Below are 120,445 nucleotides of genomic sequence, written 5' to 3'. Positions count from 1 at the left end.
GGGCAGACACTGCATTTGGGGCGGACCCCCAAGGCCTCCTTCCTAGGCTCTTCCTTCTCCGCCGTGGTACTTTGAACCCCAAACAACCAAGCTCGTGCCCTGCCTATTAGCTCCAGGCTCGGCTGATAAAGGCCACCTTCCTTTCCAGGTAAACTGTGCAGCCGGGAAGCAGCTCCAGCGTGAAGTTAAGTGCTTGTGTGGGACGAGGGGGTAACTGGACTAGGGGAGCAACTCGTCTCTGCTCCCTAGAAACCTCGCCCACCCGCCACCCATGTTTCACCGTCGAGAAGAACTTCTCTCCCGGCAAGCTCTGCAAATTCCATCTCCCGGCTCTCAATGGGGAGAGATTAGGCATCATTTCAGATCTGGCCTCCAGAGGGGATGCGGGGGTGCTTGTGATCCTGTTTCCTGTTGAGCAACAGTTGATGGGCTCGCTCGGAAGGGTCTGTGTCAAAACCTGGGCACCCCTGCCTGGAGGCACGAGGGATCCAGGAAGGGTGAACGTCATTCCCTGGGACCCCTAGGTCTAATGCCCAACAAGACTTGAGGAGGGTTCTGGGATGGGTCCTGGCAGCCCTAAGTCCCTGCCTGGTGCTCTGGGGATTAGTTTGGGGGCCAGGCTCCTCCGAAGGCCAGTTGTGCCTCAAACCCACACGTCACCCCGTCTTGGAGGGGACCTCTCTGCAGTCCCCAACCTGCTTCCCTTTGATCTTTGGCTCTCAGGCAGTGGACAGACTAGAGAGAATGTGCCCTGGGCCCTGGGGGAGGAAGGAATGTCGGGAGGGCCAGAGGAGATCAGAGAAGATGTCAGATGCCCAGGGAGACCCCCAGCCCCCAACCCAGGGCATACTGGGAGGCTGGAGAATGGAAAAGATGGCCTTCCGCGTTTCCGGGGATCAGAGCCTGCTGAACTTGATCAAAATAGTTCAGTCAATCCCCTGCAACCCCACCAGCCCGTCCACGCATGATAAGTGCCCGAGGGTGCAGATTCCAGCACAGTGCAGCCGTGGGGACAGGGAGGGGGACCCTGGACGTGGCAGACCCCCAGTCCACTGGGGAAACTTTCCAGGATGTGGGGGGTCAGAGAGGTCACAGGGGACGGGAAGGCAGGAGGAAGCCCGGCTACAAAGGCCAATGGCCCAGACAGGTGGAGAACGGGTGTGTGTGTGTATGTTTTGGGGGGGGGTCCTAAGGACTCATAGAAGCCAGGGAATCAGCACAGGAAGGGATAATGGCAGTATTGTTGCAAGAGAACCCAGGGTCCTGCTCCCCAGAGCCTCCTGATTCTGGATTGAGGCCCCGGGATGAGAACCCGAGCAGCAGAGAGGCTTTGGGGGTTGCCGGCTCTTCCAGCAAGAAAAACTGGAAGGTGGTGACTCACCCCCGCCCCCCAACCCTCCAACCCCCCCACAGCCCAAGGGCCACAGCAGACATTCCAGGCCCAGCACCACAGCCAGGCCAGGGTGACTCAGAGGGCTGGTTGCAGCCTCCCTGCCAGGGACTCCGGCTCAGAGGTCGACTCGGGCTTCAAGCTCATCGGCTGACTCAGAAAGCAGATATCCCTCTCTGATCTCTCTTACATCAGGTGGCAGATTTATACTTCCTCTCCTGCAGAGGAGACAGAGACGCAAGCTTTGCTGAGCCATCTGCGCTGCGCCTTGCCTCCCCAGTCACATCTCGAGCGCGGTCGTGGGCCCAAACACGTCTGTGCATGCCAGCCCCGGTACCCACCTCGGTCAAGATAGGTCCTTTGCCGGAGGAATCTTCGAGAAAGAAGATACTTGGTCCGGGAGATCGTAATACCCTGGCATGATGACAGATAGGTTAACCACCCTTACGGCAGTGAGCGATTTTTAATGGATTATAATTGTCCGGTCACTATGCCATACACCCCGGGCCAATATCTGAACTAGACTTTGATGAAAATAAATAAATAAATAAATAAAGGGGCGCCTGGGTGGCTCCGTCGGTCAGGCCTCTGACTCTCTTGACTTCAGCTCTGGTCGTGATCTCGGGGCGGGGGGGGGGGGGGGGCGTGAGTTCAAGCCCCGCGTCCCGGCTCCGCCCTGCCCTCGCGGAGCCTGCTTGGGATTCTCTTGTCTCCCTCTCTCTCCGCCCCTCCCCTGCTCATGCTCTCTCTCAAAATAGGTAACTAAACTTTAAATAAATAAAATAAAAGTCTTCGTTAAAAACAGGGAATGTACTACCTACCGCCTCTCTGGGCCAGCTGCTATAAGGAAGCCGTTGGGAAGTCCCTCTCAATGCCGACCCCAATCCCTCTTGCTGTTTTCAAAGGCTCTCTTTTGTCTGCCTTGGTCAAGAAAAGGGCTCAGCCCTTAGTAGTCGCAGCCTAATCAGTGGGAGGAGAGCTGCGGCGGCGCGGCGAAGAGGCAGAACTGGGGGGTGGGGGGTGGGGGGGGCACAAGGCTCTCATCCCCCCCCCTGCCCCCAGGAAGAGAGGGAAAAGCTGGAGGTGTTTTTAGGATGAAAAGCCAAAGGGCTGGGCCTCCCAGAGAAAGGGGCACTCCTGACCCTTTCTCTGCCCCAGGTGGGAGCACATTCCAGGGGGGAGGGAGGTGAGGGGGTGAGAAGAGAGGGCCTGCCCTTCGTTTTCCCTGCAGGGGGACAACTTCCAGGGTCCCCAGCGAGCCCCCCCCCCCATTCCTGGGCTAGGTGAGGGGCGAGCCCTCTATAACCTCAGCCACCAACCAATCACACCCTTCTTTAAGTAGATTAGGCAGTAGCCTGTGGGGCGGAGAGGGGGCATTCCAGCCGCCCGCCCCTCCCCAGGTGAAGTCTGGCTTTGGGCAAAGCCCTTATCCTCGCTGAGCTTTCGTCTGCCCATCTCGGAACTGGAGATAAGACGGGAGAATCCAAGAGCGCCTGGCTGGCTCAGCACGGTTGATCTCAGGGTGGTGAGTTCAAGCCCCACAGTGGGGCATAGAGCCTCCTTCAAAAGCACATGAACAGCCGCCGCCCCCCCCCCAAACAAAAACAGAATCGAATCGGTCTTCCCTACCCCGTGGGCAAGTGTGGCATTGATGTCTGGTTCGCCTGGAGGCATCCTGCCAGTGTTGGCAGGTGGCATTCTCTGGAAAGATCTCCTCCACCTCACTCTAATGGCCAGAATTCAGTAAGACGGAATAACAAATCCAGGCGGACTCGGCCCTTCGCCTGGCGCAGGGAAGGTTCACGACATCCGCCTGTTAGGGGTGAGGGCTGTGGAGACAGACCCGCCTAGGCTAGCAGCAGGGTGGTTTAGAGCAACTAAATCAAAGGTGCTTCGGATCAGCTTTCTGGAAAATGGGGAATGTCATGATTCCTGCCTCAGAGAATTGATTTCGGAAACGTGTCTACTGAGCAGATACATTGTGTTACCTTGTATGTTGATACATTCCTGATCTTTTGCAGGGGAACAAATTACTCCAAACCTTAGCAGTTTATTTTTTATTTTTATTTATTTATGCATCTATGTATTTATTTTGAGAGAGAGAGAGAGAGAGAGAGAGAGAGAGAGAGAGAGAAACTGAGCACGGGTCAGGGAAGAGCCGAGAGAGAGGGAGACACAGAATCCGAAGCAGGCTCCAGGCTCCGAGCTGTCAGCCCGGAGCCCGACGTGGGGTTGGGACCCACGGACCGTGAGATCGTGACCAGCCGAAGTCGGACACTTGAACGACTGAGTCACCCAGGTGCCCCTAAAGATTTTATTTTTAAGCAGTCTCTACACCCAACGTGGGGCTCAAACTCAACAACCCTGAGATCAAGAGTCTCACGCTCCACCCACTCAGCCAGCCAGGAGCCCCCAAACTTTAACAGTTCAAAGCCACAGACCGTTGACCTCTCACCGTTTCTGAGGATCGGGACTCTGGCGGTGGCTTAGTTGGGTGGTTCTAGCTGAGGGTCTTTCATAAAGTTGAGGTCAGCTGTCAGTGGAGTCGCTGACACCCCCAGAACCCTGGGGCCGTAGATCACCTTCCCACACCTTCCAAGCTTGTTGCCGCGACTGTAGACAGAAGGCTTCAGCGCCTCCCCGTGTGGACCTCTCTGCGCTTCTTCCCCCAGAGCAAAGTCACGCACTTAAAATGACAGCCTAGGTGAAACTCAGAAATGACATGCCATCCCACCAGCTTTATGCTATTGGTCACAGAGACCAACCAGATTCACGACGCATTTCTTTTCATGGCCGTAAACTCTGGCCGTTTAATATCTACTTATGCTCATCCCAGTCCCCTTCCCTCTGCAAGAGTGAGAACTGAGATGATTTTGCATCCTGAAGACAGGCAAAGCAAGTAATTTCGCTGATATTCCACAAAGACCCAACAGAGTACAGACATCAAAATGAGTTGGATTCCAAGCCTGTACTTGCTTTTTAGGCAGAAAATACTGCTTGGGACATATTTAAATTTTTTTTTCAATGTTTATTTATTTTTGGGACAGAGAGAGACAGAGCATGAACGGGGGAGGGGCAGAGAGAGAGGGAGACACAGAATCGGAAACAGGCTCCAGGCTCTGAGCCATCAGCCCAGAGCCTGACGCGGGGCTCGAACTCACGGACCGCGAGATCGTGACCTGGCTGAAGTCGGACGCTTAACCGACTGCGCCACCCAGGCGCCCCTGCTTGGGACATATTTAAACCAAAAAAAAAAAAAAAAAAGTGGTTTGTTGTTGTTTTTAAATTTTTTAATGTTTATTTATTATTTATTTTTGAAAGAGAGCAAGCAGGGGAGGGGCAGAGAGAGGGAGACAGAATCCCAAGCAGCCTCCAGGCTCTGTGCTGTCAGCACAGAGCCCGATGCGGGGCTTGAACCGTGAGATCACGACCTGAGCCAAAACCAAGAGTGAGACGCTTGACCAACTGAGCCACCCGCGCACCTCACCTAAAATAAGTTTTTAAATTGTTGTTTATCTGAAATTCAGATTTGGGGAGCTTGAGTGGCTCATAGGGTTGAGCCTCCAACTCTTGATCTCAGGGCTGTGAGTTCGAGCCCCATGTTGGGTGTGGTGCCTACTTAAAAAAAAAAAAAAAATCCCAATGCCTCAGAGCCATTCCCAAAGACTCTGATGTAATGACTCTGGAGATTTTTTTTTAAGCTTTTATTTTGAAATAATTTAAAACCGGGGCTCAGTTGAGCATCCCACTCTTGGTTTTGGCTCAGGTCACGGTCCCAGGGTTGTGGGATTGAGCCCCAGTCGGGCTCTGTGCTGGAAGTTGCAAAAATAATACAGACAACACCAATATACCCACAGATTCATCAACTTTTAGCAATTTGCCACTTTTGTGGTATCATTCCATTACTTTTCTTCTGAACATGTGAGCATAGGTTATACATGTCATTGTTCCTTTACCACTTAATAATTCCACGTGTATTTCCTAAGAACAAAGATATTCGCACACATAACAGCAATAAGTAAATCATGAGATTCAACAAGTTTAACATTGGTTTAAAGCATATAGTCCGTATTGCAATTTTTTCAATTGTCCCAATAGTGTCTTCTGGGGTATTTTATTTTCCCTTCGTTGTCAGATTCACCCCAGGATCATGTATCGCATTTCATTGTCATGTCTCTTTATTTTCCTTCAATTTCTCAGCCTTTCTTTGTCTTTCGTGATACTGACATTTCAGAGAGTAGAAATTCGTTGTGTTATTGAACGTTTCTTAATTTGGCTTTGTCTGATCTCTCTTCCAGATGAAATTCGGGTTATGCATGGTGGCCAGCATACTATACAATTTAAAGTGTGTCCTTTTGGGGTGTCTGGGTGGCTCAGTCAGTTACGCAACTGACTCTTGGTGTCCGCTCAGGTCATGATCTCAACGATTTGTGAGTTCGAGCCCCGCAGCAGGCTCTGTGGTGACAGTGTGGGATCCCTGCTTGGGATTCTCTCTCCCTCTCTCTCTCTCTGCTGTCATCTCTCTCTCAAAAACAAACAAACAAACAAACAAATGAACATAAAAAAATTTTAAAGTGTGTCCTTGCTAAGGGATTGCACTTAGAGGATCAAGATGTCTACCTGCCCATGAGTGATGGAGATTTTCATGCTGTATAGTTACGATTTTCCTCTTTTTAAAAAAAAAATTTTTTTTTAATGTTTATTTTTGAGACAGAGAGAGAGAGACACAGAGTGTGAGCAGGAGAGGGGCAGAGAAGAGACAGAATCTGAAGCAGGTTCCAGACTGTCAGCACAGAGCCTGACACGGGGCTCGAACTCACAAGCTGTGAGATCTATGACCTGAGTTGAAGTCAGGCATGTAACTGATTGAGCCAACCAGGTGCCCCTCTATTTTCCTCTTTATAACTAATAAGGAATCTAATACCTCCTTCCTCATTAGACTTCCCCCACCCTCAGATTTATTTAACAACCATTGATGATTCTTGCTTGAACCCATTCTCACGATGATGATGAAAAATGCTCATTTTCCAATTCGCCCCAGTGCTATCCAGGTATAACTGACACATAATTACTGCATATATTTAATTTAAAGTGCACAGGGGCGCCTGGGTGGCTCAGTCGGTTAAGCGTCCAACTTCGGCTCAGGTCATGATCTCGCGGTCCGTGGGTTCCAGCCCCGCGTCGGGCTCTGTGCTGACAGCTCGGAGCCCGGAGCCTGTTTCAGATTCTGTGTCTCCCTCTCTCTCTGACCCTCCCCTGTTCATGCTCTGTCTCTCTCTGTCTCAAAAATAAAGAAACATTTAAAAAAATTAAAAAAAAATAAAGTGCACAGTGTGAGGGGTGCCTGGCTGGCTTCGTCAGTGGAGCATGTGAGTCTTGATCTCACAGTTGTGAGGTCAAGCCCCATGTTGAACGTATAGATTAATTAAAAATAAAAAATCTTGGAGTGCCTGGGTGGCTCGGTCGGGTAACCGCCCGACTCCTGATTTTAGCGAGGTCATGGTCTCACGGTTTGTGAGACTGAGCCCGACCTGGGCTCCTAGATATCAGCACAGAGCCTGCTTGGGATTCTCTCCCTTCCTCTCTGCCCCTCCCCTGCTCTCTTGCTCACGATTGCACACACAGACACTCTTGCTCTCTCTCTCAAAATGAACACGTACACTTTAAGAAAGAAAAAGAGGGGCGCCTGAGTGGCTCAGTCGATTGAGCGTCCGACTTCAGCTCAGGTCATGATCTCGCGGTCTGTGAGTTTGAGCCCTGCCTCGGGCTCTGGGCTGATGGCTCAGAGCCTGGAGCCTGCTTCCATTCTGTGTCTCCCCCTCTCTCTGCCCCTCCCCCGTTCATGCTCTGTCTCTCTCTGTCTCAAAAATAAATAAAACGTTAAAAAATTAAAAAAAAAAAAGAAAGAAAAAGAAAAAAATCTAGAAAAACCAGGGGGCACAATTTGACGTTTTGAAATACATCTTCTCCCATTAAATCGTCACTACAGTTAAAGTAATAAACACTGGGGCGCCTGGAAGGGCATGCCACACTCGATCGCCGGGTTGTGAGTTTGAGCCCCACATTGGGTGTAGTGAACATACCTATCACCCCCCCACCCTCCAATTTCCTTGAACTCTCTCTCTCGTGCTCACCCCTCTTCCAACCGCTGATCCGCTTTCTGTCGCTATAGATTAGTTTGCATCTCCTAAAACTTTGTACAAATGGAATTATATAGTATGTATCCTTTTTTCATCTGGCTCCTTTCATTCAGCGTACTTATTTTGAGATGTAAGTGTAGCACGATCAGTTGTCTGTTCTTTTTTATTGCTGAGTAATATTCTTCCATCATATGGCTATATCACAGTTTATCCATTCACCTGTTGATGGACATTTACATTGTTTCGAGTTTTGGGCTATTACAAATAAAGCCGCTGTGAATATCTGTGGCCAAGTTGTTATGTGGATGGATGCTTTCTTTTTTCTTCGGTGAATACCAAGGATTGGGGTTGTGTTGAACTTTTTAAGAATCTGCCTTCTCTGCCCCTCCCCTGCTCGTGCTCTGTCTCTCTCTCTCTCAAAAATAAATAAACATTTAAAAAGGAAGGAAGGAAGGAAGGAAGGAAGGAAGGAAGGAAGGAAGGAAAAGAAAGAGAAAGAAAGAAAGAAAAGAAAGAAAGAAAGAAAGAAAGAAAGAAAGAAAGAAAGAAAGAAAGAAAAAGAGAAAAAGGAAAGAAACTGACAAACTGTTTTCCTGAAGTGATTGTAACATGTTAACATGTTTCATTCCCATCAGCTGTAAGAGAGCTCTGGTTTCTCTGCAGTCTTGCCAAAACTAGATACAGTCAGGCTTTTTAATTTGAGCCATTCTCATCCGTACGTAGTGGTATCTCTGTGATTTTAACTTGCGCTGCTCTAATGATGTTGTCTTTTCATGGGCTTATCTGCCACCTGTACCTCTTCTTTGGCGAAACGTCTGTTCAATTTTTTTCTCCCATTTTGGGGGGAGAGGGATGTTTGTGTTCTTGTTATTGCGTTTTGAGACTTCTTTATGTATTTTGGGTACAAGTCCTTTGTGAGATACGTGATTTATAAATTTTTCCTCCCAGTCTGTGGCTGTTCTGTTCATTGCCTTGAGAGTTACCTTCTAGAGGGGCGGCTGGGGGGCTCAGTCGGTGAAGCGTCCGACTTCGGCTCAGGTCGTGATCTCGCGGTCCGTGAGTTCGAGCCCTGCGTCGGGCTCTGTGCTGACAGCTCAGAGCCTGGAGCCTGCTTCGGATTCTGGGTCTCCCTCTCTCTCTCTCTCTGTCCTATCCCGCTGTCTCTCTCTGTCTCTCAAAAATAAATAAACATTAAAAAAAAAAAAAGTTACCTTCTAGAACCAAGAGGGTTTTTTTTTTTCTTTCTTTCTTTTTGAAATTTTGATGAAGTCCAATTTATCGACTTGGCTTTTTATGAAGTTTGGTTTGGGTGGCGTATCTAAGATATCTTCGCCTAACTCAAGGTCACAAAGGTTTTCTCCTAGAAGCCTTAGAGCTTTTGGTTTTATAGTTGACCTACATGATTACATTTAATGTATGATTGAGTTAATTTCTGTGTATAGGATGGGATGTGGAAGGAAGTTTTTCGGGGGGACATGAACATCCACTTGTTCCAACACTATTTGTTGAAAGGATTATCCTTTCTCTGTTGAACTGTCTTTATACCTCCATATAAAATAAATTGTGACGTATGTGTGGGTTGCACCAGGATGTTTGTTCGTTTATTTATTTATTTATTTTTATTTTTTTTAAATGTTTACTTATTTTTGAGAGAGAGAGAGAGAGTGTGAGAGGGGGAGGAGCAGAGAGGGAGACACAGAATCCGAAGCAGGCTCCAGGCTCCGAGCTGTCAGCACAGAGCCCGACGCGGGGCTCCAACTCACCAGCCGTGAGATCATCACCTGAGTCAAAGTCGGATGCTTAACTGACTGAGCCACCCAGGAGCCCCTATTTTATTATTTTAATTAAGGAATGTTAGGGGGGGGTGCCTGGGTGGCTCAGTCGGTTAAACTCCCGACTTCGGCTCGGGTGATGAACTCATGGTTTGTGAGTTGGAGCCCCGCGTCGGGCTCTGTGTTGACAGCTCGGAGCCTGGAGCCTGCTTCCGATTCTGTGTTCCCCTCTCTCTCTCTCTCTGCCCCTCCCCTGATCGTGTTTTGTCTCTCCAAAACAAATAAACATTAAAATTTAAAATGTATACATTAACAAAAATTTTTAAACAATCAAAAATATTTTATTTTTAAGTCATCTTGACACCCCATGTGGGCTCGAATTTACAACCCCGAGATCAAGGGTTGCATGCTCCACAGACTGAGCCAGCCAGGCGCCCCATGCACTAGCATTTTGAAACGCCGCACTGGTGTAGGAGCAAAGACTTGGGGGTCTAAGACACTGAGGTTGGAATCCTGTTTTTGCTGCCTGTCTGTGGCACAACTGACCTATAGAGTAAAAGCCATGAAGTTACCCACCTCGGGTGTTCCCCACATTTTGCAATGTCCTCTCCCTGTTCTCGTCTCTTCTGCTCTTCTGGAGCTGAAAGCTGGTCCTGAGGAATGTTTCTCGAAGCCCAGCCTCCCCAGGATCTAAGAAGGAAGGAAGGAAAGGGTGATGGGCACAGTGGTATCCATAAACTATTTTCAGTCAGTTAGGACATCTAAATCAGACATTTGCTCCCGGCAAGGCTGTATGGACAAAGTCCAGTTCCAAGTCCCTTTACTTTTGGTGGGAAGAGTGTAACTTCTCGCCACGTGTGTAGAAGTTCTGCTCAGCCGCTCAGTACGAGAACAATCTATTACTACCTGATCAATGGAATTTGTTGATAGGCAACATTTTTCAAAAGCATCGGGCTCATGGAAAACTAATAAAGGAGATCTTAGTTGGTGAAAATAATGGAAACCACTCGCTTAGACAAAGGAAACAACATGGATCCTGCCCTGAGGTTTCCAGTGCGTCGAAAGATATGATCTCACGACGAGAAACTCCCAGACCGATGCGGAAGAATTGGGCTTCATCCTTCGAGGCGTCCGGTGAATGCACACGAAAACAAAAATATTCATGCCCGGGAGTTAAAAGGAGCGATGTGTCTGTAAGAACTGGGACGGACCGGGCAGGTGTGAATTGGGGTGCTTGTATCATCTCAGTTTATTAGGAATGCATGTATAATTAATCAGACCTTTAGCTAAAGTCAAGCCACATCCGTGATTGATCAGGGTGAGATGCAGTTAACCCTCAACCTTGGTTACTAATGGAAGGAGAATTTCTGGCTGCATCAAACCTGGAAACAGCGGATGAACCCAAACTATCCCGTTTGGTTTGTAAAGGTATTTTGGGGTGATTCACTTGAACATCCATTTGCCTTTTTTTTTTAAGTTTGTTATAAAAATATAATAGCCTAGAAATCTTGAAAAATATAGCAGAGTCGAGAGAGAGAAACAGGGAGAGAGAAAGAGAGAGGGAGAGAGAAACAAAGACAGGAATAGAAAGAAATCCACTTATCTCAAAACCAGAGACTTACTATTGACACGGGCTTCCAGACTTTTTATTATTTCAATGGATTTTGGTTTCTTTCTTTCTTTCCTTTCTTTTCTCTTTCTTTTCTTGCTTTCTAGCTTTCTCTCTCTCCCTTTCCTTCCTTCCTTCCTTTTTTTTTTTTCTTTTTTCACTGCAAAAACCTTTATTGTTTCCATTTGGTCCAAGGCTTGGGAGAGGGCTCCAGGGTGGTTTAAAAGCTGCCTGGTGATCGCAGGTCTCTTTCTTTTCTTTAGAGTTTAACCTCTTCTGGACGCATCCCTAAATAACACGTTGTTAGTTTTGCATATTTTTGAACTTCTATAAATGGAGCCATACTGTGCATATTCATCAGTCTCCAGGTTTTTGTTTGTTGGTTGGTCAGAATTGGGAAGTTCACGCCTGTTGCAGAAGCTCCTTCACTGTTATTGGCCCCAGTATTCCATTGTTTAACTATACTGTTTTGCTTATCCATTCTCCTGTAGATGCACATTTGTAGGATTTCTAGGTTTTATTATTATAAACAATGCTGCTGTGAATATTCTGGTGCACATCTCTGTGTAGCCACGTGCGAGAGTTTCCGTAAGGTGATTTCTCGTCTTTTATGTTCACGTAGCTTTCATCATTGTTGTTAAGGTGGTTCCAATCAGACAGACTATATGAGAACAGATGCTAAATTGTGTGATACGCATTTTTTAAAATAACCTTCACCCAAGTTTTCTAAACCCCTTTTGGACACGATTTTTAATGGCTGCATAATATTTTACCATCTGGCTATGTTGGAAGTTGTTTGAAGATCTCCCTATTTGTAAGCATTTATATTGCTAACAGTTTGTTTTTTTTTTTTTTTTTTCCCCTTGACAGTGGTAAATAACATATTTGTTCAGGGTTTTTGTTTTTTTTTTAGTTTTGAAAAGGCTAAAATTTTTTGCCTTTAAAAGTCATAGTAAAATATACATAACAAAATTTATAACTTTAGCCAAGTTTAAATGTTTATTTATTTATTTTGAGAGGGAGAGAGAGAGAGAGAGAGAGAGAGAGAGAGAGAGAGAATCCCAAGCGGATCCGTGCTGAGCACAGAGCCCCACACAGGGCTCAATCCCATGAACTGTGAGATCTTGACCCCAGCCAACATCAAGAGTCAGATGCTTAACCGTGGGAGCCACCCACGTCCCCCTGATTAGCCATTTTTAAGTGTAAAATTCAGTAGCATTAAGTACATTTACATTGTTATGCAACTATCACAGTATCCATCTCAAAACCTTTTTCAACCTCTCAAGTTGAAACTCTGTATCCATTCAACATTAACTCCCCCTAACCCCTGGTAACCACAATCCTACTTTCTGCCTCTATGAACTGTACTATTTTAGGTATCTCCTAGAAGTAGAATAATATATTTGTCCTTTTTGCCTGGCTTATTTTACTTAGCATAATGTTTTCAAGGTTCATCTATGTGATAGCTGGGATCAGAATCTCACTGTTTTTTAAGGATGAATAAAATGTTTCACGTACTGGCTTTTTGGTAGAAAAATTTCTCGAAAGTGCAACTTCTCAGGGCGCCTGGGTGGCTCAGTCGGTCGGGCGTCCAACTTTTGGTTTTGGCTCAGGTCATGATCTCAGTTTGTGGGTTCAAGCCCCACATCAGGCTCTGTGATCTCAGTCTGCGGGTTCAAGCCCACATCAGGCATGGAGCCTGCTTAGGATTCTCTCTCTCCCTCTCTCTGACCTTCCCCAGCTCACATGTGCATGCACATTCTCTCTCTCTCTCAAAATAAATAAACTTTTAAAAAGTGCAACTTCTAAGTCAAACAATATGAAATGGCAGGGTTTTTGTTGCCTTAAAATTGTTGTCCCACACAGCCACGTGGAATGTTTTATTTCACTATATTCTTGCTAGTAATGAGTATTATACATTAAAAACAAAACAAAGCACTTTGCTATTCTCACAACCTGCTTACATTTGATTTTAATTCAGCCTGTGATAAAAAATTGGTTTGCCTTCTTCTTGAGTGTTCATAGCTTTGTTGATAGGTGGGTCTTCAGTCAACGTGTATTATGGCAGGTGGCTGTAAATCAGACATCCTGGGAATCACTGAGATGGAAGGCTGTCTGGGGGTGACACTTGCGCTCTGGATGACATACAAAATAATAAATGTTCAGATGGTTGATGGGGTGCTAGGTACCTTCCTAGAAAGAAGATCTTGAGAGATCTGTCAGCAGGAGGTGCATGCGGACCATTCCTTGAGTTGTCATCTGGTCGGATGGCACCCAGGGAGACAAGGATGGCTGAGGGCTGTGCCAACTAATTCTGTCGGTTGACATTAACCGCCTAAAGCTTTGAGTTGAGAAGAACTCCAAGGCTACTTACCAGACAGAACGGGAAGGTGATGCTCATCTGGAGGGAGACATGTGGCACAGGACAGTCGTGGGTACAAGACTAGGGAGTGACCAGCCGAGAGATACCCCTTGGTTGCTGTTCTTGATGTAGACCAATCAGCCTTTTGAATGGTTTCATCTACCTGTATTCAATCTGATCATTGCAGAGTATTGTATATACAAAAATTAAAAAAAAAAAAGAAAGAAAGAAGAAAGAAAAGAAAAGAAAAGAAGGGAAAAGACAAAAAGAAAAAGCCCTTACAGACAACACAGCATTTTATTTGATTGCACTGACCATGTCTTCGTGGAGAGCATCAAAAGATACTTATTTAATATATATTTTTGGACACCTGTCAGCATTGTGTGGGACTCCTTGGGTGATATACAGGCTTTGCCCTCAGGATTTGATACATAAAATGCTAATAACAAAATCATTGACAAGCAACATAAGACAGAAAAATGATACAAAGAAGTAAAAGTGTCCAGTGAACTTTCAGACAAAAAATGCTGCCAGAACCCAGAGCTCTGTGGTCTGAATCACAAAGATGCTCACCTCAAAAATGTAACAAGCTTTTCCGGGTGTCTTTTTGGTGTATGAGCTAATCCAAGCATCTCTATAGCCTTTCACTTCACCAGAAGTAACAGTTTGAATGACAGCAGGTTAGTGGTAGAGGGACAGGAAGAAGGAAAAGGGGAAAGAGCGAAGAAAAGTATAGAAGGTTGGGATAGGTATATTGATTAAAAAGAGGAAAGAAATGGCTTGGGGGCAGAGGAGCTGGAGAATAATAAAAAGGGGAAGAGAAGTAACAAAGAAAAAAGAAAAATTAAAAAGAAGGTACAGGGAAAGGGGGAGGAGGAAAGGAATGGACAGTGTCGGGAGTAGGAGGAAAAAATGGAGGAACAAAAAGGGGGGGGAGAAAGGGGAGGGGCGGGGGGGGGGGGGGGGCGGGGAGGAAGAGGAAGATGGGGAAGGACTTCATGAACCTCATTTCAAAGCAATTTAGAAATAACATTCATGTTTGTTTCCTACACAATTTGTAAACACATTTTAGAAATGAAAGGACAATCATAAACCTTTTATTCAAGAATTTACCATATAAATGCCTAACCAAGTACTTTTCAGGTTATTTTTTTTTAAGAAGGGAAGTTAAGTTGTGTTAATAGTAACTCTTAAAAATTTGGGAGTGTTTTCTGGAGAGGTGAGTGGACCCAGACTCTTTCTAGATTGTTAACCCATGAAAATCAGAAATCAGTTTTAGACTTATATCTCAGTTTAATCAAACAACCAAAATAATATTCTATTAGTCTGGGTCCCTTTTCTTTATAAAACTGCTTTGTGTTACAAAGACAGATGAAGTGCTTTTAAGGAGTATTTTGGTGATGAGATTTTAGTGAAATAGTATATGCATAAAATTTTTAAACATAAATATAAAAAAAAACCATAGCAGGATCCCCTCTTAAGCACTTTGAAATATTTGAGAAAATATTTCTGGAAAAAAAAAAAAAAGAAAAAGAAAATCCTAACTAGAGACAAGAGTAAAAGCAATTAATCTTATCATCAGGAATAAAATTTTAAATAGGCAAACAAAAAGAATTTGCTTTCTAGATAGAAAAATTCTTTTAGTCTTAAAAAGCTTAGACGTTATGTAGCTAAAATCGAATTAACTCTGTGCAGTTTGATGTTGTAACTGATGCATTTTGAATTAAAATCATTTACATACTTCGAAGACATGTGGATTTCAAGTACCAAGTTTTCTTCTTATTACTTCCACTTTGAATAATATTTCCAATAATCTTTTGTTGCTTTTTGTAATTTGTGGAAAATAACATTTCCTTGTCTTTTCTTGATAGGGACTAAACAAAATTGTTCATTATCTTTTAACCAAATGATTTTAGAGTAAAAAAAAAAATGCAAAAGGCAGTGTTAGTGTAGTGTGATGAATGCTATTGACCATTTTTTGTACATGTGTCAATAGGGGCTAGTGTGGTATAGTTTAATTTACTCACAAACTGACTCTGGAAACATCCATTTTTAACAAGTTAATAAAATAAACGATTCCTTTCCTTATCTAAAGCTTTCTACATTGCAAACCTGAGCCAAAACATAGGCTACGTGACCCATAGGAAAACAAATGATTGTTCTTAAAAGTTCTCTTTTCTCTTTGAGTCTCTTCTATCTCTGGAATAAACACATTTCTCTTTAAGGTCTTAAACATACAATACTTCTCTATAATAATTTGAAGGAGGAAATTTTCCTTTTCTGCTTACAACTCCCTTACATTTTAGGAGTTATCTTAAACACATAATTATCCTTACTTATTTGACAGGAGAAAATGCTTCATGTGCTTTTAAATGGGGATTAATTTACACTTTTTCAAAGTTTATAGGCATTTAAAAGAACCACACCAAGACTTCAAGTTGTAGGAAGAAACAAAATATCCCAAGGCAATTAACAAGGACAAAAACAAGCAAACAGCAGCAAAAATAAATAAAAACTAAGCAAAAAACCGAATTCCTCCAAAAACTGTTTAGTCTAAGTAGCCATGTGTCAATAAATGTGATTTTTTTTTCTTTTTCTGTATTTCATAGAAACCGTAATTCTATTTCAAAATTGATTAGGATTCATTTGAAAATAAAATACAGAAAAGTTCTAGTTTAACATATTTCCTTCCTAACTGCTTTCCAGGTTTTGTGTCCTCTCTTTTGTAAAATATGCTGAACTTTTAAAAAGAAAGTCATTGATAAATGTAAGATTAAAAATGCAGTATATATTCTGGGGATTTATTCAAGTGAGCTCATTTAAAAGAGGAAAAAGTTATATGCCCCCAAATATCTATTCACTACTTCTTACAAAAGTAAAAAAAAAAAAAAAAGAAAAAAGAAAAAAGAAATTGATGTAACTTATAAACCTAAAAATAATGATTAATGATTAACTTACATCTAGTGGACTGAATGTTACATGTTGGCAAAAAAAATGATAGTTATGAAAACTTTGAGGCAGCTTGGGGAAATATTTCTGGTAAAATAGCAAATGAAAAATGAAGATATACACATAGGATGAGAAAATCTAAACCTATTAACAATGGACAAATACGGGGAAGATACATTTAAAAATAAAATTCATATTGTATGACCATGGAATTGTTGATTTTCTTACTTCAAAAAAAAAAAAAAAAAAAAGGAAATCCACTTTTTAAAAAAAGTTGTTTTATTGTCCTCAATGTTTTTCTCTCTCTGAATTTGTATGTTCACACTGAAGGAAAATGGATCAGAATCCCATCTTTAAAATGGAGTCAAGTTTCAGTGTTTCTGGATTCAGAGAATTGAACCTTACAAGTAGACCAAATGCTTCTTCAGGAAAAATGAAGAGGAAAAGAGGGAGGGAACAAAGAACAACAACAACAAAAAAGTCTAACAACAATAATAAATAAGTGGAATAAAATAATCAGAATAGTGTTATTAAAGAAATAATTTATCCTGCAGCCACATATATATATTCCACCCCCCCCCCCGCAGCTATATTTTTAACTCTCACAAACTAAATTTAATTCTCCACTGAAGATTAAGCCTTCCCCAAAAAAGCTGTGTAGGAAAAAATATGAAAGACAAATACAATGTTTATTAGTTGTCTCTAAGAACAAAAGAAAGCAAGAAGGAAAGAAAGGGAGAATGATAAATTATGGCATTCCAAGTTGGCCCATTCCTGTTCCTATCCTAGGAATGTGAGTCTTGACAAGAAAGAACCCTTCTCTCAGGTTAATTTTAGTGCTGGGCTCACTCAGAGGGGACACGAAGCACCAATCAGCATCATTCAGTACCCCCAACCCCAGCCTAAAATAGCCAGATCACTGAGGCAAAACTGATTTGGGGGCTAAAAAGGTCTGCATCTCACCCAGGCTGTCTCCTCTCTCTTGTGTTCTTGCAGCCTCTGACTATACACAGAATCCCTTGGTGGGGGCAGGGGCGGGGGGGAGGATTAGAATTCACCCAGACGTCTGATTTTTAAAAGAACTCATCAGTTTCAATTTAGCAATAGTTGGGTCAATTTTTATTTTCACAAATTTGTATCTTCTCCTCTACTGTCATTTTAAAACGTTGAAAAGAAACTAATTTCAACTCACATTTAGACTTCCATTGTATTTTTTAAATGGGGGAAAAAAAAACCCCTACAAGTGAACTGAATTCAATGATTACGTTCATAATTTTTGTTTTCCTTGGAATCTAGGGTAGGACAAGGTGAGCTGCATTTTACAGGAGTTTAGAGGTCTGGATGGAAATTTTTGTGGGGTGTAACTTGCTTTTGTTTTAGGACTAAAGAGATAGAGTAGTGGGTTATGTTCCCCAGGGAGAAACCCTGAGAGGTGCTTCTATTAATTCTTAGAGATTTAAATTAAATGGAGGAAACAGTACTTAAAGTTTCTGGGAACTGCAATGCCCTGTCTAGGACCCTCTGCCTTATTCCCCAATGTAACAGAAAAGATTTCAGCAGATTGGGGCTCCTATTTAGGAAGAGGCCAAGAACACAACAGCCTTTCTGAGACCATCTTTTAGCCCTTTCAAAAGTCCACACACATCACCAAGAAAAGTCCCCGGGCAACAGACACACATTCTGGCAAGATTTTTTTTTTTTTTTTTTTCCTGGACTCTCAATTTTCCTCTTTATTCTCTTTGCTCTGCAGTTTGCATTAGCTGGTCTTTCATTTTTTAAATGTTTATTGAATGCCTACTACGTGGCAGACACCGCTTCCAGCTCGTGGGTTTGTGTGAAAATTATGGTCAAGAGCTGACTAAATATTAAGAGTCAGAATCTGCGAGGAAGGGCGGGGGGTGGGGGGCGAGGGTCGGAAGAGGTGGGAGGGGGGTAGGATACAGATGTCGCCCACCTTCCTGCGTAGAAAACAACATTCTTTTTCTACTCAGCAACTAACAGCTCATAGTATTTTAATTTCTGTTGCCCCAAGCAGAGGGGGGAAAAAAAAAAAAAACAAAAAACCAACAACCCGTCACAACCCCCCAAATCCGACAAACACGTGGCTGGCTAGAACAAAACGCGGATTTGGAGAGTGGGTTTTGAAGGTGGTGATGGAGAAAACCGAGTTGGAAGCCCTCCCCCCACGCCCAAGCCCCATTTCTTTGCAGCGCGCGGGGAAAACCGGGAGGGGGACAAAGGTGCGGCGTGTGGTCTTTTAACTCCCGACTTTTTGAACGGTATAAAATCGTCTGACAGAAGAGCGGTGTGCCCAAGTCGGGGAGTCAGCTCACCGACTCTGCAAACAAAAAATAATAACAAGGAAAAAAAAAAAATCCAAGGCATTCATATCAGTGCAGCCAACACGTGTTGCGGAGCCGGCCCGGGCCGCAGGCGACTGAGACAATGGGGTCGGGGACGGGGAAAGGGAGAGTGACCCCCTTCCTCACCTGCCCTCGCAGCACGCGTGCCCCCGACAGAATTGTTTCTCCCTCCCGCAGAACCCGCAGCAAAACCCGAGCTTCCGCCCAGTGCAGGGAGAGTCTGGCGTTACCGGGGGTCCAGTCCCTCCCCCTTTCTTTTCCCGACCCTCGGGCCTGGGGGGCTCCGAGGTCCCCCGGCCGCGCTCTCCGCCACCCGCCCCCCCACCCCCCGGCGCCGTCCCAGCCCCCTCCGCTGGAAACTCGTTGCCCTCGCCCGCCACTCGGCCCGGGATCCCGGTTGCGCGTGGACCGCGCGTCCCGCTCTCCGCCGCCTATCCGGGACTCCGAAACGCGCGGCGAACTGCCCCCTCCCCCACCGCCGAGACGGGGTGCGACCGCCCACGTGTCGCCCCTAGCCCAGTCGGGTCCGTCCCTCGGGCTCCCGGGGCCGGAGGATCCGGAGCGAGTTGGTCAAAGGCGAGGAAAGGGACCAGGGCGGATCCGCTTCCCCCTCCCCAGGAACGGGCGGGGGAGGGGCCACCGCCCCCTCCTCCAAGCTCCCGCCCCTCGCTTCCCCCAGCGCCGAGCGGAAATTACCCCCTCCCCCCGCGGGTCTGACCTGGGGACGTGGGCGGGGCTTCGCGCTCGGCCCCCCGCCCCCGGCCCCTCTCCCGCCTTCCCGCCCGGATCCCACCGCTGCACCCCAAACAAAGTTCCGAGCCCCTAAGCCGGCGCTGGGAAAGCTGCGGTCGCCGGCCTGGGTGGGGCGGGCGGAGGGGACTCCACCTGTCTGCCCCCGCGTCAGGGAGGGAGAAGGGGAGCGTTCGGATCTCCACCCGGTCACTCCCTCCCTGAGACCTCCCCCTTCGGTTCGCTCGGGTCTGCTCACGCTACCACTCCTCTTCCTCCTCTCCACCCCTCCCTCTCCTGGGGTCAGCTTGGGCCGGAGCCGCGCGTTCCCCCAGGACCTTGAGACGGCCTCGTTCAGCAGCCGAACCCCGGGTGCGAGCCACCCTTCCCCCGTGGGAATCCCGAAACATGATTTCTCGCGGCTCCCTCGTTCCCAGCCGCGGTCCCCCGCGGTCTCGGCTTCCCGGTCCCGCGCTCGCAGGGTCCCTCGGTCCCGGATCCCCGCAGGCGGGGGAGTCTCCCAGGGCTGGGGCCGGGAAGGCCGAGACCCCTCACGTAAAAATCTAGGGGAAAAGCGCCTTTCTTTTTAAAATCGCCGGCTCGCGCGACCCCCGCCTGAAGACCCCAGAGTCCTCGGCTTCTCTTTGTCTATCTCGGCCGTTCCCCGCCTGTCAGTCGCTAGCAGTTAACCGGGGTAGGGTGGGCAAACTCTCCCCCCAGCCTGCACACGAATAAAAAAATAACCGTACATTTTACCCATAAAGAGGTGGGAGATTCAGGGCCCGACCACCCTCCCCCAGCCGGGGCCGGGGTAGGGGGATGGGTGGGGGCGGGGCGCCTCCCTAGGGGCCAGATTCTTGCCAAGGGGGAGGGGGCAAGCCGAGCCTCGGGAACGCGGCCCCCGCCGCCCTGTTTTCCCCCCGGGGGTGAGTTGAGAGCCCCCTCCCCCCGCACCCCAGGCTAGGGATTGGTGGGCAGGGCCGGGCTGAAGGGCCGATGGGCCCAGAGGCGTCGGGGGTCTTCCCGAGCAGGGTGGGTGGGGGCTTTCACCACGTGGCTTCGCCTTTTTTTTTTTTTTTTTTTTTTTTTTCCGCTCCATTTTTTTTCAAGTCGATTTTATTTAGAGGCGGCGCCAGGGCGGCCGCGGAGAAACGTGACACACCAGCCCGCTCGGAGGGGTTTCGGACAGAAGGGAAGGAGCAGCGCCGAGTCGTCCGCCTCCCAGCGCGCCGCGGGCACTTCTCCCGGGCCTCGCCGAACTCTCCCGCGACCTCTGCGCGCCCTCAGGCCGCCCTCGCCGCCGCGGGCTCCGGACAACTTCAGGGGTGGGGTGCGAAGAAAGTTTGCGGCTGCTGCCGCCGGCCTCCCGCCTCTCGGCCTAGGAGGCTCGCCGCCCGCGCCCGCCCGCTCGGCCTTGCCAGGGACCGCGTCCCGCCCCGAGACCGCCACCATGAACAAGCTGTACATCGGCAACCTCAACGAGAGCGTGACCCCCGCGGACTTGGAGAAAGTGTTTGCGGAGCACAAGATCTCCTACAGCGGCCAGTTCTTGGTCAAGTCCGGCTATGCCTTCGTGGACTGCCCCGACGAGCACTGGGCGATGAAGGCCATCGAAACTTTCTCCGGTAAGAGTGCGCCCACCTCCCCGGAAAAACCACAACGAAATCCCCGAACAACGGAGACCTGCCCCTCTCCTCTCCTGGCCCGCCAACTCCTCTGTCCCTCCGGCCTGCGGGGCTTGGCCTGGGCACCCACCCTCCGCCCACCTCCTTCGACGCCCCCTGCATCCCCCCGACTCGCCCCTCGCGCGGAAATATCCCGGACCTCCTCACCCCTTCCTCCCAGCCCCAGAGCAGAAGCTGGAGGCTTTAGTAAGGCCGCCCCTGCCCCCCACCGACGGGGCGGGGGGCCCCATTGGCTGTGTGTGTGTGTGTGTGTGTGTGTGTGTGTTGGGGGGGGTCCCCACTCTGGCGGCCCCGGTCCGGGCATTATTTTCACGTCCGCCCCTCCCTATCCGAGGCTGGCCGCCCCCCACCCCACCCCACCCCCCTCGGCCCCCTGTGCGAACACCCCCTGCTCCCGTTCCTCCGCCCTAGGCCTTTCCAGGCGGGGAAGGGGTCCCCGCTTCGTCTCCGATCTCCCGGGAGCCCGGTGGGGACTGCAGCCTTCGGGCAGGACCTGAGACGAGGGGGTCCCGCCTCCCGCCCAGGGCCTGGGCTTGAGCCATTTTGATTTGAAAGTGGGGCGTGAGCGGGGTGGCGCGGCGGCGGCGGCGCCGGGTCGCCATGCTGCTTCCCGAGACGCCCAGGCTGGGCCGAGAGGCGCGCGTCGCGGCCGCCGGGGACCCTCCCCGCGGGGCCCCGCACCGCTCCCCCAGGGCCTCTGCCCACCACCGGCCCCGACAGGTGAGCGCCCCGCCGCCCGGAGCCCCTCTCCGCGGCAGGACGGGAAACTAAAGTTTCATTCTGCACCCCTCCCCCGCCACACACTTTGGGAGCATCGGGGGGCCCTTTCTCTCCCGGCCCCTGCTCCCCACATCTGGGAGTCGAGCAGGCAGCCCGCCCACACGAACGCCCTCGTCGCCCCTTTCCCGGATCCGGCTCCCAGAGCGAGCCACTGCCCAGCCAGCCTCGGTGGGAGAACAGAACGAAACGAAAATTAACAAAACACAATAACGAATTTATAGATTCCACCATTCCCAGAGCGGCCGTTTCGCGTCCCGGCCGCGGAACCCACTGCCTGGATTCCTAGGCAGATCTCAAATCCCAGGAACTCCTGAGTGCCCCTCTTTCTCCGTCTCTTTCCCACCCCACACTCCTGTTCCAGCTCTTATATGGTCTTTTTTTTTTTTTTTTTTAATCTTTAGGGAAAGTCGAATTGCAAGGAAAACGCCTAGAGATTGAACACTCGGTCCCCAAAAAACAAAGGTAGGAAAGGGCTCTTTGAGAAGGGAGGCAACCTGGGGGCGCTTAGAGGCTGTGTTAAGGGGTCCATAGTGTCTCCAGTGGAAGAAACCCATTACTGGCCTTCCCACCCCCAACTCCGGATGTTGGGGGCAGGGAGGGAAGATTGGCTAAGATCTTGTAATGGGTGGTTTACAGCTTGTAAAAAAATAAGCCGGGTTTGGGGTGGGCTGGGAGAGATGGTATTTGGAGAAGTAAAAGGGAAAAAAATCAAGAGGGGAGAAGCCTTGTGGAGTTTATTCAAGGTGTATGGGGCCATTTTTATGGGGAAGCTAAAAATCTTTGAAGAGTTGGATCTCCTGGGCATTGCTGCAACTTCTAGCAGGCCTCATTTTCTCTTTTTTCTCCACCCATCCCTTAGCATAATTCTTAAGTGGATTGGGGGGGGGGTCCCCTTCAGTTCCCTAGGGGAAGTGGATTTGGAGTTCCTGTGCCCCAAAGAATTGCTTGTGCTTTATATGTATTTCTGCAACAGGCAAGGACCTTTTTTTTCTCAGACCCCTACTCTTAGTCCCTCACATCACACATCCTCCCCTCCCAACTGGATTTTGCAAAGAATATGCTTTGGCTGTGTGTGTTATCCTTTCCGAGCCCCCCCTCCCCCCCCTTCAGTCCATTGTTACAAGGGGACCATCTGGGGTGAGAGCTTTGTGTTCAGGCTGTGAGCTGGGGCTCTTTGGAGGGTCTAGAACTCCCTGGATGAATAGTGGAGAGAGAGAGAAAGAGAGAGAGTGTGTGTGTGTCTGTGTCCCAGTACCTTTCTGTTCTCACTGAAGCAAAAAGTGGGGTACCTCTATCATGTTCCCCCCAAATCTGATTCATGGGGGGGGGGTTCCAGATCTTTTCATTGAACTCTGGCTGGGAAATTGTAAGAACAGAGTCGGCTCTCTGAAATCTGACTTTAAACATGTTGACAGTGCAGTTTTCCCTCCTGTGGCAGCTCCCAGGAACTTTTTGAGCCCTGTGTTACCCTCTCCCCTCCCTAGGTGTGTTCTCCCCCTCATTTCACTGGAAACTTGCTGCACTGAGTGATCCCTGGCCTTTTTCCTGGGTGGAAAGGTGTAGGTGGGTGGCTTTGGTTTTTTGTTTTGTTGTTTTGTTTTGTTTTTGAGCCTGTGAAGTTTAACTGCAAAGTTTAAGTCAGATAAAAATCTGTTCCGTGGTTTTTGCTTTGAGATATTTTAAGTAACTTGGAGCTATTGTATCTATAGGTGATCAATATGGCTTGTAACTATGTTTATAGAGTCTGTGATTTAACCTCACAGTGCTTCCAATACTCTTATTGGAAAGGCAATTAGAGTTAGGAGTAAAGAGGCAATAAAATCGGAAGGACGGTGGGGGGGGGGGCAAAAAAAAAAAGGCTTATTTATTATTTTGAAACATTTCCTGGAGATGGGAATGAGAGGAGTATACTGACACCAGTAGATTTATTGAGAAGATTGTGGCTAATTGAACTGAAAGCTGAGCGTTTGAAACATGTTGATGAGAGAGATGCAGAATAACTGGAATTCTGAAATCTGTAGGATTTTTTTTTTCCCTTTGGCGCTTCAGGATGGTTTAAATTGTAAAGAGAATGCATCGAAGGCAAGAGAAATAGCAAAACGTGATGAAATGGGACCCAAAACATTTATACTTTAATTTCCATGGTGCTCTGTATTTATGGATCTTACCCCCTAAGCCATCTGTTTTGCTTTCAAGCCATTTTTAGGCTCCTTCTTGTTCCCTCCAAAATGCATTACTTAGGGCCCTTTTGAGTTGGGAAGGGGTGGGGTTTGTGAGAAGAGTGGGTACAAAATCTTCCTTTCCCCATCCATATTAAATTCCATCTTTTGTGTGTTCTTCCCTTCCCTGAAATAATTTTTTGAGCTCAAACACTGAGTCAGTTTGTGTGTGTGTGTGTGTGTGTGTGTGTGTGTGTGTGTGTGTGTTTGCGGGGTGGTGAGAAAGCCCTTCATTTTTCTAAAATGAATCAATTTTTGAAGTTTTAGGATTTAAAAAAAGAGTTTGTTTGCATGAAGTCCGTTTTGCTCTATCATTTTGAGTTCTTTGAAGGAAGCATTTTGTGGTATGTGTTTTTAGTTAGTCTGTCTGAAAACCAGTTCTTCAGTTGGTCTGGGACTGGCCTTTTCAATCCCATGGATGTATAAAACAGGAACTAGTGAATTAACTATAACTAATATTTGAAGCAAGATGAACAACTGTGCATGTGTATTTTGTGTATATGTGTTTCTTTTCACTGTTGAAAGAAATAGAAGTAACTATTTTTGGTGCACTCAGTTCCAAATGAGATATGACTTGACACATTTCTGAGAGATTCAAGAAAGTCTAAATCCTATGTGTTCCTGTTTTTTGTTTGTTTGCTTGGTTTTTTTTTGGGGGGGGGGGATCAGACAAGTGATAGAAGGTTACAGCAGTTACCTTAGCATCCCTGACTCTGAAGTATGCATCTATTTTGTTCTAAGTTTGTATCTATTTGAATATAATTTGTACCTTTTTAAGAACCCAAGAGACCGGGCACTATGTGTTTAAACTGAAAACATGTTTAATTTTAATTTTGAATCGGGTGACATTCGATTTCTTCCATCTTTCCAAACCCCTTCTTAGTGTTGGAATTCTGGCTAACAGTTTTGGCTTTTTGCTGAGAATTTGTGTATATTCACTGTCAAATATTAGGACAGCGGAGAAAAGCCAAGAGCATTTTTAAAACAGTTGTGGAAAGGGTTCATATATGTGTTTTATTTTGAGAGACATAAGAGTCCTTAAGGTAAGGGGGGGGGGTCCCATTTTAGACCTGTTTACCTTGGGAAACGACTTGCTCTTTTAAGGGAATTAAACTTTTATTTCATTTGCCACTGTGTGTGCCTTTTTCTGGAGGAATGTGAGGTAAAGACAGCATACCTACTGTCAACTGCTGTCATAAAAATAAAAGGTGTTGGCTGTTAAGAGAAAAATGCAAGAGGGGCACTGCCTTTCTGCATGAAATGTGCTCAACTTAAAAGATTGATTTTCCTAGGCAGGTTAATGGTGGTTCTTTTCTCTAAGCTGACTTAAAATGAGGCGGGCTAACCCCTTTCCCTTTAATTTTCCAACTCTTACTAAAAAAAAAAAATGCCCAAACAGAAATTGGGTGTCAGAGCCACGGAAGCGTGGGAACCCTCCAAAAGGGCTTCCACTTTATTCTGATTTTACAGTTGAACTTCCCAAAGTTAGCAGCTTTGGAAATCCGTGCGAAGGGGATGTCCTGTAAGTGGCAAAAATATTATTTTTAATTTTCAGTGATTTGCTCTGAAGTCCTTGGATCACTAAATGTTTTCAAAACAAGCAAAAAGATTTTGCCTTCAGAAATGGATTTGTCTTTAATAAACATGGTTCTCAGGGGCTGAAAATGAATTATAAGGGGTTTAAGAAGCAAGGGAATGTCTTTAAAAAAACAACAAAGGAGTAAAAAATACAGGAGTGGGAGGATTTTCAGGCACTTTTACTTTAGTGGTTGCAGTTGAAAGATACATCTGACCTGTATTAAACCAGTAAGTTTCACACTTTTAGTAAAAGGTTTTCTTGTGAGTATGTGGTTAGGGCTTTTTTTTTTTTTTTTTTTTTTGGCCTTGATATAAATTTAAAAATGGTTGATTCTTAGATTTTTCTGCACTCTTTGGAGAGGGAAGGTGGAAATCAATTCACTCTCACTTAATTTCCACCTAGCATGTAAACCTTACAAATTCGTGAGTTATGTTTTCTTCGCTGCCAGAGAAACCCTTCACTTGTTGCCATTTAGGGCACAGCATTTCAAGATCCTTTCCTAAGGACAGTGGTGTTTGACCGTCCATTGGAAGAGTTGTGGGTTGCTAGAGTCTTTTCTTTTCTGACCCAAAGTCAAAAGATGAAATTTTACTTCAGTGCTTTCCCCGATGGAGAACTTTGGAGGAAAGGAGGGTTAGAGTTGTAATTCACATCGCTAATTTATTCCAAGTATAGTCAACTCTTCCAAATGTACAATTTTAATGGCATAGCTTTTGGTGGAAAAAGAGCAAAACATTCTTGTAATTATGTTTCAGAGATGAAATACATGACATTAGCAGTTGGAAAAATCTTGATTCAAAGGTTCTGAGCTTCTAATCTTTTCAAATTACCTTAATATACATCATTTGAATCTATGTCATGTGTTTGGGTAGTTTTAAGGCTTGTTTTTTAAGAGTTTATTCTATACTTTAACGTGTAGCAGCCAACTGACAAAGATTACCACTGAGATAGGCTAGGGAGGATACAATTATAAAATATTTTTAACAATTTCAGATCTGGTTTAGTTGAGTAAAAAGGGGGGGGGTGGGGAGACCAGCAAATGCTGTGTGAGATTTGGGTGGGGGGTGGTTCTATCTCTTGGGTGGCAATGTTGTCATTAGAATGAAAGTGTGAACCAGAGGCGTTTGAAGAACAGACATTTTGCCAGCTGTTAGGATTTGAATCCAGTCTCGCTCTCTGTCCGCCCCCTATAAAGATTCCTAAAACGTGGCCGATGCCTTCCAGAAAGTGCAGCTTAGAATTTGGGATGGGAGTGTTGAAGGAGAGGGGAGAGGAGGGGAAGGGGGGAAAAAAAAAAAAAAAGGCAGCAGCAGCAGGGGAGACTGGAGAAATCAGACGAGTTAGTCCCGGGTTGGAAATTCCAGACGGGGGAAAAAAAGAGAAAGAGAGATGGGGGTTGGGGTGGAGTCCCCGCTTCCCTTTTTAAAGAGAGGCGGCCGGAGGCGCACAGCGCCCCACGGGACAGAGGGGGTCGCAGGCGGGCGCTTTCGAAGACGGGTGGGAGATCGGGGCGAAGGGCAAGGCGCTTTCTGCCGGCGGGGTTGCCCGCCTGCCCTTCCCCTTTTTGCAAAAAAGCCGAGAAAGTCGCGGCGGCGCCGGCTGCGCTTCCTGGAGGGCCCGCGCCGGCCCCGCTGCCCCACGCCTTCCCCGCCCGCAATCTCCGCCCGCTCCGTTCCTGGGGGGGGGGGAGGGGGGCCGCCGGCGCGCCCGCAGGCCCGGGGATGGGGGGGGGGGCTCCCAGGAGGGCTTCCCTGCCCGAGACCCCCGGCCGCGGCGCGCGGCCAGACAGCCTCGCCTTGGACCTGAGAGCCCCCGGATCCCCAGCCGCGCCCACGTGGAGCGGTCCCTGGCTCTGGGCGCAGCCCTTTCCAGCGCCCCGGGCTGTCCCTAGACCTTTCCACTCCAAGGCAGAAGCAAAAGGCCAAGGAGGAGCGAAGAGGGCTGGGGAGGGAGGGCGAGGGAGGTGGAGAGAAAATGGAGGTGCATGTGGTGGTTGTGGCCCTCTCCCAGTAGCTGAGGCCCTTTGGCAATGGGGCGTAAGACTGGAAGAGTCAACAGGGTCCAGGAATCTTTAGAAAATGGACTGGCTCCACGTTCCAAAGGCTGTGGGAAACAACCACAAAAGGGAGTAATGGTAGTCACCCGGGCTTCTAGGACGGGTTTTGTTGCCCGGGATAAAAGGTGGACGACAGGTCCTCCAGTGGGCCACTGACTGGCCCTTGAAGAGTTTTCTCAGGGTCTCAGCCCGGGGTTTGACTTCATGTGAACGTAAAATTTGCGCGCCATTTCCACCTGTGCGGGGCACATTTCCTCTCCTCGCCCACACCTTTTAAAACGCCTGTCAAAACAAAAGCAAGGAAGGGTCTCAGAAAACATGCACTGGAGAGAGTGCAGCCTTTTTTGGTTAACTGATAAAAAGTTTGATTTGGCTAGGAAGACATCTTTCGGGGGAGCGTCTGTGCTAACATACCATACCCTTGGAAGGAAGGCACGGCCAGCAGGAAGATACTCAGTCTCCAGTTGGCTAACTCCATTCCGATAGAAAACCTTGGATGTCCCCTCAGGTTTTGTCCAAAGGGGCCTCCGTGCTTTTTTAGTGAGTGGGAGGGGTCATCCTGATACTGAACAAGCAGAGCCAGCTTTGTAAGGCCTTGTGTTCGCAGCTAGTAGGTTTGCAATACACAGTCAAGGAATGGAAGGCACAGCAGGTTCAAACAAGTTTTCATCCTAAAGACGGGTCACCGAAATCAAATGTATGTTGATTACGGGTAAATCACAGGGGAAAAGTAGGTCTGCAGCTCATCATAGTCGGAGAGAACCTGATTGCAAGACACTGAAGTGTAACTGAAAGGAACAGACAGGGCCAGAAATGGAGTCGCATCGCCGAAGTCCAGTCCTCCAGGGTCCGGAGTCCTGTCGCACAAGTCCAGTCTCCCAGTTGTATGGCAGAGAGCACAGAGCATGGCGAGCCATCAGTAAACTGCTTTTGAGTGAAAGAGCAAACAGCGCGATGATGCGAAGAATTTTGGACTGGTATGTCCAGATATTTTCAAAGCCCCTAAGGACAAGTCTGCTTATTAGACAAGTGGCATTTAGGTGGCTCGAGGCACCTGAGGGACCTGTCAGGATGGATGGGTGTGAATTTCGCTCCTAGCGTAGAGGAAGGGAATGGAGAACTGTCTCTTTGAGAGGAGACAGGAGGGGCCCCGTTTCCCACACCATGTCTGTTCCCTGGATTCTAGTCCGCCCTCTCAGTATTTCTGTAGAAGAGGGTTAAGGAAAACTTCCGTTTTTTTTATTCCTGTAGCGTTAGTTTCAGTTGAAAAGCTAGTCCTTCATCCAGATGTTTTGGCCACTCGCGATGGAAAATGTTAAGTCTGCGTGAAATTTGATTGGATAGTTTCGTTGATTGGATGTAGTTAGACTCTTTCAGAGGAGAAATCAGAATTCAGGGAAAAAATTGTTTCGTGTAAAGGTTGTTTGTGGGGTCTGAGTTCTTTGGCAACAGGAACCTGGTGGACAGGAATCACCGTGAGCTCCTGAGGCTCAAGGAGAGAGGAAGCTCTATTAGGTCAGGGTCTCGTGACCTACCCTGGGTCCCTCCCTCCACCCTCTATTGGACTGTGGAGGAAAGGTCTCCCAGGAGAGCCCGGTGTTTAAAAAACAAGAGCTTTGGAGTCAGGCGATGACTATGAAACCGCAGAAGTTAATCTTCTTAAGCCTCAGTTTCTGTAACTGTAAACCGGTGTTACTACACATTAACTATTATTATTGCTGTTGTTATTTGCTTTAGGTAGGGACCTCTCTGCCTTCTGTCTCTGGACTGGCAGCTTGGGGCATATACTCTTAAGGCAGTAGGTCGGGTGTTTAAGCGTGCTTACGTGAATGTGGCCTGTAGTTTGCGTGGGACAACGAGGGGTAGGCATGTGGCAGGGGGTTTGTGTGTAGGGAGCTCTGATAACCTGCATGTTGAAAGGAAAAGCCCCCTTTTGGGAGAGGGAGCTGAGGCTTACCAGGGCAATCCCCCCAGACCCCCTGGGATGTGGACTTACCCATCCCGTCAGACAAAAGGCTCGAAGAGAAGGTGCGAGCATGGTGGAGATTGCTGCTACTGGTTATTCCTTAGGGGAGGGGGCCGCAGATTCTATTGTTGTTGATGCCATGAGCCCGGGCCAGGTGAAATTTCACACTTGAGGGCTACCGTCAAAGGGGCATGTGATGTAGGGATACTGGTGAGTGAGGAACCACCTTCGTGCTGCCGATGAGGTAAGTGTGACAAGAATTCAGGATGGGAAGGGGACAGTGGGAGTCCTTGAGCGTCTGAGGAAGGAAGAAATGAAAGCAGCTTCCCCCACCTGGTGGGAGATGGGCATGTTTGCCTCAACGCTCCTCTCTCTCTCTCTCTCTCTCTCTGTAAGCTAACAAAACAGCCTTTCGGGAGTTGGGGATCCCTGGATGCCCAGGAAGTGACTGCATACACTGTTCCCCGTCCTGGGCCCTTGTAGACGGCAAAGCTCCAATGGCCTCGCTTTCCCTGGCCCCCTGGACTGGAAAGGGAGCACTCCCCCCCCCCCCAACATCCACTTCCTCTCTCTGGTGCTCCCTGTTCAAAGGGTGCACAAACACGTGCTCGCGCAGACCTATTGCCCCTTTCGAAATCGCAGTGTAGGGACTGAGGATTGAACCTTCTCTTAGCGGGCTGGGGAGAGGAAGGGCTTCCAATCCGGATGTGGGTTTTGGCCATTTAACAGGCTTGTGACTTTAATCAGTTACTATAAAGGGTTTTTACAATTAGTTGACGTGGAATGATATGTGTTGCCTCTTTACTGGAGTGGCGTCTGGGATTGCTTGGGGCTCCTCAGCTTCCCATGAGGTGCTCTGAAGATGAAGAGGAGAAAATGAGGGGAGACAGGAACTGGGCTGGGGGCTGTCGGGTGGAGTAAACTTGTTGAGGATGTGTGTTCAGAGCTAGAAATATTTATTCTACTTCCTCCTCCAGGTCTCTAAGTTGCTTGGGAGAAGTCCGTCTGTAATAGAGCATTTGCTTTGGCAGGATTTGGAGACAGAACCCTAAATTAAAGAGTAAAGATGATCCTCTGCAGACCAGGCTGTTGGTGGCTGCAGCCAGTATGTTCTGAGCAAGGACTAGACAGAGGATGTTGGCTTGGGAAGGAAGGCAGCAGGGTTCAGAAGAGTATTTTCTTTGAGTTCTTTGGTGGAGCGTCCCCCACACCAGCAACTTTTTACCGAACGTAAAAGAAGGGAAAAAATCTAGCTAGCTGACTAGCTTTTTTATCGGGAGGGTTTTCCTGAATGTGGTCATTACCATTTTGAACCAAAGCGGCTGCCGCTGCTGCTGGCTTTTTTATTTATTTTTAATTTTTTTTTAAATGTTTTTACTTATTTCTGAGACAGAGAGAGACAGAGCATGAGCAGGGGAGGGGCAGAGAGAGAGAGAGGGAGACACAGAATCCGAAGCAGGCTCCAGGCTCCGAGCTGTCAGCACAGAGCCCGACGCGGGGCTCGAACTCACGGACTGTGAGATCATGACCTGAGCTCAACCGACTCAGCCACCCAGGTGCTCTGCTGCTGGCTTTTTAGAACAGGGTAGAGTGAGACCTGTCCAGAGTAAGCTGGGGGCAGGCAGCCAGTGGAATAAAATGATCTTCCCAAACATCCTAGGTCTTCATGAGATAATCTTTCAGTTTCCTACCCTTGCCCCTCGCTGGGCTATCTTGAATGAATAGTTTGCTGAATTGAAACTTCTTAAAAAAATTTTTTTTAATGTTTATTAATTCATGAGACAGAGACAGAGCGTGAACAGGGGAGGGGTAGAGAGAGAGAGAGGGAGACACAGAATCCGAAACAGGCTCCAGGCTCAGCTGTCGGCACAGAGCCCGACGCGGGGCTCGAACCCACGAACTGTGAGATCACGACGTGAGCCGAAGTTGGACGCTTAATTGACTGAGCCGCCCAGGCGACACACTAAATTTAAACTTCTAACTGGAGGAAGAGCCATGCCTGTCTAGGCCCAGGCTCCTTTGGTCTCTTCAGAACATCCCATGGTCAGCAACTTTAGCCTGGGCGTGTGTGTGGGGGGTGCTCTGGCATTAGCCATTTTCTGCAGGGGAATGGAAAGATTTTAAAGATACGTGGTTACAACCAAATGCGGGATAAGAAAATCTTAACAAGATGGTACGGACTGGTGGGATAGCTTGCTTGCATTTTGTGGTGAAGTTTGGTACCTCTGAAATATTTGTAATTAAAAAATTTTTTTTTTCAACGTTTATTTTTGGGACAGAGAGAGACAGAGCATGAACGGGGGAGGGGCAGAGAGAGAGGGAGACACAGAGTCGGAAACAGGCTCCAGGCTCTGAGCCATCAGCCCAGAGCCTGACGCGGGGCTCGAACTCACGGACCGCGAGATCGTGACCTGGCTGAAGTCGGACGCTTAACCGACTGTGCCACCCAGGCGCCCCTAGAAATTTAGATATTTTAATTTGGCTTTTTATTTTTAACCTTTTATTTACTTAATTCTAAGTGGGCTCTAGGCCCACAGTGGGGCTTGAACTCATGACCTGGAGATCAAGAGTCCCATGGTCCACTGACTGAGCCAGCCAGGCGCCTCTTAGATAATTATTTTAAAATAATTTAAGTCAGGGGCGCCTGGGTGGCTTGGTCGGTTAAGCGTCCGACTTTGGCTCAGGTCATGATCTCACGGTCTGTGAGTTCGAGCCCCACGTCGGGCTCTGTGCTGACTGCTCAGAACCTGCAGCCTGTTTCAGATTCTGTGTGTCCCTCTCTCTCCGCCCCTCCCCTGTTCATGCTCTGTCTCTCTCTGTCTCAAAAATAAATAAACGTTAAAAAAAATAAATAATTTGTCAATCAAATATTTTTAAAGAATAATTTTATGTGGTGAAGCATACGTAACATGAAATTTAGCATCGTAAGCATTATTTAAAAAAAAATTTTTTTTAACGTTTATTTCTTTTGGAGAGAGCATGAGCAGGGAAGGGGCAGAGAAAGAGGGAGACACAGATTCTGAAGCAGGCTCCAGGCTGTGAGCTGTCGGCACAGAGCCCGATGTGGGACTCGAACCCATGAACAACGAGATGGTGACTTGAGCTGAAGTCAGATGCTTAACCAACTGAGCCACCAAGGCACTCGAGCATCGTAACCGTTTTTAAGTGTGCAGTTCAGTGCCATTAAGAGCATTCGCAGTGTTGTGCAGCCATCGTCTCCACAACTCTTCATCTTGCAGGACTGAAACTGTACCCAGTAAACAGAAACCACCCCCCCCCCGCCCCTCTCTGGGGGATTTCAACTGTTGCCAGTTTTGCTTTTTCCTACATGGTGGTCGCCTCTTCATCCTATATAAAACGGGAGTCTTTGCCCTGCTTCCCCCCCCCCCCCCGCCCCCGCACTGCATTAAATACTAATTATTGGGTTTTTATTTAGTGCTATTGGGTCTTTTTCAGGGTGGGGGAGAGAAACGAGGGTTGAGAAGGTGCTGCACAAAAGAGGTACAAGATGAAATCTCTGCCCTCCAGCATTTTCGCTTCCGATCCAGGAAAAGCTGTGGGACAGCAGAGGCCAAGAGACCACGTATTAAAATGGGAGGCACACCACCTCAGGGACTAAAATAGAGGAGGGAGGCTTTGAGCGAGCTAAGCTGTGTTTCGGAGGATCGGCAGACAAAATAGGAGCGGATTAAGGAGAGCATTATGGATTGACAGGGAGATAGATGCTGATGGGAAGACCGTTCATCTAGGAGAGAGGGGTAGGTAGCATTGCAGTGAGGAGGCCTCAGGCAGGGTGGGGCACATACCCCTGTTTCTTTCCTTCTCTGAGCATCTTCTTTGCGCCAGAGTTCTGTTCGAGGCGACTCGGGTCAAAAGGTGAATTCCTTCGACAATCATAGGGAGCATTTATGGAGTATCTGTTCACATTTAACCGACGTCACTTCGCTGAATTCTCCTCAGAACCCTGTGCAGGTATCTTCATTCTCCAGAAGGAGGCTGAAGCTCTGAGTGGTTCAAGTAACTTAGCCGGTCGATACCCAGTCAGTACCTTGAATAGGGAGTAGCACTGGGATTCACACCCAAGCCTTTCTGCCTCTAAGGCTGAGCTTTCTAAGAACGTGGGAACAGGTGATCTTTTAACAGTTCAAAGGAATTTATTTATTTATTAATAGAATTTTTTTAATGTTTCTTTTTGAGAGAGAGAGAGCGCGAGAGCGCGCGCCAGCCTGGGTGGGGGAGGGCCAGAAAGGGAGGGAGACACAATCCGAAGCAGGCTCCAGGCTCTGGGTTCTCAGCACAGAGCCCGACTCAGGCCCAAACCCACGGATCCGTGAGATCATGACCTGAGCCGAGGTTGGATGCTGAACCGACTGAGCCACCCAGGCACCCTAGCGCTTCAAAGAAATTGAATCTTGGGGCGCCTGGGTAGCTCGGTCGGTGGTGTCCGACCCTTGATTTAGGCTCAGGTCACGATCCTGGGGTTGTGGGATCAAGCCCTGTGTCAGGCTCTGTGCTGTATAGAGCCCAGACAGCGTGCGAGCCTGCTTGGGATTCTCTCTCTCCCTCTCTTTCTGCCCCTCCCCCCAATAAATAAATAAATAAATAAATAAATATTAAAAGAAATTGAATCTTACTTTGAGCTTTTTTGGGGGGGAAGAGCATAAGGTTAGCAAATGAAGACATGCCCAACCTTAATGCCTCCGTGAAACCCCACGAAATAAGCTGTGTCGGTATTTTGAGTTACAATTTTGAGTTACAAGGGCCTCCATCCTGTGGCGTTCTGGTAGGCACCAGCCCAGGAGCCGGTGGCCTATCCCTCCCCCACCTTTGTTTGGGTTCAACTGGGAGAAAATAGGAGGCTGGGGGGAAGGGCAGGGATTGAGACGCTTCTCCTCCCACCCACCCCCCTCCTCCTAGCAGGAAGGGACAAAGAGTTGACCTTTGTGACAAGCCTACAGAACCATAATTCATAGCTTACGTATGTTTTGAGGCAAGAACCCAGGTACCTGCCCTTGTCTGACAAGCAGGAGGCAGGCTTCACGTACAGCGACACTCGCTGGCTAGCGTCACCTTGAGTTAGTCACCTAACCTCTCTGGGCCTGTGTTTTTGAGCTGCAGAATGGAAATAAAAGTCTTCTGTGGTGGTTCTGAGGCTCAAGTCAACCTCTTGTCGCTGTTCTGGGTTCCTAGGAGGTGCGAGTGTAAAGGACTTTGTAAACTCTCAAGTACCGTGCAAATGTGAGTTATTAATAAGATTATCATGAATTGATGACACCCCAAGAGGGCAGACAAAGGAGGTCCTTCTCACCCCCAGACGAATGCCCTACGCTGCATGGGGGGTATGACTCTTCGATTGTAACTTTTCAGAGGAGGCTCCTGGGACGCCCCGGGAAGAGGGTCTTTTATTCTCCAGGCCCGGAAGGCCCCTTCGTTCCGTGCCCCCAGCCCAGCCCAGCCCAGCCCAGCCCACTCCCGGGCCTCAGTTCCTGCCTTCTCGGTGGGAGGCCTCCCTGGCCTGGTCCTGCCTCCTCCCGCAGCCCGGCCGAGGTCTCTAAGGAATGCCGCCTCCCGGGCCATTTTCTCCCCTCCAGCTTCTGCGGCCCCACTTCCAGCCCTCTCCCGGCCCCCTACCCCCAACCGGTTCCCACTTAAATGCTTGCAGGCCTGTTTGCAGGCGGGAAGCCCCCTCCCCCACAGGACCACCTCAGTCACAGCCCTGACCACAGGGAGGTCGGGTCTGGATTTACTAAAGGACCCCGGAGGGGGAGCCTGCCCCTCGCTGGCTGCCTGGCTCGCTCATGGGGTCGGGTTTCGGCCGGTGGCTCTGGAGAGAGAGACAAAGGGCAAAGTCCCGTCCCCACCCCCACCCGGCAGCCCGGGGGCGCTTGTCCCCTCCCCCTCTGGGCCCCGCCGGGGAGGCGAGGCCCCCACCCCACCCCACCCCCTACCCTGGGCCGGGCGGGACCCGCTCCCAGCGAGTCGGGGTACCGAGGGGGTTCTGGCGGCAGAACATTCTAGACTGCCGAGCCTGCGACGGGGGCGGCGGGGGGGGGGGGGTTGGGAAGGGGGGGACCGGGGGCATCGTCTGCCCCCTCCTTGAGCTCTGCCGACAGGGCCCACCCAGCGGCTGGGGTGGGAGGCCGCGCGCTCAGCTTTCCCTGGGCGAGGTGAGGGGCTGGGGGAAGGGGCCGTCCGCGTGGGGCGCAGGCCCGGCGACGCCAGCGCGGCCGCTCAGCTGCTCGGGCCTTCTCAATTGCCCGTTCATGAGGGCTCCCCTCCTCCCCCCAGCTGCTGCCAGCCCTCCCCCACCCTCAGCTGCTGCCGCCCTTCCCAGGCACCTCTTTCTCCTCCTTTGCCCTGCCTGCCCCCGCTTTCCGCGGCCCTCCTCGGCCCTCCTCGCCGGAAGGCCCCGCTCGCCACCCTGGGGCTCCTGGCAGGCCTGCGACCTTCCTTGCCTGCTGCACCATCTTGGGACGCGCCGGTGCAACCCCACCCCGGCCGCGGTCCTTCTGCCCTGGGCTGGGGAAGGGTAGAGAGGCAGGATGGGTGTCCGTGTCCGATGAACTACTCACCCCACGAGGAAGAAACAAACGCCAGCTTCCTGAAGTTGGCGACTACCAACAACAGGTCTCGGCCGGCAGCCGGAGGGGAGACAGGAGTGAATCCCTTGAGGTGGTTACCCTCCTGCAGGAGGGACACAGCCAGCGCCCCTTGCCACTAACAGGATGATCAATGTTCATTTGTAAAAATGTGTACCGGGAGGCATTTACATCCTTTCATAGGGAGCACTCGCGATTCCAAGAATTAATGCTAAGTCCCGTAGGGTCTTTTTTTCCCTTCCGGGTGGAATGGAGTTGCTGCAGACTGATTTCTCTTGAGGCTGGTCTAGTTTCCTCTTCCTTGCTTCTGAGAGGCCCCCCCCCCCCCCCCCCCCCCGCAAAATCTTGTCTTGAACTGGGCTCTCCAGGTTTGCCGCTCCCTGCTGAGGAGAGGCTCAGCCTCTCTCCATTCCCAAGGCATGCCCCATGATGTTTTCCACCGAGCCCCAGCTCCGTCCTCAGCCAGGTCTCTGGGTCCCAGAGTGCCAGATCTTCTGGCTCTTAAGTTTTCTGGAGAAATGCTGAGATCCCCCACCGGAGGGTGAGAGTTCAGCCTTGCACCCCTCGTGCGGTCAGGGCAGGAAATAGTCTTTCTAGCCCTCCCTCTAAGAGTATATTAGCCTACCCCGCTGGTAATATGCTGGAAGACGCTGGAAAGGTCTCACTGCTAGCCTGAAGAAGGTGGTGAACAATGTCCCCAACAGTTCGTTTCTTTTCTTTAAAAAAAAAAAAAAAATTTTTAACATCCATTCATTTTTGAGAGACCGAGAGACAAAGCGCGAGTTGGGGAGGGGCAGAGAGAGAGAGAGAGAGAGAGACAGACACAGAATCCGAAGCAGCTTCCAGGCTCTGAGCTGTCAGCACAGAGCCCGACGCGGGGCTCGAACCCACTAACCACGAGACCATGACCTGAGCGGAAGTCGGACGCTCCACCGACTGAGCCACCCAGGCGCCCCCGCGACAGTTCATTTGTCATCCCACACCATCGCTACCTCCACTAGGAAGGCTGCGCTGCTCACCGGGGGTCACCTCGTTATCGTTTGTCCCTGCACAGTAGGTTTATTCCGAAGGCTGCTTCTGCCCACCTCCCCATCCCCAGATTCCCCTTCCTCATACTTACTGGCGTAGATAGAGCTTACGCGGTCCCCCGCTCCGCTCTAGGAACCACTCAGGTGAAAGACAACAGTTCTAGGCAGAGAGCAAGGTGGAGGGAGGGAGAGGCAGTTGGCCCCGGGCGGACTTGAAATTTGTCTGGAAAGAGCTCCACTGTCTCAGAGCTTCTGTTTTGGCTTCCTCTGGTGCTGCCCAGATGGGCAAGAAAAAAACGTGGGCTGTCTTGTCAAACCATGTATTTCCAAGATGAGTGAATTGAGCAAAGTATTCGTCTTTGAGGTTTGCTTGCTAACACCAGTGAACGCCTCCCCTGCTCCGTGTCTCACCTTTGCTTCCTCGCCTGTCCCTAGACGTACACGAAAATTCGCAAGAATTTTCGGTGACTACCCTCTTACGCTGCTAACGTTTCTCTGACAGTCATCCAGCCGTATTATAGTATAGTTAGCTTTTCTGCGAGTTAAACCCTGTGCCCAAATTAGAGCCGCATGCAGTAAAAGCCAGTTGGCACGCACTTAGCCATACAGAATATGGGCATTTTTCCTGCTGCTGACATGGGGGCTATACAGGCTTCTGCTGTGTTAACACTTCTTGTCAGAGAGAAAGCAGCAAGGTCTGGTGAGATGAGCATACGCCAGCCTGGAAGGAGGGCTGAGTTCTAGTTCTACCTTAGAGCTGCCAAGGCGCTTTTCGTTTTTTCTGAGCCCCCGTTTCTCCAACTGTCAAATGGAGGTGACTGGTTGAGGACCCTCTCAGCCTCGAGGGGCTTACTCCTCCTCTCCTGCTCAGTCTATGAATCTGATCTCCTTTAACGGGAACTTCCCAGTGCTGGCTTACGGGCTGTGTGTGTGTGTGCGCGTGTGTGTGCGTGCGCGCGCGCGTGCGCATGCATGCATGCCTGCATGCATGTGTGTGTCCTTGGTCCCATAAGAAGCCTAGCGATCCCTCACCCCACCCTTCTTCTCTGCCTCCAGGTAGGCCAGGAGCACGTTAAACATAGTACAGAGCCTTCGAAGGAGAAGGCTGTGTGGTTCATTTGAGAGTCTCTTCTGGAGATTTGCCTTATCCCTTCTGCTTGTCTCCGGCATTATTAGCACAGGAATCAGCACATGTGGGACAGTACATGTGCGCTACATACATTGAAAACAACATGTTCACACTGGGGCGCCTGGGTGGCTCAGTCGGTTAGGCGTCCGTCTCTGGGTTTCGGCTCAGGTCAAGATCGCAGGGTTTGTGAGTTCGAGCCCCGCATCAGGCTCCGCGCTGACCACGCAGAGCTTGCTTGGGATTCTGTCTCCCTCTCTTGCTCTGCCCCTGCCCTGCTCTCTCGCTCTCTCTCTCTCTCTCTCAAAATAAATAAACAAACATTAAAAAAAAAAAAAAAAAAGACCATGTTCACAGGACCATAGATACACCCAGTGGTGTCCCTGCCTTCCCGTACCCCCTCCTACACCCTGGCATTCACCTGGGTGGTGCATCTGCTCTGCCTGGTCTTGTACCTTTTGGTAGGTTAATATTTTCCTTTCCAGCCCCTACCCTGCCCATCAGCCCACCCGACAGCCTGCCTGTCTGGCTGCCCTGCCTCTGGATCAGCCTGGCATGGAGCCCTGGGCACGGTGCCAGCTCCTCCTCCCCCCCAACCCCGCCCCCTTTCTCAGCTACTGCCATGCCTGGAGCGTGCCAGGTCCGCCTCCTTCAGAGGCTTTCCTGGACCATTATTTTCTTCACCTCTCCACCCTACAGGGGTGCGGGGGCAGGGTGGGGAGGAAGGATGGGGTCAGTGGTGATCTTATGGAAAAGGCAGAGGTTGGCACTTTGGGACATCTTTTATGTGTGACTTCCAGCTGGAAGAAACTGGGAGGAGAGCCAGCTTCGGGAGGGTGCTTCTACTCCAGCACTAGTCACAGGGGACTCTCTTGTTGAGAGAAGTCCAGCATCACCCACTTCTGAAGGGATCCAGTGGACAGCCGCCCTCTCCTCTCCAGTTAACCCTGTCTGTTCCCTCCTCCCACCCCTAACAAAATGGGGTCTCCTCCTGGACTGTCTTCTCCACGAGAGCAGAAGGCATGCCTGTCTTCCATCATGTTAGCTCTGCACTGTAGCACCTCTCAGCCTCCTGCAGTAGAAATGCAGTGAGAGCCACATATGTAGGTAAATTTCCTTTTTCTTTCTTTCTTTCGTTCTTTCTTTCTTTCTCTCTTTCTTTCCATTTTGCTTAGATTGTTTTTGATTTTTGGAATTTTCTAAGACCCATGTCAGAAAAGAGTGAAGATAATGAAAAGGATTAATCCTAATATTAATTGAGAAGTTCAAAGTATTGTTATCGTTAACGTTTATTTATTTTTTGAGAGAGAGAATCCCAAGCTGGCTCTGCACTGCCAGCACAGAGCCCGACTCGGGCCTTGATCTTACGAACCATGAGATGATGACCTGAGCTGAAATCAAAGAGTTGGGACGCTTAACCGACTGAACCGCCCGGGTGCCCCTGGAAAATTCAAAGTATTATTCATGCAGCATGCCATCAATGGAATAATGAGGTCTTTATCTTGGGGGTTGGGGTACAAAGTGGTAAAGAACCTGGTGCATGTTTTTTTTACGCTTAGAGCCTGTCCTGATTCAGTTGCTAGTAAGTTTTCATCGGAAACGTTTGATCTGTATTTAGACTTCACAACTTTTACGGAGGAAAAGTTAAAGTTGTATAAACACAGAAGACAAGAAAATTATGAGCCCGGTTGCGGTAGCCACATTGCAGTTGCTCCAAAGCCACATGTGACTAGCGGCTACCGTGGTGTAGACAGCACGGGCCCAGTGCTTAGTAGGCGCCAGGAAAATCTATGGAATGAATGACTACGGCAGCTGGTCTACAGAAACCTTGAGGCAAGTCACGGGAGCGAGTTTCTTGACTACTTCTTAGGATTGAGCAGGCATGACGCGGCTGCCGGTGTGTAACATCTTTGCTCTTTTCCAACGTGCACGTGATAACTCGAGCCCCCTCCCCAGCCAAGGTTTATTTTCTAGTTGCCTTGGGTTAGTTTCTTCCCAGCTTTTCGAGAAGATACCTGTAGGCTCGAATGAAGACTTGGACGTCATTGGGAAGAGTTAAATGCGTAGATGTGTGGGAGGATGCCTTAATTTGGGACATACGGATGGATTCCGAAGTTTTCATTAGCTCCTGAAATCTTGAAATTGTGTGCAAACTGTTGGTGTTTTTCTGGCGTAGAGTGTTCTTACCTTTTCTCACACTGCTAATGGAAACCCAGTCTCAAAAAAAGGCAGGGGGGCGTCTTCAGAACCACTTAACCTAAGACCATCAGGGCCCAGAAAATTCCTCTGATTAAGAAAGCCTTTTCGGGGCGCCTGGGTGGCGCAGTCGGTTAAGCGTCCGACTTCAGCCAGGTCACGATCTCGCGGTCCGTGAGTTCGAGCCCCGCGTCGGGCTCTGGGCTGATGGCTCCGAGCCTGGAGCCTGTTTCGGATTCTGTGTCTCCCTCTCTCTCTGCCCCTCCCCCGTTCATGCTCTGTCTCTCTCTGTCCCAAAAATAAATATAAACGTTGAAAAAAAAAATAAAAATAAAAATAAAAAAAAGAAAGCCTTTTCCTACAGGTGGACCGACTTGATCCCTGTCTGGGGAACACAAGACTCGGTAAAAGGCTAATCCTAATCCTTGTTTCCCAGATGTGAGAAACTGAGGGAGTTGAAGGTTTGACTTGCCCAAGGCCACATAGCCTGTTAGTCAGAAAATCACAGCCAGGGGGAGGCGTAGAGGTGCAGGATCTAATCTGGAAATCCCAGTTTAATCCTGGTTCTCTGCGGAGATGAAAGTCCAGGTTTGACTTTTGATAAGGGGCCGAGAGCTTGACAAGATTTCCAAAACCTGTTGCTGCTTCCCTCCCCCCACCTTCCACTGGTTGACCCCACCCTGGTTTAAAGGAACCCCTCCTAGAGAGGGGTGAGGTCATCTGCTTGACTGAAGGTGGCACCTTCCCCTGTGGCTATGGGGGCGGAAAGAAGAATCCAACACTCCCTGGGGCAGTTTTCAGCATTTCTCCCGGAGACTTGGAGTTCTTCCTTATACCTAGGGTGCATTCTGCCCTGCAGGGAGCCCCCATTCTGTCCTCTGCAGGCTCACCGCGGAGGAGGCTCGCATTCTTGCTAATACAACACCAACTGGAAAACCTCATTTGTTAGATGCATTCATTTAGAACCTGCTGTGACTTTATTTTTTTTTTTTTTAATTTTTTTTTCAACGTTTATTTATTTTTGGGACCGAGAGAGACAGAGCATGAACGGGGGAGGGGCAGAGAGAGAGGGAGACACAGAATCCGAAACAGGCTCCAGGCACTGAGCCATCAGCCCTGAGCCCGACACGGGGCTCGAACTCACAGACCGCGAGATCGTGACCTGGCTGAAGTCGGACGCTTAACCGACTGCGCCACCCAGGCGCCCCAACCTGCTGTGACTTTAAAACGGGGTGAGCTATGGGGCGCCTGGGTGGCTCAGTCGGTTAAGTATCTGGCTTTGGCTCAGGTCATGATCTCACGGCTCATGAGTTTGAGTCCCGCGTCGGGCTCTGTGCTGACAGCTTGGAGCCTGGAGCCTGCTTCAGATTCTGTGTCTCCCCCTCTCTCTACTCCTGCCCCATTCGTGCTCTCTCTCTCTCTCTCTCTCTCTCTGTCTCAAAAATAAATAAACATTAAAAAAAAAAGCTGGGTGAGCTAGAGTAATTTAAAAAACAATTTTAATGATGGGAAACAAATACAAAAAAGTAGAAAGGATAACGTAATCTCCCGTGTACCCATCACCTTGCTTTAAAAATTACCAACCCGGGGCGCCTGGGTGGCGCAGTCGGTTAAGCGTCCGACTTCAGCCAGGTCACGATCTCGCGGTCCGTGAGTTCCAGCCCCGCATCAGGCTCTGGGCTGATGGCTCGGAGCCTGGAGCCTGTTTCCGATTCTGTGTCTCCCTCTCTCTCTGCCCCTCCCCCGTTCATGCTCTGTCTCTCTCTGTCCCAAAAATAAAATAAACGTTGAAAAAAAAAATTAAAAAAAAAATTACCAACCCATGGGGCGCCTGGGGGGCTTAGTCGGTTAAGCGTCCGCCTCTTCAATTTCCGCTCAGGTCATGATCTCCTGGTTCGTGAGATTGAGCCCCGCATCAGGCTGTGCGCTTGCAACAGAGAGCCTGCTTCTGATTCTCTCTCTTCCTGTCTCTTTCTAATAAATAAATAAACAAAAAATTACCAACTCCTATCTAACCAGTGTTTTCTTCATCCCCTGATTATTTTGGAGCAAATTCTAGACACCTTATTTTATCTGTAATGGTCTTTTTTTTTAATATGAGAACTTGAGGAATCATTAGTTCTTAATAGTGCAATCAGATATCTAGTCAGTGTTCAGTTACGCCATAGAATCACTTCACCCACTCACGGAACTACGCAGCTAGGGAAAGTTACTAAGCTCGAGAAATTACGGGTGGAATGTTCTGATTTATTGGAGAACAGTACCCACTTTAGCCAGGCCCATTGTTCACCGTGTTGTATGAATTCCGAATATTTTTAATTTGTCCCGCGGCCTAACTTTGACTGTATTTTGGCAAAGGCTTTTTTTTGTTCCTTTTCTTCCTTCAGAACAGCAGCTCAGGGGACAGTGCACCGAGCCTGGAATCAGACAGGTTTTGAGTTCAAAGCCTGACTCTGTGTGACTTGGCCAAGATACTCAATCTCCCATTCTTGGGGCCCTGGTCTCTAAAAGGGAGCCATGGACCCCCAGCATCATGGGTCATGGGAGTCTTCTAAGCAAGTGCAGAATCTCAGCTTGGAATCTTTCAAGTATTCCTCAAGTGTTAGGCCCTTCCCTAATTGACCTGTTTTCCTTCCCCGTGTATACTTCTCTGAAAAGGTGAAAAGGACCAGAGCTTCCTTCCCAGGGAGAACTCCCAACCACATCCCTTTCCTGATACCCAGCTCCTGTACTTCCTGAAATTCTTGGTTTGCTGCTTAGCTCCTAACGCCGTTGAATGGGTGCTCTCTCCCTCCGTTCTCTCCTGGAATCTTCCCAGGGCTAGAAAGAAATGGTCACTCGGCTCTGTGGCCTTCCCCTCTCCCCCACCCCCATTAGAGAAATCAGTCCCCTGTGGTTGCTCTGTACTGGGAGCTGCCCCAGGGCATGGTCAGGGCAAGCAATGCCTTCAGATCAGGGCAGGCCAAGAGGTCAGAAGCCACAGGGTGTTGGCACCCAGGGAAGTAATTAGGTTGGCGAAACCATTGCCTTCGTTGCCAAGAGCTATCACTCAACAGGTTTGTCAGCTCCTTCGTGGACGGACGGGTGGTTGTTCTTGTACCTCTAGGCATTCTCTGGCCTTTTCTGAACAAGCGATGTTGGGGTTTAGGCCCTCCAGGCTCCGCTCAGACTCTAGAGCCCTGCTGCCTGTAGAGTAAAGGTACCGCGCGACCGTAGTGGGAGCTGATGCTCTAGAATGTGGAGTGGGTCCCTGGGCCGAACTAGATAACCCTTTGGCTGTCAAGGGAGGCGGGGGGAGTGGGACTATGGGCAGTGGTATTTCCCACGATTTCCTCAGCACGGCAGCCTGAATACTTACAACGGTTACCATCACGTTGAGTGCTCATTGTCGGCCCTACCTGCCGGTCTCCTCCCATCCTTGTCTGGACCCCTGTAGGCTCCTGAGGACCTGGATAGGGATTGAGCACTCCCTCCGAGTCAGGTGCCCCGATTCACATGCCTTGTCTCTTTTAAGCCCTCACGAAAGCTTTGTCAGTTTCCACAGGAAGAAACCAAGGTACAGAGCAAGGAAGTACCCTATCAAATGCTCTTAGCTTCTTCCATGGACTCCCAAGCCCTCGGCGCACTGCCCCGGCCCAGCGTGCATCAGGCCTACATAGTTTGGGAGTTAAGCAGGGGTCCCAGGAAGGGGGTACTGGGTATAGTTCCCAACATTGCCCCATGTGCTCTGGGCCTGAAAGAAATTAGGTAGCACCATAAGTAATAGAAACCAGGCCGAGGGCTTAAAAGACAAAGGGCCTTCGTGGCTTCTGTTGTGCTTTTATCAGGGTTGGGGGCTTTGCTGAAAGGAGGTTTGGAGGCCTGAAGGAACCTGGCATGGTTTCCCAGGATTGGGTGTGTGTGTCCTGGAGGGGTGGGTGAGTCCCTGCCTATTGGGGGTGGGAGGGGGCTGCCAGGAGGTCTTTTCTTTCATTGGTTGTGTGGCCCTGCCCTCCTCCCCCTCCTTCTCCTGGAACATTCCAGACATTCCAGACTGCCATTGCTTTCAGGATATGGATTAAAATCCCAAACTGAGATTTGATTTCCTCACCTCATCCCCTCCCCAACTCTTCCCTACCCTGAAAAGAAAGCCCCTAAAACTGGGAGTTTGAAGGAGGAGGGGGAGGGTACTTTTGACTTGTGACCTGAGATTACACTAAGGGACCCTCTCGAAAGAGCCATCTTCAAACTGAGCTCCTGTACAGGGGTTGCTTTCAGCCCTTGCAGGTTTGAACTCCCAGGCAGGCAGCCCCCACCTCTTCCATCCAGAAGAGTTTGTTAGGGCCTCCTCCCTCAGCTTGAGTGACTCCTGTCATCGGCATCAGGCTAGATCAGTGTCCTCAGTCTTTGAATGGTGTAACCTCAACCCTCCCAAGAGTTGGACTTGCACTGTGAGGGTTCTTGAGTTTTCTCTGCCCGTTTGGGCACAAAATGAGTGCTGTATGGGACGTCCCTCGCAGGGGCAGAGACCGTGGGGCTCCCTCTTTTGCCTATGAACGAAATCGAAGAAGGTGGTCCGGTATGCGATCCACAGAGGACCCACAGAACTGGACTTACTTCTTCCGGTTACTCTTTTGTCCTGCATAGTTGTCTGACTTTAGGTCAGGTTCACGAACCGATCAACCGAGAAAGCCACACACAGATTCTCAACACCTATCCTCCTTTGCCCTGAAGTTGTTTCGTCCCGGGGAGAGGTTTCCTTAGTAGTGTATTTCATCAACAAAGACTTTATGTGCTCAGAGCTGCATAGCTAGAAGGGATCTTAGAGACGCTTTGGTTTCCATTTTGCAGCTGAAGACACTTGAGGTCACAGGGATGGAATCATGAGTGAGCTGGCTCAGGACAGAGCCAAGAGGGAACCATTTCAGTTAGAGCTTAGCATCCTTTCTCTTGTTCCCATGTGTTTACACTCCCGCCCGCCCCCCCCCCCCCCCCCCCCCCCAGCCTGGCAAGAGCCGACATGGGCCTTGTTAGGAACAGTGAGGCCTGAAATTTACTTGGCTTAGTCAGTTGAAGACCCAGTCAGGGTAATTTAAGGGCTAGAACTGGATTTTCTTGCTTCCCAGGCCAGTTTTCCCTCATGCCGTTAGAATTTCCTTGGACCTTGTCCCTGAACTAAGATTGTGATCCAGGATATATGCAAAGACCAAATGACAGCTGACCGATGAAGATCAAGTCAATTGAAATGTTGTAAGCCCAGGGATTAGGGCATTGATTTGGGGGGTGAGCAGTTAATTGCCCTGGGAGTCAACTTTGAACCTAAAAGCCTTCCTGCAGGTGCCGGGGGCCGGGGGGTGGGGGTGGTGGTGGTGGGGAGACTACATTTTTAAGAGGTATTTGAAAGCTGGGAAGGAGAGGGTGTAGTCATTTGGGAGGAGGAGTGGTCGTGATGATGTGTTGTGTGTTAGCCATTCTGGCCGGAGCATTCCAAGATGCCTCTGTTACAACACTTCTGAGTACTTGAAGCTCTTTGGTAAGCTCTAATATTACCTAACAGCACCTTAAACCCTGTGAATAGGGATTATTCCTCTTTCACAAAGAAAGGAAAGTGAGCCTCAAAGAGGCCAACTTTTAAGAACAGTGCTGTTAAAAGTGGAGTACAGATTTAAATCCATACCTGTATAAAAACCACTTGCCGACCGCACTATTATCCTGCTGTAATTTGGCTGCACGTATGTCTCCCCTAATAAATGGTGAGCAAGCACCTTGAGGCCAGGGACTTTGTTTTGTTTATCGCTGGGTCCCCAGCATCTAGAGCAAAGTCCAGCGCGAAGTAGGCAGCAATTAAATAGGTAGCAGGTCAGTGACTGATGTTTTCCGTAGCAGCTTTGTATTCCAAGTGCCTGAAACGGAGTGGGAGGTAAAAGACGCTTACTGGGGAAAAGGATCAGTAACACCTCAGTAGAGGGATATAGACACAGCAGATGTGAGTTTTAGGGAATTCCTCGGCCCTGGTGCTGAGGGCATCCGGTTTCAGGTTTCCCATCTGTGGTAACACCGATAATTTACTCTCTGGAGTGAGGCACCCCTGCACCGATTCTGTATCCCCAAAGGTTATCATTCTTGGATTCTCAGACTTTGGTGTTGAACAGAAGGGAGGGAGCTAAAGACTGAGGCAGGGATTAAACCCCGCGAGGTCAGAGGCTCCTGAAGCATCCGGAGCCGTCACTAATCCTGTTCCTTCTAATTTCAGGAGTCGGAAAATCCAGATTCGAAATATCCCACCCCAGCTTCGTTGGGAAGTAAGTGATTGGGGGAGACTCCGTGGGTGGGGTAGCAGAGACTGGAAGGGAAGTTCTGGTCAGTCTGAGTTGATAGAGACGACTGGGGAGGTTCCCTGGTGGCCGGGGGGTAGGCCAGGGCTGCTAGTGCTTAGGAAGGTTGCTTGGATCTCATCCTCAGCCTAGGACTACCAGTGTTAGCCCTTTGGGCTTGGCCCTGTGGTGAGAGGCATTATGGAGGTGGGTAGGATGTTCCTCGGGCCCCAAACTTAATGATGGCAGAAATTGACTCAGAGACCCTGGCGGCCCAAGTCCACTTCCAAAACGGCCCTTAAATGCTTTTTTGTGCTCAAGCACATTTCTGTAAAGAGACCCGAAAGGTCACTGCTAGTGTCGATACCCCAGAAAGGGTAAGCCGAACGGGTAGTATTCAGTCCCCATCTAAGGCTCGGCCTGTGCCACTGTGCTTTGGGGTGAGGGGTGTCCGGGGCTGGCTTTGTCTCAGTTCCTGGGATGCCCAGAGTAGCCTTCCTCCTTTCTCTGTGCTCCTAGGTGCTGGATAGCCTGCTGGCCCAATATGGTACAGTGGAGAATTGCGAGCAAGGTAAGAGTGCAGGGGTGGGGGGTGGCGGGGAAGGAGGGTAGGAGTTGGGGGGGGATCTTCTTTGCTTCCTTTTCCGTGACCACATCTACCTGGTATACCGAAAGAAGACAGGCAGAATATGGCTTGGAGGGAGATACACCACACGGGGGCTGTGGGCATGTTCTCCTAGCTTGGACTGGGCCGTTTATCTCTGGGACGGGTTTCTCCTGTGAGTGAGCAAGGTGGCTCATTTCCAGCATGGTGTCCCTAGGCCCCATAGGGATCAAGCACAGTAGAACGGGGTCCCGCTGTTTTAAAAGCCGTAGTTTAAGAATGGAAATTGGGCGCTCGGCCTGAGTATGTCTTCAGCCCTTTTACTTTATTTTATTTATTTATTTATTTATTTATTTATTTATTTATTTATTTATTTATTTTTGGGACAGAGAGAGACAGAGCATGAACGGGGGAGGGGCAGAGAGAGAGGGAGACACAGAATCGGAAACAGGCTCCAGGCTCTGAGCCATCAGCCCAGAGCTCGACGCGGGGCTCGAACTCACGGACCGCGAGATCGTGACCTGGCTGAAGTCAGACGCTTAACTGACTGCGCCACCCAGGCGCCCCTGGTGGTCTCTTTTTAGAAGCTCTGATTGTCAGGTGCATGTCTTGGGTCAATAATAATAATTAAAAAAAAAAAAAAAGCCGAGGATTTATTCCTTGGCACATAGTGATGGGGAGGCATAGTCTTTCAAGAGTGGGCCCACAGCAGAAATAATAAGAAAGCGGTCTAGGTCAGAGCACATTTGGCTACGATTTCTGAGGATTCTCCATTGTTTAAGATTATAAATAAGTTTCAGAAGAAATGAGCTAAAATGTGGAGTGATTTTGGTTGGACATATAGTGGTAGAGCTTGGCCAATAGAAAAGCTTGTACTATTTGAGTTTGTAGTTCTTCAAGGAATGTGCATCATCAGCTCGTGAAGATTTAAAATGTCCTCTCAAGTCTCCATGGAAAGGTACGAGCTAGAAATCACTCTAGATGGAAATGTGTGCCTGTACCAAGGTCAAGGCCCATCAAACAGGATCTCCTGCTCTGATCCTGTAGCTTGCCCTTTTATCATAAATATTTGCCAGGACACGACCGGGCACACTGATAACCATTGCCCGGTACTGCTCATGCGTTAGACTGATGACGGAGTTATTCTTGGACAAACAGCAAGACAGAGCCCTGGCTTGGGAGCACATCGTGAGCCTCACCGGGCAGCCCGGCAGGAGCCCACAAGAGTTTAAATCTGTGTGGGGCTCACCAGGGAGCGATGGCACGAGGAACTGTATCAGGAGGGGGACGCCTGCTACCTGGAGGAGAGAAGAGAGTGGGAAATGTTTGGTTTTGCTGGACAGCAGAGTCTTCGAGTGTCAATTTTCCTTTCTGTCCACCGCATTTAAGATCGTTACCCCTCACCACCGCTTCCTTTACCCTGACTTACATTTCTCCATGGCCTTGATCAATCTGTGATGCTCCCGTAGAATTTGCTTATTGTGCTTACTGATGTCTGTGCCAGCTGGAACATAAGCTCTGGGAAGGCAGAACTTTCGTTGGTTTCGTTCATGACTGTGTGTCAGTTGAACTGGAAAGATGATGATTCTTGGAGAATCTCCCTCACCACTGTGGTGGGAGAGCTCTGTGGAGGAAAGCCAGAGGGGTTAAAGAGTGGTCTGCACTAAGGATTTGTGGCCCACTGGCTCATCCTCAGCATGGTTGGGGGAGAGGCGTGGTTTTTGTCAAGTGTCCTCCACCCCAGGGCTGAGCAGGCCCAGGAGACCCCAAATCAAAAGACAGTGGTGCACGAGACAGGTTAATTCTATTAATTTAAAATGAGAAGTATGTCCCCAGATCGCCTGGAATTGTAACGTCCAGCCCAGTCTCCCATAGGAAAGAGTATATGGTAATCAAATGAAGACCAAGGGGTTTCATGATGAGAGCCTAGGACGTTGATGGGATTAATGGCATGTGCCATGAAGTCATGATAGATTGCATGTGCGTTTCCCCTGTCAAGATCTTTGGAATGCCCCGTCAGGACATTGGCTTGCCAATCTCTGTGTGTGTGGAGTTTTAACTAGTTTAACTTCCCGAGAATAAATTTGTATCCCAAGCCAGGTGTGTGTGTGTGTGTGTGCGTGTGTGTGTGTGTGTGTGTGTGTGTCTGTCTGTGTTTTCCTGCCGCCTAACTGCTGATGTGTTGATCACACCCTTTTATTGCCCAGATTCTGAGGGGCTGGGTAGGGACAATCAAAGGAAGACACAGAAAGGAAAATGCAAAAAAGGTTAATTTCAATTTTCCAGTTCTGGTGAGAGGGGCCTAAATTAGGGGAAGTATTTTGCCTTGTCTTTCAGCTCTTTCCTTCTCATAACGCATGTAACTTCTCATAACCTGGAAAGATGAGCTTTTAACACTTGGGGTTCATCGGTGGCATCTGCAGATCTCACGGCTCTAACCTTGGCCTCTGTTTTGCTCCCCCAGTGAACACCGAGAGTGAGACGGCAGTGGTGAATGTCACCTATTCCAACCGGGAACAGACCAGGCAGTGAGTGGGCCGGAAAGTGGGGCAGGGAGGGTCTTTTGTGGGGTATTGGGAGCCAGGTACCCCTGCTTCCACAGGCTTGGGGTCCTGGCCGGCGGGAGTTACTCCTTCGGTTCGGTTATGGTGATAGCCAATCCCAGACTCTTGTCTGTTGGTTCAGGGATCTCAGAGGTACAGAAACTCAGAAACTCAGAGATCGATAGCAAACACATGGAAGGGAACGGACCCAAAGACCTCCCAGGAAAGGTATACCCTGGAAGCGCAGAGGGCCTTTGCTGTGTTGATGGCTCCATCTAGTGGTAGTCGGGAGGAACTGCGAGCTCTACAAAAGGGATTTGTTCATCTTCTGATGTGGCGGGGGCAGACATTTTATTGCGAGGATGCCATGAGCCCAGTTTATGCCTTTTGCAGGATCCTTTTTGTCCCGTCACACCCACGATTTCTAGCTCCTTAAGCCCTTGGGCTGAGCAATTACACTTCTCTCCCACTGGTGCCGACAGAGTTTGTACATTTTGTGCATGTACTCATTTATGTCCGACCCGTTTGCTTTTGGTGGCTTTCTTGTTCCTGCGGCAGGCCACCTTTATCTTTTCGGTGCCCTCCAACCTAGTGTTAACGTCATAAAGTCCCACTACTTCCTCAAATAACCCCTGTCTTTTCTTCTTTATTTATTTTTTATAAAAGTGTATTTATTTTTATGTAATCTCTACACCCAACGCGGGGCTTGCATTCACGACCCTGAGATCAAGAGTCGCATGCTTTTCCAGCTGAGCCAGCCAGGCGCTCCTAAGTATTTTTCAAAGTAATCTCTCCTCCCAGCGAGGGGCTTGAACTCATGACCTCGAGATCAAGAGTTAGCATACTCTGGCGACTGCGCCAGCCAGGCGTCCTGCCCCCATTTTCCTTTTGGCTGGCTCATCGGCTCAGACGGCTCAGAATTTTCTGGAAGTCCCTACTGCCCCTTGTGGCCAGTGTATGGTCCTTAGCCTGGCTTTGAACGTCACGGCAACACTCTCGTCTGGCTGTTGTTGCCTTGTTGATACTTCTAGCCTGCATCAGCCAGTGTGGGACTGGATGGAGCACGTCTTCCTGCACAGGGGTGAAGAACACCCCAGGTTGGCAGACATTTCCAGATACACTTAAACTCCTGCTTCCAAGTGGTAAGCGGGGCGCTGTGGCTCTCTCTCTTTTTTTTTTTTCGTACGGTTTCCTCAAACATGGGAGGTGCCAGCCTCAGCAGGTGCAAAAACAAGCCTCTTGTGTCATCTTCTTTTTATCTGTTAACATTTATTCACCATCACGACCTGCGATTCTCACGTGAGCCTTATGATTGAAATTATTATGTGGCTGAAATTCATGAGCCCGATGGAAACCACCTACGTAGGTTTCCCTTCGATGTCATCAGCCATTTAGACCGGAAAGTTCTCTGAGGTGGAGGTTGGAAGGGGGAGGGGGGGGCACGTGGTCATCTCCCTGGCTTTTAGCGGGTTCCAGTTTGGAACCCAGCGTGCTTTACACGCGGAGGGCATTTGCTGTGACTGGCATGGATTGGTGTGACCGGTAGATTCTCCCTCTGTCCCCAGAGCCATCATGAAGCTGAATGGCCACCAGCTGGAGAACCACGCCTTAAAGGTCTCCTACATTCCCGACGAGCAGATAGCACAGGGTCCTGAGAACGGGCGCCGAGGAGGCTTTGGCTCTCGGGGTCAGCCCCGCCAGGGCTCCCCTGTGGCGGCGGGGGCCCCGGCCAAGCAGCAGCAAGTGGACATACCCCTGCGGCTCCTGGTGCCCACCCAGTATGTGGGTGCCATCATTGGCAAGGAGGGGGCCACCATCCGAAACATCACGAAACAGACCCAGTCCAAGTGAGTCTTGGCTGCTGGGAGATGGAGGTCGGGTGCCTCCGGGAAGCACACCGAGGAGCCTCAGTATTGACCTCTTAGGAAATGTCGCCTGGAACGCGTTTCCTTTTCTCTGTGTTCGTTCGGGGGTCGCTGCTTCCAGTCACGGCCTCCTAGGAAGGCAGGGGCCGGTAGGGGTGGGGTGGGGGGTCGAAAAGGCCTGGGGCGGGCCATTTGGTGGCAGCGGCTGGGCCGCACAGACCTTAGAGGGGTTCTGTGATTTCTTGTAGGAAAGTCTCATGGGGCAAACCTAGTCTTTGTGAGTCAGCCCCTCCTTGGTGTTCTGTGGTTTCAGTACTGCCTGTTGGTGGCCGGAGGGCTGGGCAGCCTGGCCAAAGTCGGCCCTCAGTAACAGGTCATGATCCTGCCCCATCGCCCATCCACCGAGGCTGCTCCTCTAATCCCTTTTTAAAAAATTTTTTTTTCCAGTCGCGTATAGTTGACCCCTCTTCTCTAATCTTTATGGCTGAGCAGCGTACTCTGGAAAAGAACGGGTCACGTCGTGTCCTTACCGGGAAGGCATCCTTTAGTATTTACTTTTAATTTGGGACAGCGCGCCTTCCCTTTATAGTTGTACTCGGGGCGGGATCCAGAATTTAAGGGAGAAGTGCAGCTTTTGAGCCGTGGGCTGACGTCCGCCAACCCCGTGTTCCCACCCCAGACGCCACCGTTGTCCCTCCCCACCTCCTGGTTGAGACACAATCCGGAGCAGCAGGCTGGCCGGGTTTCCCTGGCCCTTCCTCTGCCCCTCCCATTCTTCACTTGGACGTGTTCCAAGGGCCCCTTCTGTACCTTCGGTTGAGGAAAGGTGGCCAGGAGTGCGAAGACGACCCCGGCTTTCACCAGGGACGCCTAACCGTCTTTGACCTTGTGGTCCTCAGGATCGATGTGCACAGGAAAGAGAACGCAGGCGCTGCGGAGAAGGCCATCAGTGTCCACTCAACCCCCGAGGGCTGCTCCTCTGCGTGTAAGATGATCTTGGAGATTATGCATAAGGAAGCGAAGGACACCAAAACGTAAGGCTTTCGCCCGGCGTGTCTTGTAACGGGAGGATTGCCACTTCCCCCACCCCAACTACGAACTGTTAGCAAGAATGGCGATAAATAAGACTAAGACGTAAACTGGGAACCGAGGTTCTCTTTCCCACAAGGAACACCCTGTACGTATCCTCTTAGCGTTCCCGTGAACTCACGGGTGTTTGTACATCGACGTGCTGTGCACGGGTGTATGTGTGCACACGTACGTTGTAGCACAAATAGGGTCCTGATGAACGTGTTCTACAGTTGGCTGTTGCACTTAACGTGGATCGGTAATCCTAGACCCACCTCATTCTTTTTTTTTTTTTCTTTTTTAATTGCCTGGAATTCGGTAGTCCGCGATGACACCAGTATACGGTTGGATGAGTTTAACAGGCATACACCTGCGAAGCCATCGCCCCACTTCTGTACCGAGCACAGCCATCGCTCTGGTTGTCCTTCTTCCCCTTGGCAGCCCAGCCCCCCTCCCACATTTCCGTGGCCCTCAGCAGCCACCGCTGTGCTGGTTCTCATCATCTTTTTTTAAAAAAAAAAAAAAATTTTTTTTTCAATGTTTTTTATTTATTTTGGGACAGAGAGAGACAGAGCATGAACGAGGGAGGGGCAGAGAGAGAGGGAGACACAGAATCGGAAACAGGCTCCAGGCTCCGAGCCATCGGCCCAGAGCCTGACGCGGGGCTCGAACTCACAGACCGCGAGATCGTGACCTGAGCCGAAGTCGGCGCTTAACCGACTGCGCCACCCAGGCGCCCCTCGTCATCTTTTAAAATGTAAACTCTGTGCTTTGTCCTGGAAACCCCACGTCTGTGGGGGCAGGATGATCGAGTCTGAGCGTGGCCTGCCATTTAAGGAACTCTTACCCCTCACTTCTTCCCAAGGGCCGACGAGGTTCCCCTGAAGATCCTGGCCCATAATAACTTTGTGGGACGGCTTATTGGCAAGGAAGGGCGCAACCTGAAGAAAGTGGAGCAGGACACCGAGACGAAAATCACCATCTCTTCGTAAGGCTCTCGTTTGCCTCTTTATTTATCAAAAGACTTTTAGAGCACGAGCAGGGGAGAGGGGCAGAGATTTTTGTTTGAAATTGTTTAATGTTTGTTTTTTTTTTTTTTTTTTTTGAGAAAGACAGAGCATGGGCGGGGCAGGGGCAGAGAGAGAGAGAGAGAGAGAGAGAGAGAGAGAGAGAGGGAGACACAGAATCCGAAGCAGGCTCCGGGCTCCGAGGCATCAGCACAGAGCCCGACGCGGGGCTCGAATCCACGAACCGCGAGTTCGTGACCTGAGCCGAAGCCGGACGCTTACCTGACTGAGTCACTCAGGCGCCCCGAGAGCATTTTTTGTAATGTTTATCTGTTTTTGAAAGAGACCGAGCAGGTGAGGGGCAGAGAGAGAGAGAGAATCCCAAGCGGGCTCTGTGCTGGCAGCACAGAGGGCTCGAACTCACGAACCGTGAGATCACAGCCTGAGCCGAGATCAAGAGTCGGACACTTAAACCAACTGAGCTACGCAGGCGCCCTGAGGGAGAATCTTGTGGGGCTGAGCCCCAGTCATAGAGTCGGACGATCAGCTGACCGAGCTTCCCAGGCGCCTCTTTATGAGTGGGATGCCCCAGGGGCTCAGGGTCAGCAGTATTTCATTATTGAGCCTCAGTACTTGGCCCCTCAAGTTGGGTGTGGTTTCTGCCTATTGAAGGGTAGTCAGCGAAGTGGCAGAGAGCATTTCTCTCCGTGAGGGCTGGTGGTGTGGGAGTGCCTCCCTTCAGCCCTCCGGCCTGCGTCTCAGAGAGCCTGCGGCCAGGAGCCAGGGCCTCGGGGTTTCAGACCTACCTGCCAGGCTGAGAAGGGGCCCGACCTAGGTCCTATTCTGAACGGGGACGGAGCGCGTGCTCTCCCTGTGCAGCGGCCTTGCCTCTCCGGCAAGAAACAAGGCCAAGCAGCTCGATTAGGTGGGTCTTTGGTGAGCGCTGTGCCTTGTGGACTTGCTCTGCTCCGGAAGCACAGGAAGTGGATTGCCTTGGACCACGGGGGAACGTTCCGGTCCTGAGCATCTTCCTTTCCTGGTTTTACCGGTGGTGAAAACCTGTCTGAGTGGACTCCTTGCAAATGGAGGGGTGTTTTCCTCTCCCCGGCACCGTGCCCCCGGCCTGGGTTCCAGACCGAAGGCCGGAGACCAGGAGCTACTTGCCAGAAGTGAAACAGCCTGCAGACACGGTTTCTGTGGCTAGTTACGAGCCGGGGTCCGCTCCTGGCCCCGGCCGGTCAGTGTGGAAGGGTGACTCAGCTCTGCTCTCCCACCAGGCTGCAGGACCTCACCCTCTACAACCCCGAGAGGACCATCACCGTGAAGGGGGCCATTGAGAACTGCTGCAGGGCCGAGCAGGAGATCATGAAGAAAGTTCGGGAGGCCTACGAGAACGATGTGGCTGCCATGAGTGTGAGTGCCTCGTGCCCCTGCTGACCGCTCTCCGAGCGTGCGCCACGGCAGAAGGGGGTCTCCATGTGGGGTGGGGAGGCCACGTGCTTTTGGACCTCCATCCCTCAGAGGCTTTTAAGTGTAATTAATTGAGATTCTTTATTGGGATTCCTGGGGCGGGTCTCCTCTTGGGCTTCGAGGTCCGTGATCTTCCTGTACAATTGGCGTTGGCGTGTAGTTCGGTGAGGAGAAGGGTCCGTTATTTTAATCTGATCAAAAAAAATTTTTTTTAGTATTTATTTTTGAGAGAGAGAGGGGAACAGAGCGCGAGAGGGGGAGGAGGGGCAGCGAGAGAGAGGGAGTCACAGAATCCGAAGCAGGCTCCAGGCTCCGAGCTGTCGGCACAGCCCGGTGTGGGGCTCGAACCCACGGACTACAAGATCATGACCTGAGCCGAAGTCGGATGCTCAACCGACTGAGCCACCCAGGTGCCCCTAAATTTTTTGCTTAAGTTTATTTATTTATTTTGAGAGAGACAGAGACCATGTGAGTGGGAGAGGGATAGAGGAGACAGAGAATCCCAAGTAGGTTCCGTGCTCCATTGTCTGATTTTTATCGTATTTTTAAATTTTATTTTATTTATGATGAACAGGCTGTAAATTTTTTTTTTTAACGTTTATTTATTTTTGAGACAGAGAGACAGAGCATGAACGGGGGAGGGTCAGAGAGAGGGAGACACAGAATCGGAAACAGGCTCCAGGCTCTGAGCTGTCAGCACAGAGCCCGACACGGGGCTCGAACTCACGGACCGCGAGATCATGACCTGAGCCAAAGTAGGACGTCCAATCGACTGAGCCACCCAGGCGCCCCTGTAAATTTTGTTTTAACGTTTATTTATCTTTGAGAGACAGAGAGGGACAGCACCAGTGGGGGAGGGGCACAGAGAGAGGGAGACACAGCATCTGAAGTAGGCTCCAGGCTCTGGGCTTGAACCCACAAACTGTGAGATCTTGACCTGAGCCGAAGTCGGACACTTAACGGACTGAGCCACCCAGGCACCCCGCCCTTCCCCCACCCATCTGATTTTTAAAGGGGAGGGAGGATGGTGGGTACGGGAAGAAAGGTGAGTCCTGGAAGTTAATGGACATCTGTCCTCGCTGCGCCTTCTCATAGGAATGTTCCAGTGCAGGGTTCAGTGGGGTAAACCACCAGAGATGGGGGGGACGACATCTGAGGCTCTGTTGGACCCTTCGGGGGGGGGGTTGCCGGTTCTTAGTCCAGGGATAATGTACCCCGGCTCCCAAGTCCACGCTCTATGTGTACGCGAGCGTGTGTGAAAATCACAAGGACACGCCGGTTTTGTGCAGGTACAGCACCCAGCGCTCCTGTGTTGGCCGCCGCCCCCCCCTTCCCTGCCTCTGGGCTCAGCCAGGCCCCTGCAGGGTGAGCTGACCTCTTCCTCCTCACCTTCCTTCCCCAGCTGCAGTCGCACCTCATCCCCGGCCTGAACTTGGCGGCTGTGGGTCTTTTTCCAGCCTCGTCCAGTGCGGTCCCGCCACCGCCTAGCAGCGTCACTGGAGCGGCTCCGTACAGCTCCTTTATGGTAGGTGCAATATCTCACCCCAGGGGACCCCGGGCCCTTCTGTGGCCTCCCTTCGGGCCCAACCCCCCGTGGGGGCCCGATGCTTGGGTATGCATTTGCAGGGAGAGGGAAGGGAGGTCTGGGATGCCCCCGTCATGCGCACTCCCGGCCGCTGGTGCCCCGCTGTGTGGATGGCGCCTCCTCGGTCCTTACTGGGCAGAGGGAGAGCCGGGGAGGGCATAGCCCCTGTTGGCTGCCCGCTGCCCGCGCCCTTCTGCCTCCAGGACACGTGCCCGGGATGCGGGAGGGCTGCACCCCTCGCCCGTGCTAACGGCACCCCCTGTCTTGGCAGCAGGCTCCGGAGCAGGAAATGGTGCAGGTGTTCATTCCCGCGCAGGCCGTGGGCGCCATCATCGGGAAGAAGGGACAGCACATCAAACAGCTCTCCCGCTTCGCCAGCGCCTCCATCAAGGTGACCTGCTCTGCCTGCCTCCGGGTCCCTCGAGGAGGGGAGGGGAGCGCTCGCTGGCTGCCGCGGGCTCAGACCTCTGTTTCCCGACGCCCCGGGTGGCCCGCCCTGGGGCGGGGCCTCTTCCTCTGAGGGATCGCAGCCCCCTTTGCTTTTCACCTTGCCTGGGTCTTCCTTGCTTCCGGGCTCTCAGACGAGGGAGGGGGCGGGTGTTGCAGCGTAGAAAGCGAACTTGGGTTCTGGCACGGACTGACGTGGGTTCAAGCCCCCCGCCTGCCCCTCAGTCAAGGACCTCAGCCTCCGGTTTGCTCACGACTGCGGAAGCCGAGGCCCCGGGCTCAGGGCGCCTGGCGCACAGTGCATGCTTTGCTAAGTGTCAGGCTGGCTCTACCCCTTGGTCGGCCAGGGTCCAGGGCAGAGAGCAGGGAGAATCTTCCCTAGTGAAACTAAGCGGTTAAGTTTCATAAGCCTGAATCCATCTGTGGTCTTAGAGGAGCTGGTCAGACGCAGTGATCCTTCTCTGGTGAAGTGTGGGCGGTAGGGGGAGCCTCTTTGACCACCTCTGTTTGCTTTGTAGATTGCTCCTCCCGAAACTCCTGACTCCAAAGTTCGTATGGTCATCATCACTGGACCCCCGGAGGCCCAATTCAAGGTTCTCATCTTTGTTTTTCCGAGCTAGACCCGGGTGGGAGTCCCCCCGGGTGGGAGGCTGGGTGGGAATGCAGATCTGCACAACGCTTTTTAAAAATGGTTTTTATCTATTTCTTGGAGTAATCTTTTTTTAAACATTATTTTTCAAAACGTTTTTATTTATTTAGGGGAGAGAGAGAGACAGCGTGAGGGGGGGAGGGGAGGAGAGAGAGGGAGACACAGAATCTGAAGCAGGCTCCAGGCTCCGAGCCTGATGCGGGGCTCAAACTCGATAACGTTGAGATGAAGTCGAATGCTTAACCGACTGAGCCACCCAGGCGCCCCGATTTCTTTTACGTAATCTTTATACCCAGCGCGGGGCTCGAACTCACGACCCCGAGATCAAGAGTCTCCCGCTCTACCGACTGAGGCAGCCAGGCGCCCCTGCAGGATAAAGCATTGCAGTGCTGCTTCCAGTTGGGCATCACACTTAATTTCTGTTGGCTTCTGTTTCCTTCTTTACGTCTGAAGGTGAACAGGAATTCGGGACAGAAGGAAACCCTAGGGCTTGGCTTCTTCCTTGGGCTTTGCCTTAGTTACATCAAAGGAAGACCTTTGATGCCAAATTTCCTTCTCTGCTTTGTATCCATCGCTAAGTGCCTGCACTTCTGGTCACATAGCCCAAGAGCCGACAGTGAGCACATCCTGACCGAGGCAGGGATGGAGGATGGGGACAGGCTCTTTAGGCTGTGTGCAGCGGCCCACAGCCTGTTCTCTGCGGCCTCGTTCAAGTCAGTGGGGTCATCCCAGACCCTGTAGGGATTTGTAGCTTATGAATTGTTCTGGGAGGTGTGGGTTCGGTTACTCTGCCCCGGCTCTCCAGTGTTACAAGCAATCAGAAGGAACAGGTCAATGCCACGACAGTGGCATTTTCGGTCACCTGGGTAGATGGTTGATCTACCCCTGGGTGGGGCCTGGGGGGCAGCAGGGGGGGACCGGACGTCTCTGTTTACCTCGCTTCCCTTTTCGTCGCGTGTATGGCCTGCTGATTAACAAGGATCTCCTCCTCTCAGGCTCAGGGAAGAATTTATGGAAAACTCAAGGAGGAGAACTTCTTTGGTCCCAAGGAGGAAGTAAAGCTGGAGACCCATATCCGGGTGCCAGCGTCAGCTGCCGGCAGGGTTATTGGCAAAGGTGGCAAAACGGTGAGCCTTGAGGGCCAGGCTGAAAGTTCTGGATCTTTGTCCTCAAACCCGACAGCTCTGCTCTGGCTGCCCTCTCCCCTACCCCGCACAACCTGAGGACTCCCGACGTGCTCCTTGACCTAATTCTCCTCCACAGCCCAGCTCTGGAGTCCTCTAGTTACCTGCTAGCGATTGGCCTCTTGTCCTTCCCTCCAGCCCCTCCCTTTCTTGATGGCGCCCTGAGCTTCTCTTCACCCCTGGCCACGCAGGTGAACGAGTTGCAGAATTTGACAGCAGCCGAGGTGGTGGTGCCCAGAGACCAGACCCCAGATGAGAACGACCAGGTCATTGTCAAGATCATCGGGCATTTCTATGCCAGCCAGGTACATGTGGCACCCCCCCCCCCCCCCCCCCCGCCTTTTGGGCGAGAGCGGCAGGAGCCCGGGGATCAGAGAGGGAGGACTCCAGATGTTGACCTCCATGGCCTGGATGAATCCGGTGGACTCTGCCTGCCTCCGGGCTGGCTCAGTTTTCTTTTAATTTGTTTTGAGAGAGCAAGAAGAGGGGCAGAGAGAGGGGAGAGAGAATCCCAAGCCATCTCTGCGCTGTCGCGTAAGCCTGAGGTGGGGCTCGAACGCACAGGCTGTGAGACCGTGACCTGAGCCGAAATCAAGAGTCGGACACTTAACCGACCGAGCCACCCAGGCGGCCCTGGGTCATTCTTTTCTAGGTGTAGGAGTGTGACGTGTAGATGTCTTACTTCCTCTTGAGGCTGTAGGGAGAGCGGTCTGAGGATTTCATATATGATATATATCCTGTATAATAACCAGTATGTATTCTATATTCTTGGTCATCAACTAAGGGTCTTTCCTGTTGTCTAACCTTAGTGCTTCGCTAACACCTCGTGCACAGGATGAGAAAGGAAATTGGTATCACCCCCTTCCCCCGCCAAGTCTTGTTTGTGAAATAGTAATGCCAATAACAACATTCTGGATGGCCCTTCCCCAGTACAGTCCCTTGGCCTTTCTCACAATGACTTTTCCATCCCTGCTTCCAGTTCTTCCACCGTCCCATTGCAGAACTCCCTACCCCCGCCTCCAGGGAGCCGGTCGGCACTGCCCAGCATTGGGACTGACCCCAGAGTCTGCAAAGGAGAGTGGATGTCGGGGTCAAATGCCCTGTACTTCGAAAAGTCAGGCAAAGGATGACCGGAAGGGAGTGAGGTTTTCCTAATATCCTCCAGTGTTGGAACCGGAAGGGGTACGGAGGCCTTTGGACGCAACCAACCCCTTCCTCTTAGAGGACAGACGTTTCACAGCAGGCTTGTGGCCCGACCGACACTGTCTAAGGCAGTACAGGGGCCGGGAATCCGGGCTCTTGGTTCCCAGTGTGGTGTGGCTGTGCAGCAGCAGGAACGTGGGTTCTGGAGGCAGAGGCCTTGGAACTCAAACCCCCTTTGCGTGGTCTGCTGCGCCGTATGGCTTTGGCTAACTTTTCTGGGACCGTCTTTTGAGAAGTATTAACGGTAGCGTCTGTGGCCGAGTCTGCTGCACCAAGCACTATTCTGTGTGGTTTACATATATTAACTCGTGTAAGCCCCCCGATAGCCTCATTTTATGGATGGGGGTGTGAGCTTAAGAGGGTAAAGCACGTACGCAAGGATGCACAGGGCCAGGAGGTTTTCAGTAGCGAAGCGGGGATGGTTTTCATCTGTTAGGATGAGGAGTAGAGAGAAGAGCTACGTAAGCCGTCCGCTCGGGGCTGACCGAGTAGGAAGTGATCTAAAAAAAGGGAGTCCACCGTCTCGCCTCAACCTAGACCACCTTTCTGTTTAACCAAGAAACCAAGCACGCTGTGGGTGGGAGGACATGATCCTGGCGACCGGTTCCGGGCGTCGCATTGTGCTGTTGATTCCCCTCGTGGAACCGTGTTCTTGGGGACGGTGCCTTTGAGAAAGGGAGGGGAGAGGCACCGATCCATCTTGTACGGTGGGGCTTCGGTGTCACTGCTGGTTTCTAAATCCGTCTCTGGACGTTTCGTTCTCTCTCCTGGGAACGTCGACGTGTGTGGTGGGGCTGTGGTCAGTGGGGAGGAGGTCTCCGAAGTGTATGACCCTCCGAGGGAGGGAGGCGACTCCAGGAGGTTGATTCGGGGTTCCGCGGTACGTGTGGCAACTTTGTTAACCGGAGGCCCTCACTCCTGCCGCTCGTCTGTTTTTTCCTACAGATGGCCCAGCGGAAGATACGAGACATCCTGGCCCAAGTGAAACAGCTGCACCAAAAGGGACAGAGTAACCAGGCCCAGGCACGGAGGAAGTGACCAGCCCCTTCCCTTCGCGGCAACTCAAGGACAACGGGCTGAAGTCGAGAGCGCGTTCTCCCCAGCAGGCCTGAGAATGAGTGGGAATCAGGGACCCTTTGGGCCGGGATGGAGACCAGGTTTGCCCGCTTGGCTTGAGGAAAGACGTTCCAGTGAGGAACCCTGATCCCTCGGCCCCACACGCCCAACCAATTGGCCCGACACTGCCCGCCCCTCAGGGTGTCACCGTGGAAATTCTAGCTCAGGGTGCTTTTAAACGTGGATTGTTGAAGTAAGTTCTCCAGGTCCCACCAAGAGAGTGGGTCAGGCCCCAGTGGGAAGAGAAATAAAATTTCCTTCAGGTTTTTAAATCATGCAGAGGGGTGTTTTAATCAGCCTCAAAGGATGGTTTGCTTCTCAACCCGAAAATCCTTCCAGCCTTCTCCTACTTGGTTCGTTGATTAAAATACCTCTACTCTCGTGCCCTGACATAACCTCTTCCTATATAGCCTCTTCCTGAAGTCACGCTAATTGCTTTATCTGTACTGCTACCAGAAAAGGTGGGAACCAATGCATTGTTTTGCTTACGTTGTTGACTCAGAGGAGAAGACACACCAGCATCCTATAGTTTAAGCCCACTCCTTCCCTAACCGACCAGTAGGAACAGCAAGGAATAAAGAATGGGGGAGAGATGTGATTAAACTATATAGTAATCCACGTTTAAAAGGAGTGCCCTTATGGCCGATCTAGTCCAGATCGCCATCTTGAAAAATTGGCGCGATGAACATGTTCTCCACTCTGTCGGGACTTCCCCACCGAGATTCCCTGCCCCATTCACGTCCTTCTCCCCATCTAGGTGCACATGGGCGGTAGTGAATGCTCGGCAGGGTAGGGGCTGACCACTGTACTGTCCCTGATTCCCACCATTCTCAGGCAGATTTTATATTTTTTTAAAGTCTATTTTAATGATTGGATATGAGCACTGGGAAGGGGACGTAACTCCCCTTGATAAAGTCTCAGTTCCATGGAGGACTTGAGTGGCCCCAAAGGCTGCCACTGTGCCCTCACTCCAGCCCGTGTGCTCCTATAAGGGCTGGTTCCCAGAGGCAGGGGTTGCGGGGCACTCCCCCGCCACGGCACTGTTCCCTTGGTGGAGGTGGGATGTGGAACCCAACCCCGAGCTCCCGGTAAAGCTGAAGTCCACCATCTGGCGTACGTTACGAATATTCAGTAAATGGGAGAGTATTTGCTTCTGTCGTTATCCCAGAGGCATATTTAACCGATGGCTTCTGCCTCCGTGAATCATCGGCATGACAAAAGTTGTGCCTAAAAAACAAAGTTCAAAATACCAGCAACCTTATGCACAAAGGGGTAAATAAGCTTAATTTATTAATTTAGCAGGCTCAGTAAGATCCCGTTGGAAGTTCAGCCCTTGTGGAAGACAGCAGCCATCAGTTGAATGAGGTTGGGCCTCCCCTCCTGATATACTGATTGTCAACGCATATCAGCCAGGTGGTGCACTTTAGTTAGCTACCTTGGACAATGCTATCAAGTGTGCTGGGAAGGGAGGAAGGCCTCTCTGCATGTGGAAAAGCCCATGCGTGGAGTCCCCTCCTTCCGACACTGCAACAACAACAGTAGTAACAACGAGACAACCATGACACGTGGGCGGAGTCAGTCAGGTAATGCTGTGCGCGAAGTAAACTACCTCAAGGTATGAAGTTACCTCAGCAATTACTTTCCTTTTTGTTCCCCCCACCTTTTTTTAACCTTTTTTTTTTCTTTGCGGCTTGCTGATATTTTATATAAAAAAAAAGAAAAGCAAAGCAAAAGAGAAGCTGATAGTCTTGAATATTTTATTTTTTTAATGAAAAGAAAAAAAAAACGAGAAAGTTATGTTTCATAATTTCTTACAACATGAGCCAGTGTAAGCCTTTAGGATCTCTCTATGGAGAACAGGCCCTATGGGAAGGGCAGCAGGGGCTGGCTCTTTGGGAGGAGGCTGGGGCTCAGCGGCCCAAGGTGGAGAGAGCCCGGGGTGAGGCCCTGATCTCTGACCCCCAGATTCCTAAGCCACTGGCCTCTCCTGGGAAATCCCGCCTGCTGGGGATTCAGAGACCTAGCAGAGCTGTGGGCCTCCAGCGGCCAAACGGCCGGCCCCAGCCACCTGCTCATGGCGTCTCCTCTCTCCCTTTTTGGTTAAAGGGCATCCCAGCCAGTTCTCCCCACCAGTGGTGCTGTTGAGATATTTTTAAATAATTGCCTCCGTTTTATCGAGGAGTGAAATAATATCTAAAAAGTATACCCACTTAAAAAAAAACAAAAACAAAAACCCCTCTATTTCTCTTTCTAGAAGTATGGGAGCCAAGATTCCGTTGGTGGAAGAGACACAGCTGCTCTCTTACCCTCAGAGAGGTCCACCTGGTTTGTCATTGCAGTCTTTGCTTTTTTTTGGTGGTGTTTTCATTTCAGTCCCATCTGGCTGTTCCCTTGGGTCTGCGTCAACAGACCCAAGGAGCAGACAGACGCTCAGATGATTGCCCCTTCGTCTCCTGTCATCTTTAGATTGATCTGATTGGTTCTAACAGTGGACCCAAACCTAAAGGAATTCTTGATTTAGGGTGGTGGGTGCAAGAAGCAGTGGGGGGGGGGGGGGTATGGGAATGTGACTGGGGACAGGTTCCTGCCTCGCTCGTGTCTTATCCTTGCGTCCCCATGACATTCCTTTACAACCTCCAGAGCTGTCTACCCCAAAGAGAGGAAGAAGCAGGAGAGCATTTAGGGGCGATATCAGGCCTATGTAATTGAGCTTCCCACCTGCCCTAACCACAAAAAAAAGGGTCTCCCAACTTCCATCTCTGGCTCTGTATGCTTTAGCCCAAAATGAAGCAGATAACGTTCAGACATCGGCCATTTGGTGATTTAAGGCGAATTTCCAGCAGCAAGCATGCTTTAATATCCGGTTCAAACTACCAGCAGAAAAACAAAAAACAAAAACCAACAAACAAAAAAACCACCCACAGTACCTGAAATGTGATTGTTGCAGTGTTCAGTTTCCTTGGGATCCTGCTCCCGTCACACCTTAAGCCCACGTCCTTTTCCTTTGGCTGGTTCAGCTCCCGGAAGAGACCAGGAAGTGTGGCAAGGGGCTGTCAGACTTAGTTGAATTAGGCACAGCTTCCACCCATCGCTGACATTTGCCCAGCAGGAAAGTTGTGAAAGTTACCCTATCAGAAGCAGAAGGAATATGGTTTGGTGGTTAAAGTTTAGCGGGATAGAGGGACCTGTCTTGGTGGGCCCGCCTTTGACCCTTAGGCTAGGTCTTGGGGCAGTGCCTCGCCCTCCTGCACATCACCTCCATTTCCCCGTCCTTGGCGAGATAAGTCAACGTGGAAAGCACTTGGGAGATTTGGATGATCAGAGAAAAGTGACTTTTAGAAAACCACTTCTATACTGAAGAGAGAGAGAGAGAGAGATATATATGTGTGTGTGTGTGTGCGCTACATATATATTTTTAAGAAAGGACCATCTCTTTAGGATATATTTTTTATTCTGTGGAACACACAAAAAAACCAAAATGGTTTGATTCACTTAACTTCAAAGCTGCATCTGACAGTTACACCCGGATGGCTTTAATCCCCTCTAGGGTCTGGTTGCCTTTTGCAGTTTGGGTTGTGGACTCGGCTCCCCAGAAGGGTCTGGGTAGGAGAGAGCCATACGTAGGGACAGAGTTTTATCCCCTGCTGCCCTTTCCTGCCCTCCCCTGGGTCCTTGTCAAGTCCTTATTCCTTTCCTGTGAGCTCTCCACCTCCGGGGGGGGGGGTGGTTGGGAGCTATTCTTAGGTATGCCTCACTATTGGCAGGAAAGACCCCATGTAAAACCCAGAGAGCACTGCGGGGAACACTCCAGGTGGCTCTGTGTCCGTTTTCCTCTGTGCCAAAGACAGACAGACAGACAGACAGGGGCTGAGAGAGGCCGTTTCTGAATCCAAGCAGTAGCCATCTTTCGACGTATACTTGGGCCCTCTGAGAGGGGCTCCTGGAAACAGTGCGAGCTAAAGACGCGTCCCTTCCCTTCTGAGGCTCCTGGGGGACGTGGGGGCGGTGCTTAACTTGCCAAGGGGTAGGGAGCTGAGAAAGGGGTCCATTGGCTCCTGGTTGCACTTTGGGGAAGGAGGGGAAGTTTGGGGCTCCTCCACGTGGGACTGCTCTCTGTCCCCTGCCCCCACTGCAGAGATAGCATGGCGAGTTCCCTTCAGGCCTGGCAGACTGGCAGCGAGGAGGGGCCTCAGTTAGCTCTCAAGGGTGCCTTCCCCTCCTCCCACCCCAGACATAACCCTCTGCCAAACTGGGAACCAGCAGTGCTATGTAACTACCTCACAGAGCCCCAGAGGGACCCCCCAGGCTTCCAGTTCACTCCGAAGCCGAAGCCGGCACCTCTAGTCCTCTAGTGTTTTACGGGGAGATCCTAGTGGCTTTGACATTCAAACCGCGCCACTGTTTTTTGCCTGTTTGTGGCAAACTGGTGGAAGGAAGACAGCACAGCCTGACCACAGTAATTGCAGGAAGATGGGAGACCTCCATGCCAGGGGACATAAAGCCATTTCCCTTCCAAACGCTCGATGACGTAGATGCAGAAACGTCTCTCTGGTACCCAGACTTCGAGTAACGCCAGCTGAAAGCTTCGGTTTCTTTGGATACGTAAGGCTTCTCTGTCGGGGTACAGGGCAGGGAGGAGGCCTCGTGACCGAAGGTGAAGGTAGAGGGCGAGGGCCAGATCCCAACCTTGACCCTTGGGCCCGTGCACCTCCTTGGGGCACAGCCCGATGTGGGCACCGTTTGCATGGTGTCTTAGCGTGGTTGAATCCGGACTGACGAGACATGGAAGAAGTTTTTGTTCTCTTAAACAGCAGGAAGCTCCTCGGGAGCGTGTGTTTTCGAGTTACCACAGGTGATGGATGCTACGAGTAGAAATGGATTAACTACCTCAATCCTTACAATAAGATTGGAACCGAGGGCAGGGACTCGTGCATAAGGGTATGAATCCTAGCCAGGAGAAGTGAGTTGAGGCTTGTGCCACAGAAAAGGTTTGTTCTTGAGGAACAGGCAGGCCTGCCAGGACTCCCCCCACCCCCGTCCAGGGGGCTGGGCGGTCTGGCAGTTAGGTCCCCCCCCCTTCCGCCTTCCTTGCCCGGGGGTCCAGCGTGTCACCCCTTTCCCTCCGGCTTGACCTCCGCTCACTTGCCCTAGCCTATCTCGTTGGACCAGAGAGGCTGGCTGGAGGTGAAATCCGGGGCTTCGGCCTGGAACCCATCACTCAGCCCTAGCGTCAGGAAGCCTGGGGAAGCCAGAGCTAAGACCTCTTCAACTGGGGTTTCTTTGAGATGCTCCGCCTCCGCTGTGTCCTCAGTCTTCACAGGGGGGGCGGGGGGGGGAGGGGGGGGAGGACAGTTGGCTCTAGAAGAGGTGGTGCGGGATCCTTTGTCCTGAGAGAGTCCAAGGCCCCCGGTCCTCTGGTCGCTCAGGCGTCTTTGTAGTCGGGGAGTCCACTGGGCGATCCCAGCCCCTCCCCACCCTTTAATGGACCTCCTCATAGAAGCCCCATTTCACTTTTGTTTTATCTACCTCTTAGCAAGACAATAGAGAGAAATTAGGTAGTGGCAACTCCACTTGCTTAGGTTAGGGGGGGAAAAAGATTTCTTTTTCCAAAGGAAAAAAAAAATATTACCTTAAAAATACTTTCCAAAAAATTTAAAAAACCAAAAAAAAAAAAAAAAAAAAAAGAGGGAGACATTTTCCAGTGACCACTGGATTGTTTTAATTCCCCAGACTTTTCTCTTTTTTTCCCCCGTAAATAAGTTTCACTCTTTGGCGAGTTTCTCCACTTGTTTAAGATAATGTGCTGTCCTAACTGGGACGGCGATCACAGTCTGCCCCCCCCCCCCCCCCGGCTTGTCCCACCCCTACACCCTCTTCCCACCAGTGAGTCTTACCTGCGCTCCTCCCCCTGACACCCTCCCGGCCAGGTGACTTCCGTCCCCCCAGCAAGAATAAAGACTGTGTGTGTGTGTTGGGGTGCTTAAGTCTTGACTCACCCTTTTCCCCCTGTGGGGGTTGGGAGGCCACTTGTAACACTTCCGTGTACATTTTATGTAACCCACTGCAATGTAAAGGTGTTCAAAATGAATTTCAGCAGATGATGAGTTAGCCTAATGAATAAACATCCTCTGTCGCCACTTGGATGCTCCCCTTTTCTCCAGCATCTTCCTCCTGGTCCCGGGAACCAGAATAAGTCAGAGGAGCCCCCTCCCCAATGCAAAGCGAATTCGCATCCAGTCCTGAGACCCCTCTTAACTCAGGAGAGTGGAAAGTGTGTTTATCTGGAATGCGGATCCTGGTGGCGGCCGGAAGGGGCTTCTGCATGTGACTGTGCTATCCCATTCTGTAATTCGCGGCCACTTTGAAAATTGTACCTGGCTGGAAGTCTGCCAGCCATCGCCACGGTATTTCGATTGTACCCTTTCTCCCACCCTTTAATCTGTACTTTGCTTTGTCGGGGGAGGTGGGGCAGCTGACTCAGACTTTGCGAATTTGTTCTTTTGCTGGATGGGCGCTCCAGCTTTTCCCATGAAGGTTGTTTAAGCTACAGACCACTTCATTCTGCTGTTTTCAATTTCAAAAATAAAAAGGAAACTTCTATCGAAAGCTGCGCGCGCGCGTGTGTGTGTGTCTCGTCTCGTCTCGGGCGGGGGGCGGGTGGTGGCCTTTGGGGTCTGGTAGCTGAGATGCTCAGACCTCCAGCAGCCGACTTCAGTGTTGAGAGTCCTGGTTCCCAGGGACCAGAGTCACTCAAATGCAGACGAGGCCTTTTTCTTAAATTCACCGACAGCCAACAAGGAGTGGCCTTTAGACGGTGCCTTGCTGTTAACGTCCTTTGCATGTTGGAATACGGCCTCCGCCGCATTGCAGAATCAGTGCATGTTGGTGAATCAGTGCAGAGCAGTCTCGGTGGCTCTGGAGGTCAGGAAGAGGTATTGCCCTTCCTGACCCTTGCCCCAAGAAAAACTATGCAAATGGCTTCTTCCTTCCAGGTTTCCGTCACCAGCTACCGTGACCCTGCCCTCGCCTAATTTCCTTTCCGAATGTCAGCAAGGTGGAGGGACACAACCTAGACTCCCAAGCGTGGCTCCCCGGATTCTTGGTCCAGCCCTTTCTGCCCTGACATCTTTCAGAGATGACCTGATGGTACAGGGCGATACCATGCTTAAAGAAACGTTCTAGGCCATCTGTTCAGACCTAGGGCTGTTTGGACCCTGAATAGATGGGTCTAGCGCCAGTTACGGTGTTGTGAAATCTGATGTCAAGGGGACAGCTAAGAATGGAATGATCTGTCCCTCCTCCTTATGTTCGCCCTGGGTATTGGGCAGATCTGTGAAGATTTTGCTTCCCCCCCCCCCCCCACTCCGGGACGGTGGGGAACATTTGCTAAGAATGGTTATACCTGTCTTTTCTCCTAATTCTCTTTCTCCACATCTTTTCTTTTTTTTCCCTACGTAACCCAATCTTTTTTTTTTTTTTTTTTAGTTTATTTTGAAAGAGTGAGAGTGCGAGTGAGTGGGGGAGGGCCAGAGAGCGAGAGCCGGGCGGTGGGGGGCAGGAAACGCAAGCAGGCTCTATGTTGTCAGTGCGGAGCTCGAACTCACGAACCCCGCAAGATCATGACCTGAGCCGAAACCAAGAGTGGGATGCGCAACCGACTGAGCCACCCTGGCTCCCCAAATCCAATCATGTTTACAAAAGGTTTAATTAAGGTGGATCTGGATAAGTTAAAAGTCATTAGGCTGGGTTTAGTGTTGGCGGTTATTTGTGCCCTCCCACATAAGGAGATCAATGTCGGGACATGATTTTCCAGTCTTGCTGGAAACTTCACGCAGGAGGTGAATATTTATTTGTTCCCTGCCCTGTTTCCGAAATCATTTAAGGTGGCTGAAACACGGGGATGAAGCCCTGTGGACACCTTGCTGATAACGGTCAACGTGTGTTGGGATCAACAGTGTGCTCACACCCATTTAAGGCATTCGGGGCCTTACGTGACGGCGTGTTTAACTCTCCCAACAATCCTGAAATGAATGTTACTCCCCTTTTATACACAGAACCGAAAATCAGACAGGTTATGTTACTAAAGCCGCAAAGCGTTTGATTCTAGAACCCAGACCTTTGCCAGTACAGCTAACCACCATCTCTGCAAGAGGAACCTTCGCTGGTGTAGGCGAAACATGGAAGCTACTTCTGCTGACGGTTTGCGAGAACACCCTCCTTTTCACCATCTATGTAAGTAATCAGTGGTAAATTCACAAAAGCGGCTTTTTGTATCGTCTCGTCAAATCGGTCACAACTGGCTTTGGCCTTGCCTTCCTATGCGTGCACGAGCCTGACAACTTTGGTGCCCAGTGTGGGGCCCATGAAGGTACGGTGCCCTTAAAAGACTGGAGGCTGGGGCGCCTGGGTGGCTCCGTCGGTTAAGCGTCCGACTTCAGCTCAGGTCACGATCTCGCGGTCCGTGAGTTCGAGCCCCGCGTCAGGCTCTGGGCTGATGGCTCAGAGCCTGGAGCCTGCTTCCGATTCTGTGTCTCCCTCTCTCTCTGCCCCTCCCCCGTTCATGCTCTGTCTCTCTCTGTCCCAAAAATAAAAATAAACGTTGAAAAAAAAAAATTAAAAAAAAAAAAGCTTCTCTTTAAAAAAAAAAAAAAAGAGAAAAATAAATTAAAAACATTAAAAAAAAAAAAAAAAGACTGGAGGCTGCATGGGCCAGGGTAGGGGGTACTACACGTGCCCCAGGGTCTGGTAGCTTAGCCCTCACCTAAGTCGTGGGCGAGAGGGCAGGTGTCCTACCTATTCGGGAACTGCATGGGTCAGGTTGGCGTATAGGACTTTCTGGAACCTCATGGTTAATACCACCTGTTGATAGACGTTTGGAGGTCAAGCGGCGGCGAGAGGGAGGATCGGTGCTTTCAGGTGTTCAAGGTGAGTTTGAGGCTGAGTTGATGGCCACTTAAAACCGAAAGGAAGTGTGGGGTGCCTGGATGGCTCAGTCGATCAAGCGTCCGACGTCAGATCAGGTCATGACCTCACAGCTCATGAGTTCAAGCCCTGAGTCGGATTCTGCACTGATGGCCCGGGGCCTGGAGCCTGCTTCAAACTCTGTCTCTGTCTCTCTCTTCCCCTACCCCCACCCCTGCTCCAGGGCTCATGCGTGCTATCTCTCTCTCTCAAATGTAAATAAACATTAACAAAACCCAAAAGGAAGCTCGAAGTTGTGCAAGTTGCTGCGTAATTACCACAGTGTCTGTGTTAAAACTCCCTGGTTTGTGTTTCTTTTTTTTTTTTTTTTTAAACACCTAATGGATTTGGGCAAAAAACTTGCAGGAAAGCGGTGGGGGGGGGGGGTGGTGCTGGAGGTAAAGATAAAGGAACTTTGCAACTGAAGGGTCCAGACCATTTACTGTATGAACTGTCATAACCAGGACTGAAATGTGTCACAGGCTGTACTGTGAATGTACACAAAGTGCTAGAAAATTCTTCTGGTGTCCAAAATTTTCAGTCTATGATGATATCTTTTTTTTTTTTTAATCTCTGCATAGGAAGGTTTTTATTTTTTCCATTGTACATTATATTGCTCTATTTGTCTATAATAAACATGTATAGTTATATAATATTTATTTACTTATTTATTCATTCTTTTTTATGTTTATTTTTGAGACAGGGAGACAGAGCAGGAGCAGGGGAGGGGCAGAGAGAGAGGGAGACACAGAATCGGAAGCAGGCTCCAGGCTCCCAGCTGTCGGCACAGAGCCTGGCACAGGGCTCGAACTCACGAACCAAGAGATCGTGACCTGAGTTGAAGTCGGATGCTCAACCGACTGAGCCACCCAGGCGCCCCTAATTCATTCATTCTTGAGAGAGGGAGAGAGAGTACGCGCTTGCTTGCCCATAGTGGGGGAGGGGCAGAGAGCGAGGGAGAGAGAGAATCCCAAGCACGCTCAGCGCTGTCAGTGCACGGCCAGACACGGGGCTCGAACCCCCAAATCGTGAGATAGTGACCCGAGCCGAAATCAAGAGTTGGACGCTTAACCGAACTGAGCCACCCAGGTGCCCCTTTATTTTGTATTGAGGTCAGATTGGTATATAACGTTATGTTAGTTTCAGGCGTATGGCACAGCAGAGTGACACGTGTATACTCCCTGCAAAGTGATCGCCACAGTAAGTCTAGTTGCCATTCCTTACCATACGGTTGACCCCCCCCAACCCTTTTCACCCACCCCCTCCCTCCTTTCCCTCTGATAAACACCACTGTATCCTCTGCGTCTCTGAGTTCTGTTTGTTCAGATCGGTTTTTAGATTCCACATAGAAGTGAAATCATATGTTATTTATCTTTGACGTATTTCACTTAGCTTAATGTCCTCATGGTGCATCCATGTTGTCACCAATGGCGACAACATTCTTTTCTATGGCTGAGTGGTATTCCGTTGCCGATACGGATCACATCCTCATCCATTCATCCACCAATGGACGCTTAGGTTGCTTCCGTATCTTGGCTGTTGTAAATCATGTTGCAATGAATGTAAGGATGCGTGCATCTTTTCGAGTTAGCATCTTCCCTTTCTTTGGGTAAATACCCAGAAGCGGACTTAGAATTGCTGGATCGTATGATCGATGTGCTTGTAATTTTTCGAGGAACTTCCGTATTGTTTTCCTTAGGTGGCTGCACCAATTTACATTCCCACCAGCAGCATCCAAGGGCTCCCTTTCCCCCCACATCCTCATCAACTCTTGTTATTTCTTGTCTTTATAATGATGTCTTGTTGTTTGGCAAGTTCAAGATCCCATTCTTCATGGCCTTGGCTGCCTGCCAGGGGGAGCAACCACAACCAATAATCCCAGCAACTCTCTCGAGGCCTGCCGGCCAGGGAGAGCGTCTTGAAACAGTGAGTTTCCCTGACAGTCCAGGGAAAGCGGCTGTTTTTTTACAAAGTAAAAAATCCCATGTTCCTAATTCAACATTTGTAACTCTTGGCAGAAGTTGGTGGCTTATGTGTCTTGCTGTAAAGAGGCTCTATTAGGGGCACCTGGGTGGCTCAGTCGGTGAAGCGTCCGACTTCGGCTCAGGTCACGATCTCGCGGTCCGTGAGTTCGAGCCCCGCGTCGGGCTCTGTGCTGACAGCTGGGAGCCTGGAGCCTGTTTCGGATTCTGTGTCTCCCTCTCTCTCTCTGACCCTCCCCCATTCATGCTCTGTCTCTCTCTGTCTCAAAAATCAATAAATGTTAAAAAAATTAAAAAAAAAAACAAAAAACGAGGCTCTATTAGTTTCCTAGGGAGGCTGTTACAATTCCCTCGAAGCTGGTGGCTTAAAACGGTTCCGGAGGCCGGAGGTCTGAAATCAATGTCAGTAGGTCAGTTCTGGAGACCCTTAGACCTACGCCTCTCTTCCAGCTTCCGGTGCTTGACAGCGGTCCTTGACCCTCCTTGGCCTGTAGACAAATCACTCCAGTCTCAGCCTTCATCTTCACATGGTCTTCTCTGTGGCTCTCTGTCTTTCTGTCTCCTATGAAGACAGTCGTTATTGGACTTACGGCCCACTCTCATCCAGGATGATGTAATCTTGAGATACTTACAGACATCTGCAAAAACCCTTATTTCAGATAAGGTCACATTCTTTTGTTGTTGTTGTTTTAACTTTCTTTTAATGTTTGTTTGTTTTTGAGAGAGAGAGAGAGAGAGAGAGAGAGAATGAGTGGGGGAGAGGCAGAGAGAGACGGAGACACAGAATCTGAAGCAAGGTCCAGGCTCTGAGCTGTCAGCATAGAGCCCGGTGCGGGGCTCGAACTCACAAGCAGTGAGATCATGACCTGAGCTGAACGCGGGCACCTAACTGACTGAGCCACCCAGGCTCCCCTTTTAAAAAAAATTTTTATGTTTATTTTTGAGAGAGAGGGAGCATAAGCAGGAGAGAGGCAGAGAGAGAGGGAGACACAGAATCCAAAGCAGGCTCCAGACTCTGAGCTGTCAGCACAGAGCCCGACACGGGGCTCGAACCCACGAATGCGAGATCATGACCTGAGTCGAAGTCGGACGCTTAACCAACTGAGCCAGGTGCCCCCAGACAAGGTCACATTCTAAGGTCCAGGGTGGGCATATCATTTAGGAGGATGCCATTGAACCCATACAGAGGCCATACTTCATGGGGCTTGGCCTACCTGCCCCTGACAAGTTGCTTATATTGGATTTTTAACACCTCTTCTTCTGCAAGTTGAGGAGATCGCAGTGTCCTTTTGGAAAGACATAGGTGAGACCCTGCAGCCCAACTCACCAGCTATGGGTTAGGATGTTTGGATGGTGGTGACTCTGGTTGCTGAAGCATTTGGTGACGAGGGGGACAGGTGGTACTTTACTGTGGCCCCAAGACCCCAATGTTTTGGGTTGGCTAGAGTTACAGATGAAGGGGAGGGGCTTCATAATTGTTCCCCCTCTTGCACAGGAGAAAAGGACTCCTTCCCTCCAACCTGTGGCTGTGACTGTAGGTCAAATACTCCCTGGTGGTCAAGGGCAGTCATTTATGCAGAGTTGTACTAGGGTCTGCTCTTGAGTGAGTGGGAAGGGAGGAACATTGGGGATGGTTTGGGGCAAAAGCTTGATTATCTTTTTTTTTTTTTTGAGAGAGAGAGAGCGAGAGAGAGCATGAAAGCGGGATGGGGGCGGGCAGAGGGAGAGAGAGAAAGAATCTTAAACAGGTTCCACGCTCAGCGCAGAGCCTGAGGCGCGGCTTGATCCCACGACCCTGGGATCATGACCCGAGCCGATCTCCAGAGTCGGACGCTCAACCGACTGAACCACCCAGGGGCCCCAAAAGCTGAATGTCTTGGTCAGCCTGGGCTGCTGTAACAATACCACAGACGGTGTGGCTTCTAAACCACGGAAATTTATTGTGCACAGTCCTGGTTCCCCAGGAGCCTGGGAAGTCCAAGGTCAAGTCATAGGCAGCTTGGGTGTCTGGCGAGGAGCAGCTTCCTGGTGTAGACAGCCGTCTTCCAGCTGTCCTCCCATGGTAGGGGGACGACGGAGCTGTCTTGGGTCTCCTACAAGGGCACCAATCTCAGTGGGTCTTTACCTCAACGAGGAAGCACTGGCCTGCCCGAGAGAAGCTTTCTGAGAGGTCCCCGTGGGCGACAGGTAGGGAAAGCTGTCACTTCCCTCCGAGTCACTGTGACCTCAGCCTGGATTTATAATGGAAAAGGTAAGCACCCAGATGATGAGGTAGCCACTCGGGGGGCGGACTGACCGGTTCGTTTGATTGGCATCAACTGTCAGGGGCAATTAAATCCAGAAAACTTCAGCCACTGGGCAACCAACTCCCCCCAAATGGTGGCCCAGACACGGGTTGAGGTAAATCCCCCTTCAGGCTGCAGGGGAGAAAACACATCGAAGGTCCAGGCTGCAGGTCAGTTGCACGGGAAATGGGTGTCATATCACTCAGGGACTCTTAGAGGGGCTGCGTCACGTTCTGGGGCTTCCTGAGCACAGCCCTTGGTAGCAAAAAGTACCCAGCAGTGGGCAGCACCTGGGACATTTCGCTGGACCTTTCAAGCTGGCATCATCCCCAGGCAGCAGGTGGCCCCGAAAGATGGATGGACTCCTGAAAAGGGAAAACCCAGAAATGATACCTAACCGGCCAGATGAGGGTCACCTCCCCGCAGAACACATTTCAGACGGTCCGGTCTCTGCATGTGGCAATTCCCTGGAGGGTACCTCCCACTGAAGTCAGTTATTCAAGGGGGCGCCTGGGTGGCTCAGTCGGTGAAGCGTCCGACTTCGGCTCGGGTCACGGTCCCGCGGTCCGTGAGTTCGAGCCCCTCGACCGGGCTCTGTGCTGCCAGCCTGGAGCCGGCTTTGGATTCTGTGTTTCCCTCTCTCTCTCTGCCGCTCCCCCCACTCGCGCTCCCCGCCCCCCTCCTCGAAAACCAATAAACATGAAAACAAAACAAATAAGTCATTCCACTGTGAGTTTGGGGACGAGGGCCAGAATGTAAGAGACCCAAACCACATAAGTAGCCCTCTCCTTCTGCTTTTCCTCCCCGTAGCCAAGAACCATGTTTTAGGAAAAACCGACACCTGCCTAATTCTCCACCTGGACTCCTAGGGTCAAAATCAGCTCTACTTTCCCGGTCGGCTCAGCCTTGACCTCAGCTCCTCTGGTCACAGCCTTCTCCCTGCCAGGCACCAACCCCGGGGTTTGCAATCACTCCCCACTCTCCCCAGGCAGAGCGTGGGAGCCGCACAGACCTGACCTCAAATCCGGGAAAATGTTCACTAATCTACAAGGTAAGGATATTACTACTACCCTCGTTAGCGTGAATAATGGCCTCTAAGATGTGGATGTTATTCAAAGGATCGCTTTGATAATTAAGAAAACAAACGCCGTACTGAATCAATGACATCGATTGTGAATAAGATGACATCGATTGTGAGGCGCAGCATTATTTCATATATTATCAGGCCATCGTTGCTTCTTTTTGAGGTTTTTTTGTTTTTTTCGGTAACGCTATTGAAATACAGGGGCGCCTGGGTGGCCCAGTCGGTGAAGCGTCCGACTTCAGCTCAGGTCACGATCTCGCGGTCCGTGAGTTCGAGCCCCGCGTCGGGCTCTGGGCTGATGGCTCGGAGCCTGGAGCCTGCTTCTGATTCTGTGTCTCCCTCTCTCTCTGCCCCTCCCCCGTTCATGCTCTGTCTCTCTCTGTCTCCAAAATAAATAAACGTTAAAAAAATTTTTTTCTAAAAAAAAGAAATACAATTCCACTCAGCCATATCATCCCGTACCATAAAATTCACCCACTTGAAGTGTGTAATCCCTTGGGTTTTGCACAGAGTTCAGCATCTATCACCGCAGCCCCGTTTTAGGGCATTTTCATCCCTCCCCCGCAAAGAAACCCCGTTAATGGTCCTTCCCCATTGCCCCCTTCCTCCAGCCCCCGGCAACCAATCTGTCTCCCTAGATTTGCCTGTGTGGACATTTCATAGACATAGAACCGAACGAGCTATGGCCTTTGGTGACTGGCTTCTTTCACCTAGCCAGTGTTTTCGAGGTTTGTTCAGGTTGTAGACGAAACCAATACAGGCATACCTCGTTTTATTGCGCTTTGCAGATGCCACGTTTTTTGTTTTTTGATTTACGTTTATTTATTTTTGAGACAGAGACAGACAGAGCATGAACGGGGGAGGGGCAGAGAGAGAGAGGGAGACACAGAATCGGAAACAGGCTCCAGGCTCCCAGCGGTCAGCCCAGAGCCCGACGCGGGGCTCGAACTCACGGACCGCGAGATCGTGACCCCAGCCGAAGTCGGCCGCTGCACCGACTGAGCCACCGAGGCGCCCCACTGCCACGTGTTTTGCAGTGAAAGCTTGTGACAATCCTGGAGTGAGCAAGCCGATGGTGTCATTTTCTCCAACGGCACTCGCTCGCTTTGTGTTTCCGTGTCCCGTTTTTGTAATTCTTGCCACGCGTCAGACTTTTGTCGGTTATATATGTTTGTTACGGTGACGCCTGCCCAGTGATCTTTGACGTCACTTACTGTGCCTGTTTTAGGGCACCACCAACAGCACCCGTGTAAGACAGTGAACTTAATCCCCAGGCATCACTATTCCCCGAGACCCGGCAATATGGAAGTCAGGCCCGTTAGAAACCCGACAGTGGCCTCTAAGTGTTCACGGGAAAGGGAGAGTTTCACATCCCTCCCTTTAACGTTTTTTTTTTTTTTTTTTTGGGACAGAGAGAGACAGAGCATGAACGGGGGAGGGGCAGAGAGAGAGGGAGACACAGAATCGGAAACAGGCTCCAGGCTCCGAGCCATCAGCCCAGAGCCCGACGCGGGGCTCGAACTCCCGGACCGCGAGATCGTGACCTGGCTGAAGTCGGACGCTTAACCGACTGCGCCACCCAGGCGCCCCACATCCCTCCCTTTAAATCAAAAGCTGGAAATGATTAAGCGCCGCGAGAAAGGCATGCCGGGAGCCGAGATAGGCTGAAAGCCAGGCCTCTCGGGCCGAACAGTTAGCCAAGTCGTGGATGCCGAGGAAAAGCTCTGGGAGGAACTGAGCAGTGGCAGCTGCGGTGAACACAGGAGTTAGGAAGTGGAACAGCCTTATGGCCGATAATGGAGAAAGTGTCAGCGGTCTGGAGAGAAGATCAAACCGGCCACGACATTCCCGTAAGCCACAACCTCATGCAGGGCAAGGGCCCCAAAGTTCTTCAGTTCTGTGCAGGGTGAGAGAGGTGAGGGAGCTGCGGAAGGAAAATACGAGGCGAGCAGAGGTTGGCTCGTGGGAAAGAAGTCCTCTCTCCATACCATAAAAGTCCAAGGTGAAGCAGCACGTGTTGATGTACAAGTTGTAGCACGTGATTCTGGAGATCTAGCTAGGATAATTATTGAGACCAGATTTTCAATACCAGATTTTCATGGGAGGCAAACCAGCCTTCTTTGGAGGAAGAGGACTTTCATAGCTAGAGAGGAGAAGTCAATAACAGGCTTCAAAGCTTCAGAGGATAGGGTGACTCTCTTGTGAGGGACTAACGCAGCTGGTGACTTTCAGTTGAAGCCAGTGCTCCCCTAGCATTCTGAAAACCCTCGGGCCCTGAGGAGTTATGTTAAGGGACGCCTGGGTGGCGTTGAGCCTCCAACTCTTGATTTCGGCTCAGGTCATGATCTCAGGGTAGTGGGATCGAGCCCCAAGTCAGGCTCTGTGCTGACCATGGACTCGCATGGGATATTCTCTCTCTCTCTCTCTCTCTCTCTCTCTCTCTCTTCCTCTGCTCATGTGTGCTCTCTCTCTAAAACAAAACAAAACAGAAAAAAACAGAATGATGTTAGATTCACTCAGCCAGTGCTGTAGAAATGGAACAAAGCCTGGATGAGAGCACATCTGTTTACAACATGGTTTCCTGGATATTTTAAACCCACTGTTGAGAACTGCTGCGTTGGAAAGGAAAAAGGTTCCTTTCCAAAAGATTACTGCCCACTGACAATGCACCCTGGTCACCCAAGAGCTCTGGTGGAAATGTACAATGAGATTAATGTTTTTTCATGTCTGCTAACACCACATCCATTGTGCAGCCCTTGGATAAAAGAGTCATTCTGACTTTCAAGTCCTGTTGTTTAAGAAATACGTTTTGTGAGGTTTCAGCTCTCCTAGATAGTGATTCCTTTGATGGATCTGAGCAAAGTAAATTGCAAACCTTCTGGAAAGGTTTCACCATTTAATTTTTTTTTTTTTTTTTTTTTAGAGAGAGCACGAGTTGGGGAGAGGAACAGAGGCAGAGAGAGAGAGAGAGAGAGAGAGAGAGAGAGAGAATCTTAAACAGACTCCATGCTCAGCAAAAAGCCTGACATAGGGCTTGATCCCACAACCTTGAGATCATGACCTGAGCCAAAAATCAAGACTCGGACGCTCAACCGACTGAGCCACCCGGGTGTCCCAGGATTCACCGTTTAGATGCCACGAAGAACATTTGTGGTTTGCGGGAAGAGGTCAAAATATCAGCGTTCACAGGAGTTGGAAGGAACTTGATTCCAACCCTTGTGGATGGCTTTGAGGGGCTCAGGACTCGAGTGGAAGAAGTCCCTGCAGACGTGGTGGAAAAGCAAGAGAACTAAGAGCAGGAGTGGAACCAGAAGATGGGAGTACATTGCTGCGATCTCGTGACTAAGTTGAACAGATGGGGGGTGGTGCTTCTGAGAGGGACCCGGCTCCCGGCGAAGTGGCGGGAAGATTGGCAAAACGACAAACACCAGATTTGGAATATCACACGAACTTCGTTGATAAAACAGGGCTTGAAAGCCATGACTCCACAATTTCAAAAGTTCCATTGGGGATGGCGCTCTCACACAGCACGGCACGCTGCAGAGAAGTCACCTGTGAAAGGAAGCGTCGGTTGACACAGCCCGCTTCCTTGCTGTCTTATTTTAAGAAATTGCCACAGCCACCCCAGCCCTCAGCAGCTGCCACCCTCATCTGTCACCAGCTGTCCGTCTCAAAGCAAGACCCTCCACCAGCAAAAGATCACAACTCGCTGAAAGCTTAGCATTTTTTTTGCAATGAAGCATTTTAAAATTAAGATGTGTCCTTTTTTTTTTAGACGTAATGCTATTGCACACTTGCTAGACTATAGTAAGCTGTAAACCTCATTTTATATGCACGAGGAGACCAAAAAATTCATCTGACTCATTTTATTGCAATATTCGTTTTATTGTGGTGGGTCTGGAACCAAAGCCACAACATCTCCGAGGTATGCCTGTGCTTCTTTTTTTTTTTTTTTTTTTGAGATGTAATTGACATATAACGTTATGTTAGTTTCCAGTTTACAGCCTAATGATTCGATATTTCTATATCTTTTGAATACATCATTGTTTTTATTCCCAAATAATATTTCACTGTATGAATGTGCCATACAGTGCATTTTGTTTATGCATTCATAAATTTAAAAAAAATTTTTTTTCTTAATGTTTATTTTTGGGACAGAGACAGAGTGTGAGCAGGGGAGGGGCAGAGAGAGAGGGAGACACAGAATCTGAAACAGGCTCCGGGCTCTGAGCTGTCAGCACAGAGCCTGACACGGGGCTCGAACTCATGACCTGAGCCGAAGTCGGACGCTTAACGGACTCAGCCACCCAGGCGCCCCTATTGTCTGTCTTTTTGATAATAGCCATGCTAGTGGGTGTCATAGCTCACTGTGATTTTGATTTGCATTTCTTTGATGGCCGATGATGTTAAGCATCATGTCATTGCTTCCTATTAGAAAATTTTTTTCTTGTAATGAGCACTTTAAGATTTACTTTCTTAGCAACTTCAAAATATGCAACACACTATTGTTAACTGTAATCACCATGCTGTACATTACATCCTCGTGACTTATTAATTTTATAATTGGAAATTATTAAAAAAATGGAAGTTTGTATGTTTTGATCCCCTTCACCCGTTTTGCCCACCCCCCACTTCTGGCAAGCATCAGTCTGTCTCTTAAAATTTTTTCTAAGCTTGGGGTGCCTGGGTGGCTCAGTCGGTTGAGCGTCCGACTTCAGCTCAGGTCATGATCTCACCTTTCGTGGGTTCGAGCCCCGCGTCGGGCTCTGTGCTGACAGCTGGGAGCCTGGAGCCTGCTTCGGATTCTGTGTCTCCCTCTCTCTCTGCCCCTAACCCACTCGCATTCTGTCTCTGTCTCTCTCAAAAATAAATAAACATTAAAAAAAATTTAAAAAAATTATTTTCTAAGCTTATTTATTTTGCTTCTTTTTGTAAAAATTTTTAATGTTTATTTATTTTTGAGAAAGAGAGAGAGAGAGAGAGAGACAGACAGAGTGCAAACAGGGGAGGGCAGAGAGAGAGAGGGAGACGTAGACCCGAAGCAAGTTCCAGGCTCTGAGTTGTCAGCACAGAGCCTGATGTGGGGCTCGAACTCACAAACTGTGAGATCATGACCTGAGCTGAAGGTGGACGCTTAACCAACTGAGCCACCCAGGCGCCCCTATTTATTTATTTATTTATTTCGAGAGCACAGTGGGGAAGGGCAGATATATATATATATATGTGTGTGTGTGTGTGTGTGTGTGTGTGTGTGTGTGTGTGTATGCACATATATATATATATAGAGAGAGAGAGAGAATGAGAGAGAGAGAGAATCCCAAGTAGGCTCCACACCACCAGTGCAGAGCATGATGCGGGGCCCAAACCATGAACTGTGAGATCATGACCCGAGCTGAAGTCAGACTCTTAACCGACTGAGCTACCCAGGCAGCATTATTTACAACAGCCAAAGGTGGAAATGACCTAAGTGTCCACCAGTGGTTGAAAAGATAAAGAAAAAATGGAAACCAATTTGACAATAAACTTCATATATTGAAAAAAAAAAAAAAGAAAAGAAAAGATAAAGAAAATTGTGTAACTATATATGGTGAGAGATGTTAACTAGACTTACCGTGGTAATTATTTCACTATATACTATAAAGATAGATAGGTATCATCCTATTGTATACCTGAAACAAATATAATGTCGTCTATCAAATATACCTCAATAATAATTTAAAAATACCGTGTGAACCAGGTATAAAGTTGTTAAGGAGCTCACTCAGAGTGTAAAAAGAGAGCTCTAGGTTATCATGGAGTTAGAAATTGTCTGAAGTAGCTACAAACAAAAGGAAGAAGTTACTTCTATGGGCTCTTTTGTCTGCAGATTATTGGTTGGATTTTCCTTCTTTTCATGTCCAGTAATTTTTTATTGTATGTTGGACATTGTGCTACTATGTTGTAGAGGTTCTGAAGTTACTTTATCTTCCCATAAAGAATATTACGCTTTGTTCTGGCAGGCAGTTAAGTTACTGATACATAACCCTGTCTTGCTGAGGCATGGTTTCAGGCTTTGTTACAATGGGTCTATTTCAGTTTTCAGTTTTATCCCTAGAGTGTATGTAGCTTTACTGCTAGAAGAGTTCAGACTATTTGGCAAGCTCTCTTCCTTCTGTACAGGGCACAATCCAGGCTGACCACAAAAATCCATATGGATGAAAATAAAATAAAATAAAATAAAATAAAATAAAATAAAATGTAAAAACACTTTCGATTTTATGGGAAATTTGCTGCCCTCGGCTGGCCCTTCTAGAGAGAATTTTTTTTTTTTTTAAATATGCCTCGCTTTTTATTTCTCAGGATGGGATTTTCTTCCTCACACCTTGAACAAAAGTCTAGAAACTGAGCAGATAGAACAGAACAGGTGTAGTTTGGGGGGTTAAAGGTGTCAAAGATTCTAGAAGAGGGGCCAAGATTTAGTCTTTGGTGGAAGTTGTGACGAGATTAAATTTAAAAAAGCGGAAGTTAGGAGAATGGAAGGAAGAAATGAAACAAATGGAATTTGATAGAAAAACAAATGCTATCTCCCCCTTTAATAAAAAATTAGATCGGTCAGGGGCGCCTGCGTGGCTCAGTCGGTTAAGTCTGATTTTGGTTCGGGTCACGATCTCACCATTTGTGAGTTCGAGCCCCGCGTCGGGCTCTGTGCTGACAGCTCAGAGCCTGGAGCCTGCTTCATGTTCTATGGCTCCCTCTCTCTCTGCCCCTTCCCCACTCACACGCTGTCTGTCTCTGTGTCTCTCTCACAAGTAAATAAACATTAAAAAAATATAAAAAAATTCGATTGGTCCGTAAATTGCTATAAGCTAGGCATTAAGAATCGTCTATCCATCTACGACTGTTTGCACAATCATCAGGAATGTTTATTTTAGCCAAGTCTCAGTTATGCATGTTGTTAGGGGAGGCCTTGGATAATCAGAAATTTAAATGCTCACCCTAAGCAATAGATTTGTCTACCTTCTCTTTCTTTTAAATTCTTCACTAAGAACCACTCACACATAGGGAATACTATGATTCGCAAAATCATGATTTGGAAAGTTTCTCTCTCATTTTCTTCCTGTTTGGTGGTGGGGCTTCCGTGCGAAAGACGGGGATGGTTAATCCATAAGCGGAGAGCATCACGCCCTTGAATCCCTGAGAACCGGCTGCCTCCTTCACTCTCAGGGGCTCAGTTTTCCATCTGGCCTCTCTGGGGGCTTCCAACAGGCCATCAAAGGATGGGCCCTAGTCGGAGGACGGGGGTCCTGGAACCCGCAGCCTCCTCCCCTTGGGAGGTGGTCACTTGAGTAGGTGCCTTCTGGTGCCCACGGGTGGTTGTCTGCTTCAGATCTCCTCGCCGAGGGCGACAGAATGACGTGCGGGAGCCGTCGAGGCAGCCGAGGCTTCCGGGGTGTGCCCTCGGTTTGGACCCGGAGGTGGAGGTGGAAGGGCGTTCTGGCCTCACAGAGGCCTCCAGCTGCTAGAGCCATTCCTGGCCCCTTCCTTCCAGCGGCCACGGGGGCCCCGCGGCAGCGCTGCCTGAACAGTCCCACCGCCTCATCTCGCGCTCTCTCTGTCCCCTTAGACGCATCTGACCTTCGGGAAGGAGTTCGCAGAAGCGGAAGAGGCCAAACAGGTGGCTGGGCAGGAAGGAGAAGCAGCAATTTCCAAGGTCAGATTGGAAGGACTCCGCAAAGTATGCTCACGTAGGGTGGAATAATGACAAAGGATACAATACAGCTGGAGAACCAAAGGCCAAGTAAATATCAAAGAAGTTCAAGACACCCAGGTCCTTTCTCAGTTGCCCAAAACATTCTTTTTGGGGGGATCACAAACCACCAAGATGTCGGTGAGATACATAGGTCATGCAGGAAAACAAGAGGAGAGAAAAAAGCAAAGTTATGGACTGACTTGTGTCCTCTCTAAAAGGAAGCCCTGGGGCGCCTGGGTGGCTGAGTCCGTTAAGCGTCTGACTTCAGCTCAGGTCACGATCTCGCGGTCCGGGAGTTCGAGCCCCGCGTCGGGCTCTGGGCTGATGGCTCGGAGCCTGGAGCCTGTTTCCGATTCTGTGTCTCCCTCTCTCTCTCTGCCCCTCCCCCGTTCATGCTCTGTCTCTCTCTGTCCCAAAAATAAAATAAAACGTTGAAAAAAAAAAAAATTTAAAAGGAAGCCCTAACCTCCAATGTGATGGTATTTGGAGCCGGGGCTTTGGGGGGGAAGTAATTAGGTTTAGATGATGGCATGAGACAGGGGCCCTTAAGATGGGATTAGTGCCCTAATGAGACGTGATGTGATCACGCAGTGAGAGAGTAGCAGTCTGCTAGCCAGGCCGAAAGCTCTCACAGGAACCTGACTATCCTCGTACCCTGATCTCACACTTCCAGGCTCCAGAACTGTGAGAAAAGAACTTTCTTTAGGACACCCGGTTTATGGCATTTTGTTATAATGGCCTTAGCCGATTAATACATTAATATATGTTGTTTCAGAGCAAAAACGTCCCTTATTCCGGGCAAACTAGCCCCGCCTCAAGTTGGGTGAGAATAACTCACCTAATTTCGCTCATTTATCGAATGCTTATGTTGTTCCAGCCTTTGTATTGGTACTGAGGACAGAGGATAGTGCAAAATAAATGAGATCTCCACTCTCCTGATGCTCCCATTCTGCAGGAGGCGAGGAAGTAATAAACAAAGAAAGTGATTAAGACGTAAATATCCGGGGGGGCACCTGGGTGGCCCCGTCGGTTGAGTGTCTGACTTCAACTCAGGTCATGATCTCACAGTCCGTGAGTTTGAGCCCCGCATCGGGCTCTGTGCTGACAGCTCAGAGCCTGGAGCCTGCTTCGGATTCGGATTCTGGGTCTCCCTCTTTCTCTTTCCCCTCCCCTGCTCATGCTTTGTCTCTCTCTTCTCAAAAATATATAAAAACATTAAAAAGAAGAAGAAGAAATAACTATCTGGTAGTGATAAGTGCTATCCAAAAATAAACAGGGTATAATTAGGGAAACACATTAATATCAAGAGTACCCGCACGTCCTGGGAGGTGACATTAAATTGAGGCCTGAGTGACCAGAAAGGGGCAGCCGTGTGACCTGGAAGAAGAATATTCCAGGCCGGGAAACAGCCGGTATAAAGGCGGCAGGGGGAAAGGAACTCGATGTGCTTGAAAAAATGAGATAAGGCCTGTGGGCCTAGAGTGGAGTAAGGGTGGTGGGAATATAGAAGCTGAAGTCTGAGAAACAGCCAGAGATCAGATCACCCAGGCCATGGTAGGAAGCCTTATTCCGAGTCAGTGAGAGATACTGGACGGTTTTTTTTTTTTTTTTTTTTTTTTAACGTTTATTTATTTTTGAGACAGAGAGAGACAGAGCATGAACGGGGGAGGGGCAGAGAGAGAGGGAGACACAGAATCGGAAACAGGCTCCAGGCTCCGAGCCATCAGCCCAGAGCCCGACGCGGGGCTCGAACTCACGGACCACGAGATCGTGACCTGAGCTGAAGTCAGACGCTTAACGGACTCAGCCACCCAGGCCCCCCGATACTGGACGGTTTTTAAGCAGGGGAGTCTCATCACCTGATTCACCCTGCGATGTGAAGAATGGCCTGGAAAGCAGGAGAAGACGCAAAGAGACCGGCTGGGACGCTTGCGTAAACCAGACCGGAAACAAGCGATGGTGTTGTGGGCCAGAGTAGCACCTGTGACAATGAGGCGATGTGAACAGGTCTGTCATGTGGCTTGGAACTTGCTGCTAGGTCAGATACCAGGGAGTAGGGGGAGGAAGGAATAAAGGACGACCCCAGATTTTTGTCTCGAGAACCTTGTTGAAAGAGCATGTCATTTCCTGAATCCAGGAAGACTGGGGGGACGATCCAGTGTGGGGAAAATTCAGATTTGTTTTCAATGTGTGAAGCTTGCGATGCCTTCTAGACTCTCGAATGTCGGGTAGGCAATTGGCTGTGTTAAGGAGATAGCTGGATGTGCAAATGGTGTAGAATAAAGAATTTGGCTGGTCTTTGGCTGTGGTTCCGGGGAGGTATCCCCTAAATCCTTGGGATTTCCCAAGTGACGGGATTTTCTTTGTGAGTCCTGGGCCATTCCTGAGTTAGTGTGAGATTGATGTGGAAAACGAAGGCATAAGAAATACAGAAAAAAAAAAAAGAAACTTGCAGCCCTTGACAAGTACTGGAGACAGGCAGGGTGACCTTCCCCCAGGAACTCAGCTGCCTGGGTGTTAATGCTTTGCTCCAGGCAAAAGGCGACCTCAACCTGACATTCGCCTCACCTCCAGGACCTGTAAGTCTTCTTTAACATACGAAAATCCCTTGGGGCGCCCGGGTGGCTCTGTCGGTTGAGCGTCTGACTTTGGCTCAGGACTTTTGGCTTTCTGTCTCTCAAAAATAAATAAAATGTAAAAAAAAAAAAATTTTTTTTTTAAATAAAAAATTCTTTTTTTTTTGTTTATTTTTGAGAGAGAGACAGAGACAGAGCACAAGCAGGGGAGGGGCGGAGAGAGAGGGAGACACAGAATCCGAAGCAGGCTCCAGGCTCCGAGCTGTCAGCACAGAGCCCGACGCGGGGCTCGAACCCACAAACCGCGAGATCATGACCTGAGCCGAAGTCAGCCGCTCAACCGACTGAGCCAGCCAGGCGCCCCAAAAGAATTTTTTCTTAACTGTTCACTCCTGGACCCCAATATTTCACATCAAGATGACTCAGATGGGGGCTGGCTACAAAGAGCAAATGGGATTAGAGGGTTGGAATTTTGAGCTTCACCTCCAGGCAGGGGAGGCCAAATCATGAATTCAGCCACATGATTAATGTATCAATCCATCCTACCTATGTAATAAGACCTCAGTGAAAATTCTGCATACCCAGGGCTCATTGAACTTTCGGGTTGGTCAACACATTAACGTGCTGAGAGGGTAGTGTCCTGATTCCGTGGGGAGAGGACGAAGAAATTCCGCACTTAAGACCTTTCCAAGCCCCTCACTGTGTGTCTTTCCATTTGACTGGTTTTGATTTGCATCCTCTGTAACAAAACTGTGATAAGAAGTATAGAGTTTCCTGAATTTTGTGAGTCATTCTAGCAAATTATCAAATCTGAAAGAGGGGGGCAAGGGTAACCCCTGAATGTGTACCCAGTTGGTCAGAGTGTGGGTGGTCTGGGTACCCCTGAATTTGGCTTGTGAAGCGGAGGTTTTGGCGACTGTGCTTTTAAACCTGTGGGATGTGTGTGCTAACTCCGGGGGGGTTAGCGTCAGAACCGGATTGCAGAACACTGGGGAGTCTGGAGTTTAGGGAAATGGCCGAGGTAGAGATTTATTTGATGGTCGCCGGCCCAGAGATGGTCTTCAATGCCATGGTGTTGGGTCCTGTATAGCTGGAGAGAGGAGTCTCGGGAATGACCTTGAAGGGGTTTGAGCAGGAGAAGAGTCAGGAAAGGAGACTAGAAAGCACCTGGCAGGGATGTAGGAGGGAAATCTGAAGGATGTGGCGCAGTAGAAGCCCAAAGAGGACTAGATTTCTGGAAAGACGGAACGGTCAACGGTGTTAAAGGGTCCTAAGAAGACAAATACAAGGAGTGTAGCAAAGAACCTCGGTGGAGCATTTACTACCTGAGCATCCTTCCTGTTAGATCCCCCTCAATACTCACCAGGTCCTTCCTTTCTCGCCTTCCTCCTTGGTCACATTGCAAGAGGGCGTTGAAAATATGCCCTCTGTGTTGGTGGAGAAGCTTTCTTAGCCGCCTTGCTGTCTGTAGAAAATTGGGGGCACAGAGGGCCTTTTGTATCTCCAGAACCTTTCAGTCCGAGTGGGGGACAGTCTGCCAACGTAGTTCTCTCAAAACTGGATATTTTCTAGGTCTTTCATTTCAGACAACTTCATGGATCAAAAGCAATGCCCATAATTCTTTTTTTTTTTTTTTTTTATTTCTTTTGAGAGAGACAAAGACAGCATGAGCAGGGGGGGAAGGGCGGAGAGAGGGAGAGAAAGAATCCCAAAGTTTCCCCACTGCCAGCACAGAGCCCGATGCGGGGCTCAAACCCACCAACTGTGGGATCATGACCTGAGCCGAAACCAAGAGTCGGACACTTAACCGACTGGGCCACCCAGGCAATCCATCTTTTATTTTTTTTAAGTTTATTTATTTTGAGAGAGCCAGACAACACGAATCGGGGAGGGGCAGGGGGGAGGGAGAGAGAGAGAGAATCCCAAGCAGGCTCTGTGCCGCCAGCAGGCAGAGCCGGACGCTGGGCTCAAACCCACAAACCAAAACCGCAAGATCATGTGTGATCTGAGCCAAAACCAAACCAAGAGTGGATCAGGACCTCAGCCAAAACCCTGAGTCCAATGCTGAACCTGCCTGAGCCACCCAGGCGCCCCACCCACAATTCTTTCCTGCATTTCTCCCTAGACTTAATTTCAGATACTTAAGAGCAGCTATCAGGCTTCTGTGGGTTTACGGTTAATCATTCTAGGAACTCTTTTGTCTAGCTGAATGGGTCTACAGGCACCAGCTTAATCCTTTCAGCAGCCGAAAAAAGGGTGTGACAGCCATCCCCTTGGTTTAGTCTTTGTGCTAAAGCCTTGTGGTCGATTGCAGTAATGACCACAAATTCCATCAGTGGCTGTAGGCACGCCCCTTTGCATTGTGACTACCTTCCCTTCAAGAGATAGTGTCTATTTCTCTCCCTTCTCATCTGCTCATCTGCTCAGGTGCCTTTCTCTATGCAATGGTACATCAGCAAAAGTGTTGAAAGGAGAGACTTGAGGAGGGTTGGCCGGCTCTCGCTGAACTTAGGAACCTTCTGCCATACGGGAAGAAAACTGCTGGAAACTGACAGACCAGATGGAGCAGAGAGCAGCAGTTGCAGCCAAGGATTCCTTAGACCACTCAGCCTGCCAGTGATCAGGCATGCAGGTGAAGCTCTCTTAGCTCTCTTAGATCATCCAGCCCCAGTCCAGACCAGAAGAGCTGCCCGATCAACCCACAATAGCATGAGAAATAGAAATGCTTACTGTTTGAAGCCATTACAATTTGGAGCTGTTTGTTATGCAGCAACCGCTAACTGATACAGGCTGTAGCTTCATGGCAGCATCCTAGTTTTTTTCTGAGTCCTCACATAGTCATTAAATAAGTATGGATGGAAAAGTGGTCAGAGGTTAAGATACACGTGAGCTTCTGAATAATGAAGACTGGCTCTCTCAGCTGAATGGTCCTGGGCTCGGAAGGAGCGGAGTTGAAAGGCCGGAGAGAGGAGGTCTGGAGAAGTCACGTGTGCATGGATCCACGGGGGCAGGCATCAGTGTGCTTAGGTTTGTGTTTTCCATCAATAACCATCAGAGAGCATCCGCCCCAGAGGCGCTCAACAGCCAGGTGGGTACGCTAAGTCATTCAGTGGATGTCAGGCAGCCTCTGTCCTTCCATCCTCCCCCTCCCCACTGTAGTGCTCACCAGTGGGCCCATGAGCAGAATAGACATAATGGCAGGGATGCAGCTATGCAAGGGCTCCCATTACCAAGGCTGATCTGTCTTGTTTTTCTTTAAAAAAAAAATTGTTTTTAAACGTTTACTTATTTTTGAGAGAGAGAGACAAGGCACAAGTGGGGGAGGGGCAGCAGAGAGAGAGGGAGACACGCAATTCAAAGCAGGCTCCAGGCTCTGAGCTGTCAGCACAGAGCCCGACGCGGGGCTCGAACTCACGGACCGCGAGATCATGACCTGAACCAAAATCAAGAGTTGGAAGCTTAACCAACTCAGCCACCCAGGTGCCCCATCCTTATTCTTTTTCCACCCAACTCTAATGTTGACTCATCAAAATGTCTCTCCTTCTGAGCAAGACAAGTGTCTTAGCATCTTTTTTTTTTTAAACTATATGCTAAACTTTCCTTCTTCATATCTTATGCTCTTGCTTTCTGATATTTAAATTTACAAATATTTACATATCATTCATTATTTTCTAGACACACCAATTTGTTTTATTGATTTTAATTTTAAGTAGGCCCTATGCCCAACATGGGGCTTGAACTCACATCCTTGAGACCAAGGGTCACGTGCTCTACCGACTGAGCCAACCAGGTTCTCCTATTTCATTGGTTTCTAATCTTACTGTATCTCTTTGCATTCCACTAACTTCCTTCTGGGTATATTTTCCTTCACTCAAGTACATATTTTATTTTATTTTTTAATTTGTTTTTTTTTTAATTTTTTTAACGTTTTTTATTTATTTTTGAGACAGGGAGAGACAGAGCATGAACGGGGGAGGGTCAGAGAGAGGGAGACACAGAATCTGAAACAGGCTCCAGGCTCTAAGCTGTCAGCACAGAGCCCGACGTGGGGCTCGAACTCACGGACTACGAGATCATGACATGAGCCGAAGTCGGACGCTTAACTGACTGAGCCACCCAGGCGCCCCTTTTAATTTGTTTTTGAGAGAGACACAGAGCACGAATGGGGGAGGGGCAGAGAGAGGGGGAGACACAGAATCTGAAGCAGGCTCCAGGCTCCGAGCTGTCAGCACAGAGCCCGACGCGGGGCTCGAACTCACGAACTGTGATATCATGACCTGAGCCGAAGTTAGATGCTTAACAGACTGAGCCACCCAGGCGCCCCTTTGCTATTCTTTTCTAATAGAATTCCCATTTGATGCCTTCTGGATTTTCTTCCTTAACCCTCATGCCGCTGAACCTACTTTGCAGTTTCTTCCAAGTTCTTTAACTCTCTATGCAGCATTTTCAGGAATTTCTTCAGGTCTGTCTTCAGTCTCCAGTTCATGGACTGTTGTTTTTTCCATGATGTTCTGGCTTTATCGTAAGGATTCAATGTCTTCTTTATTTTCTTTGAAAAATGCGAAGATACTTATTTTAAAGTCTGTTCTACATTGTCTTCCTATTTCTAGCGCTGCCTGGTTTGCTCAGTCAGTAGAGCATGTGACTCTTGATCTTAGGGTTGTTGAGTTCGAGCCCCACACTGGGTGTGGAACCTACTTTAAAAAAAAAATTTTTTTTTTTTTAATTAAAAAATTGTCTTCCTCTTTCTAGTTCACAACTGGTTGCATCTGCTGTCCCTCACGGTGCTGGGTTTCCTTTTATGCTTTATAGTATTTGGGGGCCCCTGGGTGGCTGAGTCGGTTAAGCGTCTGACCTCAGCTCAGATCATGATCTCACGGTGCGTGGGTTCGAGCCCCGTGTCAGGCTCTGTGCTGACAGCTCGGAGCCTGAAGCCTGCTTCGGATTCTGTGTCTCCCTCCCTCCTCTCTCTCTGTCAAATAAATAAAGACTAAAATAAAAAAAAAATTTTTTTTAAGTTTATTTATTTATTTTTAGCCATGTCTACACTCACTGTGGGGCTTGAATCACACCCCGGAGATCAAGAGTTGTATAGTCTTCTGATTGAGCCAGCCAGGCGCCCCTAGGGAGTCTTCTTATACTTGCCTCTTTGGCAGTTATTCAGGAACTACCTGTTTTGAAACCGTTTGTATATTAGTTTGTCAGTGAGGAGCTGTGACAGGTATGCGTTGCAAACTCCGTCTATTAATCAAGGAAATTTAGGGGCGCCTGGGTGGCGCAGTCGGTTAAGCGTCCGACTTCAGCCAGGTCACGATCTCGCGGTCCGTGAGTTCGAGCCCCGCGTCAGGCTCTGGGCTGATGGCTCAGAGCCTGGAGCCTGCTTCACATTCTGTGTCTCCCTCTCTCTCTGCCCCTCCCCCGTTCATGCTCTGTCTCGCTCTGTCCCAAAAATAAATAAACGTTGAAAAAAAAAATTAAAAAAAAAATCAAGGAAATTTATATACTTGGCTTTATAGGAAAAGGGTGAGGTCAAAATTCAAGCCCTGCCTTGGGCAGCAAGTAGGCATTTCCCATTGAGGAAATTAGTGTAGGTTCCTACCTCTTCCGTGTTGTGTGCACCCCAAGTCCAAGGGACAAAGTCATTTCTGGGTATGGCAGGGACTGCTGGGTGTCTTCCAATAGTCGTTCTCCTTTTCTTTTTTCATCATAGGCTCTTGATATATTCAGGGTGTCAGTAAGTTCAGCCAGAGGACCACATTTCCCAGCCTACCTTAAGGTAGGGGCGGTCATGTGACTTGATTCTGGCCAATGAGGTATCGACGAGCCTGGGTCCCTGGTGTAAAGCCGCCAGCCCAGCTCTGGATGACCTTCCTCTGGGTTTCTTGTTATACAAGCTAAATACGATTTTTTTTTTTTAACGTTTATTTATTTTTGAGACAGAGAGAGACAGAGCATGAACAGGGGAGGGGCAGAGAGAGAGGGAGACACAGAATCTGAAACAGGTTCCAGGCTCCGAGCTGTCAGCACAGAGCCCGACGCGGGGCTCGAACTCACGGACCGTGAGATCATGACCTGAGCCGAAGTCGGATGCTTAACCGACCGAGCCACCCAGGCGCCCCTAAATACGATTTCTAAGCTGTTCCTGCCACACTTTTGAGAGTCTCTATTTCTTGGAGAAGATTTTTTTTTTGCCTTTATTTTTATTAAAACTGTTTTTAATGTTTATTTTTTAAAATATATTTTGAGTGCTGATTTCTTTTTGCGCGAGAGAGATGGAGAGTGGGAGAGGGGCAGAGAGAGAAAGAGACGCAGAATCGGAAGCAGGCTCCAGGCTCTGAGCTGTCAGCACAGAGCCCAGGGCAGGGCTTGAACCCGCAAACCGTGAGGTCACGACCTGAGCCGAAGTCGGACGCTCAACCGACTGAGCCACCCAGGCGCCCCTCTTGGGGAGGATTTCAATTCCTCACAGATACTCAGTGTATCTCCTCCCAGTCATCTGGTAGGTGGACAGATTGGCTGGGGTTCCAGCAGCTTCCTTGTAAGTGCCCGAATGCTGGAAGGAACTTGGGCTCCTGAGATCGTGTGTATATAAGCTAAGTGTCTCTACAACACTGAATAACGGGGCAGCTCGGTCCCTTGTTTACTGAATCTATGCTAGATGAAGGAGCGTGGTCAGAAGCTCCCAGAACTTTACCTGTGCTTCAATCTGAAGGCCAAGGCAGAACTCCACTGAGGCTCACCACCTCTAGTCTTGCTACGTCCAGACCTGGGACTTATAACAGTGCCACCAAGCACCCGACTAAGCCCTACTGTATCAGGTACCCTGAGGTTTACACAGTGTCACCCAGTTGAATGAAACCCCTTTATAAAGTATAAAGGTCAAAAGTACGCTCACAGTGAACTGCAAACAAGTTCTAGACGCGGATTACCTGCCCACCTGGGTCTGCACGGAGCCTCCGAATTAGTTACTGGACGAACACAACTGAGTAGTATTCTCCGCGGAGTCAGATTACAGGCGGACAAGGCCATTAGGGTGTCCTTTGGAGGGGGAGGTCATTCTGGGCCTTGGCACAGCAGAAGTTGGGAGCCGGTGGTGGCGGGGTGCGGGGCAGAAGGGGGGTCCCCTGGGTACTGGGTGAAGGGTTCTAAACACAGACGAGACCCTCCTATGCCGCTTTGATGGTAATTGTGGCTGGTTCACTCAATACCACGCTCCCCGTATTTGCTCTGCGTGGAGTTATTTCTAAGAGTGCGTGGTAAGGCCTGGGAAGGTGAACGGGGTAATTGCTGAAACGTCAGCGATGTTCTGGTCTCACGGCCATCGAACGCGATAGCCCTAGGAGGGCCAGAGCCCCGAGAGCCTCCCGGAGCCAGTTAGGGACCAGCCCCACTGTGATAGCCCAGCAGTCCTTGGAACCGCACATCTTCCCTGCGTGCTTTCCCCGTAAACATCAGATGTGTGCTTGGTCTACGTCCGGAGGCTCTTAGTGTTTCCCTCCCGTGCTTTCGCACTCTTTGATGTTTACACCCGGCGAACACGAAAGAAAGACCCTCTGCAGTTGGCTGCTGCGGCTGATTCGCTGGCCGAGACAGCCCTGCACGTCCCCTCCGTCCAAGCGTCGGACAACTTTTCCTTCGGCTGCAAGCGGTGCCCGAACAGGGACCCTGCAGAATCGACTGGCTCCCGGCTGCGAACCTCGCTCTCAAGCCTAGAAACGGGAAAAGGACGGTCCTGCCCACGACGAGACGAGAAAAATACCCCCAGTCTTTCCTGTTCCAGTCAGGCGTGCAGAACCCCTCGTCTTCTTGTTTCTTTCACTTTTGTTTCCCTGTTCGCCTGTCACGGGAGTTTCACCATCCAAACAGAATGTACGCAAGGAACAACTCCATGTGCTTTTGCACTCGTCGGGTTGTAAGGTCCCAGACACAGATTGAACCCAACTGCTTTGCAGAATTTATCAGCAATGCCCCTGGTACCCCGCTGAAGGGTCCCTTGAAATGGCTGATTGGGAGTGTGCAGGGCGCTGCTTAAAAAAAAATGCTCTTGACCCAATAAAGATCGCTCATTTACACACCCGGAACGCATGCCATATTGCTATTCACGTTTAACCAGAAAAACCTGATTAAAATCGTTGCCGGGACTGGAAAAAAAAAAAAAAAAAAAACAGAAAAGAGAAGAGAAAAAAAAAAGAAAAAAATTCTGCGTCTGTTCATCTATCTGAGCCAACAGGCTTTAGGACCGGCAGACCCCTTTCTCTATCCTCTGGCCTTTTATCCATCACCAGCCTTCTTGAGGGCACCTCACGTCTTCTATGCTCCTCCATCCCCTGGGTTATGAGAAATTCCCTCACATACGTTGTTTCAATACGACTAATAATTCTCGCAGAGTCTCACAACGAATAGATGACATTCGGGCACCCTTGGAGAAAGTTAGTGTCTCTCCTGGATTGCTGAACTGGTTTGGAACCTGGGGACATTATCTTAGAGATGCCATCTTGTTGGTCAATATCACCTTCAGTGTGCGTTTTTCTCTTTATGTCTACTAATGTTTATGCCGCTTCCTGCCTGCCAGCCTTCCCATAAAATTATACCTTAAACCACTCAACCGACCCTTGGGTGGACTCTGACGGCCATACCCCCAACCCTGTCCCTTTATCAGCTTGAAGAAGCCAGATCGGTCATCGGCCCTGTTCCCTAAAGGCAGTTGGGGGCCGTGTTCCAGAGGGAGAAATAAATGGGGGAAGGGTTACCATTAGGCAGGGAGAGAGAGGGGACCTTCAGGGAGGCAGACTGTGGCTGCAAGCGGGAGGCTGAGAAAGAGGCAGCGGAGTTTGGGGAAAAAGGAGGATGAAATACACATGTTCCAGACCTGCCTGAGCTAGGTGCCATGACAGTAGTCTCTCACAGTTAGATCTGTGCTGTAAAAGAGAAAGTAAACGGTCAGAAGTTCCTTATAGGCAGGTGTTCCTTGCTTTACAGGACCAGGCAGACTTATGTAAGAGTTGTAAGTTGGGGCGCCTGGGTGGCGCAGTCGGTTAAGCGTCGGACTTCAGCCAGGTCACGATCTCGCGGTCCGTGAGTTCGAGCCCCGCGTCGGGCTCTGGGCTGATGGCTCAGAGCCTGGAGCCTGTTTCCGATTCTGTGTCTCCCTCTCTCTCTGCCCCTCCCCCGTTCATGCTCTGTCTCTCTCTATCTCAAAAATAAATAAACGTTAAAAAAAAAATTTAAAAAGAGTTGTAAGTTACGTGCCAACCTCCTGGCCCCTCAAAAAAGGGAAGCACTTATCGACTTGCCCCCTGAAGCCTCTTCTCAGGAAAAGCCACCTGTTAGACCCTCCTGCCCTCCATCTCCAAGATTGCCAGGGATTAAAAAAAAACCTTTCCCCTAAAAGGAAGTCACATTCCATGTATCCATTGACTAAAATGCCTCATGGTACATTTGGCCCCATAGAGGCTTTATTTTCCTTGAAAGATCTTAAACAAATAAAAAAGGACCTGAACAAATTTTCAGACTGCCCCGATCAATATCAATATGTATAGAAATGTTCCAACACCTAACCTAGGTTGCTGGAGAAAAAACACAGGCCATCCCTGACGAAGGGGACTCTAACACTCTCTCGCCGTTTCTCCTAATACACTAAAATTTTGCTAAATGTAATTAAGACTGATGGAAATAAGGAAAATAACTGTATGTAGAAAAGCAGGAGATATATAAAGAAGATACAAGGAGTGGGAATGCATTTTTATCGAAAGTAAAGAAAGTAATTTTGTCCTAATTTTTGTCCCAATTTTGAGATTGGTTCTTTTTTTTATTTTTTATTTATTTATTATTTATTTTTTTTTCCGCCCCTGGTTCTTTTTTAAAAAAAATTTTTTTTAACGTTTATTTATTTTTGAGACAGAGAGAGACAGAGCACGAACGGGGGAGGGGCAGAGAGAGAGGGAGACACAGAATCTGAAACAGGCTCCAGGCTCTGAGCAGTCAGCACAGAGCCTGACGCGGGGCCTGAACTCATGGACCACGAGATCATGACCCGAGCCGAAGTCGGACGCTTAACCGACTGAGCCACCCAGGCGCCCCGAGATTGGTTGTTTGGAGAAAAATGGCTTAGGTCAAAATCTATAGGCTCCGGGTTCCAAGCTGTAAGCACAGAGCCCGATGTGGGGCTCGAACCCATGAACTGGGATATGACCTGAGCTGAAGTCGGAAGCTTAACCAAACTGAGCCACCCAGGTGCCCCGATACTGACAAATTTTGAGGCTTATGACTGTTTTGTGGAGAGGACACAGTGTATCAGGCTGCTATTGCTACAACAGTGCTGCGTAACAAACAAGCCCAAACTCAATGGCATAACACGGTGAGCATTAATTTTCACACTCATGCTCACAGGTCAGCGGGTCAGCTGGAGGAGCTCTGCTCACATAGCTCTCATATTTCTGGAACAAGGGCATCTTTTTCTCATGACAATGGTATCAGCCCAACAATCTGTGTAGGAACATACAATGGGTCTGAAGTCCCGGGATCATTCATGCACAGCGTCACTTTTGCCCCTACCCCGCTGGCCAATCATGCACAGTGTCACTTTTGCCCCTACCCCGCTGGCCAATCATGCACAGCGTCACTTTTGCCCCTACCCCGCTGGCCAATCATGCACAGCGTCACTTTTGCCCCTACCCCGCTGGCCAATCATGCACAGCGTCACTTTTGCCCCTACCCCGCTGGCCAATCATGCACAGCGTCACTTTTGCCCCTACCCCGCTGGCCAATCATGCACAGCGTCACTTTTGCCCCTACCCCGCTGGCCAATTATGCACAGCGTCACTTTTGCCCCTACCCCGCTGGCCAATCATGCACAGCGTCACTTTTGCCCCTACCCCACTGGCCAATCATGCACAGCGTCACTTTTGCCCCTACCCCGCTGGCCAATCCCAACACAGCAGAGTGGGGAATATACTCCACCTTTGTGAGAGGAGCTATAGTCACATCACTAAGGGCACCGAGACAAGGAAGGGTGAATAATTGAGAAGAATCACGCGATCTATTACGTGTGGTCTGTTCATCACCGATTAGGCTTCTAGAGGTATATCTAGTCCCACTTTCTAGACCGAGGACACTGCTGAGAGCATGAGAAAGACAAAGACTTAAAGTGTAGCAACGTGAAGGTCACTGGGGATCTTAGCAGAAGCAATTTCTGTGACACTATGGGGTAGAATCCACACTGGAGATACTGAGGCAGGGGTGGCAGGTGGAGGGATTGGGGGCAGGGGAACGAGTGCAGACAACTCTTTAGGGAAATCTGACTGCAAAGGGAAGAAGGAGAAGAGGTTTTTTTTTTTTAAAGAAAAAACTGGGGAGAATTTCGTTTTCCTGTTTTATGTTTTTTTTTTTTTAATTTCATATTTTATTTTACCTCCAAGTTAGCATCTGGTGCAACAATGATTTCAGGAGTAGATTCCTTAGTGCCCCTTATCCATTTAGCCCATCTCCCCTCCCACAACCCCTCCAGCAACCTTCAGTTTATTCTCCATATTTATGAGTCTCTTCTGTTTTGTCCCCCTCCCTGTTTTTATATGATTTTTGTTTCCCTTCCCTTATGTTCCTCTGTTTTGTCTCTTAAAGTCCTCATATGAGTGAAGTCCTATGATTTTTGTCTTTCTCTGACGAATTTCGCTTAGCATAATACCCTCCGGTTCCATCCACGTAGTTGCAAATGGCAAGATTTCGTTCTTCTTGATTGCCGAGTAATACTCCATTGTGTGTGTGTGTGTGTGTGTGTGTGTGTGTGTGTGTGTGTGTGTATACATCTTATTTATCCATTCATCCATCGATGGACATTTGGGCTCTTTCCATACTTTGGCTATTGTCAATAGCGCTGCTATCAACATGGGGGGGCATGTGCCCCTTCGAAACAGCACACCTGTATCCCTTGGATAAATACCTAAAGAGAGAAGCATGGACGTGTTTAAATATTACCTGTAAGGGTCCAGTAGAGAGGGAGAAGGTGAAGGTACAGGGGTAGAGGAGGAGGATTGCTAGGGCAAGGTCCTGAGAAGGGGGGCAGGGAAGGACCCAGGGAACAAGTGGAGACTTTCCCCAAAGGTGGGAGGAAGGACCCCACCACGTCTCACCCTTGACTCCTGCTGTAGGAGAGATGATACCAACTCCCCCATCTTGTTCACAGCTGGTGTGGTTAAGCTCTGAGCCCCTGAACGGAGCATCAGTGGTTTGGATCCGAGTGCATTTACCCTCTGGACACTTAACCCCTGCCGATCTCATCAGAACGGGCTCAGTCGTTACTACATAGAGCCAGGTTTCCTCCGGTCTTGTTTCTGACACCTCGGGTGTTGGCCCCACTTTTTACCTTTGAGTCACCTGCAAAATGTTCACACGTATGTGAACGAAAATTCATTCTTTATCCTAATCCTGGCGTTGGTGGGAGGAGACAGTGGAGCCTCTCAGGGTCTCAACATGCTGTCGGGAAGTTATGAGGCAAGAGGAGGGAGTAGAAGCTGAGACCCAAGGGGCGAAGTGACCTTCTCCAGGACACACACAGAAGGACACAGCGGGGGCCTCACTCAGGAGCGGGTCCCTTGCTTCTTGGCTTAGGGGCCTGCCATCCCCGCTCTGCCGATGCCAAAAGCTCCAGCCGGCAACTGTGGACTTTCCTAAGTGCCTCTTTGCCCTTTCCTCCGGGTCTAGGGTGTCACCTCGAAGCGTGAAGCCCAGCGTTGGGCAAACTCCAGGGTCGTAGCAAGATGAAGATATAAGGGTTTCTTCAGCCACAATTAACGCCCGGCTCAAAGAATTTAAGCAGCGAGGCTTGAGGAAAGGTTACAGCTTTACCAGAAGCCGGGGCACCTGCTCCTTGGAGGTTTCAGTGACTCACCAGTGTCACTGAGGATCCGAACGCACGCTGTTTTCCTCCTTCACTGTCCTTGCTACCGGCTCTCTTCACGGCAGAAAGACTAAGGCAGTGTGGCTCCTCTAATGGGGAGAGAGGGGCAGGTGCTACCTGCGTCACTTCCCTCCCTGTGTCATTTACCGGTGTCACTTCCTCCAAGCTCCTTCCCAGCCCCAGCCCCAGGCCAAGCTGTAGAGCAGAGTCTGGTGCGGAGAGAGGAGTACCCATGTTTTAAATCCGCTTCCTGGGGCGCCTGGGTGGCTCAGTCGGTTGAGCGTCCGACTTCAGCCCGGGTCATGATCTCGCGGTCTGTGAGTTCGAGCCCCACGTCAGGCTCTGGGCTGATGGCTCAGAACCCGGAGCCTGCTTCCGATTCTGTGTCTCCCTCTCTCTCTGACCTTCCCCCGTTCATGCTCTGTCTCTCTCTGTCTCAAGAATAAATACACGTTAAAAAACAAATAAAAAAAAAATAAATACGCTTCCTAAGAGTGGATATTCCAAGCCAGGACTCTGTGATAGTCAAGGGCTCACCAGAAAGCAGAGATAAACAAACAAAAAACAAAACAAAAAAACCCCCAATAAGCTATATATATATATATATATATATATCTGTAGATAGACTTATTTTTTTTAATGTTTATTTTTGAGAGAGAGAGGGAGGAGCAGAGAGATGGGGGCACAGAGGATCTGAAGCCGGGTTCTGTGCTGACAGCAGAGAGCCCGATGTGGGGCTCGAACCTACGAACAGTGAGATCATGACCTGAGCTGAAGTCGGATGCTTAACCGACTGAGCCACCCAGGTGCCCTCTCTGCAGATAGACTTATTATAAGGAGTTGTCTCAGGTGATTATTTTTTTTAATGTTTATTTATTTTTGAGAGACAGACAGAGAGCACGAGCAGGGGAGGAGCAGACAGAGGGAGACCCAGAATCTGAAGCAGGCTCCAGGCTCTGAGCTGTCAGCACGGAGCCCGACGTGGGGCTCGAACCCACGGACTGCAAAGACTAGTCGGACGCTTTACCGACTGAGCCATCCAGACGCCCCTTTCATGTGAACAATGAGAACAATGTGAACAAAGAGAGACAATTCCCTGTCACTCAGCCTTCAACAGGCCAACATCTGCTCTCCTCAGCCTACAGGTTCAACTGTTGATCTCCTACCCACCCAGACACAAATGTCTGTGTCTGGACACCTCCTCGCGTTGAGACGTAAAAGTAAGTTGGTGCAGATTCCAAACAATTCTGGGCATTCTGAGCCCGGGTTAGAACCGGGTGCTTGCTCTCAAGGAAAAAAATGATGTTGAGGGAATTGTGGAATCCATCCCCCCCCCCCCCAACCTGGGTCTTTCTTTTTTTCCGAGGAAGATCTCATTCCTTGTTTACTCTAGAAGGGAGTATCAGAGGGAAGTCTAGAATGATGTTCTTGAGATCAGGGCCGCTGAGCTCTTGTGCTCTCTTGCTTCAGCCACGGTCTCATCTCCGCCCAAGGCCATGCTTTTTTTGTGTGTGTCCTGTGATGCCGCACACAGCCCTGGAGGTACGTTCAGGCACATTTACGCCTGGAGGGAGGGAGAATGTTCTCAGAAAACAGCCCGGGAAGCTTATCCCCTGACTACCTTAATTTGCTGCTCCTTAATACAATGAAACGCATGCAACTTCCATCCAAGCAGGGAGGAAATTAGATGAAATCTTTGGGGGTGAAAGCTACAAAGCGGGTCATAGAGTCAGAGATATTGTAACAGTGTTGCGGGGTGACAGGTGCAGCAGAAGTGTAGACTTGTCGACTCACTCCATTGTGCACCGAAACTGATGCAACATTGTGTATCAGCGACGCCTCAGTAAAAACAAAAGAAAAGAATTAGATGCAGTCTTGGTGAGAGTGAAGACTTCAGCATACTCGGTTTTTTTTTTCCTATTTTCTTTTTTTGCTTATTTTTAATTTTTTTTCAGTATCGGCAAATTTAATGCAAGGAGTAGATAATGGTGTAGCGTGGACCTAAAGGGATAGGTCGTATGAGAATTCCCTAATTATAGGATACGGATTTGCAAATCCCAGCTGGCTGAGTGTTTATTTAAATCAGGGAGCGGGCAAGTCTTGTATTCCAGTAAAAAATTTCCAGCTGGTAAACAACTTAGCCCGCGGAGCCATGGTCACCCTAGTTATTTCTGAGTAGACTGCACTAGTTTTCTTAGTAATGAAGTTTATTTTAACGCCTGGCTAGTTGAGTTAAATACAGGGAGAATAAAATACATCAAACCTATTGTATTCGTACCGTATTTTGGGGCTCATATTCAGGAATGATTTGTGTGTTAGTAAACAATCGGATCATTGATTCCAGACTTGTGATGCTTAAGAGAAATGTAGGAGACTGAACTGCGTTTTATAAAGTGTTGGGATGTTTTAAGAGAACTTGAGATTTACTCTATTTTATCGGTTTAATTGATGAGGTTTTCCTGGGGAGTTAAATTACTTGGAGAAGTTTGGCTTGTCTGAGCAGACAGATGAAGTAATGAAAAGAGAAAAAAAAATGAATATAAATATGGTGCCTTTAAAAATGCAACTACAGGGGCACCTGGGTGGCTCAGTCGGTTAAACTCAGTTCCGACCTCAGCTCAGGTCATGATCTCGCGGTTGGTGGGTTCGAGCCCCACATCGGGCTCTGCGCTGACAGCTCGGAGCCCGGAGCCTGCTTCGGATTCTGCGTCTCCCTCTCTCTCTGCCCCTCTCCCACTCACACTCTGTCTCTCTTTCTCAAGAATAAACAAACATTAAAAAAAAAAATTAAAAAAAAAGAATGCAACTACAGATGGTCCCTGACTTAGATGGTTCGACTTACGGTTGTTTGCCTTTACAGTGGTGCAAAAGCGATATGCATTCAGTAGAAATCGTACTTCAGATTTTGAGTTTTGATCTTTGCCCAGGCCAGCAAATCTTCAGCACGACGCTCTCTTGCGATGCCCAGCAGCGGGGGATCCCAGTCGGCCATCTGATCTCGAGGGTAAACACAGCCAGTAACCTATAACCATTCTGTCCCCGTACAGCCATTCTGTCCTTCACCTTCAGCGTGGTATTCAATAAATTACAGGAGATATTCCACACTTTGTTATAAAATAGGCTTTGTGTTAGATGATTTTCCCCAACTGTAGGCTAACGTAAGTGTTCTGAGCACTTTTTTAAGTTTCTTTATTTACTCTGAGAGAAAGCGCATGGGAACATGAGCAGGGGAGGGGCAGAGAGAGGGAGGGAGAGAGAGAGAGAGAGAGAGAGAGAGAGAGAGAATCCCAAGCAGCCTCCACACTGCCAGCACAGAGCCCGATGTAGGGCTCGATCCCACGAACCATGAGATCACAACCTGAAATGATGTTGGATGCTAAACCGACTGAATCGCCCAGGTAGCCCCTGTTTAAGGAAGTTTATTTTTATTTATTATTATTATTATTATTATTATTTAAGTTAGCTGGTTTTGTATATTTGCAGTACACCCTATGACCTGGAGTCCAGTTAAATGATTGAGTTTCTTTGGACATTCCTTTCTTTCTTTATTTTTTAATTTAATTTAATTTAATTTATTTTATTTTAATTTTATCTTTTTTTAATATGAAATTTATTGTCAAATTGGTTTTCATACAACACCCAGCGCTCATCCCAACAGGTGCCCTCCTCAGTGCCCATCACCCACGTTCCCCTCCCTCCCACCCCCATCAACCCTCAGTTTATTCTGAGTTTTTAAGAGTCTCTTATGGTTTGGCTCCCTCCCTCTTCCCCCACCCCCCACCTCTTCCTCTCCCCCATGGTCTTCTGTTAAGTTTCTCAGGATCCACATAAGAGTGAAAACATATGGTATCTGTCTTTGTGAGAAGAAGTTTAAGTATTAATCAACGTTTCCCTTGAAACTCAGGGCTAAAACTTACTGGATTTCCTTCTTTTAATTTTTTTTCATGTTTTTATTAATTTTTGAGACAGAGAGAGACAGAGCATGAACAGGGGAGGGTCAGAGAGAGAGGGAGACACAGAATCTGAAGCAGGCTCCAGGCTCTGAGCTGTCAGCACAGAGCCCGACACGGGGCTCGAACTCACGGACTGTGAGATCATGACCTGAGCCGAAGTCGGACGCTTCACCGACTGGGCCACCCAGGCGCCCCCTTACTAGATCTCTTGATAGAAGTATGTCTTAGTTGACTTGTGCTACAATAGTGTCGTATAACAGACCACCCCAACAAAGCTTACACAAGCATTTAGTCTCAGTCTCAGAGGTTCAAAGATTAACTGTGTGGTTCAGCAATCTAGGCTGGGCTCAGCTAGGGGACTCTGCTCTCGACTGCTGGCCAGCTGGGTTGGCTCCAGGCCACGGGTTCGGTCAGGTTCTGCTTCCTGGGTTTTCTTCCAGAGCCAAGGCTGAAGGGACAATAACTCACATCCTTCTAACCTCAGATCCCTGGAACTCAGGAGATAAAGCCGATCCACACAAACACGTATCAGCCTTTGCTAACAACCATTTGACTAAAGCAAATGTTGTGGCTGAGCCTAAGTGACGTAGAACTTCATTCCAGGGAAGTAAAGTCTTGGACCCAGTCATCATTCCATGGCAAATACAAAGATCTGTCCATTGAATATAGAGCTTGCCCTTGTGACTTCGCTAAACTGAATATTAATGTAAAACCTAGTAATCACAGAAAGACTTCTCAAAGTACAAAAGCTTCCCTTCCGATAATAATTCCTAACACTTACTCTGGAAGTATGACGTTCTGGGGCACTGTTCGAAGGACTTCACATGTGCCAACTCACTTAATTCTTAAATCAGCCTCACAAGACGGGTGCCATTATCATCTACAATTTTTAGAAAGCGAGAAGGGGAGAGGACAGGAGCAGATGGAGAAAACACAGAGAGAGAACGTTAAGCAGGTTCCATGCTCAGCATATAGCACGACGTGGGACTCGATCCCCCAACCCTGGGATCGTGACCTGAGCCGAAGTCAAGAGTCAGATGCTCAACCAAGGACTGAGTCACCCAGACGTCCCTGTCATCTACAGTTTTACAAGTGAGGGTACTGAGGCACAGAGAGGTTAAGCAGCATGTCCAAGGTCACACAGCAGGAGTCAGAGCCAGGCTCTGGAGTTCATCTTTAAGGCATCCAGATGGTTCAGAGAACAACTGAAAAGAAATCCACGGCCTCCCGAGTCTGTGGGCCTTTTGCTCTGGTCCACGCCAGGGAAGCACTTTCTCGGCACCACGGTCAAGCTGAAGCCAACGGGACCCCATCCTTGACTTCTGCCCTCGTTCCACTGTCTGGTCCTTCCTGACTTCCTTTCTGCCTCTTCTGTGTCTCTTTCATTCTCACTAACCTGGGCTCTCCCTGACACCGGGCAGCGGGGCGGAGGAAGGGCTATGCAGCCAGCAAATCTGGCTCCAGTCCCTCTGGGTCTGTCACACGGCCCTGAAGTTCACCTGTCTCGTGTAAAAATGAGACCGACCAACGCGGAAGGCCCGCCATTGTTCTGAGCTTTGAAGGGCATAATGAAACTCATTCATTCCTTTCTCCATCAGACGGGTTTTGAGTATCAATTGTGAGCCAACCCCTCGGTTAGTGCCCGCGGGGGACAAAACCGTCCCGCCACTCCAGGCGACCATTCACTCAGCCGGTCAATGTATCGGACCCACTCTGAGCGGCCCTGTGCGAAACTCGGGGAGTAGCAAAATGACCAGCATGCAGTCGCCTTCCTCTGGAGCTAATAAGTGGCTGTTAGGCACCAGCAGTCAGGTAGGGTGTCAGAAATCCTCTGACTTCCTTCTTCGCAGAGCTCCCCGCCTCTTGGCCAAAGGCACTGTTGTCATTGGATCAGGATGCAAAGCTGGCTTGATCGGTCTTCCAAAGAACATCTTTCAGAAGGCTCACCTATGACAACAGGATCCGCCAGAAGCACTTGTGTCCCCTGTGGGCCACTCGGAGCTCCTCCCATGGGGGACAAGTTTGCCTGCTGGCCAAGGTGACGCTGGAGGTGCGGGGAGTGGCTGGAGTCACCAAGCACAGAGGTGATTCGATTACCCGAGAACTTGCCAATGGGCCCACAGCATGTCCCGGTGGTAAAAATAGTCACGGTGAAAAAGCCACCCACAGGGGGAGAAGAGACCTACCTTCAGGTGGACCCCAGACAGCACCCGGAGTGAGAGACGGGCACAGGCCCGGCCACCCATCAGCTCTCCAGGGTCATTTCTTGTCTGCCTCTCAGGGCAGCAACGAACATCCTGCTTGGCTCTGGGTCTAGACACCCGGGGACCACAGCCCGGCAATGCCAGGCAGAGCTGGTATTAGAGCTTCTGGCTGATCGAGCTGAAAAACAGCAAACACGTCGTCACTTAGCCAACGCTTCCCTTCCAGCATCGTCACAGCGGTTAAATTGAGAAGGGTGGAGGATGTGACAGCCTTTTGTAAGCAGTGACTTCTTTTTACTGCAGGCACATGGTAAGCACAATGCTTTACCAATGTGATTTGTCCGGGAAAGCAGAGGATCCCTTTTCTAGCCGTTTTCAGAAAGCCGTCATCTGTCATCGTAAATCCTCCGGGCATTTCTTTCTACCCTTTTTGGACTTACCTGGTTTGAGTGATTGGACTATAGCATTTTTCTTTTTTTTTATTTTTATTTTTTTAACATTTATTTATTTTTGAGACAGAGAGAGACAGCATGAACGGGTGAGGGGCAGAGAGAGAGGGAGACACAGAATCGGAAACAGGCTCCAGGCTCTGAGCCATCAGCCCAGAGCCCGACGCGGGGCTTGAACTCACGGACCGTGAGATCGTGACCTGAGTCGAAGACGGATGCTCAACCGACTGAGCCACCCAGGCGCCCCTAGCATTTTTCTTTTAGTCACACGGCCTGGTATGCATTTCTGTCTTAAGTCCTCTTGGGGACCCAACAACATATAATTACATACATACCGCATCAGAATAGAAACCTTGGTCATTTGGCAAGCGTTCTGCATGGTGTTGTTTTGTTTACTTAAAAAAAAAATGTTATAGGGGCGCCTCGGTGGCTCAGTCGGTTGAGCGAGGGTCGGACTTCGACTCAGGTCATGATCTCACGGTTCCAAGTTCGAGCCCCACATGGGGCTTTGTGCTGACCGCTCGGAGCCTGGAGCCTGCTTCGGATTCTGTGTCTCCCTCTCTCTCTGCCTCTCCCTCGCTCATGCTCTGTCTCTCTCTGTCAAAAATAAATAAACATTAAAAAAAATTTTTTTTTTAAATGTTACCTTTGCAATGTAAGCTAGGTGCTGGTAAAATACAGGACCGTCACACTGGAGCTGAACCACAGAAGGCTGCCCAGCACTACGCCCGGCCTATGAAAAGGGTCCTGCGATATTTTCATCTGAAATGCACTAGATTCTTCCAGGCACAGAGGTGGGCTCACAGGTCTCTTAGAGGGAGGGATTCAACCCACTCCAGCTTCCCTCCCCGCGTCTTTTGCCAGAACGGAGTGGGTGAGGCGGTGGGTGGAGGCGGGGCCAAGGCAGAACGTGCCCTTGCGGATATGTGAGCTGTAGGCTGGTGCTCTGGCTCAGGATCGTGTGCCCAGTTTTTCACGGGGAGGAAAATGGAGGGGCCGCGGTGACAGGGAGGCTAGAGGCGACCGCACGGATTTTGTTGTTCTTTAAGGGGATCATAGATGTCCTATTACCATCCGAGGACAAGGGAAAGAGGTCCCAGACAGAGGCTGGGAGATGGGCGAGAGAAGCGCGGGGGTGGGGGTGGGGGTGGGGTGGGGAGCCTGGCCGCAGCTCCGGGCAGGGTGCGCTCCGGGTTCCGAGCGCGCAGCGAGGACCGACCGGCTCCGGCAGCCCCGGGGAGGAGACAAGCGCAGGTGACACCGTGACCACCCGCGCTCCCGTCCAGCCTCTCGCAGCCCCTGGCCATTCGGAGGTCTGCGTCACGCGCTGAAGCCACGCGCTCCCGGGCACGGAGGGTCCCTCTACCACCGACGCGGTGGAGACTGGCGCGCTGGGGACGCCAAATGCTCCACTCGCCGGAGGGGCTTCCCAGTCCCTCAGACTCCGTTCCCACCCAGCTCCTCCACCTACTAGCCGATCGCCCCGTGGTGCCTCAGTATCCCCGCCCTAAAAAAGTGGGGCAAAGCGCAAAGAAAACGTTTAGCGCCCGGCCGGTCCCTAGGAGGTATCTCGAGCAGGGGCTGTGGACTTTATCACCACCTTCTCGAGTTCTCCAGGGCGTGGGCCCGCGGCGGGTCTGTTGGCGCGAGGGTCAGTGGTCCCCAAACGACGACACAGATGCTTGGGCGGACGCGGAGAGCCGCAGGTGGGCGGGGACTGCCCAGAGCTCTCCAGCCTCGTGCACCTGCCCGGCTCCCAGAAATTTGCCTCTGGCAGTCGGCGCGGGGAGGGGGGAAGGGGAGCCCCCGTCCTGCTCGACGGCCGGGTCCCTGCGAGGCGGCGGGATTCGAGATGACTTGGTGCAGGCGAGTGTTGCGGGCGGTGGGGCGCGCCGTCGGGGAGCCGGCAGGTGCCGGGGCGGCCGGGGACGCCAGGGAGGGAGCCGCGGTCTCCGGGTGGGGCCCGACCTGCCCCCGCCTAGGTGAGGAGGGCAGCTGGAAGGGGACGGCGCTCGGGGACGCGACGCTGTGGCCAGCCCCTGCTCTTTCTGGAACGCTGCGCCCCCCTCCCCGGGGAACCCTGGTTTCCCCAGCTGGAAAATGGGACGTGGACGTTGCGTCTTGGTCCCGGGGAAGGTGTCGCGTGGATGTCCCGAGCGTGGGATTCTGCCCCGGGGGACCGCGGGCTCTGCACGGACGGGAAGCCGAGGCCGCGCGCGCGGGCGCGCGGGCGTCCCCTCCGCGGCTTAGAAGCCAACCGGCGCTGTCGGGGGGGATTTTAGAAAGTCGGGTTTTCGGAGCGTCTGTTCTGTCGCCAGGGCGCAGTGGAGCCTGAGAACTGGTGCAATCAATACTGCGGAGAAGTGGACTGGGAAGTCTAATTTCATTTTTGTAGCCCACCTCCCCCCCCCGCCCCCAAGGATCAAAATCAAAACACATTCTGTGCCCTTTTACCCTCAACGTTTATTTTCTCCGAATTTTTCAATACTAGGACAATCCTTAACACTGACAAGGAAGGCATCTTGCGAAAATCTTGCAAAAGCGCATCCGTGAGATGATTGATGTTTTCTAAGCATGAACGCGAAGCACGGGGTATCCAGAGGATGTGACGGAGGGAGGGGAATGTTCTGGCTCCGGCTTGGCTTTCGTTCCAGGCGTTCGGGCTCCTTCCCCGGCGTCCCCCCCCCCCTTCTTTAGTGTGTGACCCAGAAGTCCTGGCATCAGGCTAGGTGCCAACGAATTTAAAGCTGGCAAGGCCTTGGCAAATGTGACTTTCCCTTCACACAAAGACAGCTGGAATGCAGAAAAGGTTTTGGGTTTTAATGGGTGGTGTTTGCTCTCTTTATAACCCTGGGACCTTAAGGCTGCTGGCCTTTGTGACCATGATGGAACTAATGTTTCTTTTTCAGAAGAAACTTTTTTTTTTTTTTTTAAGAGAGAGAGAAAGAGAGAGAAGAGGGGCTCACCTTAAGCAGGGCTTGTGTTTTTTGTTTGTTTTTACCCAGTGAGGTGGCACCAGCTCGCCCAATGCGAGGGACTCGGAAACCGTGAGATTCTGACCTGAGCTGAAGTTAGATGCTTAACCTGCTGAATCACCCAGGGGCTCAAGAAACTAATTCTTTAAAAAAATTTTTTTTTAATGTTTATTTATTTTTGAGAGAGACAGAGACAGAATGCGAGTCGGTTAGGGGCAGAGAGAGAGGGAGACACAGAATCCGAAGCAGGCTCCAGGCTCCCAGCTGTCAGCACAGAGCCCGACGCGGGGCTCGAACCCACGAAAGGTGAGATCATGACCTGAGCTGAAGTCGGACGCTCAACCGACTGAGCCACCCAGGCACCCCAAGCTTAGAAAAATTTTTAAGAGACAGACTGATGCTTGCCAGAAGTGGGGGGTGGGCAAAACGGGTGAAGGGGATCAAAACATACAAACTTCCATTTTTTTTTTTTAATTTTTTTTCAACGTTTTTTATTTATTTTTGGGCAGAGAGAGACAGACCATGAATGGGGGAGGGGCAGAGAGAGAGGGAGACACAGAATCCGAAGCAGGCTCCAAGCTGTCAGTACGGAGCCGGCCGCAGGGCTGGAACTCATGAGCTGTGAGATCATGACCTGAGCTGAAGTCAGACGCGTAACTGACTTGAGCCACCCAGGCGCCCCAAGAAACTAATTCTTTTAATCTTTTATTTGCTTTTTAGTTTCTTCCTTTCCTTTCTTCTCCTCTCGTCTCCTCCTTTTTCTTTTTTCTTTTCTTCCTTCTTTCTTTTCTTTTTTCTTTTTTTCTTTTCTCTTTTCTTTTCCTTCCTTCCTTCCTTCCTTCCTTCCTTCCTTCCTTCCATCCTTCCTTCCCTTTCTTTCCTTCTTTCTTTCTTTTGAAGATGTTCTTCTCTTTTTTATTAAGTAATCTCTACACCCAACTGGGGGCTGGAACTCACCACCCAGAGATCAAGAGTCACATGCTCCCCTGACTGAGCCAGCCAGGCACCCCTAGTTTCCTTTTTTCAATTAAAAAAAAAATGTCTGATTTTGACAGGAGTATTTCTGATTTTGTCCAAGACAGGGCAGTTCGCCCCAACACGGGAAATAATCATTATAGTGTCAGCCGCTAAGGTCCGTAAACTGGTGAGTTCATGTCATTTCATACACTAGGCTTATTTATGTGTAGACGCTGTTCGAGATTGACCCAGTACTGCTCACAGCGGCACCCTCCTCTTGTGCCCACTCTACAGTTGTGGAGACTGAGGAAAGAAGTTGCCCAAGGAATACACTGGAAGAGGCAGGTTGGGATTCAGCGCCATGTGAGGGTACAGCTGATGCTTTTTGATTGCATGGGGCATTTTGGTCATAATAGTTCACTCGACAAGTGTTTGATAATCTATTATGTGCTAGGCATCGTGGTAGGTACTGGGCACACAACTGTCCTCACCTCTCCGAGAAGCGGTGACCCTAGCGTATTTGTCGTTCTCAGCTACTCATTTTTAAATCTTTAAAAAATGTGTATTTATTTTTGAGAGAGAGAGACAGACCACGAGTGGGGGAGGGGCAGAGAGAGAGGGAGACCCAGAATCCGAAGCAGGCTCCGGGCTCCGAGCTGTCAGCACAGAGCCCCATGTGGGGCTCGAACTTGGAAACGTGAGATCATGGCCTGAGTCGAAGTCCGATGCTTAACCAACTGAGCCACCCAGGCGCCCCTCAGCTACTCTTTTTTTTAACACCCCCTTCCTCTACAGGACAGAATCCTTTTCAGCAAAAAGTGTGTAATAATCAATAATAATTATTCCCTTGCTTTTCAGTTTAAGATCGTAAAGAAGACTGTCATTTCTAAAGATACCAAAATTGGGTAAAATATGTTACATATGAATTAAAATTGGCACCCACCAAACAAAATACCACCCTTGGCAGTTTGTGCTGTGTTGCTGTTTTAAATTTTAAGCACTAATGGGGCTCCTGGTTAAACGTCCTCCCCTCTTGATCTCACAGTCTTTTGGGTTCAAGTCCCAAACTGGGCTCTGTGCTGAGTGTGAAGCCTACCTAAAAGAAAGAAAGAAAGAAAGAAAGAGAAAAAGGAAGGAAGGAAGGGAGGAAAGGAAAGAAAAAGAAAGAAAGAAAGAAAGAAAGAAAGAAAGAAAGAAAGAAAGAAAGAAAGAAAAAAAGAAAAAGGAGGGAAGGGAGGAAAGAAAAGAAAGAAAAAATAAATCAAAGAAAGAAAAGAAAAGAAAGAAAAAAGAAAGGAAGGAAGAGAGGAAAGGAAAGAGAGAAAGGAAGGGAGGAAAGGAAAGAAGGAAGGAAGGAAGGAAAGAAAAGAAAGAAAGAAAGAAAGAAAGAAAGAAAGAAAGAAAAATTTTAAGCGCTAATGAAAGGTCCGCAGTCACACGGAAAGACAAAGTGACTGAAGTTCGGTTTATTCATCTTTAAAATAGGTGATGGGGAGATAGGAGCTTGCTCGGGTCACTCCAAGCGTCGACTCGACTCGGTATTGTAGTACTTCCGGGAACAGTGCACCCTCTCGGGAACTAAAAAAAAAAAAAAAAAAGTGTGCTATTTGTGTTTATATCACATCCACTGCTTAAATGGAGGAGGAGTAGGTAATACCACCTGGGTTAGAGCCAAGCCACTCCCTGAGCCAGCCTGAACAATTCCCAGCGCTCTCCATTTACTCTGGTTCCAGGCTTATCTTTGAAAGGAACCTAGGGGGGTCCCCGAACGGCTCAGTCGGTTGTGTCTGTGCCATGGTCTCGCTGTTCAGGAGTTCGGGCCCCGCATCAGGCTCACTGCTCTCAGCACAGAGCCCTCTTTGGATCCTCTCTCCCCCTCTCTCTGCCCGTCCCCTACTTTCTTTCTCAAAAATAAATAAACATTAAAAAAAAAAAAAAGGGAAAGGAATCTATATAGCTGAGCGAGGTGTGCGTTGGGAGCCGGCTGTGTAACTGAGTTGTTCACGTTAAATTCCACGAAGAATATCATTTTTATAAAGGATAGACAATAAATGGCGCTAATTTGAAGCTCGAATGGATTATTAAAACATCAAGCTAAGTGCAACGGTTGCTTGGAACTTAGACCAACGGTTCTCAATCTTTTTGGTCTCAGGATCCTTTACGTTCTTAGAAATTACGGAGGACCCACCTCCCCAGGGAGCTTTTGTTTATGCGAGTTGTATCATTCCCATTACCACAGGAGACATTAAAGCTGAGAAAGTTTAAAAGATGTATTTGTGAAGTTGTTAAAAACACGACGCCTGGGGGGCCCAGTGGGTAAAGTATCCAACTTTGGCTCAGGTCATGATCTCATGGATTGTGAGTTCGAGCGTCGGGCTCTGTGCTGACAGCTCGGAGCCTGGAACCTGCTTCGGATCCTGTTTGCCTCTCTCTCTGCCCCTCCTCCACTCACGCTCTGTCTCTCTCTCTCTCTCTCAAAAAGAAAACAAACATGAAAGAATTAAAAAAAAAAAAAACCAATCATCAACCTACCAGATGTTAACATGATGCATTTTAATGAAAAATTAATCATTTGAAGGCTTGACCGGGACTGACACCCTTCCAAGGTGACTCATGGGATTATTGGCCGGAGGCTTTGCTGTGTCTCTACATGGCACTTCGTGGGCAGCTCACAACACGACAGCGAGCTTCCCTAGAGCTAATTACTTGAGAGGAAACGCGTCACCAAGGCGAAGACCACAGTGGCATTTACTACCTAATCTCAGAAGTGACTGTGATTTTTCTTTCTGATCGTGTCTTTCTCAGGTTTTCATAAAATGGTTACATTGTTGGGGCGCCTGGGTGGCGCAGTCGGTTAAGCGTCCGACTTCAGCCAGGTCACGATCTCGCGGTCCGTGAGTTTGAGCCCCGAGTCGGACTCTGGGCTGATGGCTCGGAGCCTGGAGCCTGTTTCCGATTCTGTGTCTCCCTCTCTCTCTGCCCCTCCCCCGTTCATGCTCTGTCTCTCTCTGTCCCAAAAATAAATAAATGTTGAAAAAAAAATGGTTACGTTGTTTCACAAAATAAGTTGGGGAGTATTCCCTCTCTTCCTATTCTTTGGTCTTCCAAAGAATAGAATTTTCTATTCTTACAGAAAATGAAATAAAAATGAAAATGTGGCATTAAAATTATCATTATACCATTTGGATTATCCAGAATTTTCTCTTTTTGCCCGTGTCCGCTCTTCTAAGTTGTATTTTTTCTCGTTCCTCCGTGCTTTCGAGTTTATTGGTACAAATTGTTAATTTATATTCTCTTATTGCTTCTTTAATGGCTGTAAGATTCTAGCGATGCCCTCAATGTTCCTGCCATTGGCGATTTGTGCCTACTCTTGTTTTTTTCTTGATCCCACCAATGGGTTTATTAATTTTATTGGCTTTTAAAAATAAAACAACTTTGGCTTTGATGATCCTTTGTAGTGTATATTCCTATCTCATTAATTTATGCCCTCACATTTAATTCTTCCTGCTTTCTATTTTATTTGATCCTAATCTGCTAACTCTTTTTTCTAAACTCTGAGATAGATGTTTGGTTTCCCAACTCAGATTTTCATCTTTCTTAATGTAGGTGTTCAAGCCCCATAAATGTCTCCTTTTTTTCCTTCCCACTCCCCAGAGATGTCCAGTGCTAACAATCTGATGATATATTTGCTTTTATTTTTACACAAATAGGACCCTATCATGTATGTTATTCTGGAACCTACTTTGCTTTTCTTTAAGACATATTTTATTTTTATTATTTTTTCAAGTTTATTTCTTTTGAGACAGAGAGAGAGAGAGAGAGCATAAGCAGGGGAGGGTTGTCGGCACAGAGCCTGATGTGGGGCTCGAATCCGTGAACTGTGAGCTCATGACCTGAGCTGAAGTCGGACACTTGACTGAGCCACCTAAGCACCCCTAAAATTCTTTTTTAGAAACAATAAACTGAAAAAAGTTTTTTTTAATTTACTTTTGAGAGAGAGAGAGAGAGAGGGAGAGCGCATGAGCAGGGGAGGGCCAGAGAGAAGGGGGAGACACAGAATCCGAAGCAGGCTTCAGGCTCTGAGCTGTCCACACAGAGCCCGACGCGGGGCTCGATCCCACTAACCGTGAGATTGTGACCTGAGCCGAAGTCGGACGCTTCACTGACTGAGCCACCCAGGGGCCCCTCGCCGGAGCCTTTTGTCATGGGTGCAGAGGCCTGCATGACTGAACAACCTTCAACCCTTACGCCATCAAACGAACTGAACCATTTGCGAGTTCGACAAAGAGGAGAGGAGGCGCTCCCCCAGGTTGGTTGAAAACACAGGTAAAGAAATGATTAGCTTCTAAAAACAATTGTTTAAAACTGTGCGGTAGCCAGGCCCTCTCAATGTGGAACCTCTTCCTCTGTGACCTCTTTGTCAGGCTTCAATGCTTCATCCCCGGTGGGTGACCGGTGTGATATGCCGCGAGCAAGGCGTACCCACAATCCTAGGCTCCTCCGTCCGGAGATGAAACGTTCTGACCCGTGATCAGGAAGGATGACCTTTGTATTTGGACATTTTTACATTTGGGAAAGGATTTCCCTCCGGTCTCTCCCTCTCCCCTTCTCCCCCTCCTTCTGTTCCCCTTCTTTCTCACCTAGAACCCTTGTGTTTACACGACTAGTCTCCGCCCCCATCAAGTGATGGATTCCTGGAGGAAAGACACCAGAGTTGGTTTGTTTCCGTTCCCCCCACCCCCCCCCCCCCGCCTCCGGAGGCGCCCAGGCTGGTCAGCACCTGCTGTGACCTGCGGACAAGTTCATCCTCTGCAGGAAGAGATTGGAGGCGGAAGCTTTTAGTGAATGTGTTGTTCTTCAGCTCACGCTCTGCCTTCAGAGATGATCTCTGTTACTCACATGCCTGGCCTCCTCCTGACATTCACCTTAGCCTTGGGGGGCGGTGCCGACCCACAATGGCAGGTGGTGGGGGCCGGACTTCGAAAAAGGGGCTTAGGGAGGGTATCACGCCGCGCTGAAATGCCCGTTTTATGAAGGCTCAATGTGTTTTTAAGGAAATGGTTGGCGAGACAGAGGGTTACGGCCGGCAGGTCATTGGGGACTTTATGGAAAATGCGTAATAGTACGCTTCTAAGTACTGCTCTCCAGCCGCCTCCCAGGGCCTCTGCTAGGTGCTATTTTCCTCTTCCTTTAGGTCACGCCATTGTCCAGGTTCCATTGTGGTTTCTTCTTGGGCCCGCGGTTACTTAGAAGCGTATTTGTGAATTTCCCAAATCAGGGATTTTTTTCTAGTTATGTTTTTGTCGTTCGCTGCTGGCTGCACGGCGTGGGGGCCAGAAAATATGCGCTATGTATGTTCTTTGAAATTTTGGACGGTTGTTTTCTGACCCAGCATTTGTAATGTTCTGTGTATGTTTATTATTTTTTTTAAAGTTTTTTATTTTTGAGAGAGACAGAATGTGAGCAGGAGAGGGTCAGAGAGAGAGGGAGACACAGAATCTGAAGCAGGCTCCAGGCTCTGAGCTGCAGGCACAGAGCCCGAGCCCACGAACCGCGAGATCATGACCTGAGCCCAAATCGGGCGCTTCACCGACTGAGCCACCCAAGCGCCCCATGTAATGTTCTGTGTACGTTTCAAGGAATGTGTATCTTGCGGTTGTTACATGTAATATTCTGTATGTTCTTTATATCAAGTTTGCTGATTGCCTGGTTCAAGTAATCTGAACGCTTGCTAATTTTTTTATTTGCTTGCTGGTTGGTTAGGGAGGGAAGTGAGTTAAAAATCCCTCACCATGGTTCTAGATTTGTCTTTCTCCTTGTCATGCTTTCACTCTTTTGCGTTTCGTATTTTGAGGCGTTAGGAGAAAAAGGAATTGTTACCTCTTCTTGTGAACTGAATATTTTACAACTTTGAGGTATCTGTGTTTGGCTTTTTGTCTTTATTTTTTTTTTAATTTTTTTTTTTTAACATTTATTTATTTTTGAGACAGAGAGAGACAGAGCATGAACAGGGGAGGGGCAGAGAGAGAGGGAGACACAGAATCGGAAGCAGGCTCCAGGCTCTGGGGCATCATCAGCCCAGAGCCGGACGCGGGGCTCGAACTCACGGTCGGTGAGATCGTGACCTGAGCTGAAGTCGGACGCTCAACCGACTGAGCCACCCAGGCGCCCCTGGCTTTTTGTCTTTAAAATCTGCTTCCTCTGATGTTCATCTAGCGATATCAACTTTATCTTGGTTACTTGGTATATTTATCTTCCTTATTATTCTCAACATTTCCATATCCGTGTGTGTTTTTGATGTTTCTCTTGCAAAACCGCACGTGACTGGGCTTCTTTTTTTCCATGTGGCCTGACTATTCCTTGCATTTTAACTGGAGCATTCAATTGATTTGCGTTTATGTAATTACTGGGGTGGTTGGTTTAAATCCAGCATCTCACGGAGCGCTTTGTATTTGTTTTACCTGATCTCTGTTCTTTCTTTCTTGCCCCTTTTTGGTATTCATTCTTTTTTTATTATCCCATTTGCCTGACCCTGACCTTGAAACTTATTCACTATTTATACTATTTCCATAGTATTTATGCTATAGATCATAACGTACTTTTGACCTATGAAAGTCTAAAATTACTCGGTATTTTTAATCCTCTTGGGCAATGCAAAGACCTTATCACACTTTTAGTCTACTTACTGCCTTTCCTGAGTTACTTTCTTTTCCTTCTTTTTTTTCTGAGATACAAAACAGTATTATTGCTTTATGCAGTCAGTAGTGACCTAGATTTACCCACTTATCTGCCATTTTGATTTCTCTTCATTCTTTCCTTATGACCTCCCTTCCATCTGGGATAATGTGCCTGCGGGAGCTCCTTTAGTGGGATAATGCTAGATTCCCTCAAACTTTGTTCATCTGAAAATGTCTTTGTCGCGCCTTTATCCTTGAATATTTTTTTCTGGTATAGAAGATACATATTTCTTAACATGTATTTATTTTTGAGAGACAGAGCATGAGCAGGGGAGGGGCAGAGAGAGGGAGACACAGAATTGGGACCAGGCTCCAGGCTCTGAGCTGTCAGCACAGAGCCCGACGCGGGGCTCGAACCCACGAACCATGAGACCATGACCTGAGCCAAAGTCGGACGCTTAACCGACTGGGCCACCCAGGCGCCCCTAAAAAAAATTTTTTTTTAACGTTTATTCATTTTTTTTTAACGTTTATTTATTTTTGAGACAGAGAGAGACAGAGCATGAACGGGGGAGGGGCAGAGAGAGAGGGAGACACAGAATCGGAAACAGGCTCCAGGCTCTGAGCCATCAGCACAGAGCCCAATGCGGGGCTTGAACCCACGAACCGTGAGATCATGACCTGAGCCAGAGTCGGACGCTTAACCGACGGAGCGACCCAGGCGCCCCTAAAACAAAATATTTTTTTTAACGTTTATTCATTTTTGAGAGACACGGAGAGAGCAACTCACTATCTTGGTAGCCACCCGAGTCCTTCACGCAGATGTGTTGGTTTTCCTTCCGTTTTTCTAGTTCTCGTCGGTGGGCTGAACCAGGAGAGCAGGTGGAATCCGCATGCATTTGGTGCGGGCGCTGACGCTAAGAGTGGGGTGTGGGGAACTTTAATTGAGCTCACGAAAATAAAGGAGGTATTACTGGTGCTCAATATTGTGAAGCGATTCATAGTCATTATTATATCACGGCAGGTGATCCTCGGAGAAAAATGGGGGTTATGGGCACTGACCTCCCCCTTTCACCTCCTGTGTAGTTGAAAATCCATGTATCACTTTTGACTCCCCCCACCCCAACTTAACAGTTTACTGTTGACTGGAAGTCTTACCCATAGCATAAACGGTTTGACACATACTATATGTATGCGTGTTAGGCAATGTGTTCCTTTTTTGGTTGGGGAGAGAGAGAGAGCAGGTAAGAGTGAGGGTGAGCAGCGGAGGGGAGTGGGGGGGCATGGGGAGAGAGAGAGAGAGAGAGAGAGAGAGGATCTCAAGCAGGCTCAATGCTCAGCATGGAGTCCCATTTGGGGTTCAAGCTCACGACTCTGGGCTCATGACCTGAGCCGAGATCAAGAGTTGGGACACTCAACTGACTCAGCCACCCACGCACCCCCAAAGTTATTATATTAATTTCAATTTTTTTTTTTACCTCTCCGGTGAAACAAATATATATATTTAAAGTTTTTATTTATTTATTTTGAGAGAGAGAGAGAACAAGCAGAGGAGAGGCAGAGAGAAGGGGAGGGATTCGTGGGATAAAGCAAACAGAAATTATGAGATTACTTCCTCACGCGGTAGGCAAATCCTGACTAACCGGCTTCCGTTGTCTGCTGAGACGTGGGGCCATCTGGACCAGCCCTGCTAGGGTACAAGAGCCCCTGAGGGCCGGGAGTGACACCATCTTCTGACTCGGGACCCAGGAGGTTCCTCCAGTTTCTTCCTGGTCCCAAAGTTCTGTACCTGGAATATGAGAACTGCTCGGCAGGGGTAAATAGCTTTATGGGACTTGAAGGGACAGGTTGCCATCAGCCGACACGGATGACTGACTCATTGTTCCTCAGATATGGTCCCACCAGAATAGCAGCCTCATACAATTACAGTTTGAACCGGTCCCCACGTAAGAACGTGAAGAGTGCAATTTTGACATCGTAGGACATGTGTAGTTATCTGATAAAAATTTGGCTGCTCAATATTGGATTGGTAATCTCTCACCAACCAGTTCTGTTTCATGACTGAATCGCAAATGCTGTCCTTAGCTGGAACCAAGGTTTGGTAAACTCAGAACTCCAAAGCTGAGACGGGGGTGATCACATGGTCGAACTTGAGTAAGGGTTAAGTAAGGGTGTATTTTCTGCCGGTGTTTCTAGAACGTGATTAGTTTAAACATGTCTGTCTTTGTCTGAATGTCATTTTATTGCTATTTTTAAAATTATTTTTGAGAGAGAGAGAGAGACAGAGTGTGAGCACAGGAGGGGCAGAGAGAGAGAGGGAGACACAGAACCTGAAGCAGGCTTCCAGGCTCCGAGCCGTCAGCACAGAGCCCGACGCGGGGCTCGAACTCGCGAACCGCAAGATCATGCCCTGAGCCCAAGTCAGACACTTAACTGACCGAACCAGCCAGGTGCCCCTGAATGTCATTTTTAGAAGATGCAGATGTTACAGAAATCTATAACAACAGAGTGGAAATTCCACGTGAACCTTTTATATATACTCAAGTATTTCTGGGCTTTGGTTTATTCCATTCACCTATTTGCTTATTCTGGAATCAGTATTATGCTTTTAATAACTGTAGCTTTCTAATAGTTTTATGCTTTAGTAGTACAGCCATCCCTCTTATTTATATTTTCCATGCTATTCTCCTGTGTTACTTCCCGTTAGAGTCATTTTGACAAACAAATCCTGTTGTGGATTCGTTGACGTGTTATTATGCTATACTTACAGGTTGATACAGAGTGAAGTTACAGCTCTGAACTGTGGAGTTATTCTAGTTAAAAATAAGAAATTGGGGCGCCTGGGTGCCTCCGTCGGTTAAGCATCCGACTTCAGCTCAGGTCATGAACTCCCGGTTCGTGGGTTCGAGCCCCGCGTCGGGCTCTGTGCTGACAGCTCGGAGCCTGGAGCCTGCTTCGGATTCTGTGTCTCCCTCTCTCTCTGCCCCTCTCCTGCTTGTGCTCTGTCTCTCTCTCTCTCTCAAAAATGATATAATATTTTAAAAAATTTTAAAAAGGAGCATGTTGACTGAAAAATTCCTCACTGTAATCTGATTCTTAGCATTGACTAGAATAAATAACTTGGTGTATGTCATTTCAGATATTTTTTCTGTGACTCTACGCTTTAAATATGCATGTGGTCTTGTATTCAGCCCAATAAGGTCTTAGAGTTTTAAAGGATTTATACTATGTCTATTCAGTCGTCTGCTTTTTAAAAAAATTTTTTTTAATGTTTATTTATTTTTGAGAGAGAGAGAGAGGCAGACTGCGAGCAAGGGAGGGGCAGCGAGAGAGGGAGACACAGAACCGGAAGCAGGCCCCAGGCCCTGAGCTGTCAGCCCAGAGCCCGACGCGGGGCTCGAACTCGTGAACTGTGAGATCATGACCTGAGCTGAAGTCGGACGCTTCACCCACCGAGCCACCCAGCCGCCCCTCAGGGATTTGCTTTTCAAAATAAATGGCATTTCAGATTTATTCAGCTGTTTAAAGTCTCACACTAGGGCTTTACAAGCTGTTGGACATTTGACAAATTATTTCTCCCGAAGAACCGTAACGCACATTCCCAGACAGTATAAATATATAATGGAACTAGTATTAACGTATATCATTATTTATAAACGGATTATCAAGTACTAAAAAATTAGCGTAATAAAACCAATGATCAAGTATCCAAAAATTAGGTCACACAGCTCAAAAGACATACACATACATTCTCTCCCTTTTGAAAGTTCCTATTATACCACTTGGCTTTTTTTTTTTTTTTAATTTTTTTTTTCAACGTTTATTTATTTTTGGGACAGAGGGAGACAGAGCATGAACGGGGGAGGGGCAGAGAGAGAGGGAGACACAGAATCGGAAACAGGCTCCAGGCTCTGAGCCACCAGCCCAGAGCCTGATGCGGGGCTCGAACTCACGGACCGCGAGATCATGACCCGGCTGAAGTTGGACGCTTAACCGACTGCGCCACCCAGGCACCCCTACCACTTGGCTTTTACGAAGCTATATTGGTACTTAAACTTTTGTTAACCAAAGGAAACGCAAAGAGGATTTTTGCTGTAACCGAAAAAGGCGAAAGGGAAAAAATAGAGCTGCTGGGT

General features: G+C 49.3%; 1 protein-coding gene across 2 annotated transcripts; it reads left to right on the top strand.

Moving 5' to 3' along the window:
• Nucleotides 1-20,441: 20,441 nt before the first annotated feature.
• On the top strand, nt 20,442-68,188 carry IGF2BP1 (insulin like growth factor 2 mRNA binding protein 1). Of its 2 annotated transcripts, none has more exons than XM_019817742.3 (15): nt 20,442-20,939; nt 22,181-22,241; nt 46,781-46,829; nt 47,361-47,412; nt 49,910-49,973; nt 51,554-51,835; nt 52,753-52,887; nt 53,787-53,909; nt 55,206-55,341; nt 56,801-56,923; nt 57,258-57,374; nt 57,949-58,023; nt 59,075-59,206; nt 59,455-59,568; nt 61,412-68,188. In XM_019817742.3, the coding sequence occupies exons 1-15, from the start codon at nt 20,765-20,767 to the stop codon at nt 61,502-61,504; spliced, it is 1,731 nt and encodes a 576-aa protein (XP_019673301.1). In that variant the 5' UTR covers nt 20,442-20,764; the 3' UTR covers nt 61,505-68,188. The 2 variants fall into 2 exon arrangements, with proteins under 2 accessions (XP_019673301.1, XP_003996768.1); XM_003996719.5 differs by having other exon boundaries at nt 20,443-20,939; nt 57,255-57,374.
• Nucleotides 68,189-120,445: the final 52,257 nt, after the last annotated feature.

The sequence above is a fragment of the Felis catus genome, chromosome E1 (genome assembly GCF_018350175.1).
Source record: "Felis catus isolate Fca126 chromosome E1, F.catus_Fca126_mat1.0, whole genome shotgun sequence".
NCBI classification, from domain to species: domain Eukaryota; kingdom Metazoa; phylum Chordata; class Mammalia; order Carnivora; family Felidae; genus Felis; species Felis catus.
The sequence above is the reverse complement of the archived record's forward strand: the minus strand, read 5'-3'. Positions and strand labels throughout refer to the sequence as shown.

Excerpts from the sequence above, each read along its gene's own strand:
- IGF2BP1 (XM_003996719.5), top strand. The coding sequence starts at position 20,765 with ATGAACAAGCTGTACATCGGCAACCTCAACGAGAGCGTGACCCCCGCG. Across the intron at positions 49,974-51,553 it reads AACCGGGAACAGACCAGGCA|AGCCATCATGAAGCTGAATG; the intron begins GTGAGTGGGCCG and ends CTCTGTCCCCAG. Across the intron at positions 59,569-61,411 it reads GGCATTTCTATGCCAGCCAG|ATGGCCCAGCGGAAGATACG; the intron begins GTACATGTGGCA and ends TTTTTCCTACAG.